The sequence below is a fragment of the Telmatherina bonti genome, assembly GCF_933228915.1.
Source record: "Telmatherina bonti genome assembly, chromosome: 3".
Classification (NCBI taxonomy): Eukaryota; Metazoa; Chordata; class Actinopteri; order Atheriniformes; family Telmatherinidae; genus Telmatherina; species Telmatherina bonti.
In genome coordinates this window covers 10,616,831-10,761,009 of record NC_136621.1, presented here as the reverse complement: position 1 = coordinate 10,761,009, position 144,179 = coordinate 10,616,831, and positions in this window count along the sequence as shown.

Genomic DNA, 144,179 nt, shown 5'->3' with positions numbered 1-144,179 from the left:
ATATATATATATATATATATATATATATATATATATATATATATATATATATATATATATATATATAAACGAACCTAAATGAAGGCGTTAACATTTTTATCAGTATTTGTAAGCCAGACACAATGATGTTTTGAAACCTCGGCAGCTGAACGTTCCCAGGTTGATCAGATAGCAGAATAATCAGCTGCAAAACAGCAAATCTAAACAGAACCAGATAAAAAAGGAAAATGTTTAAAACCTTTTAAATAGAATTTAATCTCGGAATAAAACGGTCCTGTTTTATTTTTTTTCTCTCCATCATTTCTCTCTTTTCTTTTTCTCATCTTCTCACTCCAAAGTATCTTTTTCTCCAGTCCGATCCAGCAGTTATAAGCTGAAATAAGAGATAAATGATATAAATAAGAAAATAAAGGATAAAGCTTAAGAATCAAGGGGAACATCACATTGATTGGGTTCCTTTTGGAAGAATAAATATCTTTAGCACAACACAGCAACCAAACCATGATTCTGCTGTCAGGATGCTGGACAGGACAGGTTTACAAAGAACAAAAAAAAAAAAGAAAAACACTATCAAATAGAATTTAACCTCAGAATAAAAAGGTTTAATTACGTCGTCCAAAGCAGAGCCTGCCTTTTCTGTGGCAATGGCTTGTTTTTAAAAGTTACAGATGGATTTTGATTAAATTTTCAGAAATGGAATCAGGTGCAATTGATTTTGGGGTGATCAGGATCAGGATCATTACCTGGACATAGTTTTTTTTTTTTTTTTTTCCTTCTTTTTTTTTTTTTAATGGATTCATTACTATGGGGATATTTTCTAAACTGACAATCCTTAGCAAAAAAAAAACAAAAAAACATTGGCACAACAAAGGTCTGTGTACACTATAGATTCCTCTGAGATTCTGAAAAGAATTAAGAAAACAAATATATTTAGACTAAACGTTATCCTCTGCCGGTTAAAAGTAATTTGGTTAACTGTAGTTAGTTCCGGGTTACCTCTTAGATACAAGCAGGTCAGAGTTTGACAGATGTTAATTATCCACCCCAACACTCACAGACTCCCTCTCAGCGTCACCTGTTTGCCTATTTTTTATGACACTGCACATGAGATATGTTCAAAATGGCGATGGGAACTGCCCAATAAGCTTCAATTCAGCTCTTCAGAAACCTACGGGTTACATCACAGAGGCTCTGTCCATCTTTTATATCTAGTGTGTGAGTTTGACTTGTCTAGAAAGAGGCGAATGAGGGACGAAATGTGGAAAGAGATTTTCTGAGAATAATGGAGATGCTGTACAGCCTTTCCAGTGTCTATAATAAAGACTGATATATTAAAAACTCCTGAAAACATCTTCAGTGAGTCACTTTCATTTAATTGACAGTCAGTGTCTTCCGCTCCTTTGAGATGTCTCCTGGGTAAATGAACGGAGCGTGAAGGTGCAAAACACAAACATGATATGAGCTCACAAAGCATCAACACGCTCCAACAGTTCCAAAAGTAATGAGGCTGTCCTGTGCAGCACATGGAAAAAAGCTCAAAAGCGCTGGTTCAGAAACCTGTTGCCAGAGTCTAAGTGGGACAAGACTTGGGTCACGTATGAAATGGAGACATCTGCCAGGACTGTCAGTCTCACATGCAAATAGATGCGAGGGGGCGGAGTTACAGACATCTACCTGCCAGCGGTGAAGCCATTTGAAAGTGCAGTTTTATTGCCAAGATGAGATCAAAGGCAAGCTGCCAGAACTGCATCTCTCCTACACACACACACACACACACAAACTAATGATAAGAATGAGAGACAGATTCATAAGAAAAGAGGAGATGCTTTTAATATTTCTGTTGACATTTTCTTTCTTTATCGATTTGCTTGCGTGCAAAGTTCCTTCTTCCTCCATCACCTCCTCAGATTTTTTCTTCCATTTTCTTTCCATCCCCTCCTCTTGTCATTCACAGCATGAAATATTTTTTTTTCTTTTTCATTGCTACTGCATGTCATCTTCAAGTGGTCCCGTTAGAATATATCCACTTGTGGTTGGAAAGAAACAAAAAAGTGAAAAACATGACATCTGCCATGAATACAGAATAACTGAACAATAACAGATTTATTCATTTTTTGCAACTTTTTTTTTAATATCAGTGAATGCGAGTTATTGAATGTGTAAGTTGTTACGACGCTGCTTTAAAAGGCTTCAAATAGCATTTGCTAACCTTCATTTGGTGTTTTCAGTTGTGTTTTACAGTCCATAACAGAAGTGGTCTCTTTCATTTTTCCTTTCCATGATGTCATCATGCTCTCAGTAACCCTGGCAGCTCTTGTTCGCTGAAACATCCGCAGTGTGCTGAATGCAGCACCGAACAGCAGACTGATGCAGCAGGATTTTATCGAGTGGCTCATTGGGGAATTGAATAGAAAAATTACTGCACCTAAATTTGTTAAGTCCAATCCTGATGTGTCAAGAAATCATGTAAATATTCAACTGCTTGGCAGTATGTGAACAAACTTAATATAAATTCCATATGTACATCATGTGTCAGTGTTGTGTTCTCATCTCTTGGATGCAATGTTAGCAAGTTTCAGCTGTTGTATAACTAAAAGCAGAGTTTGAAGCATTTTTCTTGATTTGACACCATGCAAGCAAAAAAAAAAAGAGACAAGTTTGTGAGTACACATCCATGTGCGCTGACAGATGCAAAATATAGACAGCAGATGTGCAAGTTGTTGCAACCATAAAGCCTCCACATCGTTGTCAAACAGCAACCTCAGCAGCTGAAAGATAAAGTTAATACACAAGTGTCAAACACTGCAAGTTCTTGACTGGCCAGTTGAATTTGGGACTAAAAGTAAATTAATCCCCAGTTGGTGTTGGGAAAAATGTGGAAATAAAAAAAAAAAAAAACAAGAAATATACACAGACACACACATATATAAATATATATATATATAAAAAAAAAATATATATATACATATATATATATATATATATATATATATATATATATATATATATATATATATATATATATATATATATATATATAGATTTAAAAGAAAGAAAAGTTTTTTCTAAAAAACTAAAGACGAATTTTTTGTCAGCATCTTGTTTTTTCATGCTTGTTTTTTCGTGTTTTTTGTGCTTTCAGAAAAAGTTGAAAAAAAAAAGTACTTCTGCCATAAGTTTAGGAAAGTGACAAAGTACTCTATCAAAACAAATACATTTATAATTAGAGAAAAAGTAACCAGTAAAGAAATAAAAACATGCTTCCAGCTTGGCACAAAACACATTTAGTTATTAAATTATTTTCCATTTGTTACTTCTGGGATCAATTTGAGCAAAACTTTATTTTGTTTCAGAAAAAAACACAGCAAAGACAAATACTTTAGTACTTTTAGTGACTTTGTATTTTACCTCTGACTCTACATTTTGCAATAGCAATGATCAGATGACAAATAAGTGTTTAAAAAAAGATACTTACAAATGCTAAATGAGACACCACAGAAACTCTGTGTGGTTAATCACACAGATGCAAACACACATTATTCGTACTATAGATGCTGACTTCAAAGTAAACATGGTTAAGATGTCACTTTACTCTTCTGGAACAGACAGAAGAAGAAGAAGATCTGTCCTATAAAAGCCTCTAAAATGTTTTGTATAAAAGCCTGTGTAACTTGTACTTTTTAGAGGGATATAATGGTATGGAACAAGTCCTGGAAACCCTGAAAAGGATGCAGCTGGCATCGGGAACACGTGCATGGATAGATTTCTTTAGAAATCATCTGATGCCAAACAGCAACTACCACATAAATACTTGGAGCAAAATATATTCATAGAGGTTTGAAGAGGAATCCTGGTAAGGTAGCTTGCATTGATCTATATATTAATGAGCATCTGTTGTCTGCGGCTGCTTAATGCCGTGTGAAATCCCTCCTCAGTCCATTAAATCCCTCAAGCCATCTGAAGGCAGCAGGGTAAATTTGACAAATTTAGCATTCTCTGATTTCATAAGTACACAGAGTTAATAAACACAGCTTGCTCTATTTACGCTGATTAAATCACGTGCAGATGACATCAGGCTGTAACATAATAACAGTGCACGCCTCTGCACAGCACACTGGTGATGAACGTTTTTTCCATCTCAGGTTGATTTGTGTCTCAGAGCAGTGATGCAGTCAAACAAAAGATACCACAAACCCCCCCCCCCCCCCCCCCCCCCCCCCCTTAAAGAAGAACAAAAATACCACAGAAAAAAAACCCAAAACATGAATAAATACAGATTTATAAAATGACAATGTTGCAAAACGTCTTCGCATAAGTCTGAGATGTTTTCACAATGCATTACAGCCTGGGATGTTGTGTTGATAAGCTGGAAATGATAGCTGCCAATCAAAATGTTGAATTCAATCCATTGTTTTTATGTTGCAACACCACTGTGCTAACGGAAAGCATGCTATTTGTTTTTCACTTCAGGGACTTCAACTTTGTATGACTACGACTCATCATCACGATGATGCTACTGCTGGTGATGTTGCTGTACTGAAGATCTGTGAGTACTAAATTCTAAATTTGCAAAATCTAATATTTATATTAATTTGTAGTGTAATTATTTTATTTTTTTACAAAATACATACAAATATTGTATCTGAGTAGCTACATGAAACTGTATTTAAATTGTCCTTTCAAACATTTTAATGCACGCTGTGCCATCTTGTTTTACAGCTAAGGGGAGAAAAAGCATTGTTATTGGTATTGATGAAAAAGGTAGCATAGAATGAAAAAAAAATTGTGTCACCCATTGAAAGCAAAGATGTGTGATATAATGCAGCAAATATGCTGCATTTTGCAACAGTGCATCGGAGAAAAGTTTGAACTTCTCTAGATTCATATTTTGGATTAATATCAGTATCATATACACTGCCTGGACAAAACAGATCCACACGGTGATTATTTTGTTGGATAAACATTAGCTCTGATTACTGCATTCCCTTTAGCATCATTTCAATAAAATTATGATTTTAGAGTTGTGTTCATTCATCGCAAAGTTTTTGCTTCGATGACGAGAGTCTTTTTCCACAGCTCCATAGAAAAGGATGCATTGGTGGAAAGTAAAGGTAATTTCTTAAAGGCAAGCAAAGTAAAAACTATAAAGAAAAGGTAGAAAGCCTTAAAGAGTAAGATATCACCACCACACCTGCTTGTGATTAATCCTCTGGTGAAGCCTGTTTGGCATGGGCTCATTCAGGCTTTGTTGTTTTTCAGACTTTATATCACAAATACATTTGAGTCCCCTGAATTCTCTTTCGGTATGATGCAGATATTTGTATTTGCTCCTCTGGATAAAGTCAAAATGATGTCAGGTTTACAGTGCATGCTTGAAAACAGCTTAATCCACACCCACCAGTTTACCAATCCAACCACACTTGAAAAAGGAAAAAGGAAAAAAAAACAAAACTGGAATAAATCTCTTCTTAAGAAATTCTGCACATAATTACATTTCAGGTGAGGAAAACGCTTAAATTACTTGTAAAGTTCATTCCTGTTTCTATTTTACAAAAATGCCTGAAGTCCTTCTTTAGTTGTGGTTGGGAACTTTCCGACTTGTGACAGATTTATATAAAGACATGTCTCTTCACTTGGTTGTGCTCATGCTACCTCTCCCCTCCTAAACTGTGCCTCAGGGGTCCTCCTGTCTAGTCTGATTGGCCAGATAAGAGATGAAGCAAGACACAGTGAGGAGGTCAAGAGTTGTGGGAAGTTGCACACTCTCAGGATGCAAAGAGACACAGATGAATGAATAATATAAAGTGTGAATACAGAAGGTTGGTCACTGATGGAACAGTAACGAGATAAACTTAAGAATGAAATGAGCTGTTGGAGATGCATGTGTGGTTCACTGTTTAAGCTGCACCCATCCATCTCGCTTCCCCTGTCTCCTTCTCACCTCTCTGCCTTCCAGCTCCAGACTGTCCCCGGTGTGGTCATCTAACATAATGAAAAAGGATGTCTTGTGTGTGTGTGTGTGTGCACCCATGTGTGTTTGCTTGACTGCGCGTGCACACCTATGTGTGTGACGTGTTTGGTAATGAATAAGGATGTGCTGTGTGTGGAGCTGGTCGTTAATCACTGGCAGTGCTGGCAGCTAACAGATAAGCAGATTGATCCAAGGCCACCGAGGGAACGCTGCCTGGCACTGGCCCATTCATCACACACACACTTACACACACGCACGTGCATATACTGTACACAAAGACAGTGGAAAAGATAGCCAAAGTGTTTGAGGATCATCTCTGACAATTTGTGTTAACATCTGTGAGAGTTACTTTAGTAGAAAGTAAGCTAGGGGGGAAGAACAGAGATGGAATGAGGGATTGCCTGGACCGCCAACATCTGCAGTCGCTCTGTGACTGCTCACCTGTAAATCCCAACCTGGCATTTGTTACTGTCTGAAAACAAGCACACACAAATACATGAAAGAAAAAGAAAACATACATACACCTGCATGAACACACAGAGACAGATAAGGGTCTTCGCTTTGGTCATCCAGAAATCCCAAAGGGACCTCCGAGACTCGGTATCTCAGAGAATGATTGGTGAACGGACGGACGGATGGATGGATGGTAGGAGAGAAGACAGGATGACAGGATGACAAAACACAGTTAAGGACACGCTCCAGTACGATGTGACAGCTCGGCAGGCCCACCAGGGAGCTGGGAAGCCGAGAGGAATACAGCAGGAAAAAAGGGAGAAGAAACCCAGAGAGGAAGCTGGAGGTCAAACATCTGTGCTTTGCCTTTTTTCATGGTTTCCATCACATGGTCAGTGGTGAGAAGACAGCCACTGAAAATCAGGGATGTAGAAAAGCGTAAACCAGGCAGAACTGACTATATCCGAGAATTTTTTTTCATTTTCTTTTTTTTTTTTTTTTATGGATGAACTTACTTCATCAATTGATTGAGAGACTTAAAATTCAAAAAGATCTTCATGTTAGAATAAATATTTAGTTTGGAGCGAGCTGACAGCACAACTTTTCTCCTCTTGTGGATTTGTTATACCATACTTGTGTCTTTTCAGATCAAACTTTTCCAGACCAAACCGTTTGCTCTTTCTCAATTCCCAGTGTTGCCGTGTGAAATAGCTGTAGAGTCATGAGGTTGAGGCATAAAGTCGAAAGTGCACACAACTTATCTGCCCACTGAGGTTTTCCATCACTGCTTCATCAACATTTACTAGTCCCTTCACTGTTTTCTTTTTTGTGACTTGGGAAAAGGAGCTTATGGAACAAGTAGGAAGATGCTTTCTGTCCTCATTTTCTCCTAACTCAGATGCAGCTGATTTTTAACCTCCTGTGCAGCCTCTTTCAATTCCTGTGGTTACTTCTGTTCCTCAGTATTTCTTTCTTGAACCCTCTGGAGCTCAATTTGATGTGAAGATTGAAAACTGCCTCATCAGCAAGAAGCAAAACTGACATTATCAAAACTTATAATTTCTTTGACATTTCCCCCTGAACACCAGTCTGTCACATAAAATTTAACAACCACAAGAATGGCAGACTTATCACTCCCGGCTTCTTTTTGGTTTAATGCCTAGTTCAACATGTAAAACTACTGCCGAGTTTTATCTTTAATAATCAAATCGACACTACAGGTTTGTTAATTTACCTTTTAAAACTTCAGATACCCAAATAGGGAGGGTGCTTTAGAACACATGACCAAACTGAGCCAAAAGTCAACTAAACTGTCTGTACTAAAACCTGTAATTTTGTTCAGCTTCACTCTGTTCAAGCTTGCCTTTGCAGAGAAAATGATCACCTATTTAAAGAACCTTAAGAGAAGTTTGGTCTCATTGTCACTATTCCTATTTTTTGTTCTTTCATTTTATCTCTTACTCTGATTATGTCTCATTGCATTTCTTTGCTAAATCAGCTATGGTGCACATTTAAAGTGGCCTTGTGTTTAATGCATTAGCCAAACAATCTGTTTGCTAAACAATCCATTTGCCTGACACTGTGCAAAAAGCAAAAATTGGCTGGAACATCAACTGTTAAATATGCAGAAATTAATGTTTTGTAAACACTAAAGTGTATGGTTTGAACAACATACCATCCATATTGATACATTATCTCAATGATCAACAAGCGGGTTCAATTGAACCTCAAGCTAGCAATCAAACGTTACAGTGATAATTTGAGCTGTCCCAAAAATAAAATACATATATTTGCATTTGCTTTATTCAAACCAAAATGTTCTGTTGACTTTAATGAGCAAAATGGTAATAATCAAGTTATAGTGTTTAATTATGACAAAGTTGGACTGTACAACCTTCTAATTAAAGTGGAACTATTTTGTGCATTTCAGGCTAATTTATTTTTATTTCTGAGACCAGAAGGGCTGGGATTGATCGAGTTATTGTCACAAATCGCTTTATTTACTTCAAACCGACCCTCTCTGTAGGCTGTCAGATCAGCCTGTGGGCAAAACGAGTGGATTGAGAAACTTCCGCATTAAGCCCCGCCTCCCGCCACTGCACTACATCAGGAGCATAAACAGAAGGACTAGGCTAATATGAACTCAATAAAAAAGACAAAATACAATGTCAACACACAGCATACAGCCCTACATGTTGGAACCTGAATCAGACCCTGAAAACGAAGTGGAAAACAGCAACCCACAGCAACGAATGCAGCAGGATGTCTCTTTGGTAAACTCACCAGCCATCGTTCAAAATAACTTTATCCAGCGTTTTCCACCCGCCTGATGTATTTGTACATGCCCTTGTTAACCAGTAAAAGGTAACCAATCACTGAACCTTATTCCCCAGGACATCACAAGGATTTCCAAGTAGAAAAAACTCTCTAAAAAGATGCATTTTTCGACGCCATGGAAACCGAACGGAGAGCATGCTGGAACTCAAACTCAAACTCAAACATGCGTTTAGGTGATAAAAAACAGTGTCGTTCACATGTCTGATGAGGATTCAACACAGTAACACTGTAGAAAGCTCAGAAAACTCCAAATACCATAATAGTACCCCTTTAAGTTCTAAAAAACGCTGTTGTGTTTTGTTGATGTCACCACCCACGGAAGAGTCCATAGGGGTAGGGTGCAGTGTAAGCTGGGCATTGGCCAAATGTGGGAGGACCCTGGCAGCCTGATCCTTGGCTGCAGAAACTAGCTCTAGGAACGTGGAACATCATCTCTCTGGCAGCGAAGGAGCCTGAGTTTGTGCGCAAGGTTGAGCGGTTCTGACAAGATATAGCTGGACTCACCTCAATACATGGCTTGGGCTCTAGAACCAGTGTGCTCAAGAAGGACTGGGCAATTTTCCACTCTGGAGTTGCTCCTTGTGAGAGGCACCAAGCAGGTGGGAGTATATGCATTGCCCTGTATACTGGGGCTTACCTCGGTGGATGGGAGGAGAGTATCCCTTGGCCTTCAGGTGGGAGGATGTGTCCTGACTTTTGTTTGTGCTTATGCACCAAAGTCGAGCCGAGTCGGGCCGAGTTGTTAACAGATCACCACCTGGTGAAGTTGGCTCAGATGGTGGGAAAATATACTGGTATACTGGTGGCTGCACAGTGGCGCAGTGGTTAGCACTGTGGCCTCACAGCAAGACGGTTGCTGTTTTAATCCTTGGCTGGGGTGGGGTTTGGTCAGGGGCCATTCTGTGTGGAGTTTGCATGTTCTCCCCGTGTATGCGTGGGTTCTCTCCGGGTACTCCGGCTTCCTCCCACCGTCCAAAGACATGCATGGTTACTCTGAATTGAACCTAGGAGTGAGTGTGAGTGTGAACAGTTGTTTGTCTCTGTGTGGCCCTGCGATGGACTGGTGAGCTGTCCAGGGTGTAACCTGCCTTCACCCAAAAGACAGCTGGGATAGGCTCCAGCTTCCCCGCGACCCTGAATTGGATTAAGAGGTTTGGAAAATTAATGAATGAATGAAAAGGTCTGGCAGTCCTAATTGTGTTGTAAGGGTCTGTTGGAAAAGTTTGGTAGAGACCCCTGTCAGAAAGCTTCACCACCAACCATGTTCAGAGTAAGGCAGATATTGAGTCCAAGTGGACTATGTTCTGTGTTCCTATTGTCAAGTCGCACAGCCATAGAAGTGGCAATGAGGTTGTTGGTTCCTGTCATGTTGGTAATCTTAGAACTCATTGGTGGACACCTGCAGTGTGGAATGCCGTCAAGCTGAAGAAGGAGTGCGACCAGGCCTTTTTGACCTGTGGGACTCTGGAGTGCAGCTTCAGCACAAAGGCAAAAACTTGTGGATATGAGGACTTTGGCGAGGCTGTCAAAAACTACTTCTGGAAGGCTTCAAGGAGATTCTGGTCCACCATCTGGCAACTCAGGAAAGAGAAGCAGTGCTCCATCAACACTTTATATGGTAGGAATGGGGAGCTGTGCCCTCAACATGGGATGTTTTGTGTCTGTGGAAGGAATATTTCAAAGAATATTTCAAAGACCCCCTCAACCCTCCATATTCTGATCAGGAAGCAGGGCTGGGGGGCTTAGGGGTGGGTTCTCCTTTTTCCGGGGCTGAAGTTGCTGAGGTGATTAAAAAGCTTCTTGGTGAATCCTGGATTGATTTTCATCGTGGTCATAGAGCAATGAACCAAGTTAATAGCCTTTTCATGGCCCTGGAGGAGGCATGGGAGTTTGCCCAACCACTTTTCAGGTGATCTGCAGACTTGGAAAAGGTGTTTCACCATGTTCCACAGGGAATACTATGGGGGGGGGGTACACTGGAAGTATGGAGTACTGGATCTCTCTGTTTGGACTGTCCAGTCCTCTGCATAACCGGTGTCAAAGCTTGGTCCACATTGCCGTCTGTAAGTTAGATTAATTTCCAGTGTGGGCTGGACTCCACCAAGGCTGCCCTTTATTACTGACTCTGTTAATCATTTTTATGAACAAAATCTCTAGGCACAACTGAGATGTTGAGGGGACCTGGTTTGATGGCCTCAGGATTGGGTCTCTGCTCATTGCAGATGATGTGGTTCTGTTGGCTTCATCAGGTCATAATCTCCAGTTCTCACTTAAGCGATTCGCAACTAAGTATTTCTCTCTATGATTTGATGCAAATGGAAGTAATTCTCTTCAATTATGTTTTGATATTGTCTCACATTGATGGCTAGCTTTTAAATCAAATCAAATCATAGCATGGCAGATGATGTGATGTTGAATCGTTATCCATTAAGCTGATCATTTATATCATTGTCAATTTTGTTTTTAATTCTTAAAATAACTGAACAATCCAAAACCCATCATGCTAAATTGTAGGTTCATGTGACCGGTTTAATAACCAGAATGTACTGGGAAGTTTCCCATTGATTTCCTGTTCCTCTGAAAATGTCTCAGAAGCATGGAAATCATCCTCTCTATTTGGCAACCAGTACTTATGGCAGAGTGAAAAAGATAAATATAAGGCACATAACAAAACAGTACTGTATACAGCAGTCAGGTGATTACCATACATCAGGGGCTGTTAGAATGAAAATACAAATAGATGGAGGGATAGATGGTGGGAGGTACTGAGATGAGGAGGGATGAGAAAATGCTCTGTGAGCAAACCCACGAGCTGTAATCATTCAGCAAGAACAGCAGGATTCTCCTCCATTATTCATTCTTCCCTCCCTTCATACACCTCTCTGTCTGTCTGATAAGAGTCACACAGGAGGAAAGAACAGAGAAAATATCTATCTATCTATCTATCTATCTATCTATCTATCTATCTATCTATCTATCTATCTATCTATCTATCTATCTATCTATCTATCTATCTATCTATATATCCTCATGGTGAACTTGATTACATTCCTGCTGCAATGAGTGGGCTGCTGGTAGTGTGCTGCACACACACAGTGGGAGAATTGCTTTTGATATTTAGTATGGAGCAGATAGTGTTGCAAATCTAAAGGCCAATGTGAATTAGTAAACCAGATTAGTGGGCTGGCAAAAATTCAAGACCAGTTTGTTTTATATAAACTCTGTGAAGCAGTGTGAATCAAGAAGGCTCAAAGTGTTGTTTGCTTCTGTAATGCTTTGCAGTGATGGACATATCTGCCTGCACTTGTGCCACCCTGTATTCCACATTTTTTTCCACACGTTTCACACCAAGCTTCTGTGACATCAACTTTCTGAGATAATCCCCATTAGAATTTCAAGCTTTAAATGACTCATACAACAAAGCTGTCGAGCAACTTTCACAGAGCAGCACATGATCCTTCGGCAGGCACGACAGCTGAAAACACTGAAGTGATGAAAGCCAAAGCCAACAAGCAATTAATGTGAGAGTGGGTATGGTATGGATTAATCTATTAAAACACCTTTATCTTCACACAGTTAAAAGTTTGGTGAGATCATTGCGCCTAGGTCCTCAGATCTCCTGTAGGATTTAACGACTTCATGTTAATTCCCAGGAGTGGATGATCAGAGGCTCATGAATGTGTTTTTCTTCATTTTTTTCTTCCTCTGTCTTTAAGGTCATGGGAAGACCATCAAAGAGACCTCCTGGACCTAGAATTACAGGTTTACGAGCCAAAACAGATCTAAGGTCAGGACAGTGAACCCCTGATGATCACAGAAGGGTGTTGAGGTAGATTGATGGCCAGTAAAAAACAGAAATACAGGATTTTTTAAATGGAAGAAATGTAAGAGACGTGCTGAGGAGGAAGGGATGTACTCTGAAAGGAGACAGGGACACACTGCTTTCTTTCGATGGAAAAATAGTGGGGGAGAGCAGACTCTTGTAGAGTACAATCTGAAATCCAAGCAATTTCTCATTCATGTGTTGGTAATTCCCAAAAGATTCACCTTGCATGATTATAACCACCAGGTTTTATTTGGTGAGAGATACCAATTCCATCAAGTTCCAGTATTCACGGCTTCTTCTACACCAACAGGAGATCATTGAGGATACCTCAGCTACCTTGATACTATTGTGACAGCAGTAGGGAGGAATCTACATGCATTACCGTTTTTCAGGAATATGTTAAGCAAAGCAAAAGCTGTTCTGATAATAATCAGATCAGTTGCAGAATTTAGGAATAGCTGTCCGGATGTGATGCGACTCAAATCAGATGCCACTAAACACGGTATCACATGGTGAAGCATGAATAAAAAAAGAGAGCGAATGAAGTATCTTTGGTAGACGTTGGAACCATGAACAATTTCAGAGGCACAAGAGGTGAAGTAAGTTAACTGGGTCTTATTATTGATCTGGCTTTCTTTTCCAAATGAAAATGGTTTTTCTCTGACTGGCTGTCAGCTGTTTCAGTCTTAGTGATAAATGTCCCCTTAAATTCTACAAAAAGCCCAAAAAATTTCTCTCTTTTGGTGAAATTGCTGAATCTTTGGCACACTAGTCCAAACAATTTACAGTTGTCTGAAGTCTCAGCTTTTCAAATAACACTTCTCCTAACGCCTGTAACACCTTAATGAGCCCTACTGCACTTTGCACTGAAAACGTGTTATTCTGAATGTGTTGTTCTTGCACTCTATAGACAAATGTGGGCACAGAAGTAGACTCAGAAGTAGACCCTCTGCCATTGCTGAAGTGTCATTTTAGTGCATGTCACAGCAGAACACATGAGAATCACACTATTTACTTAACAATGTCAAGGAAATCAGGAAGCACAGGTGCATTTCTTGGCTTTCTGAACACCAGAAGAAAACAATATTTATGGGGGAATAAAAGCAAATGCAAAGAATACAGAGTTCTAACCGGTGAAGATTAGAGCTTTGTGTGTCTGGGTGACACTGAGGGGGTCAGGGGTTGACACTATTTGTCCATTAAGCTGGTGTGTTCATATTGAGGAGGAACATCAGTCAGTCAGAGAGCAGAGCAGAAATTGCATGCTTGCATGGCAGAGAAAACACTGAATATATTCCCCAAAACAAACACATTTTGATAAACAGTTCCCAATTTGACACTTAACCGTACATATTGATGCTGTGGTCCAGCATAAGGTGGAGCAACAGCTAACATTTGTTCTGCTAGCTGATGGTCACAGACTAAGAGAAAAGGGGCTGCAGTATTGCTGACACTAAGGACACGTTCACATCAGCCTTTTTTATTCAAGTCTGAGTCTGTTAGCCCAGAAAGTCCGCTTCATTTGGGGAGCTGTGAATGCGCCAAACGAATTCCGATTTCAGTCTGCCTAATAACACAGGTCTCAGCCCATTTCAAGTGGAACAAATGCAGGAAGCGAATTACAAAAAAAAAAGTCACTTCACTCCTTTTCATAAGCAATGCATTATGGGTAAATACATAGCAGTCAAGAGTCCTCTGCCTTGTCTGTTGTTCATTGTTGCAGTGTTCTTCTACAGTATACTTGAATAAGACAAAATAAAAAACCCAGAAAAGCGATAGTTTTGTGCTCTATGTTTAACTCGCAACAAAGTTTTCTTCATGGGTCTCGTCCTCTTTTTCGCTAAATACGAGTCCTGCGCCATCTTTGATGAGAATAAGGATATATCATTGTAAGGGTTTGTTGCGTTTGACTAAAGTGTCCAATCTCGGTCTGAATGGATACAACCCCCTACAACTTAGCTAACTCCCCAGTCAGACCAAGTCTAGCGGACTATCCTGATGTGAATGCATCCTAAATGAATAAGTTGGGGGATGTTGTAAAGTGTCAGTTAGTCTTATCAGGGCAATGTTGTGACCAAAGTAACACAAACGGATCACATACAGTGGCCTAATAATAAAACATTGACTGAAAAAACAAATCATTAACATGTTTTGCAAAGGTTTGTTTAAAATTTACCAACTTTAATACTTCATCATAAATAAAATAGCATTTTATTTTCCTCTGTGGATTGGCAGTTATTAAAAGCTATTTCTGTCAGTTTGCAATGATACGCAGATGTCAAACCAACAGAAAAACTTTGAGATCAGCAGAGGAGACACCCTAATCAGAACCTGTCTTAACATTGTCAGTCGAGATTTTCAGGTTGCTGTCTATGTTGTCTAGTTAGGACTTGCCTCCTCAGCAATGGTGACCACACAAGATGCATCATGCAAAGTAGCCGCCAGATTGTGATGGTAACATACTCCACAAGAGGGAAGCACCTTGTTCTTGTTCTCAATGTTGCAAGAACAACATTTTGGTCTGGTCAATTCACTTCACTAGAAGCTTTGTCTGCAGTGGGAAGGAGATGTCTGTGCTTTTAAGTGAAATGAACAACCAATTTCATATGTAACAAGAAACTTCAGCCATGGTTGGACAGAGTTTTGCATGTGGTGGTCCGTGTCTAGAAACACCATGTTGTGTACATTATTGTACTTTCTCACCACCTTCATCAGCTGTTTATGAAAGTGATCTGTTCATCCTCCCATCAGCTAAAATTCAGAAGTAACAACTTTCCACTTTATGTTGTCCTACGTTAACCACGTCCACCTCAAATGTCCAGCCAATCATAGAACCCCTCTAAGAGCTCCACGGGAGGAAAGTTCTGCGACGTGTCGAGAAACAATGGAAGATGTGTCCAGCAATGTCCGCAAAAATCAACATGACGTTATTCTGTTCTTGTGGCCTCCAGAGCAAGGAAAAAGTTCTGCAACAGGCTTTAAGTCTACTCTTCAAATGAAAGAATTGCAGTCAGTGTTTGTGATTAATGCTGTTCCCAAAACATCTAGTGGGTCCGTCACCATGGCAACTTTTGCAATTTGTCAGACTTGCGACATATTGGCTTCAAAATGTGTAGCTGCATCTTTCAAAACGAGGTCTTTAGTAGTCACCTCTCAGCTCTGCATCGCTGTGCCCACCAGTGGTCTGGTCTCCCATAGGGGCACGAAGTCTAACTTACAGACATCCATTCATTCCATCATTCTGGATTCTATCACAGATCCAGTGTTTCCCCTCCTCACACAGGAGTAGTGCATTAACATATAAGTCATTATGCACGTCTTTGCTCCAAAGCTTCTGTGGATGCAGCGACTTGTGGTGACGGGCTGTGGGAAGCAGTCTTGCTGGAGCAGACGGCCCACCACATTCTGCTAATTTAGAAAGATGATGCTCCCTGTACAATTTGTCGGTTGAATTCTTGTCGCTCTTTTAAGCCAGGGGTGCCCGAGTCCAGTCCCCGAGACCTACGGTCCTGCAAATTTTACATGCATTCCTTCTCCAACACACCTGACTCAAACGAAGGGCTTGTTGCCAGGCCTCTCAGGCATGACATGTGGAAGAGGGAGAGGAGCCATTTGATTTAGGTGCGCTGGAAACAGGATGCATCTAAAAGTTACAGGATAGTAGTTGTTTAGGACTGGACTTGGGCACCACATGTTTTTTAAAAGCTTGAGTATAACATTTATAATTGTTATATAGTAGAAATTATGATTATAAAAAAATATGACTGTCTCTCAGAAGGTACCTTACTTCTATGTTTCATTTTTGCTTATATCATTCAAATTCTAGAGTCTGTGATGGAGGGAGAAGATGAAGAAACTGGTAGGATATGAGGGGAATAATAAAATCCCGACCATATCGGCAGCTCTGAGTTGTCAGCTCTGTAAATAGCTGATATATGGAGATAAACAGGAAATAGAGATGAGAGTGATGGAAGAAAGAGATGGGCCATGTTTAGAGTGAGAGAATTACAGTAGATGTATACACACACTCTCACACACACACACACACACACAAATGGATCCACACACATCAGCAATGATTTAAGGCCATGGCCTGGCATCTCTATGACTTTCAAAGCAGGCAAGAAGCGGAAATGAAAAGACGATAACACATGAAATAATACACACGCACAATAATGCACAGAATATCACACAGAGGCACACACACTTGTGTTAAATGTCACTCAGCTCTGGTTATATTGAAGTCTGGTCGTGTGTCATTTTCACAGCAGACAGCCGTGATTGAAGGAGTCTGACTTCCGCTGTGATTTACATGACAGCCTGAGACAGACACCCCCCCCCCCACTGCAACTATACACACTCACAGATACACTCAGAGAAGTCTGTATCAACAGAAGATTGTTATTAAGTGTTGGCATGTATATATTTTGAGGTCACTGTGCTCGTCCAAGTACACGTTTTGTATGTGTTTAATGTGACCTGACAGATGATGTGTAATTATCGGCCATTATGATTAAATTTGACTCAAAGTAATAACCCTGAGTACCGAAAAGGTTATTACTGTCTCGGTTTGATCACAGAGTTTAATAAGGATTTTTGATCTGGCTGGCAAATTATAGGCTGATTTTAAGTCAAGCGATGTGTATGAGCATGTCTATTTTGCTAGTAGCAGACTGGAAGGCACAGCAGGTGGGCCAGCAGTATTTCAGGGAGGCATGAACACTGCTAATTACTGTCTGGATCAGCGGTATTGTCGGTTGGCATCTGTGTTTGTGTGTCACCCCGGTGAGAGGAAACAAAGACAAAAACTGGATGCTGCTCTCTGTTCATTAACACTGTTGGTGAGAGCTGGATGGTATGCAGTTTCTAAGCTCTGGGTTTGAGACTCCATGTGGGGTCGCTTGTTATGCACACATAGGGCATAGGCAATTGTGTTTTGAAATATGAAATCAATACAATGTTACAATTTGATGCCAGCACTTTGTAATACAAAGTTGAAGGAAAAGTTTCCAGACAAATGCTGACTTTCCTGGTACTGATTCACTAAACACAAAGTGATTGGGATTATTTAGCAATAATTAATTAATAAGTTTATACAAATAAAGTGGTAAAGTTTGGACTGCTGGACAAGGGTAAAAAAAAACCAAAAAAACAAAAACTCTAAGGGCAAGAAGGTGTGTCTTGTTCTTTAATCTGTCTGATCCGCTGCTTGCAGTTATATCTCATTAGTAATTACTAACCTTAATTACAAAAAGCAGTAAAACCAACTTTCAGACATAAATGTGCATAAAAACTTTCATTCTGAGCTGGTCAAGTTCGGCTTTTAGTCGATTTAGTAAAATACCTTCTTCTGATAGAAGGATTTTTTTTCTTTTTTTTTGGTCTTGTCCAGCATTTAGGCAAGCAGAATGATGGTCTGGATGCTGTGTTCTCCTGAGGAAATTTTCTCTGCCAAGGGAAGCTTTATAGATATAATGATCCCCTTGACTTTCTGAATTTTTATTTTATTTCTATATTTATTTTGTATTGTTGTTTGAATTGTAGAGTTTGTACTGCTGGACCAGAGAGGACAGACGAAAGACAGAAAGAGGAAGGAGAAAAAAACCCTCATAAGAAAAGTGAAAGAGATAAAGGGAGAGAAAAGGGAGAGAAAAAAAAACCAAAACTAAAAAATAACCCAAAAACAAAAAGAAAGAAAACAACCTACAGATGTATACATACACACACATACATACACACATATACAGATACACACACACATTGGCAGCCACCCCCAGGCGCAGACCCCAACCGCCCACGTATACATACACATACATATACACACACGTATACACACACATATATATATATATATATATATATATATATATATATATATATATATATATATACGTATATATATACATATGTACACATATACATATACACATATACACTGATAGAAGGATTTTTAAAAGATGGCTGCTTCTGTTTCTGCTGGCTTTATCTGAAATAAATATCTGGTTGAAATGCTGCACAGTGGATTTTTTTTTTTTGTCACTTTTGCTGTATTTATTTTGGTCTGAGTTTGTGCTCCTTGTACAGGTTGTATATACTATTCCTTTCATAAGTCTTCTTTAGGTAGACAATCTGCGCACCCGTTTCATTTCCAACTAGTCACATGACAAAACATTTGAAATGAAAATGCACTTATGGAGCCGTATTTTTCCACTATGCAGAGTACGCCATGCCGTCCCTCCGGATCTTCTATTTATGTGTCCGAGAGATGAGATTAAGTTATTATGCCTCAAAAAAGAAAATATGCAATTACTCTTTTGCTCTTCTCTCTAACATTGTAATTATTTGTATTTATTTTTGGAGAAACTGCTTTGAACCGTATTTTCCCCAAATTTTGTTTACACCAAGTAAAATATTCTTACATTGAGTTTTTCTCTTTTAATCTTTTCCTTTAGCGCTGCACACACGGAGAGAAAAGAGGTGGATTGCTGTTATTGGTAATCATGGAGAAGGTCATGTGGCCAACATTAAGAGGAGCACAAGAGAGCAGCAAATAGAGGAATGGATGATCAAACAAGAAGAGGAAGAATAACCTCAAACAGTGTCCTCGATTTGAGCCTTAGAAACAGATTGATGTGAGCTTTCAAATTATTTACATGATGAATATCCGTCGTTTTGGAAAGGACAACTTATACACACAGGGTCAATGTTTCTGCAGTTATTTGAGGAAAACATTTAGCAATTAAGGTTACATAATTACAGATGGAAGCAGACACAGCCAGTGTCTGTGAGGTTAGAAATAACGTTTTTTTTATTAATAGTTTGTATTTAGTTGAAGAATATGTAAAACATTTAATGCTCCTTCAGTACTTTCATAGATTAGAATTCAGTTTAGAAATGTCATATTTAGCTGAAGTGGTGAATGTCAATATGTGACATTCACCACTTAAAGTAAAAAAGTAAAAAATGTGAAGGTTTAAATCATGTACCTTTTTTTTAAAATATTGCACACATGTCCAACTTGCATATATATTATAATTATATTATATCATAATTACGCTCAGTTTGGTCGTTATCTCTGTTTCAGAGGTTAATACTGAAGTCAGTTATTTCTGAGGGTGACATTTACTCCTAAACACATTAAATTTCTGTTTTTTACCTTTATAGTTTGAGTTTTATTTTCCATTTAACACATCCATCCACATTTCTGGCCAGCAGAATTCACCTTGAATAGTAAAATATAAAATATAAAGACAAAATGTTCTCCAGGTCACAAATCTTTACAGATGGATCAAACTTCGTAATCATTTCTGTTGCCATGGAATATTTTGCACATCATTATGCAAAAGAAGAAAATATCTCTTTTGCCCAGTTTCCAAAAAAAAAAAAAAAAAAAAAAAAAAAAAGAAGTTTTTTTACTAAATGCCAATATCAAATTAAGGTTGTTGTGACCTCAGTATGGTAAACACACACTCACTGACAGAGACCAAAAAAAGAAAAGAAAAGAAAAGAAGTTGCCATAGTAACAAGCCTCTCTACTTGAAACATCTCTCCTTTTCAAAGTGCTTTTTACCATCTCTGTCAGGGTGACCTGTGCATTTACTCTCAAGAAATTATTGAATTAAAAGAAACTGAAGTCAACTTTTCATTTTGACACTTTTCTCTTTGTCCTCATGTAATGAGCAAGCGATGTAAGCGGTACGTCAGACAGAAAGTCCAGCTGCCACTAAAAGAATGTTTAAGCTATTGAAAGCAACATTTGGAGCAAATCTTTGGTTGTGATGAGAAGTTGCAAAGTTTCTTCAGGTGGTACTGAAAAGGAGGAATTTAAAAGCAATTATAGCAGACCTCTGCAAAGGAAATGCTTGTTGGGAGCAGATGATCAGTGTTGTAGGTCCTGCTGTCACTGCAGCCCACACGCGAGTAACCACGCTTGTCTTCACACGATTCAGGGTTTAATATAGCTAATGTGGAAGATATTTCTGTTTTATCTCATTAAAAGACATGAAATAAACTGAATTGTTCTCACAGTGAGAATCCCGTTACAAAAGCCAGTTGTACTTTATGTTTATCAGACAATAGAGAAAGACATGAGCAAAGTATGTCTTCCATAAAATCCACAGTGGACTGCTCTAAGGACAGTGTGTTTTTCATGCTGTTTGTGTGTCACACCATGTGAGGAATTCTTTTCAACACTAAAATAAGTCCATTCACTTACAGTATTGCAAAGATTGGTAATCCTGAAAATAAGCCATGTTTTTATCAGAAACATGCTTTCACCAGAACACGCCTGTTCTTTTAGAGGCAGCGCTACATAATTACATTTTGTTATATTAGATAAAGGAGAAAAGGAGGAGAAACTGCTGCAATTGTTTTAAATTCACTTGTTCTTAAAAACATGGTGTTTGGTGACCGTCAGTCGTTTGAATATTTTTCTTTTACTATTAGCTGTCCTTCCATGTTATGCATAATTTTATTAAGACATCTAAAACATTGTTCTTGTCTTCTTTTATCGTGAATTTTTTAAACATTGATCATTGGTGCATTCTAAATATTTCATAATTCTCATCACAAGAGATTTAACACACACTGACTCCACTGTGAAGGAATTTTTAAGTCTGATTACATCAACTAGAGCTTATGTTTTTACCAACCTTTATATGTTTGGTTGTGTTCAAGATAAGTCAAAACGTTTTCAGATTTTTATGAAATTTTAAGGGGTTGTCTCACATTGAACTTGGTTTTATCATTTTGTCTTCCAGTGACATTTACAAGTGTTGCACTTCTTTAACCCTGGTAACAGCTCAGCGCTGCGAGTTCAAGTTATTTTCCCTTAATTTTAGAATATACCCCTTCTCAGCTTGAGTTTCCTTAGAATTTTACCAAAGTACCACTCATTATAATATAGATAACAAAAAGCACTTTTCTACAATTTCTTTAAGTTTATTGAACAAAAATAGAACGTTTGCCCCAAAATAAAATAAAACAAATGTTGACAGTATCCTGTTTATAACAAAATGAGATTCTTACCCAAAGGCAGCATGTGAAAAATGCACACTGTAAATAAACCAAGTTTGGCAAGACCTAATAAACCCAAAAATGAAATTCAACTAGGTGATTTGTCACCATAGAACAGTCTTAATTTGTAGGCCCACACGTTCACATACACATCAGCCGGTGATCAGAAAAAAAACAAACAGTTGCAGGTCTGATCGATGCTCGAGAACTTGGGAACCAAAATAAAACAATGTGGCCTTTTTTTTTAAACTCAGAAGACAGGAAGAAATAATGAGTTGGAGTATTAACTCTTTTAGGAACGTCAATGTCAGTGTGCTTTATTTCTCGTTATGATGGGAGTAGAGGATCGCGCTGCAGATGTGAGAAGTGGAAGTGTTCGATCACCGTGGAAACGTTGCAGTTTCCCTCATCACAGCAGGAGCTACCAGACCCGTCCTGGCCACGTAGAGCGCATCAGTAGCTGCAGAATGGTTTCTGCCGTTAGCACAAACCGTTAGCGTAGCCTGCTAACAAGCCAGATGAACTGGGACCACATGTTTTGTGTGCATCACATATGCACACATATTTAACAAAAATATATATAAATAAATTTCACTGGGATTACACAAGTATTTTAGATTTCGGAACATGCGATCATTTCTCTCTGTTCTTTATACAGTAGACAGAACATGTCAGAGAGAATTGCGGGGAATCAATGTGTCACCAGTGAAGTGACAGCAGTGACAGTGAAGTCTTTTACACGATGGACATGTTTTACCTGATTCTACAGTTAATTTTATAGTTTATGCTTTTAATAGAAAAGGATTAAGAGCACTAGATAATGTGGCACCGATACAATAAAAAAAGCTGAGAACAAATCCAAAGCCACCTTGGATCAACCTCCATCTCTTACAGCTAAGCAGAACGTGTCGGTCAGCAGAGAGAAGATGGAGAAAATATAAATTCACAGTTCACCTTCGAACACATGTAACATTATATTTCCACCTACAATAGAGCATCTAAATGGTTAATGCCCCCTACCCCACTAGCTCCGTTGAGACCCGTGAGAACTTTGCTGCCCACTTCAAAAGTAAGATTGACAACATAAGATGGAACATTGTTATCAGAATTGTAATGGCTCTCTTTGTATGGGAGTCTTTCTTTCCTTAAAGCTGGGGTAGGTAATGTTGTGGAGCTAGCGAGATTTGAAAGTGGTACCTTGTCTTGACTCTTCCCGCTTGCCTGATCGAAGCCTTTTTTCTTACCTCCACCAAGCAGGTTATGTTTTTACCAGAATGTATCTGTTTGTGTTCAAGATAATTCCAAAAGTTATTGACAGATTTTAATGACATTTTCTGGTTTTGTTGGAAATGTGAAAATGAAGAAGTGGTTTAATTTAGGTGGTGATCCGGATCACCGTTTGGATCCAGGAATTTTTCAAAGGCCGTGGCGGAAGTTTGCGCTCTCTGAGAGCTTTTCGAGTTCGCAGCTTTTTCCACCAACGATTCTCTCTTTCTCGACTGTTTAGCGGGAGGAGGTAAATAAACCGAGCCGGGTCGGGGAAATCCTTCCTGTATTTTCTCAACCATCTTTGCCTTCCGAGTTTCTTCTTCACTACTTTGTATTTTCATCCTAACACTCTGTTTATATGCAGGGTGTGGCTATTAGGTATGTGCTGCGTGAGGGGGAGGAGGGGAGCCGGGAGCAGAAGCTTACGAAATGTAAGAAATGAACGACTCCATTTCGGTCTGAACGTTTGGACCGGTCAAAGTTTTTACAGATTTACAGTACACTGAGGGGTTTAACTATATTTCTTATTGTTCATGATTACAAAATGTACAGACTACTATCAAGACGAGGAACCACTTCACCCAGAGTAAAAAAAAAAAAATGTCTCTGAGCAACGTTACCTACCTCAGCTTTAAGAGAGCTGCAGAACCCCTTTTGAAAAAGGACACTCAGTTTTAACAACTACAGAATTGTGTCTAATCTCCCATTTTTACATAAAATTTTGACTGGATTTTTATGATGAGAAATTTTGATAGTAATACATTGGCTGACTGGATCTGCTTTATTTATCTGTTTGTTTTTTACTGCTTTGCAGTCAACTGATCGTCTGTAAACTGGTACTACTGGATTCTGGTTTAGGCTCATGCAAGTGTATTTTCAAAGCTGGTGTTGGATCTTTGGTGGTGTTGATTGACTGCTGTGGTAACTGATGTTAAAATTCAACAGCATATGTGTAGGAGGATTCTGGTTGAGCTCTTACAGTAACAAGAGTTGAGTTGACAATGGGTCATCCATATTTGATCCCAGAATGAGGGTTTTAGATGCTCTTGTGAGTATCGCTAGCATTGACTCAGCTCTGAAGGAGACCAGGTTTTTCTTGTCACTGTTTCAGTTTTCTTATTGTGATTTAAATATGGTTTTCTAAACATAATCCTCAGTCTTTTTTACAGATTACTGAAAAGATTTTCCTGACGTTTTGCTTTTTTCCCAGACTGCGACCAAACCTGCTCAATTCTAGCCTGCAGAAAAAACTGAAATACTAAAAGTTCTTGTAAGTTATTGAGGAGAAGCTTCATCTTGCTTTTTGAACTTCAAGAACTTCTTTTATTATTCTGTACCAAGCAATGACAGATCAAGTATTTTTTTTAAATGTCAATCGAACCTGTATTGTGCAGCTGCAGATGCCTTTTAGTTTTTTTTTTTTTTCCTCTGTGAACATCTGTTTTTTTACTGGTGTGATCCTTAACATCTCTTTTCAACTTTCTCACAAACACAGAGCAGTTTTTTTTTTTTTATGTATTTGGCAATTTGCATAATTATCTCAACCATCACGCTTTTTATTTTGAACCTTCCCACTCTTTTACTTTCAGCCAACCAATTACCATCGAAGAAACAAATGTTAGCATGAACCTTTTAAGCAGATAAAACAGGCTGACATTCTGCCAGTTCATCACACGTGTTCTGATTATCGCCTCTAAATCTTTGCTGCCATGGAGGATTTACTGCAACCAGATGCTCCCCAACTCCAATAGTTGATACAGATTGATTGCATTCTATTTAGGTTTGTTAGCTGAGTGAGTTAATAACACTGAATTGCATCCAAGAGTATAAAAGCACAATTGGTTTGTCACATAGGAAGAAAAAAAAGGAAGAAAAAAAAAAAGGATTTCACCGACTTCCACTTCATACACTTAAAACCCTTTTGTTAATAAGAAATTTCTTTAAATCAATGGATGTCCATGCAGGGTTCAGCAAATGGTTTCAAGGCCTCTCCACATCTGGAGTGCTCTATGTTCAATTCCATATGAAGAAATCAATTTAAATGATGGGAAAAAAAATCCACAAGAGTTCTTAAAATAGCGTTTTAAAGGCATTCGACGTCACCACTTGGAATACTGGCATTAATAAAGGGGGTGGGGGGTAGGACTTCAGTTTAAACACTGATGGCCGCTGAGCAGAGACAGAATGTGGCAACGACTTCTGATTAAACGCCTAGTTGGCAGTTTGTGCATAAATCAACTCAGAGGAGGGGTGATGGAAGAGAAGTTTCAAGAATGAAGGTCAGACTGATTGGCTCAAAAAAATTAACAAGTAAGAAGAGTGTTGGACCAGAGTCACTAAAATATTAAGAAGAAGGTGAGTGAGAGAAGTAAAAAGGGAATCGAGGTAAAATAGCAAAGCAGGTTCCACAGCCTCATCATGGTGGAATTACCTCCACGTTTGGGTTCAGGAATCAGACACACTACCTTCAAGACTGACTTTGAATTCCCTTATTTATTTTTTTTATGACAGAGCTTGTAGTTAAGGCTAGCTTGGTTGGCCTTTGTCATCTCTTTAGTGCTGCCATCGGTTTTGGTGGCTGGGTGGCTTCCTATGATGCACTGAGCCATTTTCTGCCATATTTATTCTCTACAAGCAAAATTATCATTGTAATTAACTTTTGCATCTCTTTCACTGCAGGTATCCCAGGGTCAGAGGCTGTGGACAAACTGGGCAAGCACCCAGTGTAATCTGTGTAAGGGCACATGAGCACATTGAGGACAACAAAAGAAATAAAACTCTATAATTTGTCCCAACCAGTTTACCAGTTTCCATCAGGACATTTTCAAACTAATTGTCATTTTATGTTTATTGTTTCTATTAACTATCACCTGCCATCTCCACTATATAAGCATATCTTTTTTATTATGACCAGCAGAAGAGAAACTCTCTGCTTTATGTGGTGCCAGTATATAATCCAAAAACATCATCCACTGCCACATGAAACCAAATTGCATTTTCCTCTGACTGTATGTAACTTTATGAAAAGCTTTTAATGTGAGGAGCATACATAAAGTGAGCAGAGGGGCTCATAGTGATACAAAACTGGGCAGGATTACATGCATCAGTTGTTTCCTCTAAAAGCAATAAATGACACACGTCACCAATAAAAAAAATGCAGCTCAGAGGAATTCCCATAAAGTTACAGAATGTAAATGAACTGGACAGAAACTGTATGAATGTAAATACTATTTAGAATCACTGTTAATGTTGTAGCAGATAGAGGGGGTGAAATCTCTACTTCTGCAAGTCATGGAAGTTGCAGCATGTTGGAATATATAAAAAATCACACACATTTTGGGTTGTATTTTTCTTTTTGTCATTTTCATTTCATTTCATGTTTGCATTCTCTTTTAGCCAAATAAAACAGCATCTTGCATATCCCAAAGAGGGAAAAAAAGCACTTCTTGTAACTTTAGGTCAGAAAAAACATTGCATGATACAATGCTTTTCTTTCTGCAGTTGAAATAACAATGTAGAAAAGTAAACCTGAAAACACGAGAACAGAATGCAAAATACTGAAAAACAAAGAAAAAAATGTGAATTTTAATCTTGTTTGGACTTTTTTTCATTGCAGACATGTTTTTGTCAGTTTTCATGCTGTGAGCTTCAGTTACTTGGTTTATATACATATAATATCTCACACTTGCCAAATGTTGGGGCAGCAGCGCTGTTATCTCTTTCTTCTCACATTATGTGACAAAACATTTTGCCGTTGGTTTTTAACATGCCTTAAGATTTACAACTATGTGGGGATGTTGACACATTTAAGTATTTCCACATACTTTGTATTGTGTACAAGAGTGCTGGCAGGTCAGTTCCTCACTTGTCTGATGTTATGAGTATTGTTAGATACAAACTCCATTACCCAGCATGCCACAGTAATGAAGCGTTGTATAGGAGCCTTTGGGGGTTAGTATTTCTGGTAGTAACCATTTCTTTAGCAATGGACTATAGAAAGCTAAGTGACAAAGCTGTCAGTAAATAGAGCTTCCACGCCTTGTTTATTGGTTGGAATTTAAACAAGACAAGACAACCTGGACCTTCTTCTTCTGCAGCGAGAATATGTGCAGAATGTAGTTTTGTTTTGGACCGTTGAAAAGCAAAGATGTCAGCAGAAAAGTTGACTTGAAAAATGACATTTCACTCTGAAATTTAAATGTGTGATTGCATGAAAATGAAACTAAAGCATCCAAAACCATCATTTTAATCTGCTTCAAAGTGGCTTTCCCTTGGATTTTGTTGTTTGCTCATAAACACAGCAGAACTCTGTTTGCAGCACTTAGTTTCATGTCTGTGTTTAGCTGGGACAATTTGTGTATCTTTTACAAATGCACAGTACTTTGAAGCAGCGGTTATCAATTTTTTTTTTTTTAGAGCCACGACCTAAGATAAGATACATTGGTGTTTGCGGCCTCCATACAAAGTGATTATTTGTGTGATATATCAGATCTTACAGCCACCCTCTCTGGCTTTAAACCATTTATATAAGGCTGGGGATTTTAATAAATAAAGATGATGAAGTGGTTTTTGGTGGATTTGCTTCCCCGTGTGACAAGGCTTCTACATGTCTCAAATCAGATTCTCTCATGAAAATAATGCCAAATTCCAGTTTTTAATATGACATGTACTAACTTTGTTACTTATGTGTTCATTTGTTTTAAAAAATGACGGTACTAATTTCACAGCTTCATCTTTGCATTGGTGGCTAAAAAAATCCTTAAATGACTTTGTAAAACTAGTCTGAACATGTTTTACAGTTACCTGGCAACAAACTGAGATTATCTTGCGAACCCCAGTTTGAGAATGTCTATATAAACAATGTGTACACAAACATGTGTATAATGTTTGTGTAATGGTAACGTCTGAGAACCACTGCTTTAGAAAGACGCTGTCATTAATATTCTGGAAATAAAAAGTTGAGCTCCACCAGTTTTTGAAAATGTCTGAATTGAGATGATGTCATCAAGCACAAGCATAAAATTTTTGACTCGGTCAGTATTTTGGTTTCAACATTTTAAAAAGAAATTGAAAAATCTCCAGATGTTTTTTTTTTATTAAAACCAGTGAGTTCTCAGATGTGTTCCTCTTTCCAAAGGCTCTTTGGTTAAAGGTTTGTGTACTAAAACACGTGCACACTCATCCACATACTTTGTTCACTGTTCACATCATTTTATAGACAGCATTAATTTTTACATAAATTTGCTCCCATAGAACATTAAGTTATGTGGCAATCAGATTTCTTTGTGTCGGTCATGTTTTCTCTCCAAACTTGATTTGTTGCAAACTACAAAATGCCCCAAACCCCTTTTTACCAGTCGCTCTTTTAATCCAGGGGTGCCCAGTTCTGCATTGAGGGCCACAATCCTGCAGGTTTTCAATGCATCCCTGTTCCAACACACCTGACTCAAACTGTTGGAGTTGTTGTTGTTTATTTCTTCACTTGTGTTTTTGTTTTGTATGGTCACAGTGGGAGGCAGGAAAGATGCACACCAGGTTTATTAAACGGCAGCCGCAGGTGTTGCGGGGCTTCTTAACTAGCTTGGGTGCAGGAGGATGACACAGTTTTTACCACTCTCACCTCTTTTTGTTATTTGCACCCTTTTGATTTTGGCAAGAATGTATTCCGTCAAGTCATTATTATCCGCAGCATGGAAACTAAATGGGAATCTCACCCAACATGGACTCTCTGGACCTTTTAGAAAAATCTTTCCCCTCACCTGAGTGGCTTAATGCTCTAGTCAGTACACAAACTAATCACTTATTATTCAGAACTCCAATGGATCCTGGATCCATTTAATGGAAGCCAGGTGTGTTGGAACAGGGGTATGAGGAAAACCTTGAGGACAGCAGCCTCCGAGGGCCGCCTTTAGGCACCCATTATTTACACAATCGCTCTTAGTATATTACCTGCAATCTGTAGTTCATCCCCACGTGCACATTTTTAGATTGCGCACACAAATTGGGATCTTAGTAGATCTGTCTTTAAATCATTTTTTTTTTGTTTTGTTTTGCTTTTTTATTACTATGTTGTATTATTTGTTAAATGTAGCTTAACTTTAGTGATTAGTTAACTGTAATTACTTTGTTTCATTATGTTAAACATAATTTTAAAAGTTGTCTTTTATGGAAATTAGATGCAAAATCCAATTTTTTAAATAAAAGGTCAAAATAAGCACAAAGCATATTTTTTAAAACTTGCATCTTAGAACTAAACAAGTATTTAGATTTAGCTGAAAATTTACTTTCTTCTTAAACACCCCATCTCTCTCGTTCTCACACACTTTGGTTTGTTTTGCCGCAAACTCCACATTTATCAGGCTGTCAATCAAAAGAGACAAAAAAAAACCCACACTAATTAAAATATTTGTGCTTCTCTTCTCTCAGGCAGGTTCAAGCCGTATGCATCACACTCCGTGCTTAGAGAACCCGGCGAAATGAAGTTTCATTTCAAATAATGCTGTCAGCCTCAGAACAAAACACACAAAAAGAACTTATCAGCATGTAGGAATAGGCCCGGGTGGAAAGGAGTGCTGCAGGCACTGTGAGAAAGTAAACAAATCTTGTACAAGTGCAGCCATGGAGCTCAAAGGCTGGAAGAAACAAATTAAAAGGAACAGGAATGGCTGAAAATAAAACTTCAAATGAGCACAGAAAACATAAACTTTACTTATATTTACTTAGGGCCTTACTATTAATATATGTAGGCCATAAATCACTTCAGTGCATCATCCAGGATGCCCTTTGCTCAAGTGGAGTTCACATGCACTAATTTTTGTGGTATTTTGATGTGAGCAAAAATTGAAAGGGCTTTATGTCAAGCACTCATATTCTCTTTTATTTAAATTTGGAGTTGGAAAATGTGGGATGTTCCCTTTTGAGATCATAATGGTTTGTCATCAACTGGAGAAGACTGGACAGCCAAATTAAACAACCACATGAATCTGTGGAACTATTGTGTGCATTTCAGGCTAATTTATTATTATTTCTGAGACCAGAAGGGCTGGGATTGATCGAGTTATTGTCACAAATCGCTTTATTTACTTCGGACCGACTCTCTCCGTAGGCTGTCAGATCAGCCTGCAGGCAAAGCGAGTGGATTGAGACTCTTCCGCATTAAGCCCCGCCTCCCGCCACTGCACTACATCGGGAGCATGCACCGCACCTGCTTTCACCGTCATTGTAACATCTCATAAACAGAAGGATTAGGCTAATATGAACTCAATAAAAAACAAAATACAATGTCAACACATAGCATACAGCCCTACATGTTGGAACCTGAATCAGACCCTGAAAGCGAAGTGGAAAACAGCAACCCACAGCAACGAATGCAGCAGGATGTCTCTCTTTGGTAAACTCAACAGCCATCGTTGGAAATAACTTTATCCCACGTTTTCCACCCGCCTGGTGTATTTGTACATGCCCTTGTTAACCAGTAGAAGGTAGCCAATCACCGAACCTTATCCCCCGGGACGTCACAAGGATTTCCAAGTTGAAAAAACTCTCTGAAACTACGCGTTTTTCGTTGCCATGGAAACCGAACGGAAAGAGTGCTGGAACTCAAACTCAAACTCAAACATGCGTTTAGGTGATAAAAAACAGTGCCGTTCACATGTCTGATGAGGATTCAGCACTGTAACACTGTAGAAAGCTCAGAAAACTTGAAATACTGTAATAGCACCCCTTTAATGCTGGGAACTGTGTTGTCTGACAAGCTCGGGATCTCTGCATGCATGGAGAGTATTGTCATCGCTGCTGTTCTCAAGTGTGAAATTACCATCAAGTTGTGGATAATTTGTAAAATGTCCTGCCTGTGTGTGTGTGTGTGTGTGTGTGTGAAAGAGAGAGCGAGAGAGAGAGAGAGAGAGATAGAGAGAGAGAGACAGAGAGACCTAATACCTTACAGGACTAAACCTTTAATGAAAAGCTTTTGTTTGAGTTGATGAGGACCAAATGACTTAAATGTTTAAATGACTAAATAATGACCCTCTCCTTTCTCAGTTGAGCACGGAAGTTTGAATATTGTGTATTTGTGTGTGTGTGTGTGTTTGCTGTATATATGAATGCCATCAGTTCTAAATCATGCAAAGCATAATACAGATGACTGGGATATGCTTCCATTTCATACTGTCAGGGTCAGAGCTGAGTTCTTACACCTGCATCTCACTCTAAACCTGAAGTCGATCACTCTGTTGCTTGTCACAGAGACCTGTGTGTTTATGTGCACATATTTCAGTCTTATGTGAATAAACCCTTCCATTGAATTTCAAACTGCATTAGATTCATCCCCTCTTAAACTCATTTCCCAGTACTCCCATTCAGCAGTCATAAATCCAATTTATTACTGCATGAATAACAAAACTAACAATGCACATTTGATGGAGTCATAGAGAAAAAAAAGAGACATCAGATCACAGTGTAGGGATGCATGCAGCGACTCTCATGCAAATATAAAGACAGTTAAACATGTTTAACTGTGGTAAAGAAAAAAAAGCCAGAGGGCAGTTCTGACTGTAGGAGTGTGAGGGAATAGAAAAGGGGGGAAAGTGTTTTGCACAAAAAATTTGTGTTGCTGCCTGTATGCATTTATTGATGATCTGTAAAAGGGTTCATTTCACTCAAATATAATTTGTTTTCCTAAGAATGAATTTACATAGAGCCTTGAGCAAAACAAAGAGGGAAGTCAATGGGACTTCCAGCAGCGCACCACATGTGCTGATCCCGCTTCACTTTTCACTTTTTTATGTACCACTTTCACAGATGTACATTCATTCACACTTTTCCAAGTGCATGCACTGTCACGCCCTTCGTCCTACCCGTGGTCCATACAAACCCTACGCCTGGAAAGCTGTAAGAAGTCGATTAATCAGGAAAATATCAACTCATTAAAAAAAACAGAGATTTGTCTAAGTTTGACTTTTTAGGTTTTATTATTTAACAGTTTAAATTTTCTGTGTTAGTTTGATTTAATCCTTGTTAGAGTTTTGTTTCGACTCTTGTTTTGTTTCCTCCATTTGTTGGCAGTCCAAACAAAAGCTAATTCGACATCCATCTTGCTCTCCTCTGCCGAGCATCTAATTTAAGCTTAGTGTGAGATCGATACGAGGCCGAGCAAGTGGTTCTTCTCTCATTTAGCATGTGATCATACTCCAACTTTGAGCATGTCCATGATCTAACTTTGTGCACCTCACAACTCCCTGCCAGGGCCGTTCTTTGTCTCATGGGCATTTCTGTCTGGGGTCTGGCAGATGTCACAACACAATCGCCTGTCTGCCAGACTCTTAATAGTTACTTGTACCTCACCTCTCTTTGTTTCCGATAAGGACCAGTTGTGTCAGGGCCTGATTTGTGTTGAAAACAACCCTGCTATGTCACCGTAAAGCTGGATCTATACTGTTGTGGCGTCTGTGTACAGTAAGACCAGTGTAGCTGAAGCTGGTGAAATGTGCTCTTGCACCTGAGGGTTACGCATTGTAATGCGGTCTCTCTTCTGACTATCTAACACATAAACACAAACTGACCAGTCACAAAGGAGCACATCCTTGTAACCACACTGCAAGCTGCAGGGTGTGTGTTAGGTGTGGAAGAGGTTCACATGAAGTCTCCGTGGACATATGCAAAGCAAATGGTGGTGATGCCATAGTCAACCTTACGCACACGCCATACCAGTATAAATCCAGCTTAAGAAGACTCTTTTGGCCATGAAATTATCTTTTTCTAGCTCTTTATCTGGTTCTGGAAAGGCCAGTGTGCGTTTTTTTTTTTTTTGCTAGTTGCACACACAGCATCCAAGTTTTGTTTTTTTTTTTTGTCTTTTTTTTTTTTTTTCTGTCAGAGTTCTCCAAAATATGAAACCGTGTGTATGGACCCTGTGGTCAGTTGGGACTGGTTTCAAAAAGAGAAGAGGATGAAGACATAATTACTGCCCCACTGATAGGATAACAGCTTTATATGAAGATATTGTCATGGTGTGGAGAAGCATCTGAAATAAAAAAAATTATGTGTCAGATTCTTTATATTATAAATTTCTTCAAATTTTGCCACCTACGGTTCCTTTGTTAGGCCTTTTGTCTTTTCCTGATTCCAAGCAATCACATTTGCCACAAACATTATCTTTATTCTGTGCTTCTACTTCTTATTTTACCATTTGTTCTGTGAATGAACAAAGATTAAGAAAAAGAAATTCTTCATCTTAGTACTCTAAAATCAAAGTCCTGCTCCATCAGCTCAAGGATCGTGTCCCAGAACCTTCTTTTTCTTAAACAACTCATGCAGATGGCCAACATTTTGCACTGGTGAACACGATTTTATTCCCCACAAGGTCTTTTCCCACTTACATCTGTTTAGCAGTAATTTTGATTTTAAGGATGTATAGTACCAGGCAATGTTCCCTCTAAGCTGCACATACTCAGCGCACAAGAACATCTATGCAGCGCACAAAATAAAATAAAACAGAAACACATTACTTAATATCTAATTTTAGAACTGATATAATCTAGTTAATTAGACCAATTATATATATATATATTTTGTACCATTTTGCAACGTAACTCAATGAGTGACAGGTGTCCAGCCAATAATGCCGTACAGTTCACGTACGCTACGCAGCCAATCGGAGCAGAACGGCGCGAATGTGCCCTGCCCATATATTCAGGCCATTCAGGTTAGCTAGCTAACAACAGTGCAGCGGAGTTAAGAGACGCAGATGCTAACCCCTTATCATGGCGAAACGAACGGGCAGCGACGCATCCACTCATCAAGCCAAAGTAAAAAAGAAATGTGGTTCTTTTAAGATGGAATGGCTGTCGGAGTATGTGAAAATAGAAGAACAAGCGGTGAAACTGAGTGAGATTTTTTCCTTTTCGAGTGAGAAAGGTTTACTCTGCAAAACATGTTGCGAAGCCAAAGTAGCAAAAGAGTTTTCCGAGGGAAAAATGTGGACTGAATGGAAGTTGGACTACCTTAAGCGTCACATTCAGCAGAAATGTCATTTGAAAGCTGTTGGAATTGTACGAAGACTCAAGATGGGACAGGGGATCGGTACATTATTGCGGGAGAGCGCAATAATGTACCGAGAGAAAAAGAACGAGCTGTCACACAAAACAAAATCTGAACCCGAGCAAGTTAAAGTTCTCATTGACAATGTTTTACTTGCTATCAAAATGAATGCATCAATGCATAAATAAACATGGGTCAATCAACACATTCTCAGATATGGTTGCTGCAACACTGAGATGTGAGGAGCTAAAGGAGATCTCACAGCTTGTGGATATTTGTGCTACATTTCAAGCTTCCAGTGCAGATTGTGAAAGAGGATTCAGTTTAATGAATCACATCAAAACAGCATCCAGAAATCGTCTTGAAGTGGCACATTTGGACCAGCTGATGTGCATAAAGTCAACGCAAGAAGCAGAGGAAGTCATCGACCTGGACAATGTGTACAAGCATTGGAGAAGCGAGAAGGACAGACGGGGACAATAAGGTAAAATTTAAATCAGATTTGTGCATATTCTAGTGACATATATTAATCATTAAATGCTGTTACTATTAGATAATTTATGGGCAGGGTTTCCACTACATGTAATTCATTGTGGCGCACCGCCACACCTTCAGAATGATGATTTTTTTTTCAAGGTTTAAAACAATTTTAAAGGATATATATGCACATATATGTATATGTATATACATTGTGCAAAATGTGAATCTTTTAATGTGAACAAAATTTTTGTCTGAAAGGTGTACATTTGTGTCATTTCTTCCAAAACATGACCCTCACCCATGCCACAACTGGACTTGACTCAGGCCAAAGCGGGACTCTTCCTATGGTTAAAGCAGGACTCTCACATATAACATAGTACACAACTCATGAACAACAAGGTTTTTGTTCTTTTTTATTTTAAGTGGGCCAAATCAATTATATTAAAAGTTAACTAATGAAAATTGCTGCTGTAATTTGATTCTTTTAATAAGCCATGTAACTTGCTATGATCCAAGATTTTCAACAGGCGTGATACTGGTGTGTGTGGCCACAGCGTACACATCTGATGTTGCTCACAGTGGTCCTCAGTGTGCTTAGGGAGCTTGTGTGTCTGCTCAGACACATGAAAAATTAGAGGGAACATTGGTACCAGGTATAGTGGACATTTTAAAAGGCTGGTCTTCTGAGTAGCGCAGATGAGTGGGCTAATATCTGATTAGTGCCCAACACACAGGGAAGTCAGAAAGGGGTGGGACCTTTGCAAATTTCATCCTAAAAGGTCATCCTTTCTCTGTTTAATTTTTAGATTTAAGTGTTGATGTGCGTGACCGACACGTGTTGGAAAGTAATGAAAATACAGAACAAAGTGCGCACTGTATTGGTTCAATCCAGGTCGCGAATGATTCTGTATTTTCCATGATTGGTGGCAACCCTAGATGTAGTCTGTTCAGATATTCCTTCTGCTTTCTGTTTTGATCGTTTGTTGCTAACATGTCTGTTGCCATGGCTACCAACTGCTGTTTGATCCAGTGCAGTGATTTAGAATTATTGGACTCTTTGGCGGAACTTTTTTTAACTGGTGTTCTATATCACTTTTTAACTGACACCTTGCAGCCAATCAGAATCAAGTATTCACTCAAAACATGGTATAATACATCTCATCTTTCTTTGCCTCTACCTTATCTATCAAATATTTTCACTTGCTAGAGCACATAGTTGTCAAGCATTTAAGCAGGCAAAAATTGATTTTCTGGATGCTGTATTCTGCTGGGCAAATATTCTTTGCCAAGGGAAGCATCGTAGATATAATGCTCCCCTTGATATTCTGGATTTTAATTTTATTTTTCTATTTATTTTGCACAATTGTTTGTATTACAAAGTTTGTACTGCTGGACGGGACCGGAGAGGACAGAAGAGGGACAGAAAGAGAATTGAAAAGAAGAGAAAACAGAAACCAACTTGTAGAGAGAAAAATAGAAAAAAAAAAGATTGAAAAAGAGAACAACCTACATACATGTGCGTGTATATAAGCACACATACACACCCACTTATATATATATATACACACATTCATACACCTATACACACTGGAGTCATGTTCCCCCTGCGGGAGGACGAAGACATCAACTATCAGGAAAACCCAGAGCTCACAAGCTAAATTAGACACACAGGAAGAAAACCAGCCGTTGTTAGTAAATGAACCTGCAGAAGACTCAGTGACTGTGTCACATGCAGAACATACAGAGTGGAACGTGTTCAGAGAAGAGTGATCGCGCCAATGTGGCCCCGCCCTCACACAGGCAAGAGGAAGGCTTGGAGAGCCCAGAGGCTCGAGCAGCTGGCGGCCGTCTCCAAGCACAGATCCCAACCGCCCCGCTCCGGAGCCAGCCGTGCATCCACCCAGGAGGTGGCAGAGGGGGGGCCGCAGCAGAGCTCCCCACGGTCAGGGGGAACAGGCCCCAGCAGGCCTGGACCGGCAAAGCCCAGCTCCGCCGGGCACCAGCCACCCAGGGCAGACAGAGTGTGGGCCCCAGGACCCCAGGAGCCCAAAGGCAACCCCCCCCCCCCCCCACCCCCACAGGCAGAAGATACAGCCCACGCCAATGGAGAGCCAGGACACCCAGACCGCCACTGAATGGCAGCCAGGCCGCGCCCCAGGGCACCAAGACCCTTTCACCCCACCCACAAACTCACATACACTCACATACACTCACACACACACACACTCACATACTCTCACACACACACATTCTCACACACTCACACACACGCACACACACACACACACACACACACACACACACACACACTCTCACTCACATACTCTCACACACACACATTCTCACACACTCACACGCACGCACACACACACACACACACACACACACACTCACTCACATACGTGTGCACACACTCCCTTCCTACACACACACACACACACTATCTATCCTGTCGCTTACTGACACCCCATCTCGCACTCCCCCCCCCCCTGCCTCCCACCCCATTCACACTCACACCCCATAACACCCCGCCTCACACGCTCCCGTCGACACACCCTCACACTCATCACGCACCCCTTACTCAGTCCCCATCCACACACACTTCTGCTTTACACTCAACCCACTCCAGTTCCCCTTATACACTGTCCCCCTATACATGCCCATACTCTGACCCCATCCCTTCACCTCACTCCACCTCTACACACCCACACACCCCATCACATACTCCACTCTACACACATACATAACCCCTAACCCCCCTTCCATCCAGCCTCATATTCCTTATACAAAAGCACACTACATCATTCACTCATCCATCTCATTGTGTCCCCCCCAACATACCCCTTCCCATACCCCAGCCAACCTCATCTACGTCCCATTGCCCACCCACACAGAGCACATAGTTTTTGCAGTGGGCTTTATGTGCTCTTCTCACGCACTGCAAGACGTAACCTTTGTCGGGAATATACATCAATAAAGACTGAAATTTCAACCTCTCTTTTTTCTTTCACTTGATATTTCCCATTTTAAGAATCATGCAAAAATTCACATGGACCATGACAGCCACAGAAGTCTCAGTTACATATTCTACATGGTTTTTGTCTGATTTTGTGTATTACCTTTTTGCAGTGGCCCAATGCTACATTTCCACCCACTGCTCTCCCACACAGCATTTTATCGATTGTAATACTCTCAGTTGAAATCTGCTAAAAAAAAAAAGTGAAAGTTTATCTCCCAGAATAATTAAAGTTCCCCACTGCTACCAATCAGTTTAATCTATTTTTGAGAAATTTTTCATGTGTTACATATTATGAGCCAAATCAGCCACCAATAATATTTCTGTGACCAATCTCAGACAGTCCAACGTTCTGCATAAAATACTAGCACAATGAATCCTATATGGGGCATCATGGGGGTTGTTGTTAGCAATGTAAAGGACAGATTACATGAGCCAGCACAAGCTACAGCAGATGTTAGCAAGAGCTTTAGCTGAAGAAGAAGCAAAATGAAGGTGAAGAGCTACAGCATGCAGCATAGAGCTGAATGCTGCATGTCCAGCTCTTTGCAGGACATACTCTACATTTCAAATTTGTGTCTGCTTTGGTCCCAAACACAGCGAGAGTTGTTAGTTTTTGACATGCTGTATGCATACTAAAAAACTCAACCCACATCCACACTCATAACTGACCAGAGAGGACAATATAAGGCCCAGGTCCAGGACTGCATTGTGAGGCCTTGAAGAGACAGAAAAGTTCCATTAGCCAAAGCAGCCGAGCATGGCCACTGCTGGCTCATCACTATCTGCCACCCAATCTAGTCAGAGGTCTGGTGCAGGAAGGGAGAGGAAGAGAGAGGATGAGGTGAAGCAGAATGAGGAGAAACAGAAGCAGCAAGAGAAGGTGAGAAGGGGGGTAAAAAGAAAAGAAGGGATAAGGGTAAAGAAAAGTGGGATGGAAATAAATCAGCGAATATCACTTCACACATCACAGCTTACGACTCGTCAGCATACATGGTACAAAGGAGCTGAGGGACCGATATATTTACCATTAAAGCACTGGTTTAATGTTTCACTGTGATTTACGAACGTTTAAATAGCACATAATTCCCCAGTCATTCACCATATTGTTAACAATATATCAATGTTACTGATATCTCATTGGAATCTAACTAGACATAGAACAATTACTCACAACGCTGTGGGGCTTATTCTCAGGATGCTCATCATGTTGGAGTTGATTAAGTTACACAACGTGTTTAAGTGATTGTTTTTCCATCTGCTTCCAAAACAATTAGGCACATTTCTTGGTTTCCTTCCTCTCCTGTCTCATATTTTCTCCTCCTCTCCTCTTGTATTCGCAACCCTCCAGGGAGCTAACTTCTTTACCTCACTCCTCATTTTTCTCCCTCACCTCCTCTCCTTTAATTCCCAGCCTCTGGAACACTAAGAAAAGTGCTGATGAACAATTAAACACGGCCCTTCCCCAGGGAGGCAAGGTCACTCCTGTTCGTGTGGTTGTGTGTGTGCGTGGTTGTGCAGGCGGCTGGTATGTGCAACAAACGTGTGAGAGGGATGAAGAGAGGGACATACTTGGTACATATTGCAAACACCATCATATATGTCAGGCAAAGGTAAAAAGCTGAGCAATCTCATTCAGCTTGTAGGTGTTGGAGAACTGATCTTGACCATAACACTGACCTGGTTAAATTAGAATATATGGATTATGTTTGTATGGCTATTAACAATTAATTAGTGATCGATATCTCTGTTCATAAGAGGCCAACATTTAGCGCTGGCTGACATCTACTGCAAATCCTTCTAATTATGAACAGACAATAATGCTTTGTAGAGGGGAAACCTATTGACTTTGAAGACCCTTTTGACTTTTATCTCTCGTGCCATCAGCAGAATGACATTCTTATCTAAATGACACCATTGGATTGACTACCGCTACATGTGATCCAGCTGTTCAAAGGGCTGTGGAATAAGCCTGTCAAGCATTTCACTGCATCCACTTAAAAGCTTTACTTCATAAACCACCATGAAGAACATTCATATATTGTGATATTGTGAGATATGGTGGTTGAACGGGGCTCCACAGAGAGAATTGGAGAACAAAACAATGGAAATAAAGAATGAAATTGAAGTGAACTGTAGTGCACCCAAGCAGATGTATAGTAAGTAATTGATAGCAAAGGATTTTGATTTAAATATAGAGTTTAATTACTTTGCTGTGGGCATGGTTTTCACCCCACCATCACTTGATTGTTGATGTTTCCTCATCAGCTAAAGGGGGAAAGGATCGATGCACAGTCGGACTGACTGGGAATAAGAAGCATACTACCAGGATCAATATATGCACAATACTGTGCTTCACATCTGACATTAAATGCCAACATTTAGACTGGGCCACCTGGGGGGAGTGAGCAAACAAGTATATCAATCTGAATACTAATTATTTGTATGTGTTCAGGTTTTATGAGATGTAGAAGCAAAGTTAAGAGATTGCAACCAGCTGAAACCCTCCCTTCTTTCCCACTTCCTCATGTGGAAGACATTTTTACCATTTAACATCCAGAGGTGCCAGAATTAAATTTGCCATTAGAGCTTCACTTGCAAAATGTTTAACTTATCACTTGTTTAGATCTGATGATCAGTTGGCTGATTCAACATGTTCAAGCAGCACAACTGAATCTGGAGTGTAGCGTCTCAGCCTCAGGATGCTGCTGGGCAGCACAATAAAGTTGGAAACATGTTTTTTAAGGTCAGATTGTTACACAGAACCATTTTAATTCAGCATTAGAATAATTTACAATAATGCTTCTCAATTCAGTAATTCTACCTCCATATCTCCTCATTCATCCTGCTTCCTGCTAGTGACCTGGAAGTTGATTTCAGCACGACATGCAAAGCTTCATGAGTCATGTCCTACCACAGGGATGGGCAACTACAGTCATCAAGGGCCTCCATCCCACAGGGTTTCAGGCCCATTTATACTCTGTAAATATGTAAACGTTAACATACATTGCCGCCCTCGTTCTTCCGTGCATCTTTTAGGTTACCATAGTGATCAAGTCAGTTTACTCACTAGTAGGCAGAGCTGGCAGAGATCACTTTCATATTTTGACACAGGTTGATAGCTGTAATGCACCAAATTTTACAACCGTCCAAAACCACCAGAACAAGCAGAAGAATAAAACCACATAGTTTTTTGCAGTTCTCCTCTTTCCATCATCTTCTTCTTGTTGAGATACACTTTGTAGAGGGGGAACCTATTAACTCTTCTTCTCTGGTTTGTTCCATTTGCTGATGGTATGTCAACTACACAACTCAACCCTGCCTGATATATGATGGTGTTGCTCCGTTTTGTGCATCAAGTGAGGGACAGCTAAGCCTTTTTAAAACTGACCAAGTTACACAGTTTCCCATCACTGTCCATCTATCTGCATTTCTGCCTTCTGCATCGAGCATAAAAAGGCCTTTAGACATTTTCCTGCTGTCACACACCTGGCCAAAAATAAATGGATTCAACAGCTTGTTGTAAGGTTTTGCATAATGAATCAGGTGTGTTGAAACAAGGAAAATTCTAAAACCTCATGTACAAAGGCCCTGGAAAACTGGGGTAGGCCATCCCTGTCCTAACATGCACTGCAAGAAATGTCCATTTAACCAAGTCTTAAAAACTTCTATTCAGCTAAAAGCAGAGCTTTTAAAAAGGTTCCTTATAGCAATTGTTTTATTTTTTTTCAGTGAGTCAGAAAGACACAACACTGAAAAGAAGCACTGACAAGCCAGTTTTAAGGGAGTTTTCACTTAAAACTGGCCGATGGCTGCCCTCCTTGAGCCGGGTTCTGCCGGAGGTTTTCTTCCTGTTAAAGGGGAGTTTTTTCCTTCCCACTGTCGCCGCGTGCAGCTCAGGATGGGGGATTGGATCGAAGTCATGACTCGATGCAATCAGTTGGTTTCTATTATAGGATATGTATGAATTGGCTCAAAATGATGTGTATGTTGATTCGTGTATGTAAAGTGCCCTGTGACAACATTGTTGTGCAGTGGCGCGATACAAATAAAGTTGATTTGAATTAATAATGGCTTGAAATGAGTTTGTCACACCTTATTTAAAGATATAATTTTTAATTTATGTATTTCAGAAACTCCAACTGAATAGTTTTCCTTTTATTAGATTTCACTTCATTATTGTCTGAATTCTATAGAGCTGCTTGGTGGTCTGTGGTTCGAGTCCTGCTGCTCTCCTATGCTGCTGCAGCCACGCGGGGGGGCCAGTCCCAAGCCCGGGTAAATGCAGAAGGTTTCATCAGGAAGGGCACCTGGCGTAAAGCACCTGTGCAATGATTTGCTGCGGCTTTTCAAAGGATAAGCTGAAAGGAAACAACATCGTCTGAATCTTCTCAGCTTAAATGTTTTTTTTGTTTTTTTTTACTCCTATTAAGAAAGCTCATCTTTAGCAGTGTAAGACTTGAGGCCAGAACATCAAGAATTGAGTCATCTCCTTGGAAGAATTATGAGTGATGATGCATAAACTCGCCTAATCTTTCCTAAAATATTAAGAGCATGTATATTTTAGTACGTGTAATAAAAAGTACACATGATTCATAAAATGGGCATATACCTTTAAGACGCCTTACATAAAATTCCAGTATCTATTAATACGTTGACTGGAACACTTTTACTCTCATCTGGCAGAAATTACAGTCGTGAGACAAATCAAAACACTGAATAGAAGACGCTTTGCCACTCATATTTAAACCCGACCTAAGATCAGGATGTCTTATATAAAGCTTGTCATCTCTCCTCAGGTCTAAACAAGCTCCTTATTCAGTGATATGCAGCTGCAGATACGACAGACGTCCTCTTCACATGATCACAATGAACGAGTTACCAGGTAGATTTGTGGAGGCGTGATTGATCAGAAGGTTTCTGTCACTGATACATACAATCAAAAAGTTGGGTATACTTACTTGACAAACAACAGCTGTGACATCACTGACAAACAGCAACTAGACGGTCAAAACAGCTTTCATTCATCAGTTCTTCGTCTCCGTCAGGATTCATCAGCATCGGATGAGAGAGGGTGGAGTTCAGTTCTGAGTAAAAATGATGACATCAAATGCAAACAGGAGACGGGGGCATTCTGGCTGTTTCCTCTCAATCATCATGTGGCAGATCGTTATTAGCCGTCTCTGTGTGCGTCTGAGGAAATCATTAATTTTAGAAAAACCAAAATATGTCAAGTTTATCCCTGGGGCAAGCAAGTGTTTTTTTGTTTTTTTTTTTTTCTATATTTGAGTCAGGAAGTATTCAGTTCATTGATATCCTTAAGGCAACTTGCTATTTATTAAATTTGACTCATTCACTCACTCATTTTACTTGAGCTGCAGGTTAAGGTGGGGGGTGGGGGGAGGGGTTTATACAACATGGTCTGTTTACAGGGAAGTACAAAAGCAAACAAGGCTTAGAGGAGAGGATGATATTTAGTATCTGGCCTTTCAGCATCTCTGCTTTTTGAATTTATTAATTAGGTGGATTATTTACTGTCACCACACATTCAGTTTCTTGCCAACGTATTAGCATTTTACTGCATATTTATTCATCCCATCGGGCCAAGCCTCATCTCTAACTGAATGTCTGCCCACCACCTTGATTTCAGGCTTTTCTGTCTCTTTGGGAAATTTCACCCTCCACCAGGCTTGTTGACACAACACCACAATGAGGAATGCATCTCAGAATGCCAAAAGAACAATTGTTTCTGCTTTGCATCCCCACCTCGAAGCTGCGAACCCAACATCAGACTTTTTCCTGCTGCACATCTCCTACCTGAGCTGCTGTTCCTCCCTCTGCTGCCACGCTTCTTCCAGCCTTTCCTTCTCATCCAGATCACAGCAGCAAGCCTTGCCTTCAACCCGCCCAGGCCCTCCCATTTTGTCCCTCCTGTATAAAGTCCCTCCACAGGCCACTTGCATGGAATACACAGTCATGCTTCTGGTAAACAAAGCTGCAGGAGGATCTGCACATGCACACCACCAGGCCACTACTGACGCCCACACACACCAGCTCACTTTGCTTTGCAGCCCATTCAGTTTGCCACTTCATTTTCTTTTCTTTATTTTATTTCCCCAGTCTGCCTGATGCTCCACTGGCATTTTCTTCTTCATCCCATCCCCTCTCCCAACGTCCAATTTATCCTCAAGTCTCCTGTCTTTATGTCAGCTATTATAATTCTAGCTTCTTGGTTGCATTTGTGCAGATTCTACTGTTGCACTCCAATTAAGTTCCTCAGAATGACTGTCGGTCAAAATTAATGAAATGTAAATGGCGGAGTTTCTGCTTACTGCTGCTTTTCATTCTCTCTGCTCTGTTTCATCCATGAGATGCTGAAGTAAATCTGAAAATCACAACTTCAGATGCATGAGCTTACTGAGTTAAGCTGATAATTGCATGCTTCCTGTTCTTAATGTGGCATATGTGTCAGTCAGCAGATGCATGTGCAGCTTTAAGTCATTCACATTAACCCGATGAACCTCAGGCGTGAGGAGCTTTCTTGAAAGCTTTTTAAGGTGTGTTGAATATTGTGCATGTGCAAGAACAGCACACACACATCACGGTCTGAGTCAAAACACTATAAGGTGACCATAAAACCTGGGGAGGCTGCTGCTTGATCGTCCACCGCCGGCACAGTGAGGTTTAGGTGGTGTTTTTAGGGAATCAGTTCTTTCACAGAGCCATCTGTCCCGTTAGCGGTTTCCATAGATGTGATCGTCTTTCTGGTCATTAACTTTTACTGCGGAGCTATGCGTCACAAGTCCTTCGTATTCTTTTTCTTCAGCTGGACAGCAGTGTTGGCTAGTTTGTTGGTTCATCAGGAACAGATGTAGAAGATGGATTTGCACTTTTCCTTTTGAAATTTTAGGATTTTAATAAAGTTTTAAGAAAATTACATTTCAGCCTACAAAGTACATAAATCTCAAATACTCAAACACAATTTTGTGTTTGTACCCATTTCTTATGAGCCGCCTTCCAAGGTCTAAAACTTTTTCTGCATACACAAAACAACATGTCCTTTTCTAAGTGACCTTTAAGAAAAAACTGCACATTTTAGAGTCGCCTGTTATTGCTGCCAACATAGGGCACACCTGTGCAATAATCATGCTGTCTAATCAGCATCTTGGTATGTAACACCTGAGAGGTGGGATGGATTATCTCAGCAAAGGAGAAATCCTCACTAACAGATTTATACTGATTTATGAACAATATTTGAAGGGAATGTTTTTTGGTCAATGTGGAAAAGGTTTTAGAGCTTTAGGCTCATGAGAAATGAGAGCAAACACAAAAGTATTGTGTTTATATGTCTTTTCCATGTAGTTTGATGTAGCATATTTTCCGGTAGAAAAAATGTTTTACTGTCTGAATATCTTGAACATTTTGCATTAAAGTAGGATGATAGTCCAGGATTTCTGCAAAAAAAATTCAAACAACTGATTACCATGAGGTTCTGTATAAATGTTTTTGCTAATTAATCACCAGTTAGGCTGTTTTTACCAAGTAAAAGTGTATTGTAGTGTAGTATAGCGATGGAAAGTTTGGTTTATTTAGAATATTCAGCTTTTTTTGGCTCCCAGATGACTCTTTATTTAATTTAACTCCAACCTTCTCTTTTAGTGTTATTTAGCTACTGTGTGTGTTTGTATGTCTGTTTTTCCTCTTCTTTTTGGTAAGCATTTTATATGTATTCATTTATATCTCAAAAGCCTTTTTTCTGTGCATTTTTCTTTGAAAACAGTTACTTTTAGTATTTGATTCAAAACCTTGAACAGGAACTGAACACAGATCAAATCAAATTAATTAAAAGCAAAATCTGAAAATCCTGATGCTTTAAATTCCCTCATTTCTAAGGGGAATATATTCACTTCAGCTCAATCTTTCTGCCTGCTCTGTACCACGACATGCTTCCTTCTGCACATAGTGGGATTATCTGATTTTTCCCTTATATGTAATTGACCACGTAGCAGTCTTGGACAGGAACTTTTTTGTTCTTGTTAACTACAAAGAATCAACTTTTAAGGCTGGCTTGTCCATGAACAACCTATATTATACATGTAATTTAAGGTTTTTATCTATTAGTAAGTGTACATTCCTACATCATCGGTCATCTTAAATGATTTTGAGCATTTTAGTCACAGTGATCTTCCTTACTGAGACTGCATGACTGAGTTGGAACAACAGACTCACTAATATCAGTTCCAGCACATGCAAATATCTAAAATGTTCTTTTACTGATCACTGTGCAGATTATTTACCCCACATTTAACTTTAACCTCCAAGGTGAGCCCAACTGAAAATTGAAATAGGCATTTCATTTACTGTAAATGGGACCAGAGTTGAACAAATAGCAACATTTTGAACTATCTTTGAAGACTTTTCGAGCATGGTGCTCTGTTTGTTTTGTTTTTTGTATTGTAAAGTCTTATTTTACCTTTCTGTATGACTTCAAGCAGCAGTTTAAAGCATAAACTCATTTCAGTCAGACAGCTAATGAGTTGATGAATAAAAGTTTTTTTTTAGGAAAAGTTTAGTTTGGCAGCTCAACTCCAGATCTCATTACAAGGAAAATAAGGAGAAATTAATCATTTCTCCATTGAAGGAAATAAACAATGGCTATGAGAAGAAGTAGAGGTGTACGGCGCACATCATCTCTCTGTGGTAATCTCCAGACCCACGTTTACCAGCAGGTCTGGATGTGAGTTCATGCACGTTGATTTGAATCACTGTCTCGTCTTTTGTCTCGCAGCCCTCGCTCTATATAAACAAGCGAAGAATGGCGTCGCAAATTTCAGATGTGATATGGTTCCCCTGACAACCAGGATCCGTTACTTCTAAAAAAACAACAGCTGTTGGCGAAGAAGTTGTCAGATAAAGATAATGTCCAAACCCAGATTAGCACTGGTATTGTATCGCTGAAGTGGAGAACACTGTCTGAGCTAAAAGGGCTACAATTTGTCTTGGAGATAGCTCCTCTTCCTCTGGACTGGTAAGTAACAACAGAAACGTTATAGTGATATGGTTTTGCTCAGTGTGTTTGTTTGCAGACGAGGTGAGTGAAGGTTGGGGGAAAGAGTAAAGGTGTGGCACATGACAAACTTTGTTTCAGTCTGCTGGCAGTGCACAGCAGCAAACCTTCTGGTGAAAGGATTCATCATTGTGCCACTCAGGCCAGACCCGTGAAAAATGGTAAGAAAGGTGTAATGTTTTGAATCTGAGGTCTTTATTTGACCATTTGACAACACGCAACTAAAAGTTAACACATTGTTTTGTTGGTTTTTACTATTTATTAGTATGTGATATGTAAATATGATTATAGTATAATCTCCTGCTTCCTGGTATCTGTTAAGTGGCAGAAGACAAGTATCAGATTGTATTTAGTGGGATTTTGAGCAAAGTTTTGACCATGAAGTTCTACAGAATGTCTCAGAAACTTTGCGTATCAAACATGTTCCATTGGGCTTCTGAGGGTTAAAGGAAGCTGGAATATTCATATATTACATGTTTTTTTTCCAATGTAAATGTTATAGACTGTTCACAGTGGAAATGCTAATCGGCATGCTAAATGTGCGGTTACATACTGTTTATGTATTGTTTGTTTGATGCAAACATCAACGCGTCTAAAAAAAATGTGTATATTAACATCCGTCTCACAAACCAACCAATTGGAAGGGAGTATATCAGCATTGAGCTGATAAGCAGAACATACGCCGTAACCGAACATGCAGACACTGCATGTGTGTACTTCCAGCTAAACAACTAAGATTCAGGCAGCAGTCCATCATATTTAAAAAGTAATCAGTATTCTAGTTAGTAGTGTTTAAGTAATGCTGAACACACTCTACAATGAATTACTGTGATGAGTCATGCTCCATAAGACACACACACAATTTTGGTTGTAGCCCCGCCTCTTCTGTGACAAAGTTACATCTCACACACACACACGTATATTTACAGGTTCTCATTCAAACCGGTGTCAGCTCAACACATATACATGTATAATATTTCATTGGTACTGCTACGCAATCACGCTCACATATATGTAAACTCTCATTCACAAGATGATCAGTTTGCACATACACACACACACGCACACACACACACATAGCTTCTCCATATAGTGCTGTTATCACTGATTCAAATAGCTAGGATGTCTTGTATGCATGTGTGTAATTTCACTAGTGTGTGTTTGTGAGAGTTGATTTAATGCATACATGCAAATGTTTGTAGTTGTATGCATGATTTCAGAGGTGTGTGTGAGAGTTAAAGATGCAATTTTGTCCCATCTGGCACCTCATACTAAACCAGCTCTGCATGATTCTCTTTCTGCGGCTAATGTGATCTCCAAAAAGGGTAAATGTATGATCTCAGTTCATGAGGAACAAGAAGATAAATGCAGGTGTAGATGGAGGGTTGGAGAGTAGATGGGGAGCAGGGTGAAAGGGGAAATGGAAAGATGGAGAGATGGATGCATGATAAGGTAGGAGGGTGGGGGAGTTAGTGGCATCTATAAATAGGTGAATGAATGGATGCAGAGTGGGTTGCTGGATGAATGAGTGGCTGCTTGGATGGATGGATGGATGGATGGATGGGGGGCTAGGGAGATGAAAAGTCTTGAGGTGAGGAGAGATATTAAAATATGAATAAATACAGAGCAGCTCCCTCTCTGCACTCGTTCCATTTCTTTTCCTCCCCCCTCCCAGACGTCCCTCTCCCCTTTTAGTCTACATTTCACTCTATCATTGTTTCTTCCTTGTGTTGCAAACTCTCTCTCCCTCTCTTTCCCCCTCTCTTATTCTGACCAGATGAGTAATAGCTGTGGCGCTGTGGGTTGACTGATTAATGCACTCAAAGAGCCCAGGGAGGTGGAGCACAACAAACAGATGGGGGAGGGAGAGGAAAAGAAGAAGAGGGGAGTTTGGAGAGTAGGTGAATGAGTGTGAGCGTGTGCACGTGAGCCAGAACTCTAATGCTGCCATTTGAAAGGCACTCGCATCAACTGGTTTGATTGTTAAAAGGAGGCGCCCTACCCCTCATCAGAGGAAGGGTTCTCTCTTTTCCCGTTTCCAACAATCACGCTCACTTGTACTGTACGACCAATCAGCCAGCGGTGAAATTCCTGGGAGGAGGCCGATGGAGGGATGTGCGGGAAGAAAGTCAAAGAAAAGAGTAAAAAAAGGAAGGACAAAGTGGGAAGGAGGTGGGTGTAGTCTTTCAATCATGGGCTGAGGAGTTGGCTGTTACATTGGTAGGGATTGCTGCCTGCATGATATCTCTAAATACACCCTCTCTGTCACCTCCTCCTCCTCTGTATTGTAACTCCCCCTCCCTCCATCTCATCTCTGCTATCCCTAATAGCTCTCTGTCTTTTTCTTTTTGCTCAGCTGCATCTTAATGATGCATCATACAGAGAATCAGACCCCCACCTGCCATTTGTTGATTGTTTTTTGCATTCAGATGGTTGAAAGCAGGAGCATCCTTCCCATGTTTTAGCATTAAATCCTGGTATCATTCCAATCAAGCCCTTAAGGTTAAACTAAGATAAATGAGGCATGGCCAAGGTTTCTGTATTGCCATTGGTTATCCCCCCAGTGCTGGTTTGATGCAGAGGAAATGACCTTTCTGTGTTGAAAAGTAAATGCTTCTGGCTTTAAATCACTGGATGAGTGCAAACAGTCTTAAGGACCATTACGCTGCCATGTGAACGTAAATAGTATGTAAATCAAACAACACCACCTTCATACTTACACGTCTTTTACGTCGCCGTGGCTGTTAAGTCAATTTTCAGCGCTGAGTTCAGAGTTTAATTCCAAGTTCTGATGGCCGTTTTCAGACATTGGCTGCTGGTGGTGTTGTACAGCTTTAATGCTGTTTGCAACCACCCAACACAACCAACACAGTCACAAACTCCTGCCATCTCTACAGCTGTTGTCTTCTTCTCCTTCTTCCTTTAGATCCACTTCCTCTTCTCCAGTTTCTCTGGTCACATGTCAGCTTTACTGCCCAACACCGACCCTCCAGTTTCTGGTGGTTTCGCTCCATTTGCCGTCTAGTGACACATCCTTAAGGCCCTCTAAAACAAACTAAATTGCTTGCAGCAAACGAAGCGGCTGGTGGGGGAATTTTCCGTCTGCATATCTATCTTCTGTGCACAACATAAATGGGGCTTTAAGTGTATAGAAGTGTATAGAAGCTTTAAGTGTGTAGAAAAGGAGTGTAGATAATGAACATATCGCTATACCAAATATATATATATATATATATATATATATATATATATGTATATATATATATATATATATGTATATATATATATGTATATATGTATATATATATATGTATATATATATATGTATATATATATATATGTATATATATATGTATATATATATATGTATATATATATATGTATATATATATATATATATATATATATATATATATATATATATATATATATATATATGTATATATATATATATATATATATATATATATATATATATATATATATATATATATATATATATATATATATATATATATATATATATATATATATGTATAATTTGGTATAGCGATATGTTCATTATCTACACTCCTTTTCTAAGCAGTATGCTAAGTATCGCTAATAAGATGTCCTAAGTCTGCTCGAGAGATAAACTGAGTCTCCTCTCTTCTATTTACTCACTTATTAGCAGCTTAGTCACTCCTTCAGTTCTGCCTGTCTCATTGGAATCCTGTTTGTTTGTAGGTGTATGTGTTCCTTCCCAGTTTGTTTCAGGCCAATCTGGCTTAGAGCAAGCACAGTCTTTACATGCCTGACTTACTTTCATGGTGCACATCTACTTCGGTGCAACAGAATTTAGCCCTTCTCCAAAATGCAACGTGTTTAACTCAACCAATGCACCGCCTTGCATTAGTTGAGTTAAACACAAACTGCTCACCTTGCTACTTACCTGGATATTGAACTGGACATTGTTGAAAAGAGCTCAAAATTCTATTATTCTATGTTTTGCACCAAACTGCACACACTTCCAAGCACTTCATTCAGACTCCCAGTAAACATAATGTCAAGATAAATGCAACATTTGTAAGTACATTAAAAAATGTATGACATTTTGGCAAGTCTTTAAAGCGCTGCCACTAAAAACATGGAACTTCTGCAGAACTTGTCTCTGTGGTTCAACAACACTGATGGCCACGAGGGATTGAAGACAGAATTTATACATAACATAGGTCAGATTCAGTTTCACTTTTAGAAACAAACAGAAAATCAGTCTGATATTTTACTGTAGCAACAAATATTTTTTTTTTTTATCCCATTTAAAAAGACGCTTATCCATTTGAAAAAAGCTTTCTGTCACTTGAAGTCAGGTGGTAAGATCATGTTAAACTGTGACGCCAGCTGCTTGGTTGCAGCAGCGTATGAGAGAGAAAACTGTCACACCATGCCAGGTATTTCTATCATTTCTCATGTTGACATGATTAATATCAATGCATATTTTAACAGTGCATATCGTTAATTATTTTTTTCCTAATGTAATTATTTGATCAGGGCATGCATGCTAATTCACAAACACAACCGTTTGCTCTTCCTCTGGAGGCAGCAAACAGCAACATCCTTATGCGATGCTGATACACACTAACAGAGAAGCGATCTGCTGTTCGTATACACACTCATAGCAAAGCGCTCTTAGAGCCGGTGCTATAGTATGTACAGCATGTCAACTTCTCACCTATATTACCTAAAATGTGTTATTTTTCTGCAAAACATATCCTTTTATTTGGAATTATTTTGACTCTCACTGTTGTTGATTTGCACAGACATGAACCACATGCAACCCAGGTTTAGGATGCAGTTATTATAGCAGAAGTCAGTCAAACTAGAGTGGCAGAGAACTGAAGACATTTTGTTTTTGAACATCTACATGGGACTTTACCTCTGTAATTGGAAGTCTATTTCCTAAATGCTCCTGAGCCTCATGAGTTCGATAATGCCTCCACTGAAAATTGTACATGCAGGTGAAAACTCGTGTTCTGTCACAGCTGTTTTGATTTGGGTGATGATTGAAACAGAGATTCCAGTCGTAGCTGCAGAAATGTTCAAACTGTGAGTCACAGAGTATTATGTGAAAATGAATCTACTTCTTATATCTAGAATTGGGGTATCTGAAATAGCTCATTTCTCTCTCTGGTCTGGGTCTGCAGCTCAGTCAAATCTCCTCTTCAGCACCTCATTTTTTGGTTGAAATGCTGACTTATTTTTGCCATGTTTGTTTGCTCATTGGTATGCAATAGAATAACACTTTTGATTTATAGCAACACATTCGAGAAGCTGCAGTTAGACTTGTGTTTGTTTGCCAAAAATCTGTGAGAAAATATAATTCATGCGCACAGCCTTGCTGCATGAATTCAAGTTATTTCTACACAACTTCACATTGGTTGATGCGTTGCGAATGTGCTGAATCATCTCCTCTGCAGCAAGAAAAAGTGAGTTATTTTATCTTTACTGTGTTAAAGGTAAGTTGTGCACCTGCGTTATATCATTTTCAGGAGATATGGCTGTTTTTGCTAAATAAAACATAGTTTAATGCTACACAAATGTCTGTTTGTGTAGCTTCAGATTTACTGATTAATTACTTTAACAACAGATTTTACTGTTGTGAATGAAGAGTTGGTTGGTTGGGGAAGGCTGCAAGGACTGTCAATGAGAGGAGAGAAGAATTGTTACTATTTCTGTCACCTGAAACGAAACAAGTTCGCTGATCACTTTATGAAATACATTTTTAGATGATTACATGTGACCCGGTTAATGCTGCAGCAAATTAAGTGTTTGATTCCATCCATCCATTCATCTATCATCCATCCATCCATTCATCTATCATCCATCCATCCATTCATCTATCATCCATCCATCCATTCATCTATCATTCATCCATTATCCCTCCATTTATCAATCCATCATCCATCCATTCATCCATCCATCCATCCATCCATCCCTCCATCCATTCATCCAGCCATCTGTCATCCCCATCATCCATCCCTCCATTTATCCATCCATCCATCCATCCATCCATCCATCCATCCATCCATCTATCATCCCTCCATCATCCATCCCTCCATCATCCCTTCATCCATCCATTTATCCATCCACCCATTCATCTATCATCCCTCCATCATCCATCCTCCATTTATCAATCCATCATCCATCCATCCATCCATCCATCCATTCATCCATCCATCCATCCATCTATCATCCTTCCATCATCCATCCCTCTATCATCCCTCCATCCATCCATCTATCCATCCACCCATTCATCTATCATCCCCCCATCATCCATCCTCCATTTTCAATCCATCCATTTCCTAAACACTTTGTCCAAGGGTCGCAGGAAAACTGGAGCTTATCCAGCAATGACTGGGCGACAGGGCACACAGAGAGACAAACAACCAATCACACACACACACACACACACACACACACACACACACACACACGCTCATAAAGACAAATTAGAGTATTCAATTCATAGTGTATTCAAAAAAGTATTCAAAATCATATTGATTTATATCTGATGCCCTCCTGCAATAGAGATACTGTGAAGGCTAAATTACTGAATTTGACATTACTGTAATTCTTTTAATATGAAGACATTAAATCATTGTACATTTGTTATTCGCAATATGATTAGTTTTTGTTGTTTGGTTTTTTTTTTATTTTGTTTTTTTGTGGGTGCCATGTGGTCTGTGTGTGAGCATGACAAAAGGGGAGGAGAGTATTTGTTGTCAGGAGCAGGACAAGTTCCTGCAGAACCTTTCAGTTTCGCCGGTCATCCCAACTTCCCTGCAGTGAGTCTGAATGAACCAGCTCAACCTGCAGAGCAACGCAAAGGCATAACCGTAACAGCAAAACAAAAACAACTTAGAAACAACCACAACCACTGCCGGCCTTCCTGTCAACAAAACTGTCCTCGTGCTGACGTCACTCTCACCTCCTTCCTCAGTCGGCGAGCGGCGCCACGGTCCCTTTCCATTGGCCCGAATGGCAGGGCATGTTTGGTTATAACAGTTCTGTGCTGGCATGGTTTTAACTATCATGCATATCATCAAGAAAAGCTTTTTAGGTTTTAAGAAATGGCAAAAAATGTCATGAGCAAAAGCAGGAGAGTTGACACTTACAGCCTTTGGTGTAAGTGGGACTCAGTTACCACTTCTGTCTGTGTTTCACTGGATCTGGCCAGTCTTACTCTACCAACTCTGGCAGATCAGAGAAAGAAGGCAAGCTTCTCAGTGGTACATCTCTTGGGGATGGGATTACAAATTACAATGTGTTACAAATTACAAAGCATTATGACGGGTGGCTCATCTTTCCCTTACAGAAGATACAAACTTTATTGTCACTGGTTTGTTTCCTGTTACATGCTGAGTACCAGAGATTATTTTTGTTAATGTGAATTAATGATGTGATATTTAGTAATGTGCAATATATAGAACAATGTAAGGATGGGATGTGTGTGCTAGTTGGAATAGATGTCTCATGACATTACAAGGGAAAATAACTGTTTTTAAATCCACACTGGCAAAGACAAGAAGTTTGGAAAAAAAAAAAATCTATATTTTGTGCTTATCTCCTCTGCTTCTTTATTTATACTTATGACCACCAGAACGTTTCAAGCAATCCTTTAAGTAGCATTACAGGATTCCTTATGGCTAAAAGGAGTTTTTATTAGCTATCAAGAAAAAAAAAAAAGAAAAAGTAAAAAATGACAGATTAAAAGGAAATAATTTTGACGTCATCACTGTAAAATCATCTTTTCCTGACAGAAAGACTGTCCAGAAAGGAGAACTAGAGTAGAAGTTACTGGTGTTTCCATGGTCATATCTCTAGTTGGGGATTGACAAAAAAAGCACAAGGAAATGTAAAGAAACAAATATGTATGCCTTGAATATAGAAATAATAAACAAAAAACAAGTGAATTTAATACACTCCTTTAAAAAGACTGCTGCTTGAAGTTTATAGACTTGGGGGGGGGGGAAGCAGCAGCTTCAAGATCTTTTTCTCTGTCGGGTCTCCAAATCAGCTTCAGCTGTATGAACAATGAGACTGCCTCATGAGTGACCCAAACGTACCAAAGCAGCATTACATTTCCATATCGCATGTGCAGGTTTCATTCAGAGCACGTTAAGTGTCAGCCGTCCGTCTCTCACTCCGCCGATCCCTCACCACCTTGTCAGCACATCCAAGCATCAGCAGGGGACGGGATGAAACAAAGCCATGTCACTGTGAACCACTTGGGGGCACTGTGGTATTGGAGGCAGACAGCAAAAGCCATTTCTGTCTGAGCCCGTCTCCGTTCCTTGTAGTTTTAATGATTGTGCCCAAAATTAGTGGAGGATGTCAGAGGAATAAGAGCTGCAAAGGTGTAAAAAACACAGAACATTTGAGCTGAAGATAAAGAGTTGATGAAAAGATAGAGAAAAAGTATAGGTGGGGATTTGGCATATTGAGATGCACATAAAAGGAGCATGGATGAGACATGAGACATTTTGCAACATATCCTAAACCTCATTCCCATGCTTAAGCTTTGCTGTCTCTTTTAGAGTACAAGGGATGCTGAAACCTGGGGTGATATAATATAACAGCAGCACATAACCATGACTACCCGCTTTCAAAATGCCACATCTCTAATAAGAGCATGCAGTAAAGCTCCCTTTTTATGGCAGATTTTCAGATGCAGCACCCTGCAATTAACTGTCATTCCCTCTGTGTCTCAATTCCAAAGGGATGAAAATGGCGATAATAATCCTCCATTAATGCGTATCACATTCATGATCAGTGAACGAGATTTCATGAACAAAGGGGTTCAAATTAAACCTTTGCCTCTTTTTAAAGTCTATTTATCTATGGATGATGAGTGTACAGCTTCAGCTCACACAAGCAAGCCGCAGGAGTGTAAAGCTCATATAACGTCCATCAATGCAGAAAGTGAAAAAAATAGTCACATAACTTGGACAAAAACTTTGACTTTACTGGCAGCAGACAGCAGTTGGTTGCAGAGGAAAGGTTGGCGATCTGTTTGGAAGTGTTTTTAAATTGTGAAATATTGAAACATGTAAAAGCTGTTCTGACATGTCTGTCGCAGCTAATTCCATGTAGATAAGTAGCCAACTGAGCATGACGAGTGGACAGGAAGCAACATTTACATGACTTTAGGCATCTGTTTCTTGTGACTGAAGGATTTGCTTTTTATGTGTGTGGAAGTGGCTTGTTTGTAATAATGAGGTAAATTTCAGATGAACAGATGAAAATGAACTTATATGATCAAACTGCAGGTCGCAGAACTAAACAACAGAATGAAAATGTTAAAGATATATAAACCAACAACCAATGAGTTTACATGTGGAGAGTTTTGAGGATTGGTTCATACAGAAAAGTGTTGAAAACTTAAAGACAAACACACATAGCAACAAAATAAGATAAAAAAAAAAAAAGAAAAAAAGAAACATATGTCTTTTTTAAACCTACATATTACAAAACTAAAAAAAATTTAAAAAAAGGACAAAAAAGGCAATGGGTTGCATTTTACTGTGATACCAGTTTGCATCACTAGATGTGACGTGTCTTCTATGTTGTCGAGTCTGTTTTCTGCCTCTGTTACTGGTCCAGTCCAGGATGTGAACTCATAACTGGTTCATCCTGTATAAAACAGAAACAATGGATGAGACAGGTGGCTGTGCTTCTGTTTAGAGCAGCTTCGCTCAGCAGAATTTTTATTTCCAGAAGACAAAAAAAACAAAACAAAACAACCGTTTCTGCTTGCAAATTGCACAGACACAGAAATACATATTTCAGACATAATAATCAAAAGAGGCCCATAAACATTAGACCAGTGCAAATCCAAATGTTATACAAAGCAGAGAATTACATATTTTCTGAGTCCTAAACTGTCTGCAGAATACAATACTTGTCTGTTGCCAAATCCCACTAATGTGGATGAATAAGAACCGCCAATGGGAGTGCTAAATGAACCACCTAGCCATATTGCTTATTATTGTTCTTATGTCTTGTTCTAATACTTTAAATAAATAAACAACAACAGATGAAACATGTATTTGCAATGAAAGCAAAAAATATGTTTGCATAGCAACATAAAATACAAAAACAGTTCTGAGAGCCAGTCGGGTGTTTGTAATGCAGGCATGCACAGCAGCAGACGCCGCCATCTTGAATGCACTGACTACGTAAGAAGGTTTAATTTACATTTAACACAAACTAAATATGGTAATTTAGCAGTTTGAGGTAGCTAATAATGAACATTTTAGTTTACATTCTCACAGTTGGAGATCTCCAGCTCTCGCTTGAGCGATTCGCGGCCGAGTGTGAAGCAGCTGGGATGGGAATCAGCACCTCCAAATCTGAGACCATGGTCCTCAGCCGGAATAGGGTGGATTGCCCTCTCCGGGTTGGGAGTGAGGTGCTGCCTCAAGTGGAGGAGTTTAAATATCTCGGGGTCTTGTTCACGAGTGAGGGAAGGATGGAGCGCGAGATCGACAGACGGATCGGTGCGGCGTCTGCAGTAATGCGGGCTCTGCGCCGGTCTGTCGTGGTGAAGAAGGAGCTGAGCCAGAAGGTGAAGCTCTCGATTTATCAGTCGATCTACGTTCCTACCCTCACCTATGGTCATGAGCTGTGGGTCGTGACCGAAAGAACGAGATCTCGTATACAGGCGGCTGAAATGAGTTTCCTCCGCAGGGTGGCCGGGCTCTCCCTTAGAGATAGGGTGAGGAGCTCGGTCATCTGGGAGCGGCTCAGAGTAGAGCCGCTGCTCCTTCGCATCGAGAGGAACCAGTTGAGGTGGCTCGGGCATCTGGTCAGGATGCCTCCTGGACCTCCCTGGTGAGGTGTTCCAGGCACGTCCCTCTGTGAGGAGACCCCGGGGAAGACCCAGGACACGCTGGAGGGATTACATCTCTCGGCTGGCCTGGGAACGCCTCGGGATCCCCCCCGCAGAGTTGGCAAATGTGGCTGGGGAGAGGGAAGTCTGGGCTTCCCTGCTTAGGCTGCTGCCCCCGCGACCCGACCCCGGATAAGCGGCAGAAGATGGATGGATGGATGGATGGATGGATTCTCACAGTTTTATGTGCTCTCAGAACATACTCACCTGTATAAAATGGGACAAAACATGAGACAGGTGGACATGTTTGTTTAGTGCAGCTTGGCTGAGAAGAGCGGTGCATGTTAAACAATTACATGAGGGTGGGAACAAATGAGATGCAAAAGTCCACACTGCCTCCTGCTGATGGCAGTAAATTACAGCTTGACACTGCAGAAAAATTAATTCTTCAACGTAAACATTAAATACTATCAAACAAGTTCAAAACGACCACACAGCGTGTGTGTAACAACTCCCCAGACATGAAAAGTAACATGCTAAGTTTATAGAGCTGTGCATGCATATGATTAAACCCCATTTCCACCGGGGGAACACGGAACGGGTGAGTGGACATGTGACAGAATATTCAAACCATTTTGGAACGTTTCCATAGGGAGTACCAGTCTTTCCAGTCTGACCAAAAAGACTGGCGCTTGATACGCTGCAATGCGATGATTAGCTGAAAGAATCACTTCATGTGCAGCTTGGCTTTAAAAACACAGTGGCCAGTGTGAGAGTGAGAGTGAGTTTTTTTTTTTTAAACTCATGAAGAGTTTGTTATTTAGGAAGAAAGTAAGCTGAAATGCAACAGAGATCAGGATTTACTGAACCCCACTTCACCAAACAGTCCTGTATTTACTGGGACTTATTGGGGAAAACGAAGCTTTACATCCCGCAACAGTATTGCAATCAGAGATTTAGACTTTGACTGGATTATTGCACCTTAATCAACTTCTTTAATTTATTCATTTTTTGGTCAGCTCTTCTGTTATACATTTGCTGCTGTTCTTGGGATGACTGTCCAGTTTAATGTCCTGATTTCGGATGAAGCCTTAACTATTAGCCAGATGACAGGTAGACTCACATCTGACTCTAGACCCTACTCTTCATTGTTGACTCAGTGACTGTGTCATCTTCACCTCCATGCTCGTCAGTTCGTGTAGTTGTCCCTGAACATGGTGCTGTGCATTATGTGACAGCCGCGGGCCTCTGTGGGCTCCTATGGATTTTTTAAAATTTATTTGATTATGTATTTTGTGTTGCAGACCTTGATTCTGATGACCAATAGGGGACTGTCCAGGGTCTCCATAAAAGCACAATCTTTCGCTGGTAAGAACTTTGCTTAATCTAACTTCATTGCTTCATTGAATACACTCTTAGCATTAGCTGCTGAAGCACATCAGATTATGGGGTGTACATGACCACTGGGGTAATCTGATAATCTGCATTTTTGGTGTGCGTGCAAAGGGGCTCTATCTGATAAAGCAAATGAGACCATGCTGTGTACATGACCATTTGACCTATCTAACAGCTAACTGTTAGCTGTTGTTTGTGGTCATGTAGCGCTACTTTTGCATGAAAAGTACTGCGCCAAATGAATCGTACTATCCTTTGAAGCAGACCATGCTCTGTTTAAAGCGGACCAAACAGCCACAGTGTGAACGTGCCCTTTGGTCGTATTCAGGGCACAGAGGAAGACGCAGAACAGCGTTCACCTGTGGCTGCACGTGTGTCATGGTTTCCTGTTAAAATCAGCTCAAGACATCTCCACTAGTCCTTACTTTGTCTCCACATGTCACCACCTGTTCCCTCATGCATTATAAATAAAGTTTGATCTGATTAAATTCCCTTTTAAAGTTAGAAATCAATATTTCACCTTTCAGAAAAAGATTTTGAGTATTAACGTTGTTGCACTTTTATCTCCCATCCACACCCTACTTTTTTTTCTTGCTTTTTTTGTCAAATGATCAAACTGTCCGGCGCTAAGCTAGCTCAGAAGAACATAAATCAAAAAGCTGAAACTGTCATTTAAAATCAGTGCTCATGTAAATGTAATTGTGACTTAAGATACAATGTAAAAGCAGAAAACAATCTTAACATTGTCAAGTGATCACTGAGTGGATTTAGCAATGACACAACATCCTGTGCCGCTGACATGTTGCCTTCATCTTCAGTGTTGGGACCTGACGACAGCAAACAGCACAACGGTGCAGCCGACTAAAACCACGACACACTAGTACTGGTTTAGATCCAGGCTAAATGCTGTGTCAAAAAAAGACACCATATAATGATTAAAAACAAGTGTCAGGCCATGAACTGGATCAAATGAGAGAGAGGAGGGCAGGACAAGGACTTTGCTGACTCAAGACAAAAAGTTAAGTACTGTAGCTTGTAGATTAATGATTGAAAAGCCACAGAGCCAGTAACTCTCTCCATAGCTGCAGAGGACAGCTTGAGCTTTATTGTGCTCTTTAAAATAATATCTCCTCCCGCCAGAAAAAAGATAAAACTGACTAACGTATAATATGTGGCGAACCATTTCGTTAAATTTCAGGGAAGACTGTACATCAAATAAACAGAAAAATGTATCTCGACTGATGTTTAGATGGTCTTTCATTCCCTCATTTTGATTCAGAAGTCTACATCTCTAAGTGAGACAGAACATTTCCCAGAGTGTAACACATTCAATGAAGCTCATCCAGCGTGTCTGTGTTTTACCACATTACCATATGCACCAGTTGCAAGCTTTTTTTCACAACATCTAAATTGACATTGATTTGCGATTATCTCTTATTTAGGTACTAAAACGTCATGTATCATGAATATTTCTCAAAGCACAAGTTTACCTACTTTGTTTTACAGTAAATTAAACAATTAACCCTCCTAACACAGCTGCTGTTGTTGAATACCAACACTTGCCAAACATACATATACTCGGATGTGAGACACTTATTCTTATTTTTAGAGATGTTGAGTCTGGTATATATATATATATATATATATATATAGCTTGAACTGGAGTATTAATCACATTTTTCAAAGAAGGCCTAAAAAAGTTCAATTTGTACGCTTGCACCTTAACCTGTCTAATTTATAGCCCTCTATATGCAGCAATTACATATAAAACACTGATGAATCACATTAGGGCAATGTAAACTGGAACATTAATCATGTGTTAGGCAATCAGAGATAATTTATGGCTTCTCGTGTGTTTCTAAATGATCTCTCTCCTGTCCCTGATTGATCCATTATTTGGTCGTAAGCAGAAACATGTTTGCTGCATCAATCAAATGATTAATCACAAATAATTGGTGTGGCAGCTGAACATCATCACTGTGTGCGTGTATGTGTGTGTGTGCGTGCGTGTGTGTGTGTGTGTGCGTGTGTGAGTGGGTGGGTTATGTTGGCTGCAGTCAAGAGAAAAAGGTTACTGGTGTTTTTGTAGATAGCTCTTCATTCTCACACCCTGCTGTTCCAGCAGATTTCTTGAAGTTGTTCACAGTGTATGTCCTTGTAGTATTCCCAAATCACATCTAAGTGCTTTGATTCTTTTTTCTTGTATTACTATTTCATCATCAAAACATATGTGGAAGGGGGTACATGACAAAGCGAAAGGAAATCTTGATTATGATTATCATTTGACTATGAACTGAAACAGAGATTATCATTATTATTTTTCCTTTTTACCCCCAGCTAGTTTTAATGAGTCTGTGTCCCCATTAACATGGGCATTTTGCAAAATAGTTTTTCCATCCTGTGTTCCTCCAGTTAATACTGTGTCCAGATAGCACCATTAAGGCACACAGACACACACACACACACACAGACACACACAGACACACACAGATAAAGAAAATCTTTCTCTACATGAAGACAGATATGGTTGGAAAATGTCAAAGGCATCTCAAATGAAATAGTGGTGATGTAGCCTCTGTCTCTGAAGTCGTGTTGGCCACTCAGAAGGTTTGCTTCCAGCAAATCCAAAAAAATGGTTAAGCGCAGAAAAGCAGTCTTCCATTGGGTACGTGAATTTTATCCTCAGTATTTTATTGTAATTAAAATTGAAATTCTATCTCGTGAATTTACACATGAAGAGATTCAGAAAGTTTCTGTCAGCATGCCTTCCTGGTTGTTGCTTTGGCAACAGTGTTGCTTTTGTCCTGGACTTATTCATATTTTTGAAGAATATTTGTCTGCTCCTCCTGGTAAAGTAGCTGCTCTGCAGGGTGTCTTTGATGCAAACACCCTTTTGTTTATGTAAGTGTGCACTGATCAAGAAAAACCCTCGTTTAAAGTAGGGAGTTGATAACCAGCTTTGTAGTACCAATTCTCTGGATTGCCAGTGTTGGCGTAAAACATTACCCTCCATATCCACCTCCAAATCAGCCTCTTATGTGGATATTGTCACAGTCTTTGTTTTGTTAGTATTGTCAGGTTACTTTTGTTTATCATGATGTATTTCCCCCCTAAAGCAATAGTCCATGGGAGTCTGTGCGAATGGGCGTGGATTTTGTAAAGTTTAACACTTTCCTTCACTTTTACCCGTTGATTTGGTTTGTGTTCAAACTGCACTTAACTCAAATGGACTAAACCACCTGGGCAACATCACACAGGTAAAACAACTGCTCCCTACGGGGCAGAGCGTGATAATAGACTAAAAACAAAGAAACCTAAACAAACTTAAGATCAAGTTCAACCTATTGAATGCAACATAGGAGGGACTTAAAATTATCTAGCATGCTAACATGCAGGTTGGTTGGCAGGTTATACATAAACGTTTGGGTCGGATACAAATTTCAATAGGAGAAATGATCGGGTGGGTTTGATGATTGTAATGGATTCCAGTGGGTTTGGGTTGGTAAAACTGGATCATGCAGGACTGGTGTTCAGGTTCCTGATGTCTAAACACATGCTGCTGGTTTTTCTGTTTGTTGCTGGTTGGTTTGTTTGCAAGCAACCCAAGACCCCCGCCTTCCAGCAAACCATCAGTCCTCATCAGTTGGTGTTCATACTGCGCCAAATGAATCGTATTATCCCTGGAAGCGGACTATGCTCTGTTTAAAGTGGACCAAACAGCCACAGTGTGAACGTGCCCTTTGGTCGTATTCACCTTGTTACATCTGTGTAGTCGGTAGTTTATGTTTTGATCCTGAGTCTTGCCCTTGCATTTTGGTTTCCTGTTAATATCAGCTCAAGACATCTCCACTTGTCCTTACTTTGTCTCCACATGTCACCACCTGTTCCCTCATGTACTCACCTGCATGCACTCTCACCTAGTTTTACGTTATCACACATGTGATTGTGCCTGAAGTTACAACTGACCAAGAAGGAAAACTGGTTAATTGATTCTTAAGCTGCCAGTGTACCCTCGGTCAATGGCATCAGATCCCAATGTTATTAATTGAAGTAGAATTAAAAAAAAATAAATAACACCAATAAAAAGATAAGAAATGTACCGAAAACATTTTTAACTCTTTTACATTGCAGATTTTACTCCTGTATTATTTCATCTACACAGTTTTCGTTCGAAAAGCTCAAGTAGAATAAAAATGTAAATACAAACATGTCAGTATACACCAATGCAAATTGGGGTCCTATTACATGACCTTAATTTCACTGACAAATCCCTCTTTGAAGTATGAGCAGACGTCCAGTCTGACAGTCTTTCCTTCATGAACCTTTTCAGCATACTGAAGAAATTCATTTAAATATCAGGAAACCCAATTTCTGGCCAGTGGTTGATGTCCATAGTTCAGAAATACTTTGGTTGTTTACCAAGATGGCTCTGAACATCAAAAGCATTTCATCTGTTTTACTCCCATTTTCATGACTTCCTGGAGGGGGGAAGGTCTAGTCAGCAAACGTCAAGCAGTGATGTACATGCATTCCACTGAATATTCCTGTGTGTCCTCTGACACCCAGGAGTTTGCTGTTTCTACAGGCTGACTTTATGTTTTACAGACATTTTTCAGATCCTGACTTACTTCCTATCATACAAATTGGTTAGAGATGGTGGGGATGTGTCCTTATCAACTCCTGACTTGTCCTTGTCAACATCCATCACCCAGAACCATTGAACAATGCATGCTACCTATAGAGAGCACTCATGGACTGAGTGCTGCCTTTAAAACCATTAAAACAGCTCTGATTGGCTCAGCTTTTCTGCTTCTTGCCAACGCAATTAACTGTTATAGCTGCTGCTCACTCTGTTTGAAGAGCTAGGGCTTCTGGCTAACCTTAGCTAGTGGTGGAGAATGGTGCTAATGTTGGTTGCCTAAACTTCAAGAGGAAAGACAGATAGAGTTATTATACTGAGTCATTGTAAGTTTAAGTTACTACGATTATCCTACTGTTATTAATGATAATAATAGATAAAAAAAAAAAAACACATGAATGAATAGTTTCTTTAGCATATATATTTTCTGAGGTGAAAGAATCTGAGCTGCCATGAAGCGAGGAAACAGTGCTGAGGAAGGAGAGGCAGCATGGAGGGGAAGAGGTCAATTGAAAGGCCAAAACAGATGAACTTTGGTTCTGAGTTGCGACTTGATCTATAATTAGTTTAAATTTAATCAGTCAAAAAACAGAATACTGAAGCATTTTCCTGACCTTCACATAATATTGACTAGAGTATAATAGATATTCCTGTTTGGTTCAAATCCCAGTAAAAAATGCACCATAATAATTTGAACATAATTTTCAGTTTAAATCAGAATAGATAAAACAAAGAAATCACATATTCAAGTCAAGTAATTAAAGTCAAATACATGTTAAAAGTGATAATATAATGACTTAAATGATTACTATATGAAGTATTTTGTAGCAAAGGTTTATCACTGTGTGTGTCAGTGAGCTATTTTCCTTCAAGTTTTTATTGAGTTGATGAATTTAAATAGTGGATTTCTTGTACCATGTGAATAAAGTGCATCTCTGTTGATGAAAGTAGATAAACTACTTTCATGTCCGGATATCGAAGGGAAACATGCCAACAGATGTTTTCCACTCATAAAGACAGAAATGAAAACAAGTCGTTTATTCAGTTTAGCACAAAACCAAACAGTTTCTCAGTTGCTGTAAAGAACATTTTCCTTCATAAACTTAAGCTTGTTTTGATGTCCAATCCACTGCAAATGAACTTACAAGTGCAGTGAAATGCTGGTCTTTAAGGAGCCTGCTGGACTACTCGTGGTCAAAATCAAACCTTCCCTCTGGCTTGCAGCTTCTTGGCTATACTGTTAATTCTGCTAATTCTGTCATTCAAACCTATTCTTTCATATTTGCCTCCCCCTTTTGGCTGACCTTCTGCTTATCTGTCCAGGTCTTATCTGACATGTTGCTATGCTTAGACCAGTATGGGTTTCCCACCTCTTCTTTTTAGCTTCCTTTTTTCTCCTCTCAGCCCGTAAACCCACCTACCTTGTGTCTGCTGCTAGATCTCCACAGACATTAGTTGTCTGCTTTCTGCCTGACTGAGCTAAATTATTCCACAATAAGTCACTGGGCTAATTCACTGGCATAATCACCTCATGCATTTGAAATTTAAATGATTTCATGAGCGGCAGCACAGCTCCCTCATTAAAGAATTCCTCTACAGACTCAAACAAGCAGGCAGGGCACAGAGGAAGACGCAGAACAGCGTTCACCTGTGGCTGCACGTGTGTCATGGCGCCACATGTGGCTGAGAGCTGGTAGCCTCATTTATGTGTGCGTGTGTGTCCACATTTGTTCTTCATTTTATCTTTGCTGAAAAAGCTTGTCCATTCAAAGTATCACAGTGCCATCTCAAGAATCAGTCAATATGTCTGTCGATTAACTGGTACCAGCTGAAGCCCGGTTGACTTTTGACCTTCAAGGGGAAAATACAGCTGCATTATGAAGACTTCATTCACCGGCCGAAACTCCAGATGCCTCCTGGTGACAGCTTGACTGGACTCAAACTCCGGGGAGTTTATAGTATTGATTGGTTTGTCAATATGGAGTCAGACACTCAGAAAGGAGGAGACTGGCAGGTTCTGTCACACACACACATATATATATATATATATATATATATGTATATATATGTATATATATATATATATATATATATGTATATATATGTATATATATATATATATATATATATATATATGTATATATATGTATATATATATATATATATATATACATATATATATGTATATATATATATATATATATATACATATATATATATATATACATATATATATGTATATATATATATATATATATATATACATATATATATATATATATATATATATATATACATATATATATATATATATATATATATATATATATATATATATATATATATATATATATATATACCTAAATAATTTCACAATATAATTGACAAAGACGATACACACAAACAACATCCAGTACATGAATCCAAGGTGTGAGACTTCGTCACACTTCTCTGTGGATTTGAGTTTTTTTCTTCTTTTTTTTGATGGCTGAAGCTATCATAAAGTGACAAAGACTAAAAAGATCCAAAAATATACAGAGAATCAGGTTTTACAGATACTCAGCACACCCACGTTCACACAAACTGTGCGCCAGCTAAGCCATTAGCCTGAGCAGAAATCTATTTTAAGGATGGATATCAAATTTCTGAACAGCAACCAGAGTCAGAGAGCATGAAGCCATCAGAGATGGGCTGATGGGCTGTATGAAGGTTGGAACAAATTGCCTTCCTTTTCTCTACAGATGCTACATTGACCCCATTTTGTATTTGCCTGAAAATAAAATGTGTTTTTAAATTGTGGAAAACCTTCGAAGTAAAATTTTGGATTGAATGTTTTAGGAGATGATGGCACCTAAAATGGATTTCTTTCTTTTTTTTTTTCTTTTAATTTTTCCCCTGTATTATTTGTCTACAAAAATATTTGATCAAATTGTTTTATTATTGTTGTGGATTTGTATTCATGAGCAGATGGAAACCACTGGCGTTCAGCTGCAATGTTCACAGCTTGAGAAAAGGTGATGGATTTGCTTAGTCTTTTTTTTAAATTTTGTTCTGCAGTTGCTATTGCAGAAATAGGTTTCAATAAAAAGATCTGTCATCTTCAGTGTTGAGAAATATTTTACTTTTAGGTGTTTCATTCAGGTGTTTTCTGATAGCATTTCAGTGTTTTAATACAGAGCCAGTACAAGTAATGTCATTTAGGTCAGGACATTTACATATTTTGTAACTCCATGTTATTGTTAATTCAACACACTGAAGAAAGTATCATAATTTTGGTTTCTGACATTACTGTCTGCAATTTGTAACAGTATCAGGAAATTGCCAGTGTGTATAGCGTATGAACCGAAAACATATTCAGTATCAGTCAAAACCCATCAACATTCTTGGCTTCTCCGACCTGTTGAATTTCCTATAAACACGGTTATTATGGCTCCATAGGCCGACTTTATACTCTTCATTTTTATTTAAAGGTTTCATTGAAATCGGGAACGAAGTAAACGGCACATTTTTCAGGTGACAAAAGCAGCAGCTTTTATAAAAACATAACTTGTGTCCTCTGTAAGACTTTCTTTTCATTTCTTACTGAAAGCAAATTCAGACACAAAATACTTGGGGGCCAGGTGCACATAAAGACCACGTAGATTCATCACTAAAATCATTCAAACTTGTATAGGACTCGTCTTTGAGAGGACGCATCACAAAGTCTGTTAACAACAAAGAAATGTGTGCGTACTAACAAGCATGTGTTCACACACATTCTCACTCTCACACAAAGAAAAGAAAAAATGCAACCGCTCTGTTTTTTGGGGCAGTAAAAATGTCAGGATAAAATGATTTTGGCTTAGAACTAATAAAACTTTGGTGAGACTATTAGGCTAAAATAACATGAACAAATGAATATTATATGAAAGTAAATGTGCTATTATCAGAAATATTGTTTTGTAAAAAAAGAAAAAAACTCACAAAAGGAGCAACCGGTCATATCTGGATGGAAGGAACTGAAAGATGGTTATGTGACAAATGACAAGGGTAAATTCATTGGAGTAGCATAACATCACACATCATCTGTTTGTGTTTGCTTCAAGCTTCGCGTTTACCAGTCGGTATGGCCGCATGTTCATGTACGGTCATGTGATTCGCTGCCTCCTCTCATAGCCCTCCCTCCCTTTCATAGGCTCCAACAAGCAAGAAATGGTGGAGAATGGAACAAAACTTTTATCTGAAGACGACCAGGATTCACATTAAATGTAAAGAAGCAACAGCTGTTTGCAAAGATGTGTGATGTCTGTCACATAGACCGTATAAGAAAGATGGACGGAGCCTCCAGTGGTTAAAAGTGAAGCCTATGCGGAAGTGCATAAAACTGCAGTTCCCCCTTCATCCACTAGGGGCTGCAAAACAGAGCAAATCCCCATAGACAACCATGTTAAAAATACCAGCTTCACGGCAGAAATAAACATATTTACAGCCTGGTTCAAACATCCATTTTATGTTGAATAGGTCAGGTTTACCTTCATGACAACTGTGGGGGGAGTGAATTTTTTTCTAACTCACCCGTTTAAAAGTAATTTAATCTCAAAGTTCATCATATTTAGGGGCGTGTCCTGATCTCACGCTTCAAGTAAAAAGAATGTAGAACAACCACGGTTTTTGGCCGGTTAACAATGTGACTTAGCTTTAGCCCGCTTATCTCCGTTAGCTGGTTAGCTCCTGTTATCTCCCAGTTAGCTCGGTTAGCTCTTAGCTACAGAAAGCTCAGAGTTCGCTCGATGTCAATTATCCACCATGACGCTCACAGCCCCCCTCTCAGCTCCACCTCTTTGCCCGTATTTGTATTTTCCGGGTGAGACGATGCGCATGCCTCTGCCAAGATGGGGATGGTAGGAACCGCCCACCGAGCTTCAATTCAGCTCTTCAGAATCCTACAGGTGAAGTCACGGAGGCTACGTCCATCTCTATATACAGTCTATGGTCTGTCACTATAGACAAACTTTGCACGTTTGTGCATAGCCTTGTTTATCTGTGCTTTGTCCAATGTTGCCATTGACAATTCTAATGGCCCACAGCCCTTTAGGGCCCACACATACAGCAAGCTCCATGACTAAATTATTATATAATGCATCTGAGCTGAAACAAAGCCACACAGAAAGCCAATGTTTTAGTTTTAATAATTTCAAACACCCTACTGTCCTGGAAAAAAATTGTTTGGTCTGCATGCTAGTGAAATTTTGCATTTTAAGGGAATAAGGTAATGTCCCATAAAAACAAAAACATCTGGACACCAGGAATTAAGATGGAGGCCAGAACTTCCACATTGAGTTGTCATGATAGAAAAATTTCAAGTTTGATACCAATACTAAGGATGGCGCTCAATACTCCATACTATTTTTGATACTGCACAGACAGGCAAAACACTTGTTTTTCATTAATCAAAGTCAGAACGCCAGAAAAACATTTCAACTTATGTGATAAAAATAAAAATAAACACAAAACACGGTGTGCAATAACTGGTTTATTTTGAAGCTTACTTGTGCTGCCAACACCTTCTCAAACTGCTCACTGTAGAGTAAAACATACAAAGCTAAAAGAAGCTTCAACCTTTATTAACAAGTACACTATGTACATTTGGTGTGTACTTGTTAACAAAAGCATTTTTTTCTTCACAACACCTTGAGAACAGATTAAATAAACCAACTTGGTCCACTTCCATGGATCATGCTTTTCTACTTGGATTTGTGTCAAAGCGAAAAGTCAAGTAACGCATCGCTACTAAACAGTGATCACCAGTGTAAGCAATGTGTCCACAAGGTAGCTGCCGAAAGGGCAGAGGCTGTCTGCTGCAGTGCCTGTTAAAATAGCTTGTAAGCTCCTATTTTAAGGTGTGTCGAAATCTCAGTCAGTATGTCTCTGGTGAGGTGTTAAACTTTCCCTATAAAGCACTTTTCAGGTCTTTGTATAAGTGTGGTGTGTCTTCATACATGGTTGTGTGTGCCTCCAAGGCTTTTCCAGACAGGAGGGGCACTAACCTGCATGCCCGTTCAGTCTCTGGCGATCTCCATGTCTTAGTCATTTGCACAAATCGTAACAGGTAATTTTCTCATGTCTTTCCACTCCTGTTACATGGGAGTCTTTGGCTGGGTACAATACAGAAAATCCCACCGTGGCCAGTCTGCTGTGTCACTTGGCTCACCATGTTCACTGGGTAGGGAAGATGTCCTAGAAGTGCAAGGGTTGGGAGTACCAGCCACGGGCTACTCGTGGTTTCAGTGCTGGGAATTTCCACCACTGGTGCTGGAACAGACTCTGGCTACCGGAAGATGAGTGGACTGTCACCCGGATGTTGTGCAGTTCATGTAGTGGACTCTCCGCCCGTCTGTGCTGGGCTTCCAGGAAAGTCCTCATTATGCAGACAAGGTCCGTGGCCACCCCTAATGTCCCAGGAACTGGCTTGCTCGACCTCCTCTTCTGACAATGACTCGGTCCTACACTCCTCTGCATCTTCATTCAGCTTCTGGGACCAATAGGTCACGAGGTACTGATGCTGGTCCCAACAAATGATGGCACAGTCTTCACTAGTTCACATGCTTTATTTAGAATGCCTCTAAAGTGCAGCGACATGTACAGTGGTCCCTTCCCAAATGTACAACATATACAATTTGTATAATATTTACAATGATGTCTCACCAATGATTTTCAACCTGCCAGCTCTGCAACACAATTCCAACCTACTCGCCACTCTAATAAAGTCAGAGTGAGCTCCTTTTGAACCTGAAGCTCTTCCCATAACAGTAAGAGTAAAATCAGTATAAAAGACATAAAGTTACACATTAAATAAGTTTAAGAGAAATAAAAGGCTAATTGACTATATATTAAGAGATATTAATTAATTAATCATAAATATGTAACTGGAATTTATTATAAATATGACAAGAGTAAAACAATGTCTTTAAGAAAGACATACAAAAACAGGTCTTCCTTCCTTCCTTTAGGATCCCCATTAGCCTCAGCCTCTTGCTGTGGCTAATGAGTCAGACAATACTTGTTTCTGCAGAGAGAGATGGATAGCTAGTGCTTATCCAGCCAACATCATGCTAGAAGCACTAGCAGACATGACTTAAAAAAAAATTATGTGAAAATTAATAAGAGTAATATTAATAACCATGACCATAATAAAATGATAACATTAGCTGTCAAATAACAATTCAGGTAAAAATTATTGAGAAATATAAAATATGAGACTATTTAATATCCGTTAATGGATTTCTCACATAAAATGTATGCTGAATTCATTATATCATACCTCATTCGACAAAACTTTACTGCTTTGTGGTGTTGAAATCACAATACTGAACTTAGCAACAGCTAATTCGGCATCCATCTTGCATCCTACCTCTACTCTGAGCTTTTTTCAGTCAGTAAAAGTCAGTTCAATGTTGGCTATTGCCTTTTTTCTTGCTCTGTTCCTTTCATGTCTTCTATTCCTTGAGTCTTCTGATTATGTATGATTGTAATAACACATCTATTACATTCTTTGTAAACTGCATGTGACAGTTTTCATTTCTCCTTTAGATCAGATTTGTGCTTCAGCTAATATGTCATAGATCATCCCCATTGCTGTGATATATACAAATTAAATGTGGTGAAGAAAATGAACCACGTAGAGTTAAGCTGAATTCAGCGATGGACTGATAAAGCTGACTGTAACTTCCATTAAAACTTTTTTCTTTGAACCTTTTGAAATAACTACAAACATAAAATAAAATGAAATAAAACATTTTCAAAGGCAGCACTTTAAGTTGTTTTTGCAAAAAGAAAGAATGTTTCTTTAACACGCTATGCTTATATTGCAACAGGCTCATAATGCAGGAACAGTCTGGGTCTGTATTTATTGAACCTCTCAAGGTCTGAAGGTCTCAGTCTAAAAAATACTTGACTTGTTCATGACCTGGTCTTGATTTATAAAATTTTGGCTGCTATTTTTCTTGGCCTGTTTCTAAAAGACTGTAAATGAAACAAACATGCAGAATAATAAGTGATTAACTAGACTTTTAGAATGTAGAATTCATCAACAATGATGGGTAATAGAAAGAATGATCTATTAATCAACAGTGCTGAACAGAATGCCTGACTGAAATTCTTGTTGTAATTGCACTGAATTATTCTGAGATCCCTTTTCATCAATACTGAATAAAATATATTCTTTGATTAGACCTCCATCATGTTTCACATTCCTCTACTGAAAAGACGATGCCTCTGTATTTGAGCCTGTGTGGAAGCTGAATTATTACGGCACATGTTCAAGGACACAAATATTACACAGCAGAAAAGGTCCAAAGTGTAAATATAGATGCAAATACACGGACATATTGCAGAAGCATGAAGATGCAAGGTTACACCTGTATGAATATACAAAAATGGACATTTTCCTTCATATTTAGATGCGTTTTTTTTTCAGAAAACAACCTAGACAATCCAGTCTGCCTTATAAAACTGGACCAAAAACTGATTTATGCTTACAAGTTTATCCTGAGACAACCAGTTTTCTTTGGACTCCGACAGCAAATGCGCTGAAACCCACTGGGTATGAAAGAAAACATAATCTCAGAATAACACATCTCTAAAAGGCTCTTTGAAGCCTTTAGTAATACAACCTCTTGTTAGCTTGAAAACTAGAAACTAAGATGAGAGAGACACAAAGTATCTTCAAACTTGATGAAGTGTAAAAACAATTCAGTAGCAAAACAAAATTTTATAACAAAGTTGATGATGTTCTTTCCTGCAAATGCCTCGACGTGGATAGAGATTCAACACGTGTCTGTGTTAAGAATATTATATATATATATATATATATAACAGTCATTCTATTCATTTCTATTTTTATCTAATTTCTATTCATATCAAAATCACAAAAAACTCCTGGAATATCATTTACAATTTCTATTTCTGAGCTCAAGTAATTAAATTTATTCAGTTAAATCAAAATCAACGTGCTTGTAACAAAGACAGACACTGCATCAAGAAAGTAAAACTAAAGCTTTTCAAATTAAAGTGCATTTAAAAAAATGGTTATTATATTGATATTTGCACTACATTTACATTTTGGCTCACTGACAATATGGTCGATGCATCAATATATTCATTATTGTATTGTTACTTAACTGTGAGATCGTATGGAGCCTATTTAGTGTAGCTAGGCTTATGTTAGTTGTTTCATTATTTACAATCATTAGCATTCTCTGTGGAAACAGTAGCTTTGCAGATAACTCATTTTGCTTTATAGCACAGGTGCCAAACAAGGGTTTCTGGGAGATTTTTGCTGTTTTCAAGCCCAAACAGTCAGTCACCCATTTTCTAAACCATTTAGTCCAGTTAAGCATTGTGAGAAAACTGAAGCCTTTCCCAGCAAACACTGGGCGAGAGGCAGGGTCCACCCTCGACAGGTCACCAGTCCATCACAGGGCCCTGCTCAAACACACCTGTTTCAGTTCAAATGGATCCATATTTATTTTTTTCAGTCAGTTTTGTTGGAGCACAGAAACAACAAAACCCTGCAGGATACTGACCTTTGAGGACTGGGGTTTGACTCCTGTACTCCATAGCAACAGGCTCTTTAGCAAGTTGCATACAGTTAAATATTCACATAAAAGGTTTAATTTCAATGGAAATGTAGAGAAATAGTCAATTACTGTTTAAAAGGCTTTTTAATTATCATTGTCTCGATCTAATGGTCGCTGAACAGTGTGGGTCCGTTATGACAATACTCCTGTTGCTGTCAAATATGAACAAGCACACTGGTCCTCACAAGGAGTCGTCATTTTACAGAATCACATAAGCCGACAGAGAGAGACAACTGAAGGGAAAAAAAGAGAGTCAGAATGAAGGAAGCAAGAAAGTTGGCTCACTGGGACGCCCAGTCAGCACGCTAAAACTGAATGGCATGTGTTTACCTTTTTTGTTTCTTCCCCTGACACTGAAATTGCTCCACGGCTGGAAACAGCAAGAGCTCCCCAAAGCGCAGAGGTTGAATATGTGCATTCTTTATTTTCCGTGACCATCACTTCTGACAGCCAGGAGAGCACCTTGTTTTCAGGGCTTTTTTTCAGATGTGTTGTATACCACAGGTTGTGTGAAGTCCTGCAAGCCTTCTTTCATTTCATAGGCTAAAAGCAGATGACAGATACAGTGCGTAACAGAAAAAGCTTATTTTGCTGCACTTTTTGCTGCTTGTGTTTTTCCTCTTCTAACAGACTTAGTCTTTTTTTCTGACTTTAACATTTATATAGACTTAAATAGAGTTTGAAGTAAACCTGTGTGTAATTATTAAAAAAGAATGATAAAAAAAGGAATATATGATTGACTACATATAATGTAACTTTGATCTCCAAACTGAACTTTCAAGAGGCAAGCTTTCTCAGCCAATCACACACAACCAAACTTTTACAAGTAAATAACGACTGAGTTGGATCAAAAGTGAACAAAAGCTATAGTTGGCATGGTTATGGGGAGTTTAGATTAAAAAAAATATGCTTGAAGTTAGAAAAGAGTAGAAGGGGTTGAGAGACAGACAGAGGAGGAAAAGGAAGAAGGGAACTGACATTTGGGAAACCCTACAGGAGCCCTCAAGCTAAAATCCATATCTGTGCTGCCGTATGCTCGGCTGTCATAGCTCTGTAGTCAGTCACTCATCCAGGTGCAGGCATCAACACATGCTCAAGTATACACACCCATTTCCATGAATGGTCTTGGCAAATAGCGAACACACTGACACACACACTCACACCAAAATCATGTGCACAGTCACAATCATGAATACTCAGACATGCAGACAAGAGCTCATTTGCCCAAATGCTGACAGTGCAACAACAAGCAACAGCATTAATGTAATAAAAGTGAAAGAAGGTGTTTCCGCAAACATCTGACATCCATTTCACACACACACACACACACACACACACACACACACACACACACACACACACACACACACACACACACACACACACTCAATAATCTGAAAAATGTACATAATCACATATATTTAAATGAAAGCTAAAGACTGGTCATGAACAAACACATGGGCTTTAAAATAAAAATTCTATATAAGGGTGAATTATTTAAATGATGTGCTTAGATTTTATTTACAGCAATGTGTGTGTATGTTGTTGTTGGTCATTTTTCTGTCACCTCTTGTGTCACAATCTAACCATTGCTTTCCAAAGTGCCTTCGGCCAAGCCTCCAGCCCATCTAAGTTAAAAGTCCTCACCATGACAACCACAGCAGTGGCTGGCTCCCCACAGTGGCGAAGACTCTTGATTTAGATTTTTATTACATCAAAAAAGAAAAAAGAAAAGAGAGAGAGAGACTGTCAGGACTTTCTATATCTATTCCTTCCTTCAGCAGTTTGTGAGTTCTTATGAATGAGTGAAAGAAAAGTGCAAACTTGCAAGTACTAAGTGGATTTGATGACAGGTAAACTACATGGTGCATACTAAATCACAGAGATTTTTAGCAAAAAAAAAAATGCATGCAAACACTCCGTGATTGACTGTTGGTTTTCTAAAAAGCAGAGAAATTCAGGCGAGAGAGTGATTAAAGGATGCTGGGAGAGCAGTTGAAAGGGAGAAAGGGAGCTAGTCAGATCAAGGAGATGCCATGATTGGATAATCAAACATCAAAAGTCAATACAAGTGTGATTTTTCACACTCTGTTCCTAGTTTAATACAGAAATGTGGAAACATAGCATGGATTCACACACAAACAGCACCATCCATATGAAGAGCATTTCAGTTCACAGAATACCAGAAAACATTCATCAAGAATCAAGAAGCCTTCATTGTCCTTTCACTGTACCCCACATTAAAAATAAACATTAAAATTTTAGTAAACAAGAGTGGTCTAAAATTATATCTGCGACTTTAGTTAAAAACAAGTTATGAGTGAAAAATTTCCTAACTTTTTATGGTGTTATTGGTAACATTCTGTGACTGATGGGAATGTGCACAATCTCTCTGCTGTTTGGAGAGAAGCCATGGCTACTGCCACAGCCTCACTCCACCCCCCCGAAGAAGAGTCCTGGTCCTCATGCAGCATCCGACTCCAAGCAGCATTCAGCTGCTGTCAAAATACTTTCATTTCAACAAGTAGTTTTCATCCAAAAAGAAAAATAAATATCCAGTCGATGCACCACTTTTTATCTGCAGGAGAAATTTATTTTTATTTATTAATAAATATTATGAGAAGCATCCCCCACCACCACCATAACCCTCCCACCCAGACAGAATGACAAGTAAAAGTACAATGCTGTTTGCAAATAAAAACAGTTGCAGCAGCTTATGAAAACAGGAGAACATAACAAGGTGCCAAACCTGTTAAATGTGTGTTTTATTTTCATGATGACATGATGATTTCTTCCACTGCTGATACAAGCATTTAAAAAACAACAGCAACACTTTAGGTCTAAACCTGTCTGCATTTGTTTTGTATTGTTTTTCTTTACATTTCACCCTTCTCATTACCACCATCTGGGCAAACATCATTAACCTTTGTCTTCAGCAGTAACAGGATTGTGTCGTATGTACATGCTACTGACTAGCTAATTCCAAACTACTACATTATCTACAGGCTGATTCTTTTGGCTTTGGTTGCTCACTTCTTATTAACCTTTGAATTCACTTTATTTGATTACTCACTGACCAAAAATAAATTCTACTATAGTAGATGTTTATCAGACAATAATATTACAAAATTTAAACAATCAATTGAATCAATTTTTTCCACATCTACCATGTGTTAGCATGACTGAGAGTCCCCCTTTAAGCCTTACTCCTGCTCAGATTGATCAACATGCTGATACTATAACAGCTTCAATGCGTACAACCTTGGATAATGTTGCTCCCCTAAAGAAGAAGAAATTAGGTAAGATTATGAAGGCTCCCTGGTTTAATTCCCAGCTTCGAGCTCTAAAACAGGCGTCAAGGCGTTTAGAAAACAGATGGCGTTCATCAGGATTAGAGGAGTCTCGCTTAACCTGGAAAGAAAGTTTAATGGTATACAAAAAAGCCTTATGTACGGCAAGAACAGCTTATTATTCATCATCGATAGAGGAAAACAAAAACAACCCTCGGTTTCTTTTCAGCACTGTAGCTAGGCTTACTAGGAGCCGGAGCGCTGTGGAGCCATGTATTCCTTTCTCACTTAGCTGTGATGATTTCATGTATTTTTTCAGGAATAAAATTGACACTATTAGAGATCAAATTCACAATACTCTTCCTTCTACTTATAATGTTGAGTCTGTTGTGGTCTCCGAAGCATCCTTAGAACCAGGATCTGACTTGTGTCTAAATAGTTTCTGTCCTGTCCAACCCTCTCGATTAACTAAAATAATAGCTTCATCTAAACCATCCACCTGTATCTTAGACCCTCTCCCAACGAGCCTCTTTAAGGACATTTCCCCTTTAATTAATACATCACTACTAAATCTTATCAATATGTCTTTAGTGACAGGATATGTACCACAATCATTTAAAACTGCTGTAATCAAGCCTTTACTTAAAAAGCAATCTCTGGATCCAGAGGTGATAGCAAATTATAGACCTATATCTAACCTCCCGTTTATGTCCAAAATTCTGGAGAAAATAGTTTCCGCTCAGCTACATGCCCACCTGAGCAGAAATAATTTATGCGAAGAGTTTCAGTCAGGATTTAGAGCTCATCATAGCACTGAGACGGCATTGGTGAAAGTTACTAATGACCTTCTTATGGCCTCAGACAAAGGATTTCTGTCCGTATTTATCTTACTTGATCTTAGTGCTGCATTTGATACAGTCGATCATAACATTCTGTTACAAAGACTAGAACAGGTGATTGGAATTACAGGTACAGCGTTAAGCTGGTTTAAATCATATTTATCTGATAGACTTCATTTCGTTCATGTAAATGACAAGTCCTCCTCCCAAACTACAGTAAGTCATGGAGTTCCTCAAGGTTCTGTATTTGGACCAATACTCTTCACGCTATATATGCTCCCTTTAGGCAAAATTATTAGACAGCATGGAATAAACTTTCATTGTTATGCAGATGATACTCAAATATACTTATCCTTTAAACCAGATGAAACAAATCAGCCCAATAGGCTACAAAATTGTCTCATAGACATAAAGACTTGGATGTCTAGAAATTTTCTCCTTTTAAAACTCAGATAAGACTGAAGTAATTCTCGTTGGATCTGAAAAACTCAGAGCTAAATTTTCCGGTTTTGTAATGAACCTGGATGGCATTACTTTAGCTTCCAGTGCTACAGTGAGAAACCTTGGAGTAATATTTGACCCTGACCTGTTCTTTGGCCCACATATTAAGCAGGTTACTAAAACAGCCTTCTTTCATTTACGTAATATAGCCAAAATTAGGGACATTCTGTCTCAGAGTGATGCAGAAAAACTGGTTCACGCTTTTGTTACTTCAAGACTAGATTACTGTAACTCTCTATTACTGGGCTGTCCTAAATATGCCCTGAAAAGCCTTCAGCTGATCCAGAATTCTGCAGCCAGAGTCCTGACCAGAACCAGCATGAGAGATCATATTTCTCCAGTTTTAGCCTCTCTTCATTGGCTGCCTGTTGAATCTAGAATAGAATTTAAAATCCTTCTCCTTACATATAAAGCCCTCCACAGCCAGGCACCACTATATATCAAAGACCTCATAGTTCCTTATATACCAAGCAGAGTACTTCGTTCGCAGACTGCAGGCTTACTTGTGGTTCCTAGAGTCTCAAGGAGCCGAGCAGGAGGCAGTACCTTTGGTTATCAGGCCCCTCTCTTATGGAATAAGCTCCCAGTTAGTGTTAGGGAAGCAGACACCCTCCCCACCTTTAAGACTAGGCTGAAGACTTATCTTTTTACTAAGTCCTATAACTAGGGATGGTTAGCATCCCTTAATTACGCTGCTATAGGTTTAGACTGCTGAAGGACATTTCCTGATACACTGAGCTTCTTTCTTTTTCTCTTTATCTCTTTCTTTTACCCCCCCCATAACAGTGTTGCATCATTAACATGTATGTCTCCTGTCTCAGCAGGTCTCCCTGGCCGGAAGTAGCAGTACCTGTTGTCTGTTGTCTTTCTGTCCTCTTCCCCCCACACAGCAAAGGCAGATGGCTGCCTGTCCTGAGCCGGGTTCTGCCGGAGGTTTCCTTCCTGTTAAAAAGGAGCTTTTTCCTTCCCACTGTTGTTAGTGTGCTTGCTCAGGATGGGAGATTGAGTTGGACTCAACTCAATCTGTTGGTTTCCTTATATAGGCTGTTATGAATTGGCTTTCATTATGTTTTCCCCTCTGTCTGTAAAGCGTCTTGAGATGGCATTGCCGTGATTTGACGCTATATAAATAAAGTTGAATTGAATTGAATTGAATTGTATCATGCATACATGCATGGATGGTGTACCCCACTCTTATGAGCATGACTTATACAGTTATGCTCACTCATTTGTACTAAACTATGGACACTCGGACAGCAGGACTCTAACAGGGAGATACTTACTGCACAATAGAAAAAATCAATCTGTTCTGTTCCCATGGCATTTGTCATCAGTTCCAGATCCTCTATGTGAAATAATATATTTCATAGATTTGTTTCCAAACATAAAATTTCATTTCTGGTCATTTTTATAGGCTTGAATACAGAAATTATGCTTGCACTGTGGCTGCTACTGCCCATTTTTGTGTGATGTGTTTAATATTTACTGACAATGTTATATTTCACAGGGTTGTATCCTGCCGTTTAAGCCATTGAAGGTTTGCGGGGAAGCTGGAGCCTATCCCAGCAGTCTTTGAGTGAAAGGCAGGGTACACCCTGGAGAGCTCGCCAGTCCATTGTAATCTTATCTATCAATCATACTTAAAAAAGTTTTAGAAGAAGCACCTAGTGGCCATTCGTGGTAATGCACTTTAAGAGATTTTTGGGCTTTTTAACAGAAAATGACTACCTATGATTTTTAATATCTAATTTCTTCAAGCAATAATCAATTCATTCATTCATTCATTCATTTTCCTAACCGCTCAATCCAATTCAGGGTCGCGGGGAAGCTGGAGCCTATCCCAGCAGTCTTTGGGCAAAGGGCAGTACAACCTGGACGGCTCGCCAGTCCATCACAGGGCGCAATAATCAATTGAAAAGCAAAAATAGTATGACCATGCATAGAGATGTTGTGAGTATTTAATTAAGATGTGTTGGTCAGTTACATTGTTGTTTCTGTTTGCAGCTGAAATCAAAGTTTGATGATGCCCTTAAACAAGCTGTCCCCAAAGTTGGTCCTCAAGGACTCAAGTTGTCCTGCAAGCTGGCTTCCATTAAATGGATCCAACAGCCAAAGAAGTTCTGCACAACGATGGATTCTTTTGAGTATGTTGTGTTGGAGCAGGGATACATGAGGAAGCTGCAGAGTTGTGGGCCTGGACGACTGGAGTTGGGTACCCCTGGCCTAACATTTAAATTATACAGCTTTACTCATTTTTATTGCCAGTTAATAGACCTAAACGTCCTCTTATACTGGAGTTTAGCCTCTATAAAACTTAACAACTGATCCAACTCAGATCCAGTTATGACTCTGATTTACTTGCTGACTTTTTAAATCTTTGTTCAGTTACACTCAAATATCAGCACACTTTAATCCTTTCCATCCCAACATCAGAGGCTTCTCCAATACGGCATGTTCAGTCCAACCAGAAAGTGCAGTAGAAGCCTTATCTTCAAAGCTGACATTCAAACTAAAGTTCACAAAAACTAACACTATAGCTATTCCTGCGGCTTCTGCTCACTCATTAAACATTTTCCAGCGAGGACTCTGCTCTCCACTGCTGAAAGTTACAGATTCCAATGCTGATAATTACATTTTCACGTTGCTGAGTTCAGATTCACAATTCAGAGTTTAAAATTGATGCTTTCCCAAACACTGACCTCTTGGAACAGCAAGTCCGCCTCATGCACCCTAGTTCTTGCCTTAACATCACACACAGATTTTATTCAGCTTGTAAGTCAAAGTGGAATTTGTCAGAGCCCAAAACATAGCCTTGCTGCAAGAATTCATGACTCTGGTGCCACATAATCCAACACAGGGACTGTCTCTTCGTGCAAATAAGTTGTATGTTTTGATCCGGCATCTTTTCAAGACCTGCCTCTTACTCTGTACCCTGCTTTCACATAAAAGGACAATTTCCAAGCTATTACAAAGTGGTGGGTTTTTAAAAAAAAAAAAAAAAATCTGTTAGGGGTTGATAAATGCAGTCAAACTATGTTATCAAACTTGTTTCTGTGGAAAGCTTGTGGCAGAACAGCAAGAGGCTGTGACACTGTAGCCTCCCTGCTGGAATGAAATCATTTCGTTACTGAATGTTTTACTTTTCAGCTGCTGGAGGGTGCAAGGAAAGGTTTGGTAACTAGACATTGAAAAACATGAGTTTTTCTGTTCCACTTCGCACCATTCAGTGTAATTTGACTACCTCTACAAAGCATGTGCTGTTGAGGCTATAAAAAGGGGAGTGAGGAGGGGAAGGTGGGAAGCTGATGGATGATAGCAACGTCCAGATCACACCTTTTAAATCTGCTGCAAACATCAATAAGAAATTAAGCTGTTTTGCACAGAGAACCTGCACAGACCATGCCATTTACCTGCATTCAACTGGGATGTCAGTGGGGATAAAGCAGTCGGAGCAACACCTGTAAAAAGAAAAAAAAAAAAAGTGGAAACGAGTTGGTTAAAAAGGCGATGCCCCTGCAGGCAATGATGTCGGAGAAGCAACAGCTGAGATAGCAACTGCCAGCCACCCTTTTCAAATTATTTACCACTACAAATGCAGTCTCTGGCACAGACTGGCATTTCACCATGGTCCAACAAGAAATTAGATGGAAATGTCAAATGGTAAACAACTGACAAACTACACAAACATGCACACACATCCGCACGCACACACATCCTGTACATTCTCATGCACGGCACCCTCATGCAGTATAAATCTTCATTAGTTTAGCTCACTTGCGGTGTGTCCCAGGAGAACTTTTGAGTGACTGTTTTTTTATTGATGAAGTCCACCTGGACTCTGGTTTTCTTTACCTGAACACGCCTCCTGGATTGATATGCAGCAGTGTATTCAAATCATTTTCATAAGGAAAATAAAGAAAGAAAGATAGAAGGAAAGCTTCCTTCCTGTTGGACACATTAAAAGTGTTTATCTCTGCATGAAGAAATGCAATTATTGCTTTTTCATTTCCCTGTTTTCAAATCTTTTTTTAAATTCTTGCCCCATTTTGACCCCTTGGGCATCTGTAGCCTTCCACCTGCATTCTGTTTCTCTATCTCCCCGCATACTTTTCCTCTCCTTCCCTCTGCCGCTACTGCTATCTCTCCCCCTCAGTGTACAGCAGCCATGCATGCAACCCAGTGATGGGATATTGCTTTTCTAATCTTGCTGACAGGGGACAATATTTATGTATTGTTTTCCAATATCCATTTCTCCTGCTCACCTACTGTAGGCTCGGTTTGGCCCAGACACAAAAGCGTGGCACAAACACATGCTCTTCTTTTCTCTTCCTCCTCCTGCTGATGTCAATATGTTTAATGTGCTCACTACATTTTCCCCTCCATCTCCTCCATCAACAACTTCCAGGTTTTTTCTGGTGTTTTTTCTCGGAGCAAAATCAGAGACAGGAAGTGAAGCATAAAAACAAAATGAAATGAAAACTTGGCTAAAAGAGATGCCTGGAAGGGGCTCTTCACATGAAGGACTAATGTTTCCGAAAGTTATAACCCTCTCCAATTCAACAGAGGTCCCCTCTACTGCAGAACATGTAAACAGGAATAGAACACTGGTTTGACTGTATTTAAAGGGGTCTTATTTTGGTATTTCAAGTTTTCTGAGCTTTCTACAGTGTTACAGTGTTGAATCCTCATCAGACATGTGAACAACACTGTTTTTTATCACCTAAACGCATGTTTGAGTTTGAGTTTGAGTTCCAGCTCGCTCTCCATTCAGTTTCCATGGCAACAAAAAATGCGTCGTTTTAGAGAGTTTTTTTCAACTTCGGAATCCTTGTGACGTCCCGGGGGATAAGGTTCGGTGATTGGTTACCTTCTACTGGTTAACAAGGACATGTACAAATACATCAGGCGGGTGGAAAACGTGGGATAAAGTTATTTCCAACGATGGCTGGTGAGTTTACCAAAGAGAGACATCCTGCTGCATTCGTTGCTGTGGGTTGCTGTTTTCCACTTTGTTTTCAGGCTCTGATTCAGGTTCCAACATGTAGGGCTGTATGCTATGTGTTGACATTGTATTTTGTTTTTTTTATTGAGTTCATATGAGCCTAATCCTTCTGTTTATGAGGTGTTACAATGACGGCGAAAGCAGGTGCGGTGCGCGCTCCCGATGTAGTGCAGTGGGGGGAGGCGGGGCTTAATGCAGAAGAGTCCCAATCCACTCGTTTTGCCCGCAGGCTGATCTGACAGCCTACGGAGAGGGTCGGTTTGAAGTAAATAAAGCGATTTGTGACAATAACTTGATCAATCCCAGCCCTTCTGGTCTCAGAAATAAAAATAAATTAGCCTGAAATGCACATAATAGTTCCACTTTAACTTTTATAAAGAAGTGAGGATGTATTGCATGTGTTGCGGTTTATAAAACAGTGTGTCCACCAACGTGTCTGAGTTGGTACAGGACGGCCGGATGCAGATTGGTTTGGTAAATCCTGATCTCTGTTGCATTTCCATAACCAGCTAAATCCTTACAGACTCAACATGTGGGGGGACGTCACTCACTCTCCATTCAGTTCAAATGGATCTTTTGCAATTAGGCGAAAGTCGCTTGCAGGCTTCCAGCCAGGTGCCACTCGTGCCAGCACCCATATGTACATAGACATGCATACAGGAGTTTTCTACACAAAAAAGTTGAAGAATTTTCAACTTTTGTTGCTTTTGCATGACACCGCAACCAATCAGCGAGGGCTTCACTGAATGATCAAACCCTAAATTCATCAGGATCAGCCCTGAGGTCAAAATGATCATGTTGTGTCAAATGATGAAGTTCACCAGGTTGTTTTCTTGTTTGTGAAAAAGAATGAACTCAAGGTGTCTTTTTCTTTTTGCACAGTAAAGTCAACAGCAAGATTTTTGTCAACTTGAGCAAATTCTTCTGACTCTCCATCCTTTTCACCAACTGCTATGAAAAAGTTAAAATTCCCTTCAATATAATTTATTCATTCATTATCCTAACTGCTTAATCCAATTTAGGTCGCAGTGAAGCTGGAGTCTATCCCAGCAGTCCTTGGGCAAAAGGCAGGGTATACCCTGGACAGCTCGCCAGTTCATTGCAGGGCCACTCAGAGACAAACAACCACTCATTCCAATGGACAATTTAGAGTAACCAGTTAACCTAGCATGCATGTCTTTGGATGGTGGGAGGAAGCTGGAGTACCTGGAGAGAACCCACGCATACACGGGGAGAACATGCAAACTCCACACAGAAAGGCCACAGCCCAAATCTTGCCCCAGCGAAGGATCAAACCAGCAACATTCTTGCTGTGAGGCCACAGTGCTAACCACTTTACCACCGTGTAGCCCATTCAATATCATAACCAAGTGGAGATAAACTATCTAAGAGCACGCTGCACGCTGCCCTTGTGGCTGCTGCTTGTTTCGTCCTCCATGTTGGGTTTCTCTTATGAATTTCGCCTGTCGCCGTGGCTTGTCACCCGTCGTGTGTCAAGCCCATTACCCAGCAGGTGGTGTATCGACTGGATACCGATTCATGCATCTGCTACATAATAGCATTACGTCAAAGTGGTGCATTACGAAGAATGGAAAATAGAAAATAAGGACAAGAATGGCGGACATCGGGCACTTTTGGTACGTCTTCTTGGCTTTAAACAAGAAAAAAAAAAGGCAGTATAGTTATACGTGGCACTGTTATCACTTTGCTCTCAATGCAGTCACACAGGGAGTGGTGATAATTAGTTCTTATTGTACTGTACATGTTGTGTCGAATAACAGACATCAAAGACAGAGAGCGGGGTTAACAGGACTTTAATTTAAGATAACAAAGCTGGTAATGATCTCACAAGATGTAATGCTGGAAATCCAGAAGCAAAGCCAGGAGTCAGAGCCTTGTGGAGGGGGAAGGTAAGTCCTTTTATCCACGAACAAGGTCTGACGAGGCCTGGTGCTTAACAGGTTGCAGGTGTAGATGATTATTACTCTGAAGATTGACTCTGAGGTATCAGAGAAAGGGTGGGTTTACCCAAGGCAGAGGCATGACAATGCGGTCCTGTCGCAGTTTTCTCCATGATAATTTTATGTTTTTTCTTCGGGAAAATTAACATAATGTTTCATTATTCAAATAAATCAATAAATTATTTTCTTGTTTTTTTGTTGTTGTTTTACTTTTACAGCTTTGTAATCACAAGAGGTCAATAAAAAAAATAAATAAAAAAACCCAAATACACGAAAATAGAATAAAAACACATGAACACATTAATACACACAGTCATAAAACCTGTTGTCTAACGGAGGTCAGAGGTTACCATTGTGCAGAACTTGGAGTAGCCTCTGAGCTGAGGACTGCGGAGCTCCAACTTGGATGTCAGGATGAAAAAGGTCAGAGATGTAGGAGGAGCGCGATCATGTACATCTACAAGTACGGACCAGAATTTTAAAACTGGTTCCAAAATGGGGGAATAAACGAGAAAAGCTAAAACCAGAGTAATTTAAGCTCCTTTAGAAGTCTGAATTATAAACTGGAAACTGGAGATAATCAAGCTTTTTCTTATTTAAGTAAAAAAAAACAAAAAAACAACCTTCCCTCATGTCTTTTGAATTGAATGTATTTTTTATTAACATATTTAAAGCCCAACAAAAATTTGATTAAAAGTCTTTTAAAAATCTAAAGTCTTTATTAGTCTTTTTTTCCTATGTATACCATTTATTATCATGTGGTATGCCAAAATTATTAAATTATTATAATTATATCCTGCAGGCAGTCAAAGACAACAACCAGATTGTGTAGTTTTGAGGAAGGTTTTCATAAAAAAATCACGCAAAAGTTTTTACAAACAGAACCAAAAATGATACATGATTATAGGGTTAAAAAAGAATCTAGTTAAAAAATGCTGAAAACTGTTGGCCAAATAATTCTAGATGTGTATTTATTGCAATAACATTATCTTTAACCTATTGTACACTTAACATGTTCAAACAGCTTCTACTCTCCCCTCATTCTGTCTATTTCAGCATGTTCTGTGTTTATTTAATTTATTTTTCTTTTAGTTTGTTTAAATTGTTTCATATTTGACCTCAATTATTCTTATAAGTATGTTTTAATTATTTAATTGTTTTTACCCCTTTTGTTTATTGATAATTTCATTTTATTATCCACTTTGCCTCGCTTTAATACTTTTAATTTCTTGACCTGTTGAGCAAATACAATGTGGTGAACAGATGAAGCTGCCTTCCCCCTGTCTGGATAAGCTGCCTCTGGTCAGGGGACATGGGACAGACCGGTAGTTGGAGCTGGCCAACCATGAGCTGCTCCTGTCAGATTGGTTTTCTCTTCTGGAAAGACACAGGGTCTGATGGGGATCATTAGGCAGGTTGCACATGAATCTCTTCAGTGTATATTTTCTGTATGTTTTCATTTTGCTGCTGCTTTGCACTTAATCAGAGTTAAAGTTACTCTGTAGCACCAAATATCTTATTAAGCATTTTCATTTTTAATTTGAATTTAAATTGTGTTTATTGCCACTGCTGAGACATACATTTTATTGGTGTACCATAATTTTCAATTACCTTTTTATTGTAGGGACTAAGTGCTTTGCACTCAGTTCAGCAGTGTGTCCCATTTCTCTCCCACCACAGCTGTGAGGTCAACATGCGAAACCGACCTCCGAGTTTGACCTGCGGTGACACAATTCATCTAAACAAAACCAAAACATTCTCACGCAGAAGAAAAAATGTTTCCACACAAAATATTTTCTTACATTTAAATCAGTACAATAAGCTGGAAACACTCACAGTGTGCAGACAATTCACATTTGGAGCTCCTATTTAAAGATAATATGATTGTTGTTTAGAGATACTTCCTGTGGTCGTGTGTAACGACAACAGCAAACCCACTTCAGCTGGGTAGAAGCTATTTCTTGGTATTAAGCATTTCTCTCCTTCCAGGGTCTGGGCTTCTTTAAAACCTCTCTTCTCCCTTTTCTTTCTGTCTTTCCATGCTGCCGAAGGCCATTGTAAGTCCTCTCACAATATCTGTCTCTACAGTTCACCGGTGTCCCCCTGCAGACCTTTCGCCCCTCTCTCCTCGCGCCATGCTACCCAGTACCCCACCTCCTCAATTTCAGTCCCTTGGGCTCTGACCCTGGCCAAATGTCTGACAGCTCACTAAACAGAATGGCCTCGTGATCCGCATGGCGATAAACACACACACACACACACACACACTCGCTGAATGACTGCCAGCCTTACATTATGTGTTTTCCTCAGCAATGTAAAGGTTCTGCATCGGTTGTTACTGGATTTTTGCTTCTTTTTAAAAGTAAGTTTTCAAAAAACTTGAAAAAGTATTGATCTCTAAAATACAACTATTGTTCTGATATAATGTAATATAAATTATTAATCCTCAGTTATTGTTGTATTCTCGCAAGACTTCTGTTATCTAAAGCCATTGTGTAAACAACCCAAGCTTCTCCTGACAAAAATGCTTTTTGTCTTGCACTCTTGCTGTCTCTCTCTTTCTCTCACACACACACACACACACACACACACACACACACACACACACACACACATACACACACATATATATTAATACATACAAGCACATAGAGCCGACAGGAACTAAATGATCCATAAACAGTGATTTATGAGATAAGGGGGAATGTCAGAAGTAGGATGTGAAATATTCAGCAGTCATTCCATATTCAAGGCAGACTTTGAGGTGCGTGGATCTGCTACACAGCACCAGGTTATACACACACTGATGCACTCTATCACCCTGGAGATCGAAGCGTGCATGTTAGCTTGTCAAACACTGGCTCGGGGAAAGGCTCATATGTTACCTCTGCATTATGGGCAGCGTCATCGGTTTTTATGCAAGTTTAATCACCCTTGCCCTTCCTGCTGTATGCTATGTAGGTTTTCAGGCAAAACGTGTAAAAAAAAAAAAAAAGCTAGCCAGTGCATGCGCACAAATAGACGCACACACACAAACACACTGAAATGTAGAAGAAGAAAGAGATTTTTCATCACATGTTGAAATGTGCAGAAACGAGTCGCCGCTGCTGCATCTGATGAAATTGAAGGGAAGGCTGGTAACCGTGTTTTTAAGTTGTATGAAGAATTAAAGAGTTGGGATCCCTCGCTGGGATGAGAGTTCCTCCACAGCTCAAGTGCCAAGTTATATTTTGCTTTCTGACAGACACACACACACATGCATTAGACACACTTTTTCCCGTGTCATGCACAATTTTCAAATCTTTACTTATTTGTCACAGAAATGAAAAAGCCACACGCTATGCAATGACTACCGACTGAAATAAACTGCGATAACCTCTACAGATCCCAGTATGTATGTATGTCTATAGAGTGGGATATCTTAACCAGTGTAGGTTGGACTTATGGTACCAGTGAGGACGCCTGAGAGGTGAGATGAGTTTTCACAGCCAGAAATAAACAGGAGCACCATTTAGATTGAATAAGGGGATGCAAGATGCAGCTCAGTGTGTGATAATTATATTTTGTTTACAGCATATTAATACACTTGTATTATATTCCCTGCTTGTTGTGTTCTTTTAGTTTGTTTTTGTATTAATGCCAGATAAATTGATGTGTTTGTGATAAATGGAACGGTATTGTTGCCTGTGGGTGGCAGTATAGGCTATTTAAGTTGTTTTGATTCAGTAGAAAAACAAAAATAATGCTGATTAACATCCACAAGAAATTAAGAGAACCCTGTTGAGGGTTAAAAATAATAAGTGGAACAAGTACAACAAAAGGAATATAACAACTACATGCTGAACTACTGTATGTTGTTAAAGTGATGGGAAATCTCAGCTTATACTTGTTGTATTTTAGATTATTTAGACAAAGAACATTTGATGTTGTATGAACATCTGCACAGAATTCCAGCTCATATTTACACAGATGTCTCTGTAAGAGATGGATAAAGTTCCTGTGAGACAGTCCACTGGTCTTTAGTGCAACTTTAGTGCGATCAAAAACCATCTCATTAATTCTGAAAATACATGAAGAAAACTTACTTATCTAGATTTGATATTCAGTCACTGTAATTATGTACAGCACTTTCTGCTGCTCTCTGGGATATGAAGTTCAATATAAAGCTTTTTTTTTTTTTAGTATTATTATTTTATTTAATAATTTTTTTTTCTAAATCCATAGACTGTGTATAGAGGATTGACAGAGCCTCAACACGTCACCCAAAGGTTTCTTAAAAGACGAAGTGAAGCTAACTGGGCAGTTGCCGCTGTTGCCATCTCGGCAGTGTCATGTGTGCCAACAAAATACAAAAATGAGTGAAGAGGTAGAGCTGAGAGGGGGGCTGTGAGCATGGAAGTGGATGATTGACATCGATCAAACTCCAACTTGCCTGTAGCTAATAGCAAACTGAGCTAACATGGAACTAAGAGGATCCAACCAGCTAATGGAGGTAAGCGGGATAAAGCTAAGTCATGCTGTTCGCCTACGCTTGTACTACTGTCTGCCTATTTGCAACAGGATATCAAAAAGATCCTTATTATGACAAACTTTGAGATTAAATTACTTCCACACAGATATTGTTCATTCATTATCTGAACCACTTAATTTGATTAAGGGTCGCGGGGGAGCTGGAGCCTGTCCCAGCAGCCTTCGGTCGAGAGGCAGGAGACACCCTGGACAGGTCGCCAGTTCGTCGCAGGTCAAACACAAAGAGACAAACCACCATTCACACTTCCTTCTAGGGTTAATTTAGATTAACCAGTTAACCTGACATGCATGTCTTTGGACTCTGTTTTGGAGCCCCCTATTGGATGAGAGATGAACTGCAATTTTGGACATCGGCAAAGGCTTCACTTGTAACCGCTGGAAGTCGCTGTGTGTCTAAATCTTACAAAAGGTTGATCTACATTGTAAAACTTGGGCAATTTACTGGATACTCATTTTTTCTGCTTATGGTTCATGAGTGACGGGACCGGCTACTCCTTATGTTTGTTTTATTTGTATAGTTTGTTTTTCTTTTGTCTGTGTGTATCATATTTCCATAATTTTCTTTGTTTTGCCAACAAGTTCATTGTTAATATTATCATTTATTTGTTTGTTAAATGAAAATATGTCTTTTAATAAATCTGAAGGTCTCTGTCCAGTAGTCTGTTTGAAGTTATTGGCTTTTCAGGGTGTTTGTGCAAAATGTTCACGCTGTGACATAAAATGTCCTCTGGGATTTAGGAATAAAAAAAAATGAAGAGCCAATAAATCCTCCCTCAAGTTCAAGCCCACTCCACTGGCCTGTTGTTGATAGTTAAAGTGACTACAGCTTGGGAGAAAGGGGTGATCTGATGGGTTAAACCAGGCTTATGATTTATCCTGGCATGTTTTGGAGTTTCCTAAGAGAATGAGGCAAACCTGAGCTATTATTACTGAAAGAGCATCTGCGGGTAAAGCAGTGCAGTCATGCCAGTTTTCCTCCACCACTACTTCAAAATAAACAGCAACATATTTGAAAACAACTAAAATAGTAAAATCATTACGCATAGAAGTCATAAACAAATATGTGCTTCGCTCAACACATCTGTATAAAGGTCAACGGTTTGTAACTTATGATTTAATCTTATTTTAGAGTTAATTATCAAATGCTAAAGATATCCGTTGAAGGTTATGTATTGACTTATCATATATGATGAAAGTATAAAGTAAATAATTGGGTAGCTGCATAACGTGAGTAATTACTCACTGTCCTCGGCTGCCTACTGCTTTACGGTTTTACCCTTTGATTAATTACTGAAATTATTATTGAAAGGACAGCGCTGCCTGAGGGAGGCAGGTTTGCTGTATTTATTCCTTGTTTTAGGCAATACTTCTTGCAAAGTTTGCAGAGTTTGCTAATTGGTCACCAGGGACATCTCCACAACTGAAGACCTCCTTGCCAAGCCGAATTTATGTTTATTAGTAAAAACCTATAATTATGATGTTGACACAATTAGCAGGAATTCTGACACTTGGATGCTCTTCGTGCCGTGGGTGGTCGTCATAGAAATAAAAGTTCACCATTAATCAGTCAGCCATTTATAAATTCTACAGTGATCTGTGCTTCGTACATGACTGAAACATGACGCCTTATTTTCATTTTAATTTTATTACGACATTCTTATAGTAAAAAGGTACCAAAAAATAAGGTCAAAACAATATGTGTTAAATCTTTTCTCATTAAATGATTCTCCATGCAGTTTTAGACATTTGGTTTCGTTACCCATTTGTGCTGTTGGTGGTTGGGTGGAGCTGCAACAAGAGCACTTAGACTTATTACCTACAGAGATGCTAAATGTAGTGAAGCTTCCTGAATTGACCACATTGGTGAAACAGAAAAAGTTTGCATCTTTCACACATAAGTTACATTTGGTGTTTGGACCCTGTAGGCTACTGTAGTTGTTGCATTCAGGGTCCCTGTATTTAAACTGACCTCACAGTTGGTGTGTCGCTAAGAATGTCTGTTGTTGTTTCAATGTTCAACCCTGGAGCCATTTTCAGGTTTATTGAAAGGTAAACTAATAAAAGTACAAACAGTGTAATAATTACTAAGCAATCAGTCAGAACATTATTAGAATTTTTTAAGATGGAAAAAATATATTCTGATAGATTTTCAGCAAAGCACTTTTTTAGTGATCTATATAAGATGGCATTGTCAATGTAATGCATAATCCAGTATTCATACCTCCAACATTTCTGCTGCAACTTTGCTGAGGCGTAGCTGCTGCCTGCACAAACTCTCATTCACTGTAACCTCAGTTTTATCAGGTCTGCAGTTTGTGTGTTTAAGTTTCTGAAAATCTTCTTAAAGAAAAAAGAAAGAAGCATTAAAAAAGATATGTCCATTACCATCAGTATACCAGCTGATTATATTCAATATTAGTTTCTTGCTGTAATTTCAATCATTTTGCTCAAAAATCTGCATTTAATGAAAGACATTTGCTGGAATAGTTGAAAATCAGTCGAATGTCAGCCAAGAACCAACTTCTATGTGGCCCAGCTTATGTAAAAGAATAAAGATATTAATCAAGAACAGTAAGTCATTCCTACGCTGATGAAGTAACCTACAATCCTACAGTTGTGCAACACTTTGTTGCCTAGCAATATTAACCCCAGCATGTGGTGTTTTAAAGTTGTAAGAGTAGCGCTACAAAGCATGTAGCTCTCTGTCTCAAAACGCAAAATTGACAACAAAACGGCAGATTTAAACCGGCCTGGACTGAGAAGTATTTGTTTATTTTGCGCCAAACCGATGTGTTTAATACAAAATGAGTGTGTGACAATGTTTAAAGATTACAATGTGAGGAGGCACCACATCAAGAAGTTTAGTGTGATATGACCTTTTTATGTAAACAGTTAGGAGAAAAATAGACTCCGACTGGAATTTTTATTATTTTATTTTTTGCATTTGCCCTTGTCATGTGGGACTGAATTTAGAATAGAAAAATAAAAAAAAAAACTTAATATCCAAAATGTAAATGTGCCTTTTTTATTCTTTCATTTATCTATTTTTTCTGATTTATTTTCCCTTCCTGTATTTACTGGCTCTAAGATTCTTTTTCTTTGAAAATCTGGCCTACCTGAATAACTAATAGAGTAGTCCTGGTCTAATGTTTTGATATTTTTACCTGTAACATGCTATCTGTCCCCTGGAAGTAAAAGAAATATGAATTTGTCCTTATTCTTCATATTTCATTATATTTCCTTTATTTAATTTAACTTAATTTAATTCAGAACAGCTGTAATCACAGATTATTTTTACTCTTCAATTAATCAAAAGTATCCTGTACATTTCACATCAGTTTTATCCAACAAGGAAATTACAGATAAATATACTCCATACTTCTCCTTACAAAAATATCTTTCTTAAAATTCAGTTTTAACTTCACATCCAAAATCAACGCTGCCTTTGCAGCCTGCGTAATAAAGACACAACTCATGGCTACATGTTAAAATCTCATTAAAATGTGTAGTTAGTTTAGATTTAAAGTTTAATTAGAAGAAAGTCAAAACATTTATATCATAACAAAAATTATAACCATGACTTGTGGCAGCGGAACAAAAAAAAACAAAAAACAGAAACCTGACAGTAATAAGTTAAATTTTAAGAAAAATATTAGCAGATCCGAATGTTCCCAGTGCTACTGTTGCATGTTTCTCTGATTCCTGCAGGGAAATGGTGAAGCATAGCTCCACTGGTAACACAAACTGATGCATACACTAACTGAAGCAATATGAAGTTAGTTTTGTAATATTTAAGGTCATATTGCTTTAGCAAATACAAGCAGTAAGTGTTTCTGCAATGATGTACAGCAGTCATGAGTGGGAGGGAAAAGTAGATGGAAGACTTAAGTTTGGGCGAGAGCCTGAAATCCGTACAGCACATACCGCGTTATCGACTTGTATCAAACTCAAAAATGAATTAACGTCGATGATTCAGTTTTGCCCAGCGTGACTTTTGGAGGGAAATGGGCTTCACATAAAAGGAAACATTTCAGCATTTCATTAATTTGCGAAGCTGGGAAGCAGAGACAGAGGCAGAGGGAAAAGCAGCTGCAGCAGGATTTGATGTGAAGCCAGCAGAAGCAACACATGTGGCTCCAGACAGAAGCCTTTACAACTTTACTGCTGTTGTCGGGCACTGAACTCGCTTTAAAATCCCTCGCACAGTTTTCTCTGAAACATGCGTGGAGCTGAAATAAAAACAATGCAGCATTTCCCACAGGAGACGGATTGGAAGTGGAAACGAAATGGCAATTTTCCACAGAAAAGCATGTTTACATCGTCTTCTTTTTCTTTTGAGGGAAGCTGTGACAACCAAACTAAGTACATACAACTCAAAGGTAATGTCCTCTGTGTCCTAACCATTCACCCACCCATAAATATTTTAAAATTCCCTCTGAACAGCTACTCAACGTTCTCAGTTAATACTCAACCTGCATGTATTATTAAAAGTTTTAGCATCAGCTGCTGTGTTGCTCCAGCATTATTCTGTCATGAGCTCAGCTTTACTAACCTGAGCTAAAATGTCAGCAGTTGACCTTAATAAAACAAGCAAAGGCGGAACGTTGACTTCGCCCCCCTGCAGGTACATGTTGTGCGGGTTCTGCATGAGGTCATATATTATTTAAGGCAGAAATGAGTTGAGATGTCTCAGAGATGCCCAAAGTTTAGTTAATCATGATTTAGAAGTACAGGCCAATGGTTCAATTTAATATTTGTAAAGACGGGAAGAGCATTAAGGAGGGATTTCTTAGGCTGAATGAGAAAAGAAAGCCTTATAGACCCCTAAAATACGCATGAAAGCCATGTTATGTCCTCTGTAAATTTCTTGTGCCAAAACGGCAAAAGCACATATGTTGGTGTCCAAGGTGTTTTTTAATTGGTTCCTTTTGTTCAAACTTCCATTCAGAGGGCTGATAGGTTTGTTAGATTCCTCCATCCCACTCTGATCACAGCCATGACGCGTGAACTACTTCTTCTTCCTCATGGTTTCTGGCAGTTGGCATGTAGTCTGGTGCAATACCACCACTGGTGCGGCGTGTGGACCAAATGTCACATGCAACGACTAAATGTGTGATATGTGAAACGGGTCATCCTGTGGCCATTCTCTAAATGTAAGGCTTGAAAACTGTATGAATCTATGTAAGGAAGATTCAGTTCTGCAGTGGAGCAAGGCACCTGCATGCCCAAAATCAGCCTCTCTTGCTGACAAAATGCCAAATTGCAATTTTATTGTTCCATGATCATACTTTTCTGTTTATGAATTAATGCGCAAAGAAACAGAAAAATGTTACATGTCTTTGCATTAAAGGACAAATTAAATGCACTTCATACCTAATCTGAAAAAACTGTTCTCTGATATGTCAATTAAACTTTGGAGCCCTACTTTGGTAACATGGTTGATGAGTGCAGCTTCTCATCTTTCACCCCCTGTCAGCACTGCTCAGGTGACACGTCGTTCAGCCAGCTCCTTTTCCTCTGATTCTGGGCGTTTATGTCGAGAAGCCTCTTCCGTCTGGCTGGCCACATCTCCTGCCGTGTCCTGTCGGGCTGAAGATGGGCTGAAGACGGGCTGCAGATGTCGGGGCGAGCAAACCCCAAACAGACACGGGCGGTGTTGAAGACCAGGAAAGGGAAGAACTTGATAGTTTATGACATCATAAGAAACATAGATTTTAAAACGAGTCATTTAGATACTTAATTTCAAAGTCTGCTAAAACCTAATTAGTCCTGGAGTTTTTCTTTTTTTTAATAGGAGTTTTTTTTTGTCTGACTGTGATTTAAAAGGCCACATGAGACAATTCTGAGCACTTAGAAAAGTGATTTTGCATCCAGTACTCCCTTTAACTCTTTGCATTTGTTTGGAAAGACTTAATTAAAAACATCAAATTTATTTGATGCTTTTTTTTTCATTTATATGGCGACCCCCTGAAATTATCTTCAGACTTAATGGGGATCTCAACCCTAGTTTGAGATAAGCTGCTTTAAAAACAGAATCAGTTTTGAGAGCAATAAGTGAAGATTGGTAAATATCTAAAGAAGGGGGAACCGGAGAAGAAACAGTTCCTTTTGCAAAACACTCATCTCAGCAGGGTTACATGAAAAATAGCTTTAAAAGCAATGGATGGATAACAAAGGAGATTAAATTAAATGCTGAGAAAGCTTGCTGTTATGGTGATGCAGTGTTTTCTGAAAGACAGCCAGAATCGGCTCTACCTTGTTTGAAAGCAGTTTGTTCGGTTGCTGTTGTGAACTTTTAAAAGAAAGGAGTTTATATCCAGATGAATCTCCTCATGAGCTTTGATTTGTCGTTTAAAAATCTGTCCTGCAGCCCTTGATGTGATCCTGTGGTTGTGTAAAGGCTGAGTTGAAATTAGAAATTGTTCACGTAAGTCATGGGGATCCAACCATGCGTATTCCACCCACTGCATTCTTCTTCCTAAATGCAGTGCAGGTAAAATAATTACATTTGTTATGTTTCTTATCTCTAATGCTGCCTCATTTTACAGAAACAGTCGTATCCTGCACCGACTAATTAATCTTCATGCAGACATTTTCTTTTGGAGAATTTTGGTCTCTTTCAGCTAAGTGTTGCGGATGCGGAATTAGACATTCCTGTGCTGTGAGCGACATGGCGATGAAATTTCATTTCTCTGCAAGGTGATGTAATGGGAATGGAGCGCATGCTTAACTTCTGTCTTTCTAAACCAAGCTTTAACCCTCTGATGCATGAATTACTAAACAAACAATTCCACATTTATTTTACATGCAATATTACAGATATATACACACAATATACAGACATGCACAAAAAGGGAGGCGGTGGCTCAGCCGGAAGAGCGGCTTGTTGTGTAGCCTGGTAGTTTGTGGTTTGAGTCCTGCTCCCTGTGCTGTTGTATCCCTGGGGAGGCTTGTTCCCGGCGGGCTGGTCCCAAGCCCGGATAAACACAGAGGGTTACGTTAGAAGGGGCATCCGGTGTAAAGCATGTGCCGCTTCACCTGAGCTTTGAAGGGGTTTCTGTTGTGACTCCTTCAATAAGGGACAAAGACAACAACAATGTACAGACACTTTTCTTTGTCTTTAGCATTATTTGACTATTTTATTGACTTAATTCATTTTAATTATTTGGTTATTTAATGTAATTTAATAGAAATATTTATGAAATAATATATTGTCATGTTTATATAACAGAAAATATTCTATAAAAATGGATTAGTATCGTTTTCTTGTCCTGTTTTTCACTGAGACAAAGTTGGTGATTACATGTCAGGAAATGTGAAATTTTATACTGAATTAGTTTATTTTTCAGTGAGTGGCAGTGTGTGTGGCAACATCTACTGAGGTGGAAAATAGCAAATATACCATTTTTATTCATAAATATACAAGAAAACAGCCTTTTTATAGGTGTCCACTAAAGTGGACATGATGCATCAAAGGGTTAAAGACGAAAAAAAATATTCTTATCTTCTGTTTATCATGAGACTATATGAATATTTGTCATTTATATAGTACAACATCTAAAAAGCAACCACAGGAAAATCTGCCAAGAAAAAAAAACCCTCCTGACTAACACTGTAAAATAAGAAATGATATTTACAGGGAAAATTGATTTAATGAGCTTTTGAGGAGCTGCTAGTTGGATTTGCTAAGTTAAGCTGATTGCTAGCTGGCGGTAGCTTCATGCACAGAATGATATCATTTTCCTTATTTAGTTTTGGCAAGACAGAACATAAGTATTCTCTCAATAAAATGAGCTTCTGATTACAATGAGCAACACTGTTTGTCACATTGCATCTCATTCACAGGGGCATCTCATCATGCTGTGCATTCACTCCAAATTACCCATATTTATTATTTATTTTTGTCAGAGCTGTCTTCTTTGTCCCTTAGCTTATTCTCTGCTTCGTCTTGTAGTAATTGTGTTCATAGTTTTCACAGCGCTCAGTGTGAGGCAAGTTTTACAGCAGTGATGCCGGATTCAGAAATGCATTATACAAACTGTAATTGCAGCATACTTTTTCATTTCACTAGCCAGAACTACACTTCAGTCCTGTTAGTTTACTAGTTTAAAGAAATGGATTAATGTATGGACAGATTCGAAACTTGTCTGGTTCATAAGGGATATCTCAAAAACCAGATGGATGGATGGAATGTTGGATGGTAGATGAATGGATGGGTGGATGGATGGATGGATGGAATGTTGGATGGCAGATGGACGGATAGATGGATGGATAGATGGATGGATGGCATGTTGGATGGTGGATGGATGGATGGCATGTTGGATGGTAGATGGATGGATGGATAGATGGATGGATGGAATGTTGGAAGGTAGATGGATGGATGGATGGATGGATAAATGCATGGATGGATGGAATGTTGGATGGATAGATGGATGGGTGAAAGGAATGTTGAATGGATGGATGGATGAGTCGATGGATGGATAGATAGATGGATGAATGGAATGTTGAATGGATAGATGGATGGATAGATGACTTGAATTTTGGATAAATGGATGTGATACAGGGAAAAGATAGAAGGATGAAGGGAAAGGAGAACAAAATGATAAAGGAACGGATCAACAAGGAGGAGGATGGTGGATGAGGGCAAAGGAGGAAAGATGAAGGATGGATGAAAGAAGGAATTAGTAAAAGATGGATGGATGAAATCATAAATGACTGAAGGGTCTTGGGAAGAAAGGATGAAAAAATAAAAGTATAAAGAATATGATTGATGATGACTGGATGATTGGGGTTGGGTAACAAAGGAGCAGGGGATATGAAAGGATGAAAGCATGGGGAGAGGAAGGACAGATGTATAGCTGAGGAGGGAAAGATGTCTACTTGGTAAGTGTTAGTGCAGGAGGTTGAAGTATTGATGAAGGAGGATATGACTGGATGAAAAAAGAGATAATGGAAGACTGAAAAGACAGGACTGATGGATAAATGGGTGATGGGGAAGGGCATATGGATGGGGTGCGGTGGAGGGGTGGGGGGATGAACAGATGAGCAAATGAGAAGAAAAGTGCTGAGGTTTGGTTTTGCTCTTAAAGCAAACAGTTTAACATCATTTTGTCTCAGTATATCATCAAGTTTCCCCATAACTGCGTCTGCATGAGCCGTTAGCAACGGAAGTAAGTTGTCTGTGACTTTTGTCTGTGAACTACTAATAAAGTCTTACATGAATTAGCACTTTAGCTCAGAATAGAAACGTCAAATTATCAGATGCAACTGATCATGTAAGAATGTGGAATTAGAAATGTCGCTGTTTGTTTCTACATTTATCTGAAACAATAACAATAAGAGAATCGATGCAGTCTGGTGGCTTTCCTTAGACACTTCATATGATCTGGATCCAGTGGGTGTGTCTGTAAAGGGCCCTGAAGTGACATTGTTCAGAAGCAGCATTATACAAGTGAAGCTAAACTGAATTGACTTGAACTTAATTAATAATTAATCTAAAAAGAAACAATTACAAAAATATTATATTAGTTCTTGTCATCAACATTATATCCTTTACCTATCTTGATGATTCCTACGTATCATCCTTTTCTCCACCGTCTTGTTTTTGTCATCATTCCAAACAAACCTGCTCCAAATTCCTTGTGTGTGTGTGTGTATGTGTGTGTGTGTGTGTGTGTGATTGTGTGTGATTGTGTGTAAGCGGTTGTGGTGACAAACTTTAAAACAGTACACAAATAGCATTTTGTATAACAGTCATAACTGTTTCATTTGATTTCAAACAATTTTGTTTGAAGATATTAATACTAAATGTAGCTAATTTACAAATGTCTGCAGTTTTACTTTAAGCCAATTTTATATGTTGAAAACAGTGTGCTTTTATTTTAGAAAATGTGCTGCAGAAACTGTACATTGGGTATCGCATGAGGTTATATATAGATGAGACCCTGGGTAAAAAATAACCTTGGTTTGTCTTTTTATCACATTTCTTCATAAACAACATTATTATCTATTGGAATTATATGTTGAAAGTATTTTTGCTAATTAGACATTCAAACCAAACCCTTATGAAATTTAGCAAAAATTCAACTTGCCTTTTTTCAGAAGCCTTTGGTTCTCATCTTTTATTGTTGCTTTTTCTTTTATCTTGTCCTTCCCAGCATCAGCTGCCATGGTCTGACAAGCACATTTGCTTTACAAAGAGAATCTCGACAGAATAAGCTTCATGGTTTAAAACCCAGCTTGATGTTTAAATTTTGTTCTTCAGTTTGACTATTGCTAAGTTACATGCTGGACCTGACAAAGGAAAACAAAAGTAGGGAGTGAGAGACAGAGAAAATGAGGGTAGGAAGAGAAAGAGGAAAGATGCATCAGATAGAAAGCAACAGCAACAGGTGTTCAGACAAAACAGAGAGGCAGACACCAGCTGCACCTGCAGTAGCTTAAGAGAAAACTGCATAAGGCTTTATGAGAAAACAAAGCCGACTATCATCAGGAGTACCTATAAAAAGAAAATTAGGTTGAAGAAAAAATTAATCCCATCAAACCACAAAAACTAGTTACAAAACTGTAGTTGATGGTGATTAAAACCACAAGACGTCACAGTGACAGTATCAAGGAATGAATATTGGGAGACCAACATCTGGTACCAGCCACCTGAAAGCTAGCAAGTTGCAAGATGCAGACCTTACAGTCTAAAAAACCACGAAGTCCACGTTGGTGGAAGCCTCTCCCAGGAGGAACACACCTTAATACCCAACCAAACTGGGACATCACCCACTCCAATGCCCTTGTCAAGCACCTGGGGACCAGAACTAACTCTGGACCAACTCTAGTGCAGGGTTGTCCAAATTTGATCTTCAGGGGCCACTGTCTGGCAGTTTCTTGATGTATCCCTGTTCCATCACATCTGGCTTACAATGAATGGGTCGAATAGCCGATGAAGTCAGTTGGAGCAGGGATGTATGGAAAACCTGCAGGATTGTGACCCTTGAGGACCGAAGCAGGACATGCCTGCTCTAGTGAGCACATTTTGGAAATCAGTGTCTGTGATTTTCAGTATACATTACAAAGTGACCAGAAACCCGAAAATATCTTATCTGTTATTTGATAGATGACCGCAAAAACAATTGAATATTTCCATATGAGGTGTAAGATGCTCATTAGAAGCCAGGCTTGGCTGATCTTACCAAAATCCTTTTCTGTGCTCCTTTCATATGTACTGGTCTCTTAGTGCCTGATGTTAATGTCCCAAAAACACAAAGAAAATATCATAATTTTTGGGATGATTCTGTAACTAAATCATATTTCATGGAATTATTGTGAGCTAGATCAAGATGGGACATTTCACTTGTCGATATTGCGTCTTGTTCGAGTAATTATTTTAATGATGGAAGAACGTGAAAGTTAATCCTTTCGATAATTGGGGATGGTCAAGGACGGTCACAGTGTGAAATGATTCAGCTCAATTACAGAGTTGTTTAGCAAACATTTCCTGAAGGAAATCTTGCTGTTTTGCCAGTTTTTCTTTCATAACGGAGACAGCTGGTGTCATGGCACAAACTCTAATTAAGGATGAATGCCTTCTGGTCCCTTTTGTCAGCTGTGTCTCACTATACATTGGTGTCAGAGTTGAGTATCATAAGCTACCTTTGGCAGGTGAAAGAAACTGCAACAAATACAGGCATTATTCTCCTTCCTCAAACTTTATTCCTCTTTTCACCTTCTCCAAATGTTCCATCTTTGTCTCTCAGTGAGGGGTATATAGTTAAATATTGATCGGAGGAAAGACGGTGGGACTTAGAGAAAGACAGACAGCTAGCCTGCAGCCAGCAGAAAAAGAGCAACCTTCTGTCTGGGCCTTGCCTCAGATGTTTGCAACACAGCACCATGCAAATCCAGAAAACACTCTGCAAGTCATACAGACACACCAACACATACAAACACTGCTGCACCCCACCCCCCAAACAGTGTGAGCACGATGGCGAATCGTTCTCTTTCACATTACGCCATAATTGGCAGGAGGCTGGACGAGGCTATCACTTATCTTGTCAATGAGCAATTGTTATGGGTAATGGAAGCTCTGTGGACATGTGCATGTGTGTGTGTGGGGGTGTGTGAGTAAGATTATTTGTGTTTTTGTGTTCATGTCATAGACTGTGTGTGTGTGTGTCTCTCCAGGCAGCAGATGGAACTCCATGCTAATTGGGTGGAGATCAGTGGGGGAGTTTGGAGCAGACTGACCCGGGGCTGGGCTGCCGCTCTTGGGCTTGGCTCTCGTCGCAGCTGGTTTTCTAGCTACTGGCTCCAGTCTTCTTTCCATCACTTTGTCTTCTAATCAACAACCCGCACGGCTGTGGATCTTCGCTATTCCTTCATTTCCTTTGTCACGTTTTTCCTGCACCCTAAATTCATTTCAGCCTCTTCAGATTTTCTTTTTTATTTGTGTCTTTTTTTTAATTTTATTTTATTTTGAGCAGCACCGTGGGGTTGACTCTTGTCCACTTGACTCATGTGAGAATGCACTTTATTTTCTGGTCTCAAAATCCATTTAAGGTTTCACAAGGTCTAAAGAATATCAAATAATTGTTAGTAGATTAATAGTTTATATGATTAGTCATGTTACATTGGAGAACATATTGGAGGTATTCTGTGCATTTAGGCTTTCAGTTGTCTCTATCTCTTACCAATTTGACTCTATGATGGTAAAGTCGCATTATGCAACTTTCTGACCATGAACAGATATGTTTCCAACTCATGTTAATGGAACAGTGACATTCATCATGACCATTCCTGGAGTCCTCAAAGTCAAGCAGTGTCCACAGGCAAGAAAGTGCACTTCACAAAGCAGAAAGTAAGACACTGGCTAATTTAAATGTGCACCATGGCTGATGCTTCAGAGAAATGCAGGAAGACATCAGAACAATAGAAAGAAAGAAGAGTGAACACAGGGCTGACTTTCACTGACTGGAGAGAGCTCAGAGCAGAGGCAGGATGCAAGATAGATCTGGAAATTAGTGATCATTTAGGGGGACCTCACTGAGAAACAATGTCAGTGTTTAGTAGTGTTTCTTCAAAATCAGATTTGTGGGGGAGGATGTTGTAGGACTGTTTGGTATTTATGACCAACTGTTTTATGGTGCTTCCTTTGTACTTAGTCCCAGTGGGCCTCATTGACCAACTTTTTTTTTGTAATTTTTTTTCTTTACAAGCAAATTTGTTCTTGAGTCTTTTCTGTGAAATTTTCATCAAGATTGTGACATTCATGAAGATCTTCATATTCCAGTTTTTTTTTTTTCTTAGGTAGAAGAAATACTACCTTCCAAAACAAGTAAATGCTAACATGTACTGTTCAGGACATGAAAAGTACAGTGAAGAGAAAATGTCAGTATCTGCCAAGTCTGTCTCACATCCCTAACTAGGACTTCTGCTTCCGCTCGACGACACCTACCACAGCCTTCCATCTCTAATTTCCTTGAGGACAATCTCTACCTAGCCCGGCCCAGATTGACCTCAAACTCATTCCACTAACTCATTTCTGTTTCTGTTTTATTACAGCCTCCGGACAAGATAAAATTGAAATCATCAATAGACTCACCAGAGCACCGGCATCTCTCGATCAGCTGAGATCCTGCTGCTAACGTTTACGCTCAAAATGGCTCCTCTCACCTCCCCATCCCACACAGGTTGTGTCGGTTGCTTACGGCTGGCTGAAAAAATAGCTGAACTGGAGTCAATGATATCAAACCTGCATCGGATCCGAGAAGCTGAGATCATGATGGACACCATTGTCATCCATGATCCAGAACCGCATGTCTCTGCGCCCTGCCGTCCAGCTGTGGATGCCGGAGCAGCGTTACCCGGCGAGGCTCATATTGACGGCCATTCCATCACTGGGACCCTGCCAAAGTACACCGATCCAGAGACCTGGTTGCATCTCGGAGCTAAACCAAAGATCCACACAGCTCCACACCGAGCCAACAGGAGCCCTGGTTCCATAACGCTCGGCGACAAAGAGGAAGGCGTTGCTCCAGCGCACCTCCACCAAACCCCCTGTTACAACAGGTTTAACGTTCTTAGTCTTACAGATTTCCCCCCCTAAAGCGATGATTCTCAGTCCAGCAGATTATTATATATTATATGTATAACCAGATTATTCAAGGAAATATGTTTCTTAATCAATACATCTGTACTGGACCTGATAAATTCATCTCTATGATAAGGATATGTACCTCAATATTTTAAGACAGCTGTAATTAAACCGTTGCTTAAAAAAACAACTCTGGATCCAGGAGTTTTAGCTAATTATAGACCAATATCTAATCTCCCATTCTTGTCTAAAATTCTTGAGAAAACAGTTTCAACCCAACTATGAGCCTATCTGAGCAGAAACAATTTGTTTGAAGAGTTTCAGCCAGTCTTTAAAGCTCATCATTGCACAGAGACAGCACTGGTGAAAGTCACTAATGATATTCTCATGGCCTCAGATAAAGGACTTCTGTCTGTACTCATTCTTTTAGATCTCAGTGCTGCATTCGACACCATTGATCACAACATTCTGCTACAGAGGCTCGGACATCTTATTGGGATTAAAGGGACCGCATTAGGCTGGTTCCAGTCATATTTATCTGATAGATTTCAGTTTGTAAATGTAAATGATGAGTCTTCCTCACACACCAGGGTAAGTCATGGAGTTCCTCAGGGTTCTGTACTTGGACCAATACTTTTCACATTATACATGCTTCTCTTAGGAAATATCATCAGGCAGCATGTTATAAATTTTCATTGCTATGCGGATGACACTCAGATCTACCTCTCCATGAAGCCAGATGAAACCAATCAGTTTGTTAAATTACAAAGATGTCTTACAGACATCAAGACCTGGATGACTCTGAATTTTCTCCTTTTAAATTCAGACAAGACAGAGGTTGTTATCTTCGGGCCTGAAAAACTTAGAACAAAATTATCCAATTATGTAATTAATATGGATGGCATTAATCTGGCCTCCAGTACGATAGTAAGAAATCTTGGAGTCATTATTGACCAGGACTTGTCTTTTAGCTCACATTTAAAACAGGTTTCTCGAACCGCCTTCTCCCACCTGCGTAATATTACAATAATTAGGGGCATCTTGTCTCAGAAAGATGCAGAAAAATTAGTCCATGCCTTTATTACTTCCAGACTGGATTACTGCAATTCCTAATTTGTGGGTTGTCCCAAATATGCCCTAAAAAGTCTCCAGCTGATCCAAAATGCTGCAGCGAGGGTTCTGATGAGGACTAGCAGGAGAGGTCATATTTCACCAGTTTTAGTCTCTCTACACTGGCTCCCTGTTAAATCCAGGATAAAGTTTAAAATTCTTCTCCTCACATATAAAGCTCTGCATGACCAAGCTCCATTGTACATAAAATATCTTATAGTTCCATATATTCCAAATAGAGCACTGGACTCTCAGACTGCAGGTTTACTGGTGGTTCCTAGAGTCTTAAAGAGTACTATGGGAGGAAGGGCCTTAAGCTATCAGGCTCCTCTCTTACGGAACCAGCTCCCACCATGGGTTCGGGAGGCAGACTCCCTCCACACCTTCAAGATCAGGCTGAAAACTTTTGTTTTTCATGATTCTTAAAGTTAAGATATGAGCATCTCCTGAGTTGGAGTCTGCATGTACGGGACCCAACTATCCAGGTTATGCTCATTGCTCTTATAGTTATGGGTAGTCTAGCCAACCTTTACTTATGTAGCAATGGGGATGTTACCTGATGCACTGAGAAGTACCTCGCTCTATTACTCTAATATATTAATGTTTAAATATATGCCAATATTGCCGTCTCTAACTTATTTCTCCTTTTTTTCCGCAGTCTTCCTCATTAAGTGCAATTGTACATGTTGTTTTGTCTTTCCTGTCGTCTCCAACCCAACCAGTCGAGGATGGCTGCCTTCCCTGAGCCGGGTTCTACCGGAGGTTTTCTTCCTGTTAAAGGGGAGTTTTTTCCTTCCCACTGTCGCCGCATGCATGCTCAGGATGGGGGATTGGATCAAAGTCATGACTTGATGCAGGCTGCTGTTCAAGTTCAGGCACCTGCTACATAAAGGAGCTTTTATATCACTTCAGTCTCACCATATGATTATATATAATCAAGTGTATTGCTTTAAATAGAACAAATAGGCTTAAGTGATGTTATTTGTTTTAATTTCTTTCTTATGGCATATGATTATTTTTCCTTTCCTTTTCTGTCTCAACTCTGCCTGTATCTGCACATGGTCCTTCAGTCTCATGACTCAAGTGTTAACCTGCAAATTCCAGACAGCGGTCATGTCAGCTTACAAAAAGACTGGTTTTCACCAGTCTCAGAGTAAAGGTACAAACAACCTCTCTGCTCATGAATACATTCCTGAACATGAGGGTTTTCTTAAAAAAAAAAACAACAACAAAAAAAAAAAAAAAAAACTGAAATACAAGTTCAAAATGCATTCAGGAAGGTTTGAAAGACGATATTGGTGAATAAGGTGAAATGTCACATTGCAGAACTAATTTGGCAGATTTCTCTGACAGTGTTGGCACACAAAGCTCAAAAACTGTATTACATTGAGACAAAAATATAATCAAATCTTTGATTTGACACACATTATTTCACAAAGCAAGTCATTTCAATACTCACAGTAATTTTATATTTTATTAAAAACTAGATTACACAAAAAAATCAGAGAACCTAAAGAGGTGTCTTAAATTCTGTCACACTTCCAAAGATCACCACGGATGAAGGAACATGCCTGCCAGTAATGAAATATTAACTTAACATCTTTCAAACATCAACAAATCGGTGAATGAGGAAGAATATCTCCTGAGCCAGTAGCTAACACCCCCACCCCCAACAGGCAAACCTCACAAGCATGTGAAATATCATCAAGCATATTATAAAACACATGCAAGTCATTTGCACATTTGACTGGATCAGAGGCACCAAATGGAAACTATAGCACCCCAGCTCTTACTAGTATAAAACCAGTGCTTTAAGTGGGCCGGTATGCAGCGCTATGCAGTACCGGCACTTTTAAATTCTATCCCTTTGCATACGTGGATTTTTTTTTTACAGCATATGGTGAATACCGGGACTTTTACTGGCTTTCTTCAGCAATCAGTATACCCTCTTACGACTTCACCACATATTGCAGGTTATATTTGTTGATTTTAATAAAAAAAGAAAAAATGTCTCCTTAAAAGAAATGCATTGTTAAGACTGGTTTAGACGCAGAACGCTTGCTGTAGCCCATAACGTCACGCCGCACGTCACGTTGTTCACTCGCTTGTGTGTTTACATTGAAGTGGACGTGCTTTGAATGAGAGGAAAGGCAGAGAAAAAAAGGCCTTGAGGACACGAACTGGAGCAGAGTTGAGTGATGACAGTAGTACTACTTAACAGCCATTTACTACACTAGACAATGAAGGTCAGATGCTGCCAACTAAGTGTATGGCTGGTCAGTATTCTAAGTTTTTGAAGATTATTTCAAGATTAAAGACAAGATAATATTGCTAAGTAGTATGGACCAGGTGTAATGCTGTGAAAAACATATTTCACAGAGGAAATAGTGTAATAGTAATACACTTTTAAATTAGTCTGGTAATAAGCTAAATTAATCTAAATGTAGAACTTTTCTTGGTTTCAACCCTTTCATGTATAGTGGCCCTGTAGTGGGCACCTATTTACAAGCTCTTTTCTAGCATATTAATATATGAGGATGGTATTTTTGTGAATAAACCAGTTCAGTGGATGTTATTGAGTCATCAAATGCATTTTGACTCACTGGAGAATAAATAGATATATGATACAACTGAACGTAATGCAATCACGCAACTTTGCCTTTGCGATAAATAGGTAAAGAAAATAATACAGCAATATTTTATAGATTTACATGATATAATTATTATTATATGTTATTCTAGAACTATTTTGTAGAGAAAATTCAAATAAATCCTAAAAAAATACTAAATATCACTAATTAACAAAAAGAGTATCATTGCATAATTGTAGTGGTAAAATACTGTATTTAGAAAAATGTTGCAATGGTTTTTTATATTAATTCATGCACGAAAGGGTTAATGAACTTTAAGTTTATTCATTTACTTTTCAGCGTTATTTTTAATGTCCCTGCAATGAGACTTGAAGTTCATGAAAGTGTCTCCATTGGACTTTGAATTTGGCAAATGTGGATTTGATTTGGAACTTGCTGTGTTTGTTTTTTGTCATTTCTGTAATAAAGCTATTAATCTATAGATCAATTTTTAGATCTACATGTAAGTATCAGCCATGTTTTTGTCCCATATTTGCATGACAAACTGACAGCAATCATTAAGGGAGTACCACCACTTGTTTTGTTCCACTTAAAGACTGCTATAATAATAAAAACAAACAAACCTTTGTTATACATGAAGTCCTGTCCCTTGTTGGTGACTTGATGAATGAAGTTCACATTCAGCAGAAGTTGTTTTTGTTGACAAAGCTTCCTGTAGTTCCTGCGTTGCACTGCCAACCAATTTAGAGATTAAATAATCCTGCAGAAACAGAATTATTCAACTGTGGCATTTTGCACTCATGGTTTTCCTCCCACATGGAGAGAATTCACAGCTGGGGGCTCTTGTGTGTGGGTGTGTACATGGAGTTTGTTGTGTGGGTGTGTGTGCTTGGTTATGTCTAAGTACTCTGTTATTATTTGATGGCACCCAGTGTGCATTTATCCATTATTCATTGACATGCCGAAGGGTCAACTTTGGGCCAAGGATTTGGCAAAAGCCTGCCTGAAGTCATCTGTGGGTCTACAGTTTAATGTGTGCAGACTTGTGTGAAGGTGTGCATACTTATGTACTTGTGCGTTTCACTTTAAGGTAGATTAACTTCCTTATTCTGTCAACTGATCTGGACACAGTTACAATAGTAGGGAGTAACAGAGTGCACCGGGGGAGCTGGGAAGATAGATTTATCTTCTTTTCAGTCAATGAAATGGGATTTGGACACGCAGTGTCTGCCTCGGTCCCTCAAAGGCCTATCCTCTCCGCTCGCTCCAAACACTGCTATGAAAATATTGGCATTTTGAGCGTGGAATATTTTTCATCTGCCTATTCGTGGAGGCTGCAGGATGCAAACTTCATCTGAGAAACAAACACAGCTTCGTGTTCTGATAGGATTAACTCAGCATGGGGCACTGCTACTGTTAAATCATATAAAAGCTGAATGCCTTGACTTGACATAAAAAGGTTCACTCGCATGGCACAGCAAAACATTCCCATCTTAATTAGCAATCTAATCTGATAATCTGCCTTTAACAGATTTAACAGAGCACCTCCAACGTGATCGCTTTTCAAATTCATCTTAGCTATTTCCCAAATCAGCATTTTTCCCTCGTATTTAAAGGCGTCCTGTTAAAAGCAGTGAGGATAAAACGGGGTTGCTTCATGTAGCCACAAGGGTAGAACTTAAAGCAATGTCATTTATTTTCCTCAGCAGAAAATGGTAATGATATGGTTATAGAACACTGGGTGGTCTTCAGACAAACATCTTACATCTAAAATGACTTTTGCCAACTGCGTGTACATACAAGACTGTCTGGTATGGATTAAGAGCACGAAGTGGACACTCAGTGATGAATTATTGCCCACCTTTCAGCTGGCTGAAGTCTTCATTTACTGTTTGTTGTAATCCTAAACTATTATGTTTCATGACCTTTTTTTTTTATTAATGAAAGGAACAGTAATATCTTCATCTAATTTTGTGTTCAGAAAGGTACAGATTGTTCTGCAAAATGAACTTCTGTTTGGCACAAAGATTAATATTTACATTCGAAGGATGTACGACAAAATGGTGGTGAAAGAAATCACGTATGAACTGTATGAAATTGTATGAAATGCAACCACTGAGAATTTTTTAGCCTGATCATGACTGTTTCCTCACAGTAAACAAGCTTCCATTCCAAACCTATAAATTCTTTTTACTAAAACCAACCTGGAGGTTTTGCTATATCATGTTATCTTGACGGTTAGGTCAAGAAAATAGCATCTCTGTGGGGAACTGTGGAGTCGGAAAAAGAATGTACTTCCATCCAAACCATGATTGTTTTGTAACTTGTGAATTTTGGCCAATAAGGGATCAATAAAAGTGTTTGGTAAAGTGTTGATGTATTATTCAGTGAAGGTTGCTCAAAAAGAAAAAAAAAACCTGTTGTTATATGTTGGTCTTGAATGCATGATATACAGAACTGTGTCGCGACATGATATCAACAAACTAGAGATATTGGATGAAAACCATGACTGTTTTGACAAAAAAAAAAAAAAAAATGAAAGGAAAATGAAGAGGGTAAGAGACAGTAAGAGACCTTCACTGGCAGGAGGGAACTCGGAGAAGAGACAGACTGAAAATCTGTTCAGCACAGCTTTTATCCCAAAGAAAACTCCACATTATTGACCTTCCAAACATACCTTTCTTGGTCCCAAGAAAAATTCTATGACTTTTATACTGTAATAAATGTGAATATTTCCTCATGTGGTCAAACATCAGTTATGATTCATATTTTCCTCTGACCACCTTTAAGGGTTGGTCATCAGGATGAGGACAAGTATGAACAATCACACAATATGACCGCTTCAGTTGCTGAAAATAAAAGTTTTGAATAAATAAATTCTACAAACTGACTGAACTCATGTAAGAAAAAAGAGGCCAGTAAGTTGGCAGCTGTAGCCAGGCTGAGCTATCATGTGTCAGGTGGATTGTTAGTGGATAGATTCACCTCTCGTCCACATGTTTGTTTCTCACTGACACTTTGACACTGAACCCTCACTTTTTCCTGATGGCAGATGAGCACCTTGCATGGCAGCTCTGTCATGACAGTTGTAGCTGAATTTTAATATGATAATTTCTAATTCGGAACATGCTGATTTTGGTAATTACCTTCTGGAAGTTAGCGCAGCAGCCGCTCTAATACCCTACGCTTGATCTCTTGCCACAGGGCTGTGAATGCACATTTATAGACAGAAAATACTCTATTACCCAAACACATGCTCACAGCAGAGTGAAATAAAGCATTAAAAGACACTCTAAAAGAACAGCTGGTGGAGAGAAATGCATTCTCTTAAAGGCTTATTTACTCGCATGATTCGGCAGATAGACAAAAGTGCACCGGTAGAACATTTCTGCAGAATCTGGCAAGACAGACTGGAGGCATGTGTTGGCAGCAGACTGCAAAACAGCATCTGACAGCAACACACTCATACTCACTCAAATACAGAATCAACCAGTCATAGACACTCAGTCAGCTGGTCATCCAAACACATCTGTTTCCACTTACAAGAAGAAAAACAAGTGTTAGTAGTTTGGCTTTCATTACTTTACTTTTACACTAGATTTTTATGCTAACCAACTCAAAAATTAAGGCACAAAAGAAAAATATTCTATTTTTTTTTTTTTTTTTTTATAATCAGATACTCTGTATAAGATAGTTAACTTCTGGTTCCGAACCTAAAGAAAATAAATAAACAGCAGATTAAAATAAGATGAATAAGACAATATACACCCAAAACTTCTGGTTCAAGCTAAAAATGTATGCGTTGTTAACATCTATACAAACGGAATCACAAAGTATATATGATATATTATAATTTGCACAACTTTACACATATTTTTAAATATACTTCTGTGAATCCAGAAACACCATGAACAAGTTTTATATTTGGATTCTTTCTTTCTTTTTCTATCATATGGGACATGACAGTGATTCAGCCTGAAGGCTCCTTTCTCCTAACAACCATAACATGAACCAAATTAGTGTCAAAGTGAAAAAAACACAGATGCACTTTAGATTTGCACTTTAAAGTGTTTGATGCTATCTGTATGATTTTTTAGCTGAATACACATTCAGTCTTGCAGTACCATAGTTGTGTGACACCATTAATCATTTTTATAGCGAATGAGTCATTTTAAGTGAAGTATTAAATGTTTTGGTGTTCGTAGCGTAATTGTTATCAAAGATTAAAAGCACTCTGAATTAGGTGTTTTGTGACGGTGTACAAGCATCAGGACAAGTCTTAAAGAAATTGTTGAAGAAACAAAAGTGAAATAAAATGTTCAAAGTAAAAGGCTACTTATGTCTTTAATATGTATGGCATGCTTTTACCACAATATTTACATAGATGTGGAAATATGAGCTCCCCGCACATAAATGTGTGTAATTAGTGCTGTGATGAAAGTGTCACTGCTTCAGCTGCACGGCTCATTTCTGGCCTTTTTATCATAGAATTTAAATATAACCTGTTAATGGAAACTAGAGATTTCATATTTGTCTGTTTGGTTTCGTTTTATTCCTGGTAAACTTTGCTGCTGATGCAAAAGTAAACGACTTTCCACAGCACAACTTCCACTTGTCTTAGATGTTGCTTCAACTCCATCTGCTTACATACCACTGGGGGGTGTCAGTTGCATGTGCATGCATGTGTGTCTCTTTGTGCACCACAGATCTTCCAACGAGCTCATCTGGTGGCAATGTGTCAGTGCCATTGACCCCTGTGTTCCCCATCTGGTTGGTACACACACTCAGCCAGCAGTGACAGCTGTTCAATCAGGGGACCATCATGCACAACTGGCACACAAACATCCCCAGATACACACACACACACACACACACACACACACACACACACACACACACACACACACACACAACATATGTACAGTCACAAAATAAATGGGGATGAAATCTGCGAGTTTTGCAAGATTTTGTGTGGATCAAACTCTTTACTTAGCTAACTTCACTGTTGTTCACCTGATTCTTTTTACGTGACGTTTGAGAGCAGGAAACAGGAGAGGATCCATTCAAACTCATTCTCTGTTCAGGTCACATGTAAAGCAGAGCAGTGCTGGACTCAGAGAGACAACCTCTTAAGACCCGATTGTTGTGTGCAAGTCACATTTACCTTCCTGGGCTCGGACTGCCCTGTAGAGGTGGACAGGCATGCAACTCGTTGTAATCAGACAGTTATCAGTGGCGTGAGCAGGCCAGCTACTTGTTCAATACATTGTGTGTGAATGTTGACACTTTAGGCATGTATCCAATGCAACAGACCTGATTTTTATTTTATACCTACATCTGGTTCTTGCTTTTTCTTCACGCTGTACTGCAAGAGTTCTAGCTGAAGGTTATGCTGAATCAGATAAGTTCTACTAAAAACACACGTTTTAAAACATTCATAGCAGAGCAGAAACAATTCAGAATCTGACCCGTTAATACACTTTTGTTATTTTAAAAAGAGGTGAGGTGACAGAGTCAGCTGCTGGGGACTTGTAACTTTGTTTGACTTTCAGTGGAATCTGTCTGAGATCGGGACAGGTAGAGAGAAGGAGGAGGTACGGCCCAAATGCAGGGATGTGGTGAGAAGCTTGCAGGTAAACTTAACCAAAGCTAATTACAGAAAAAAAGATGCTGCTCAAACAGGAAATCCAAGTAAAGTCAGAAAAAAACCAAACTTGGTGATAAGCTGAAAAAAACAAGGAACAAGACTGAATAAAATGATGAGATAACAACACAAAGAACAAAGAAAAGAAAACCAAGAGGTTGAATACTGAGGGACTAAAAGCATGAGTGGTGATTAAATGGATGGAGGGAACAGAAAGTAAACAGCAGAGGAGAGACTGGGCAGAAGGCTGAAAGACAAGCAAGAGCAGTAATCAGAACTCGGCCATGAACGCGGACACCATGACAGAACTGTCCAGTCTCTGCACCATGCTGCCCATTTCATTATTAAATATCTGCGTTTCTGTGCTGGAATGAAGAGGACCCACATCGGCTACGAAATCCCTCGTGAGAATTCTGTTTTCTTTTTTTTTCTGTCTCACATACACACTCACTTCGCATGTGCAAACCCCTCATACCTGGCCGATGAAATATAGAAAGCCCCCTCAGGGCAGAAAGCTTGCAATATTCATTGCATTGACAAGACTGTGTCTTAAACACTTTGAAGATTTTTTTTTGTTGTTTCTTCTTGCCTTGTTTATGTGTGGATAAAAATATTATTATAAGAATATTAATCAAAGATTTACTTAAATGTTTTTCCCAGCTTGGTGGTTAACACATTGTGAAAGACCAGTTGGTCATAACGATCATTATTCGATAATCTTACACATTTTTATGACCTTTAAGGATTTTTTTTTTTTTTTAACGTTATAATACTTTTTCAGTTGCCTTCAGTTTATTTGGCTTCCTAAGATGTATGCACCCTGCCACAAACCACGACAAAAATCATGCTATTGCTCAAATAAAATTTTCTTCAATGTTTCCCAAATTCCCAGTCTACTTTTCTGTCCAGTGGTTTGATAAGTACAAATCTGACAGAAGTCCCTGTGTTTTAAAAGGTCAAGAAAACGACATTTCCTGCGCATAGCAGGCAAGTCAGTCAAATCCACCGGCAAGGAAATAAACAAATACATAAATAAATAAGACATTAAATACATCAGTAAGGGAGTCTTCTGAGTTTCTACCATTTTTTACTTTATTTTTATATTAAGGAAATTAAAATCCCTGACCACACCGAAGGTGCAGGTAATCTGAAAGTCTAAGCGAAGCAGGTTGTTTACTGGATAATATGATAATGAAAGCATAAAAATATGCAGCATTAAAGCCATGCAAGATAGTGAAGGTCAGTTAATTACCTGTTGCCACTAAAATGTAGCTCATAACTGTGCTGATATTGGTTCACAGGTTAATATTTGCTTCATTTAAATTCAGTTTATTAATTAATTTATCCTTTGCTGTATTTACTCCAGTTTCCCTTACATAAACTGGAACCGGGTTTCCTTTCGTAACCATCCCAGTGACTTTTTCTGACTGATGTTTCATAAGATGATACAGATATAAATGTAATTAATCTTCCGAATGTAATGTATTTTTAATTATATTTTCTCATAAAAACCTAAAGACTGAATTTAATTTATTTATTTCAAACAGGTTAAAAGGTTTTGAGCTGCTCATTCTGTATCCATGTTAGTTCAAAGTTGCCTGTTAAAGTGTGTAGAACAAGCATGAATCTCAAATGTTATTTTTTGTGAAAACATGTCTTAAATATCTCAGTTTGCACATGATAAAGTTTCATCTGAGTTATTTCACATACACAGAGAGAAAACTGAGTTACTTTATAGGATGGCGGCTGCAGAGGGCATCTACAGGAGGCTTGCTTATCAAGAAAATGAGTGGGTTTTTTCCATGCAGGATTAGAACCAGGAATGGAAATCAATTCAAAAGAAGTAATTAAATTATTTAAAGACTTTTGATTAATTCATCTTCATTAATGAAATTTTAAACACATTCCAATATTTGCTTCCCAAGGAAACATTTTGTTATGTAAACCACAGCGTGATCAGCCAGTTGCAACTTCTTGCCCTTTATTTTCAGTCTGATCATGCTACAGAGGTGATCCTCTCCTGCTCTGACTGCAGCTTGAAGCTGGATGCTGTGTGAAGAACAAGCTTCTAGTGTGTTGTTTTGTTTTTTGTTTTTTTTTTAATTATATATTTTTTTGGTTTTTATTAAACCTTTATTTAACCAGGTAAAATTAGTTGAGAACAACTTCTCATTTACAACGATGACCTCCTCACGGAGAACAGTAAATTATAAGTCATATGTTTTTTGTTAGTCAGTAACAGTCTCCAAAATCACCAGAAAATGTCATTTGACTTGTTTATAGTCAGTTTTTCTTTAAATACACTCACTACAGGGGTCTGACGAAATGCTAAATATAGCACCACAGCGCTGAGTTATTAGCTGTTTTCTGACGTTTGTGTCAGTATAATTGGTGTTATACACCAGGAAATTGCACACTGACAAGTATTTCACATTCTATCAATAAAGTTATTCATTTTTTTTAATGCAATAAATTTTATCTAGTTAATCATAATTAACTGGTTAAAGTCCCACTCTGAACTTCGATATATTTCCACTCTAATAGAAAGTCATAGCCTGGTTTTCAGTAGGTCAGAATGTTGCTGTCTCACCTCCTGGCTTCTCCAGTTCACACGTCAAAGGCAAGCCAAGTTTATTCACATTGCACATTCCATGTAAGACAAAACTGAAAGTACATAAAACATTAAAAGCATTACAGATGATGCAAACATAGCTTTGAAACATAGTACAAATAGCAAAACATCTCTATAAAACTACAATAGAATAATAAACTAAGATAAAAGTTACATTGTGTAGGCACTTGTTTGAACTTCGATTAAAAGTTTCTACATTTGGTAAAAGTTTAATATCCACTTGTTCACAGCTTAACAGCTAAATGCTGCTTCTCCATGCTCAGTCTGGACTGATGCTATCTGGACTATCTGATGCTATCCGGTCTGGACTAGCTGACCTGAGTCAGCTAGTCCAGAGCTTGCAGAGCTCTTAAAGCTCCACAAAGTTGATATTCTCTATCACATTATTCTCCTTACTTGTCCTCATATATCAGATGGACTCGGAGCCTAAACTGTTGCGGGATTTGCAAACCATCAGTAGGGTTTAAAAATCTTTTCTGTGACTGCCTCGAAGTGCGCCTTGACACAAAACCACAGTGTGCTCCTCACTTTAGATAAAAGTGTAAAAAAATGAATAAATGCTGCAGCTGCAGGAAATACATGCTAAAGCTTCATTTTCTTCACACTAATAAGATGACCCAGAACATGTCACTCATCGTCATATCAACGTCATATTTGCTTGTTTATGGGCCAGTCGAGGGTGTTGGTGGAACACACAAAGCATACTAGATTAATAGTGTAACAGCAACAGATCTTTGCTCGGCTTCTTTTTGATCTGTGATCTACAACTACCATGAGATTTCCAACGGGCTTTAATTGCTGCCACCTGCCAAGAGTTGCAGTAAACTCGGGCCAAACGGAGGTGCTACTTTTTACAGATGCCAGTACATGCACAGATAAGAGTGCATTGCCCACTATACTATACATGTGGCAGGGATGGATTACACGATGAATTATTTATGTCTCCAGATGCAGACATGCAGTGTCTGATGGTGCCACTGAATGTGACAGCTGTTATGACATCATCTTGAATTATCATCAGTAGGTCTGACATTCTTGCAGTGGAAATTTGGCACTTTGTTTACATGTCCCTTATGTGTAAACAAGCAAGAGCAAAAACTCGACCATTCAGTCCAAAGGAGGGATGACCTGTGTGGGAGTTTTACCCGATATGTGAGAACATTCTGCTCAAGCCTTAGCTGCTCTCCAAAAAAAAAAAGAAAATATTGAAAATATGAAGAAAATATTTGGTGCTTTGGAGCAAGTTTTAGCCATCATTTTAAATTTAAAAATCAGAAGGAAAAAGAAGCTAGTCATGCAGTGTTCCTCGCTTGCTGTCTTTATGCCCGTTTCACTTCAACTCACTTCCACTGAGACCTGACTGCGAGCACCGAAAAGAAAAGACTTTTGCAGAAAAATATGAATTAATATTTTCTCCTCTGTAAATATTTAACACCACTTAAACTTACAGCTCCCCACTGGGCTCAGCACGTAACTGTCTGGAGACCATTAGAATGGGTGGGTTGGGGGGGTGGTTGGAGGGAAAGCCATGGATAAAGCTTGAATTCTATTAACTTAGCATGCTAGCTCTGTGGTGTCCGGGGAAATCATTGTGATTGAATAAACACATCATGGCGGATGTCTCCATGCACTGTGAGGTGAATAGTGTGGAATATAAAGTATATGGAGAGAGAGAGAGAGAGAGAAGAAGAAGGAAGGTTTCTGATAATGTCCTCAGGTGAGACACAAAGGGACAAAGTGAGCTGTGATATTTGACTTGTGGATGGATAAGTGTCACAGCTTCCATCTTCAATTCACATGACTTAATAAAGCTAAATGGTGCGAGGAAAACTGGGCATGTCAGGACAGAGCTAGCCTTCCCCATCAGTTTATTGAGTTTTCTCCTGTCAGTACACTCTCAAAAATAGAGGTACAAGATAAGGACATTTCTGTACCTATAGGTACATTTTAAAGAAATGTTCTCTCAAAAGTACAATTCTGGTCTTTAAGAGACCAGAAGCACACCTTCAGAGTACGAAAAAGGGTTCAAAGTGACATAAAGTACAAATTTGTACCATTTCGACTATAAGGGTACCTGCAGCATTGAAAAATGTATTGTTAATGGCTGTAATGTTACAAACTAGAGCAGAGTTGAGTGATGACAGTAGTACTACTTAACAGTCATTTACTACACCAGACAATGAAGGTCAGATGCTGCAAACTAAGTGTATGGCTGGTCAGTATTTTGAGTTTTTGAAGATTATTTCTAGACTAAAGATAAGATAATATTGCTAAGTTGCATGGACCAGGCCTAATCCTGTGAAAACATAAAAAAACATAACATAACTTGATAAGGTGAGGTTGAACTTGATATGGTACAAAAATAGACCTGAACTGAAGGGTACAGAAATGTCTCTCAAAAGAGTACACCCCCAAAGCCACAAGCATTTGTACCTTTTTAGGTACAAGCTGGTACCTCTGTTTTTGAGTGTGTAGCTGAGATGCTGCTGTTGCAACTCCATAAAAGAAAGCTGATACCACAGTCGAGTCAAGGCCGGTCTTTAGGAGAGCCTCCTGGGCTTTAAAAGGCACGAATCTCCTCAGTGGGAAGAGTCTACTCTGACCCTTCCCGTAAGGTCCATCAGTGGTGTGTGTTCAGTCCAGTTTATTGCTCAGGTGAATGCTCCGGTACTTGGAAGACTCTGCTAGCTTAGTGTCCACTCCCTGGATGTTTGATGGTATCAGATGGGAGGTTTTGCTCTGACAGAAATCCTCCACAAGTGATTTAATCTTCATTGCATGTAGCATCTGACACCAGTCTTTCTCTGTCGTCATGATGAGACCAACAAAGACATGATCAGAGAATATGAGAATTAAATGCATTGTCATGAAAAGCCATGAAAGCAAAAAAAAAAGGAAGACAATATTGTACATTTAAGTTTTAGGTCATGGAAATCCAGTGGCTGAATGAAGTAAATTTTTGTATTTGGAGGTTATGTGATTTCCTGTGTTTAGCCTTCTGTCTGTTTCAGGGCAACTTTACAAAAGTTGAATTTATTAGTAGTTATTATTTATTTATTTTTTAACTGATAATGCATGTTAGTCTAACTTTCATAAAGTTTTGCGACTAATCTGGAAGGAAATGTGGACACAGGAATGTTTTTTAAAGAATTATTCACAGCTTTGAACACGTCAGCTAATGTTTGACACTTATCAATGGTCAGAGTCAGTAATAGACAGATAACCTCCCAATTCACCGTAGTTACACTATGAGGATCCAGATCGATATTGTATCATAGGAAGAGTAAATACTTCACTATAAAAACATCATTCATGGAAACTACCAGGACCATTCATTTTACACAAAACAAACAAACTAAGGAATCAAAAGATAACATACTAACAGTAAAACTGTTGACCACGAATCTGTTACTATTCAGGATTCAAGATTGAGGGTTGAGGGTTTACGGTTCAGGGTTCAGGGATTTAGTGTTCAAGAGCCAGGAAAAATGCAAAAATTGTGGTTTTAATTAAAAAAACTGGTTGATCGGTCAAAACTGGAGTATGGAAACATGAAGTGACCTATCAGTTGAACTGGCACTTAGTATTGAGTACGGAGTACGGAACCATGAAATATTTAAATACAAGAAAGCTAACAAGGCACAGGTGCATGAGGAAATCAGACCAGGTGAACTCATGACAGGAAATGAAAATCAAACTGAAAACACAAAAGTACAAAAAGCTCTGAACTGAAACTGTGGTAGACCAAACATGAACTATGGTGGAAAGCAGTAAATGGAAGATGCTGTTGTCTTGTTGGTCTTACATTCCAGTTTAACAGCACAGGGTTGGTGTGTTTGGTTTGGATGCCAGTTCTTAGTGAAAGCTTTCAGTTGAGTTTGTTCTCGTCATTCTGGTGTGCTACATGTTAGGATTGGTGCATCAGAGCATGTGCAAAAATGTTCTTTATTCCACTGATCTCCTGCAGTCCCTGTACAGGGGTCTCTCATCAAGAAGACGTTAGCGTCAGAAGCTACAAAAATATGTAAAGAGCATTTACATCCAAGTTGCTGTGCGAGACCACCATTTGGTGGGTCTCACAAGAGAAAGTTATTGCATTATTCATCTGCCAAGATGTTGTTTTCCAAGGGGACAATAAAAATAAAATATAGGCACAGTTTGGACATCCTATCTTAAAAAATGATATGATACAAAACTTAGACTTTTCATTAGCAGAGACCCCACAGAGCTTTGCAATGAGTGAGTGGTCAACAGACTGAAATAGTTCCCCTGAGGGTGCAAATGCTGAAAACTGACTTGGCGACTAGCAAAAGTTCACACACCCAAAAGGAACTGAAAGCGTAGGAATCCCTTTCAGCTTACATGGAGCTGCTGTCATTATTTTCCCATTTAATGCAAGAGTTCTATTCTATTCTATTCTATTCTATTCTATTCTATTCTATTCTATTCTATTCTACAGTCATTTAGCAGACGCTTTTATCCAAAGTGACTTATATACGAGAGAGAACAAAACAAGCACAAAATCAAACAGGAGAGAAATCATAGGAAGGTGCTAGTGTACCGTCCAGTTGGATGCAGGTCCTTACATGAAGTGCTACGGACTTTTTTTTGTTTGTTTGTTTGTTTGTTTTTCTCTGTTCCCACCCCACAATATTACCTATGTTAAAGTACAAAGAATTATTACCATAATGTTTGTTGCAAAGTACTGGGCTAAGTTCTCCAACTCCTCTAACTAATATAGCTAAACTAAGTGCTGAAGTGCTCCTTGAAGAGCTGAGTCTTCAACTTGCTCTTAGAAGTAGACAAGGAGTTTGGGAGGTCATTCCACCATCGTGGTTCATCAGAAGAAAAGTGTCTGGCTAGTGATTTAGTCCAACGTATTGATGGTAACACGAGGCGTCTTTCACAGGTGGAACGTAGCTGTCGAGAGGGAGTGTAGGTCTAGATTAAGGAGTGAAGGTAAACAGGAGCTATTTGGGTTATTGTTTTGTAAGCCAGAAGCAAAGCTTTAAATTTGATGCATGCTGCAACCGAAAGCCAGTGAAGTGCTATTAGCAGCGGAGTGACATGAGCTAGTTTGGGTTGGTTAAAAACCTGACACGCTGCAGCATTCTGGATCATCTGCAAAGGTTTGACAGAGCTTGTAGGCATACCTACCAGAAGGGAATTGCATTAATCGATGTGTGAGATGACCAGAGTCTGAACCAAAAGCTAAGTCGTGTGTTCTGTCAGGTATAGTTTGATTCTCTAGATGTTGTAGAGAGCATATCGGCAAGTATGGGCAACTGAGGCAACATGGACCTTAAAGGTCAACTGGTCATCCACCATGACGCCAAGATTCCGGGCAGCAGACGTAGGAGCAAGTGTGATAGAGTCAAGCTTCACACTTTATTGCGGATGTAAGGAAGGATTGGCTGGACAGACAATGAGCTCTGTCTTGGCTAGATTGAGCTGAAGGTGGTGAGCCTTCATTCATGAAGAGATATCAGCAAGGCAAGCTGATATTCTCATTGAGACGGTTGTGACATGACGTGAGAAGCCATGAGAGCTTATGACTGCACCAAGTGAAGAAGTGCATAGTGAGAAGAGAAGAGGGCCGAGCACAGACCCTTGAGGCAACCCTGTTTCTAACTCGTGAGCTGGACACTTCTCCTCGCCAGGATACTCTGAAGGCTCTTCCTGAGAGGTGGGATGTGAACCACGGGAGGATAGATCTAGATATGCTATATTGCTTTTTAGACAACTTACTGGACAAAAGTGTGGAAGATTTCAAATCATTAACATAAAAAAAAACATAATGAAACAAATGAATCATCGTGTGTGTATTTGAGATGTCTGTTTGACACATCTGGCTGCATAAAACTCTGGTGATTTGATACAAATGATTCTCAGCTGAACTGATCAATACTGTTACAGTTGTCTATGCAGTTATTTTCATTTCGGTTGGAAAACTTTGTTAAATACTTGAAAAATATTAACAACATTTTGATTAAAAAGGAAAAAAAAAAACTATTTGAAATATGGTGTAAAATCAATGTAGGACTCATTACAACAGAATAGCTTTTTGTCCCTCTGAGATAAAGCTGAGATTCCTAGCAGTGTCCAACTCTTTAATTTGCCCCAAGATGATAATATTGACACAGATACCATGTGCAAAACCCCACCAGTCATTCATTTCTTGACTTAGATCATTGTATTGTATTCCAAGCCTTTACATCCACTCCTGGTCTGCACAGTGGGGTTCGTTCGGTTTTCCTGGAGGGTTAGCAGATCATCACGGAGAGACAAAAGTAGAATAAAGTGCGTGGCAGCTGTGCAAAAAGCTGCTGGAAGCCATTCCTGCTGGAGTGGATAAAGAGATCCCATTATCAGAGACACAATTCAGCTGTGATTCAAAGATATCTGCTCCTCTCTCCAATAATCAATACTCTGCTTTATGGACATCCTGCGGTCAAAGGAACAGAGATGTTTGGTGTGCTGGAGAGAACGCATAAGTGTGTGCTCCTGCGCCTGCTTCCAGACTGTTGGAAGTATTTTGTTGTACTTTTGAGGGCGCATGACCCTAACTTTAATGCATTGCCGATAGTAAGCCTGTAATATAAAGTAAGATTTTTAAGACCGGTGCACAAAACTGTGCAGCCGCCTCAGGCCGTCACAAAGAACAAAATATTGTAGGGATGTTTTTAGGCTCAAGCCATCTTTGGTGTGAACAGGCGGTGTGAAGATTACAGTGAGTCCCTGGGAGATCAGGCAAGCTTCCAACCGAAGCTCCAAGATTCACTTTTTGATGTTTTGATGTTTCAAAAAGCAGAGATCTCAAAAAGGTATTTACAGTGATTCTGACATTAAATGCGTGAGGCGTCGGTATTGAATTTGAGCCCGTTTTCTTGCAGGCAACAGGCCTCTTCTTTTCTGCTTTTGATTTTTTTTTCCTTTTCCTTTCCTTCTTTACCTCAGAGTGCAGAAAGCTGCACGGCTCTGTTAAACTCTTCACATAAATGGAAAAATCTCAGATGTAATCTCATTTTTAAAGAAATCACCTTTAGAGGATTACATATGATTAATACAGCTTTCTTTCAACTCCATTTCATTAACAGCACACTCAGCAGCAGCCCTTGACTGCTGGGCTACTCTGAATTAATATAAACATCCTTGGACAGATGCCCAAACATTCATCCAGCACACCCTCTTCTTCTCCCCACCTCTCCCTCCCCGTCGGTCGTAAACAGGCCTGTTATATTCCAAGAGAAGCTCGGTGCTACTCACTTATCAATCGCCAGGAAGATTAATATTATTTTTTGCCTTTACAGTGGCTACAGAATTTCATGCTTTTTAGCATGCTTCTTGTACTTATTGTTTTTTTTTACTTAGGTAAAAAAAAAAAAAAAACAGACTAACATATTCTGCAATCCTGTTTAAATGTAAGTTTACGAACCTCAAAACCAAGAGTACATACAGGCACAAGTTGCAGTGACTGCAGAGAGAGACTATTTATGTCCCCAAAAAGCAGTTCCCTTTCTTTTTCAGATTTATTATCATTCTGGTTGTTTCACTTTTAACCAAAGAATAAGTACTGCATTTATAGATGGCGAGCATAAATGATGGTAAAAGTGCTGCATAATGCTGAGTCAAGCAGTTTCTTCGCCTCCATAGTTTGTAGTATTTTTCTGCTCCTGTTGCCAGCAGAGGCCGTGCCAAAAGTCCTATTGCATACTGGCAGAATCTTTGAAAGTCATCCAAAAGAAGAAGGTGAGTACGCATTCCACATATTGTACATCATTCATAACGTACTGGGTTTCCCCACGGCAGCTGCACTCTTCTGCACATTCATAAGCAACACTTCCCTGCATTAAAAGCTGAGCCACTTTAAAACTGGGAAAACTTTGTTAAATAAAGAGCTTGTTTCTTTTTATGAACATTGTTGGGAGATATATTCATGAGAATTTGATATTTAATTTAATGTTTTATGTTTATGGCTTTGATTGAAGACTCGTTTTGAATAAAGTCATTTATTGAATGAAGCCACAATCATTTAGAAGAAGTTTTTAGGAATGATTTACCAACCTTTATCCTCAAAACAGAGGTAAATTTGACGAAAGTGCACCAGTATGTCCACAGATGTGTAGTCACCAGAGCACCATTATGACTGAAAAAAATACTTTTATTTGCAAGTCATTATGTCAGAAGCATGTGTGCAGAAACATGAGTCACACTTAAAACTCTAAACATGTTCATGTTTTTATTCATTTATTTTATTTGGGTAAAAACCCAAACTTTTTGGCGAATCCTTAACAGCTTTCACTGTCAGAAAGTTCATTGTCATCCATCCATCGAACCATCCATCAATCTATTCATCCATCATCCATCCATCCATGCATCCATCCATCCATCCATCCAGCTTCATCCAATCCCGGGTCATGGGAAGCTAGAGCCTATACCAGCAATTAGCAGGCAGTGTAGACCTGGTCCGTTGCAGGGCCAACACAAAGAGACACACAACCAGTCACACTGATGCTCAATTCTTTGGAGAATTTACAGTGACCAATTCATCTAACATGCCTATTTGGATGATGGGAGGAAGCTGGTGTGGGTACTACTTGTGCTCAGGTCGAGCATGGCTTAATGGTGTGAGAGTTCCACGTGTAACACCCTCGCATCACCTGCTAACATCCTATGATCATTCTTGAAGCAGTTACAGTTTTCCCAAACTGATTTACATAAGTCACACAGTAGAACCTGAAAACATGTTGCTATTTCTTAAACACTTTTTTTTTAAACTTGTCACATCAATGAAGCCAAGGAGGTTCTTCTGTTTATTTTATTGATTTATTCGTTTATTTATTTATTCATTTATTTATTTTTCATCGGTGTGGATATACCAGAAGAACGGACCCTGCAGGCTGTCTGACTAGTCTACTTGTCATCAGTCAGATTTCCAAACAGACTACAAATTGTGCAAAGACTCCTTTGGAGCTTGTGTGTCTGCAACGCCACGGGTCAATATGTGTTGTGTTTTATTAGGTTCATTCCCAGCACGACCCTGGCCTATCTACACCAGAAATCATCCGACATGAGTAAAAATATGAGCTGCTTTCTCGACCAAATACACACAAGTACAGATTCACACTCTCGATCAGCTAAGCTGGGTGAAAATATTTGGATATTAATAGCTTAGAGAAGAAAAATGTGCATTTGGTCTGAGAACAATAGGATATACAGTTTTGTAGCAATGCTGAAACAAAAAGGAAAAAGAGGAAAAAAGCTACATTTTGGGAGGAAACACAAATCTGAGGCACTAGAAAAAGACAAGGGTGGGTGGGTGGGTTGGGGGGTTGGATGTGGAAGGCTAATTGAGGAAATTGAAGTTCAAGTAGAGGAAATGAGGAAAGAAAATAATGAAAAAGGAAGTGCAGCATAGATGGAAATTAACATTAAGATTACTTTGTCAACCAATTTGCAGGCAGATGAAATTCATCCTTTTGCTTGTAGGATATATATATATATATATATATATATATATATATATATATATATATATATATATATATATATATATATATATATGTATATATATGCCACTGTGATCTTCCACATTGCCTTTATCTGAGGTACTCTGGCAGAGTCCAATGCGGTTATCTATATTATTACTATGAATCCAACAGTAAATTCTTTTACAGCTTCTCTTCCTCTTGGCCAATCTAAATAATATTTATGGTCTGAGAAGGACAAAGCACCATTAACAGAATAAAGGCGGGATGTAATGACGTTGCTGGAAAGTGAGACAGTGGCCGTAAGAAAATGGAAGTCAGGAACAGAGACACTTGTTTTCCTGTTACGATCACTAGAACTGTGGAAAAGAAATGCCTTCTGTTATATTTTAGAGACTTGCAGCTATGCAGTAAATGGCATACACAAACACAAAGGTATGGACGCACATACACAGCTAGCCATAAACACACACAGACATAAACAAGAGAGGTGCCAAAGTCCTGCTGGGCAGCTGAAGTTAACGCTGCAGAGTCACATGTGAGAGAGAGCTCACCTGGCGAAGAGCCCAGATCTGACATACTGCAGAGAGGCTATCACCATCTCTCTCTGTCGCCTTGTTTAGTGATGTGCCAAGCTAGACAGTTAGCCTACACTGCTCCCATATGTGCCTTTGACCTCATCAGCGCACCATAAGACCAACTCTGGTATTTCTGGTGTGGGTTTGTAAGTGTCAGTAAGTACAGGAGCAGATGTCTGGCATACAATACAAAAATCAGCATTTGATTAGCAGCAACTTTCCTTTTCTCGTCTTAATTTTGTATCCAAGTGAGAGAGAGAATAACTCTTCTCAGCTTAGAGGGTTGGCTAATGTTTAGGAATGCATTAGGAAAAATTTGACTGTGCAAGAAATAAAGTTATCCATCCACTTCTGAAAGTCACCTTTTACCTCCTTTCAGTAAAACTTAAAACTCAACATCCGGCTTGTAACCCATTCTAGTCCAAATGGATCATTTTGCATCACCACATAGATTTGCGATAACCCAACTATGACCCGAAAACCTTGTTCATGACTAAGTGCCATCCATGAGTGCTTATATATTGTAAAGTAAGATGCAGAAGTTTTCATCTACCAGAAAATGCTTGCAAAATGTTACTGAAGTATGAAACAATACATGGAAATAGTGTGCAAGGTAAAAAGGAAAATTAAATAAATAAGTAAAAATAAATGTCTTTACTTTAGGAATAATTCTCCAGATTTACTGAAGGACATTTCAGAAGCTATGTTTCTATTACACCTAGAATTGCGCAATAAATACATATTATAATAAAAAAAAAATGCCAATGGAAACCCCTTGTACTGGGAGGCCAAGATCGCTACACCCCTACTTTAAAAAAAAAAATCAAATATTATTCAAAGGTTTTCACGCTCTCATGGGGTAGTTTTTCAGATGTTTTGATATAGTAATATATCGCAAAAGTGTAACTTTTCTCACATCTATGTGTCTCTGGAACAGACTGTTACAGTTTTCTTGCAGAGGACATCAAGCGAATCGCCAGTTACCTGACTAGCAGAGCGCTACTGGATTATTTTTCTGGCTCAAAGAAGAATGTGGAGTTCCTCAAGGCAGCTGTTCGGCCCTCTTCTCTTATCAGTTGTTTTTCAGTTATTCACTTGTGTCAGCAAATCACCAATGCTGCTCAACACTGACGAATCTCCACAATATGCACGTAACATCTAGTGACAGTTTACCTCGCAAGGTGATCTGCACAGCATGTCTAACTGGGTTGATAGGATGTTCCTGATGGCATGAAAAGGGCTTTTAATCAGGTTTAAAAAGCCAAGGAGCCTCTGTCCATAAATATGAAGGGTTTTGCTCTGGAGAAAGTTTGGTGTTTACCCTTGACTACTACTCTGGTTTCTGGTATAGCATATCAAAACAGTCATACACAAACTTCAATTGGTAGAATGAACGTTTAGCTCCTTGCTGTTCATTTAGAGCGAGAAATGATTCTATGCAGAGATCTCTTTGATGGTTAAAAGTTTAAGACAGATTATCGAACAGTATCTTAGTGTTATTGAATTGCAGTGCTGTGCCTCAAAGTTTAAATGAAAATAATTCCTGTCAGCATCAGACGTAGTTATGTCACAAGACAGGCTGCACTCAGTCCGTAATCACTTCCCATCTGGAGAGCAAGTGCCATGCAAGAAATACCTTTGTACAGGGGCCAACGCCTGGTGGAATAAGTTACCATGGTAAAACATGTACCAGGAATTTAGTTTGTTCTACACGCATAATTCAGATTAATTACTAATTTGAGAATCTTTTCTTCTGCCTTGTTTTTTTTTTATTATTATCCTAAAACTGACTCTAAGGCGACATGAAACGCCTTGTTCTTAAAGAATACTGTGAATATGTAGACTAATTTAGATGTAATCATCTGTTCTGTCTCCTGTTGTTTGTGCTTGATTTTGTATTTTGGTATTGATTTTTTTCTTTTCTTTTGTATTTTGTTTCTTACGTTCTTGCTTTAGAGTGATTGGGAGTATGGGATGTGTTGGTGTTTTTGAGTTTTGAGTTAAATTTAATCATTACTGATTTGTTTGAAGGTAATTTCTTTCATCTTTGCTTTATATGTGGACCCCAGGAAGACTAGCTGCTGCCATGGTACCCGCTGATGGGGATCTTTAATACAAACAAACAAATACACAAGGACTTTGTGAGTGAAGGCAGCCGATCTCACGGAGACACTTTAGAAGACCCTGAAAAACCAGCAGAACTGTTGCTCAGTGCCATTTTAAAGAATTTTGAAGAAAGTCAGACTCCTCAGATGACTAATGAATTGAAAGGAGGGGTAAATTTGGGTCTTTGCACAGAATACAACAAAACATCTAAGCGGATTCTGAAAGTCTAAACTGTGAGAGTGATTGTACTTTGAAGCTGAAATCATGAATTGTGAAGGGGGTTTCTCTCAGCAAGTTCACATCTGGTTTATTCACTTCAAAGTTATTAAAACCAGTTAGCTGTAAAATTAGTGTTAATCAGGTCTGTGTTTCCCAGCTGGGGCGTGTCGTGGCCTCTGGATAGCCGCAGGTCTCTCCTTCACATGAATTCAGTTTGATAAGACAGTTTCATGTTCATTTTAATGATTTATTTGTTTTTGGCTTTTTAGATGTATTTACATAATTACTGACTATCTCTGTGCTGAATCATGCTGTTGTGAAATTTTCCAGTTTGCAAACAAATGAATGTTATAATAACATCATAATAACATATGAGTTTGTAAATGTTGCCCTGCAAGGCTTTGATTCATCATTTCCACAAGAGCGTGAACACATCTGAACACTCCTGTGTTATAATTAAAACCGCTGTGAACAACTAACTCTGGCATTAGATACCTAACAAGGAGCATCACAGTAAGAAAAACACTTCTGTCATTTGTGAATTTATAATGTTCGCTATGTTTTTTTGTCTTTGTGTCATGCTGAATTCTCTGCAACAAGATGGATCTGCATGACTTGTTTAAGACCCCTTTACTGGGCAGTGTCAACCTAATCAAACTGAACAATGCAGCTCAGTAAACTTACCCACAATCATTTGGATAGAGTGATTGCATCCTATGTTTCAAAAGTAAAACACTCAATGTGCAATTTAGTGCTCGATACATCATGAATATTGGATGGATTGCAAAATTTCTTCATTGGTTACAAGGCAGGCTTCGAGTGGGCTTGTAGCCCTCCATCGATCCAATAATTCATGCTCACCTGTCACTTAGATGCATGCATTACTCTGCTGCAGAATGGCTCAGTATACGGCCATTTATAAAGAAATGTCAGTGAGATTGTAAATATCTCCCTACAGGGGGAAAAAGTGGAAGCACGAAGATAAAAGTCCTTGGGAGGAATGGGACAGGTATAATACCATGTTTTCTGAATAAAATGAACCTGTCTTATTAAGTGGTGGATGAGCAATAGTTCCCCTGCCATTTGTGTGTGTGTGTATGTGCTGATATTAGGTCTTAAAATGGTTTGAATCCATTCAAATGTAGCAGTGAATGCAGAACAGCGTTGCCTACCGAGGGGCTTGTCCAGTGGTGTGTGTGCATAGACATGTGTGCATGTGTGTGCATTCATGAATGCAACTGTAATTAATCACAATTATCAAGTTGACTAATACAGGTGCAGTCTCGCTGGGAGAGGCCATTTACAAGCTCAGCAGCACAAAATGTAATCTGGAGACAAAATGGTGGGAAATGGAGCTCCAATTCATTCAGGAAAAAAAGCTTTAAGAGGTTACCTGCTGCTTTGGAATGACAGATTTTTCAGACTTTTTCGCATGCTGAAAATGCAGATGCGAGGCATGCAAAGTAACCTCTCGTCATTAAAATCGTGTTCAAACTGGAAGATAGCCAAATGGGAGCAGTTTATTTATGACTGCACATAAAATGAATGATTCATGGCAGGACAACAATGAAGCTCCCAATTCAAAATTAATTGAATTTTTTTTTTTTTTTTCTTGTGCTCTCTTTTACTTTTTTCATTCATTTTAATAGTTGATCCTGGCAGTTTATCAAGCACAGGCACAAACTGGCACTAGTCCTTTCCTCTGCAGGAAAAACATCCAACTTTTCATCAAAGCAAAGCAAAGAAGGGAACAACTTAGGTTCAGCACGGCCGATGGAGGAGCAGCTCATCCTGTCTGAGAAGATGGGAGAAAAGGAGTAAGAGTGATGGTAGAAGCGGAGGGGGGCGTTCAGGGGCGTACACAGGAAGAATGAGAACGAAGGGATCCTTGCTCCTGCTTAAATGCTAATGAGAGTCCAAACCCACTACTAGCTAATTAACCATGATACCCTGTGACTTGGGGGGCTGGAAGAGGGGAGGGAAAGCAGAGGGGTGGGGGGCGTGGGTGGGAGGAAAAGAAAGAGTCAACACGTTAGGCGAAGTCAGGAGAGGAATGTAAAGCTGATGAAAGGAGTGGAAAAAGAGTGGCGTGGCGAAGGAGAAAGGAGGGATGGAGGTCAGAGATGAGGAAGAGGAGAGGTGGATAAACCACAGAAGAAAGGAGGGATGAGAAAGAAGCACGCGGTGAAGGAGGGAGGCTGAAACTTTTATCAGGTCAGGGAGGCGGTGAGGGAGGTGGGGAAGAATGGTGGGAATCCTTTTTCATTTAATGTGTAATAAAGGGTCCATGCATTTAGCAGGAGTTGCTGTGTTAACTTCACTGCGCTTTCATCTCCTCCTCCTCCTCCTTATCCAACCATTTACATGTGGAGCATGCTAATCGATTTGCTCACGGTGAAGAGTAAACACTCATGGCAACGGAACGGACGGTAAATGAATCATGGAGAAAGACAGCGTGTTTGTTTAAGTAACTTAAGTGTTCCTCTGCTTTTTTTGCGCTCAAACATTTTAAAGCACATCATTAGTGTTGCAGAAGACTTCAAATCTGTTTGTGTTTAAACACAAATAAAAGTGCCTCTGCACAATCTGTGTGATGGCAGCTTTGGTATTCTGCAGCACTGTCAGCTCTGTGCGCTCGCCAGTTTTTCTGACAGCTTGACCTTTTGTTATATATTCCTCCAATCACGCCGTCCTAAATACTGTATTCATCACACACATGCAGTACTGTACACACAAGCTTACAAAGAGAAGAATAGAAAAATAAAAGCACACAGGAGGATGTACAAATGTGGCTGCACGATGTGAAGTTTAGTCTGGAGGGCAGCATGTGAGGTGGGGGGCTTGATGTGTGTGCACGTGTGTTTTCCTGACAGTCTGCACACTGTTAAATCCAACCAGGTGGTCGGAGGATTGCCTGTATGTTGACTATGAAAAATGCTTTAAGAGTTATGGATTCATTTTGTTAGTCAGCCTGTTAGTCAGCTTGCTGGTTCATCTATGTCTGTCAGCTCATCTTCATCTATTTGTCTGTTTTGGACTGTCTGTCTTCCATCTGTCTGATACATATCAGAATATACTTTTTAACCCTCCTTGTCTTTCTGTCTTCTGTCCTAATGTTTGTCCAGTGCACTGTCCAGCTGTCTTTCTTACTGTCCATCAGCTTCTAGTTGTTATATTACCATTATGTATCGTTACTTGCTGTAGTCAGCGATGCTCTCTGGCATGAAGGCTTTTTATTCTCCCTCTATTGTCTAACTGGAAAACTGCATTAGTGTCTGTTAACTGCCTCAGTGGTTTGGCTGATAATGTGTGTAATTATGCCTTTGTTTCTCCTCACTAACATCATGGAAACACCTCACTACACTGGCAAAGGGGATTCGCGGTAAAAAAAAAATAAGCCGCTGTCAATAATGTGGCTTTAAATTCTGCTGTTTCATTCCTGCAGTTCTGGAAACTTTCAATGGGGGGCGCTACAATGCAAGGGAACAGCGACGGTTGAGGCACGGCAGTGGCACGGAAGAAGGCTGTGGGTCTCTCCCAGTGGCTCAGCAATGTTACAGCTCACACCGGGTTTCTGCTGGATTATGCTGGAGATTGAAATGAACTTCTATGGAATGGATTTCCTTTTTCTCCTCACTCCTCTTTCTCTATCTCTCTCTGTACACATTCATCTATCAGCCCTCTGTTCAGTTATTTAGGGCATGTTAGTGCTGACAGAAGTTTGCAACCCATAAGTCAATGCAGACTCTAGTGAATTGTTGTGATGGAGAGGCCGGACTGCACCTCGAGAATTATGATCAACAATCAATAGCCATTGACGCACAAGCTTCACACACACACACACACACACACACAATATAAGCCACACATCCACACAAGACTTCCATCACTTTGATGCGATTGTCACTGCACCTGTTTTTAATCAACTTCCAAGGCCACACACATACCTTCTTCATTCTGTCTTCTCTCTCTCTCTGCAGGCTCTGAAGCAAAGAATAAAAAGATAAATAAAAAAGAAAGAAAGTTACCAATAAATTATTATTGATCTCCACTGTTGGCTGCTGGGCTTGGGATGGATCTCACTAGTAATTTTCTCAGTCTCATCGTTCATCACCCAAACGGTTTGTGTGTGTTTTTCTCTCTATGGTTCACTACATGACTTCTGATAATGGGTGTCCATCCTTTTTACCATTTCTCTGTGCCACATATTTGTGTTTCTCTGGCAATATGTTTGAGCATGTGTGCAGGTTTTTGTCAAAACCCTATTAAAGGAGCTGACAGATATCTGCAGAAGGATGAATTTGACAACATACCTAAAAATTATTCAGATAAATTGCCTGGTTTTTGATCTTCAACCATCCCTCTAACTTTAGCTGAGCTCATATAGCAGATGGATGGACCTACATACTGCTATTGAATATAATACATTCTCTTAATTGTGGTCCTTCTCAGCACTGAGCAAAAAGCTCCAGTTAGCACCATTTCTACAAGCAAGAATGGATTATTCTCCCAAAAAACCCATTAATAATTAATTGGGAAATCTTATAGACACACAAAAGCCTAGTCTCAATAATTAATTCGTATCTAGGTCTTTTGAATGGAAAATGGAAGTAATTTGCTTTAAAATAGTTCTGTGTCATTTTTTCTCTCATATTTAAAGACTTCTGTAACTTCTTCAAGTTTTTTTGAATGTATGAATATTTGCCTGCTGTGATGTGTTGTGAGGAATTCTTCGGAGATACTGTACTGATTGTATGTGATGTATTTTTCTGGGGGATATTTGGAGATACAAACCATTATTACCAGTCAGAATACCCCTGACTTTGAAAAATCCATGTCCATGCCAATATCCAGCAACTACTTGATTATCATTATTTTTGTGGCACAGGGCAGCTGAGAGACACTACTGCAGGTGCTTTAAGTCCTGCCTTATAAACACTTTAAGTTCTTCTATTCAGCTCTGTGCTTGATTCTTAATCCACTTTCAAGCTAATGCATCTAGCTAGCGCTTCCAGCTAGTGTGTGGCTAGTTTTTGGCTAGCTCTTTTGGCTAGTGCTACCTGGTGTCAGCTGTGCTAACAGTGGTTGTATCTTAAGTCAGAACTTCAGAAGGAAATATAAAGAGTACATCAGGAACTATTTTATAGCAAACCAACTAAAATGTTGAAATCACAAATATGTTATTTTTTAGCTGCCATTGCACAATGAATAACGGTGATAAAACACAGCCATCAAGCCAAAAACGTGCCTCCATTGAATCAACATGTTATTTTGTCAGTGTGACAGAATCAAAGCTGCAGGTTGTTCAGCAAGGAGAAGACGATGATGGGAACAGTAAGATTCAGTTCTCAGAGCTGTAACTTGATCTACATAATTAATTAAAAGCTAATCAAAGTCATAATATGTCACACTGAAGTGTTTATGTGACCTTCACATAACATTGCTGATTAAAACATTTTAGTTTGATAGAAATCCCTGCAAAAAAAGACAATATTTTAAAATGTATTTTAAAGTGGCTTTAAATTAAAATGAGAATGAATAAGTATATTAAATGCAGTGACCACATAAAGATTTTTTTTTTCAAAATGATTAGGGTTGTACGGATGATGATGTGCCAAGTATCAATGGTTTCTAAATCTATATGCTACTAGTCATGTTTTCCTTTAAAGTTTCATTAAGTTACTTTGACCACCGAAGGTATTTTGGGAAAGGCGAAACAAAATAATGTATGATCCTTATTATTACCAACAAATCTATGTTGCTGTAGGAATGCAGGTTCATGTTTTTTTTTTTTTGTTTTTTTTTTTTTTTTTGTTGGAGCCAGAAAATTCCACTGGTAAATGTGCGGCTGTATCCCGGACTGTTTCATGAAGGGAAATATTTCAAAGACAGATATAAGATGAAACTGTTCCTCTGGGGCGCATTCATGGGAAAAGTTTTTCACAACCTCCAGTGCCTCTGACACCAATATAAAACCATTCACAAAACATGAAAATCTTCCAAAATGGTCATAATGTTCATAATGAATCCCAGTCAAGGCTGAGGCAGATTGATGCATCCAGAGAAACACGTAACCAGAATGGATACAAAAGCCTTTTGACGTGGCATCAGCATTAGATCCCTTACATTTCAACCCACAGACTAAATGATAATGGATGGAACTCATCCAACTTCCAGGAGAGTGTTTACAGGTTTGGTTGATTTTAAGTAAGAGGCAAAGCACTGATAGATATCCAGGGAAAAAAAAACAACTACTTTCTCTTATCAGCTGCCAATTTTTCAAAGTGGTCTACACAGACCGAAACAAAGCTCACAAAGGGAACTGAGAAAATGCAAATTATTATCCATAGAGGACACCAACAACATGGTAAAATACAAGTGTTTGATGAGAAGACCAAACCCTGTCTCTTCTGTGCAGCCACAGTGACATAATGCCTGCCAAATGAAGGCAATAACTCAACACTGCATAATTTCACATTGCTGAATACCATTGTTAAATGTTCTGCTCCAGTTTGCCACCAGCAAACATGGACCAGTTCAGGGAGGGGAGTTTAGATGTTGCGTGATGTCTTGTCAAGAAAAATATACAAAAAATATGTTGACAAAATCAAAATTGTATGAATGGAAAAGAAAAAAATAAATAAATAAATAAAACCCAGTAAAAGATTCGAGCAGAGTTTGTAGGATCTTTAATACTCATAACAAACTTTTCTCCTCATGCTAATAATAATTACGGATCCTGTAAAAATGTCAAATGAAACAAATCCAATTTGTTTAACTTATTTTTCTGCTAAATCAAAAAGTTAGCGCTTGACATTACACAGTGTTGACAGCTGGTTATTGTTTCCTCTGTTGGACTGAGGAAAACAAATCAGTTTTCTTCCCTTTGTGTGTTTTTGCGACAACAAACAGCCTTCTGTAAAGTAAACCCTTCTTCCTTGTCTTTATTTGACTCCTTCCCATCAATCTTCTTTTGCATTTGAAGCCTGCTCCACTTTCAGCCCACTGCTGTACTTTCATTTTAGCAGCATAACAATAACTGATTGTTTTTCTCTGCGACCAATTCCTCTGTCTTTGACTTGATTTTCAAACAAACAGGTAATAAATCTGCAATAAAGCAATGTGTCCACCTACTGCTCCTTCATTTGATAATGCTTCCAGCCTGACTTTTGACTATACTTTTAGTTGAACTGCACCTTTAAGACAATAAAGTCATGACTCCAATTGTGTTTCCTCATATAGAAATGCTGCTGGCGGACTCCCTTCCTTTAATATCTGTCAGGGGCCCCAGCAGCCCTCAGGTAACCAGAAGCCAATATGAATGGAGACAGATACATAGGGCATGGTCTGAAATAGTCTACTGTGTATTACAGCCTGGAGAGATATTCACCCCACTCCGCTCACACACACACACACACACACACACACACACACACAGACACACACACACACACACACACACACACACACACACATTCAAGGGAATACAAAAATCAAACTAACACATGCACATACCAGCAAAGACAGATACAGACGCAGGTATTACAGCCCAAGGAGAAGCTTCTGCTCTCTCCAACCTCATTACATCCACAGGCCACATGTGGATAGTGTCTCATATCCACTCGGACAGGCCGACCTAAGAATGTACCAGTATTTGTGTGTGTTTGTGTGTGTATTAGGAAGAAGAAAATAAAAAAGGGGTGGGGGGGGGGGGGGGGGGGGGGGGGGGGGGGTTGGATTCTGCATCATCTGCAGCATAGATACATGCTTCCACATCCCAAAACTGTCAAGGCTCCTCTTTGTCACAGCGATTGTTGCAAGTGAAAAGGTGTACTTTGAGCCAAACTGATATTTTCCCAACATAAACAAGTAGTTTTGGTGCCTCATGTTTAGGAAACAGAAACTGAGAGTAAAACAGAGCAGGACTGTGAGATAACACTTCCTCTGATTGGCTGTCAAATTCCTGCATCACGATTCGGACACAAGTAAAGAAAACCTTTGCATGTGTCATTTATCCAGTCCACCAGCTTGAAAACAGAAGGCAGTTTTTAATGACCCAGAAATGAGAAGAGGAAGCTTCAGGGTGGCTGTGGCCAGCCCATCTCAGCACCTTGTTGACTTACTGTGTTTGACAGCTGCGAGCTGGGTGTGGGTATTTGAGTCTCTCCTTTATGTCTTCCTCTGTTCTCTCTCCACCCTTTTCCTCTTTCCTTGGGTTTACTTAAGCTGACCTCAGGTCACTTCAATTTAGGTCTTTAGCCAAGTGCATTTGAGAGCTACAAAGCAAAGGCATATCTTTAATGTGTGTGTGTGTGTGTGTGTGTGTGTGTGTGTGTGTGTGTGTGGTCCTTCTGCAAGTGTGGTCATGCCATTATGCATCTTCCTATTTATTAGCTTATATTGGTCTTCGTGGTCATTCAAGTCAATAGTCTGTGTTTAAACTGCAGGTATTATGAGTGCAGGAGCAACGCATACGACTATGAGATTGAGAGATGCAGTGTGTGGTTGTGTGTGTGTGTGTGTGTGTGTGTGTGTGTGTGATCTCCACTCAGTCACTTCATTAACTTCCCACTTACCTTGTCATTTTAAAAAGTGGACACATGCTGCTTAAATGGCTGGCTATACGTGTCACGCCGTGCTTAAATCAGAATTTAAGCAACTTTGCCAACAATCATTGATTGCTAAACAACATTGTTTATATGAGCTATTGGTGTTGCTAGGTTACCAGGAGACAGAAGCTTTAGGCACCTGGAAACTTGAAGAGGAGAGCCTGTGTGGCTGCTTTGAGTATTTACTAGAAAAGAGGTAAAAATGTCAATAAAAGACAGCCTGAAAGTGTCTCCTGAAGACGGGAGGTCTTCACTGCTTGACACGTGGAGCCAAGCCCAGATAAATGACCCAACCTGGACTTCTATTCAGTTCTACATCAAGTGCAGACAAAGAATATTTGTTTACTTTCTATTGCAAAGTCAAAATGAAACCGCTTTTAATCGGTGTCTTGTTTGAGTGTGTGTGTGTGTGTGTGTGTGTGTGTGTGTGTGTATCCAGGTTGTTCGAGACATGTCATTATTTGTTTCCTTTTGTCGACTTCAGAACAGTAAAGTCTTTGCTGCAAACAGGACCATCAATGTCTCCATCTTCCTTCTTTAATACTGATACGGTTCTCTGGCTCCCAATCAAATGCTCACTTCATTAGCCGTCTCCTCTTCCCCCTCATTGGCCCCTGCAAAAGAAGGGCAAAGACACACACATCGAGTCAGACAAGCACTTCCACACCCACTTTCTACCGTTCAGACAAGCCCAAGATACACACACGCACACACACACACATGGCAAACACACAAAGCTGCTCTGACTTTAAATAATGAGAGAGCTGTCACATCAGATCAGTGTCTCTGCCTCCGCATGGCCTGGTGGTCAGCAGGATGGACGGGAGTAACCGCTGACACCCTCTGGACACACAGGGAAGTAAGAAGAGGGGAGGTGGAGGGAGAGAGGGAGGGAGGGAGAGGAGATAAGGAGGGGTGATGTCTCGGAGTGAGATGGAATTGGACAGAGCAGTGGTCAGGCGTCTGCCTTTGCATCCAAAGCCTTGAGGACTCTAATCAGAGAGGAGAGAGGAGCAACATGAGGAGGGTGTTGAGGTAAAAGAGGAAGGAGAATCAGGAGAGAAGAGGGAGGACGGACATGAAATTGAGAAGAGTAAACAAGAGGAATGGAAAGGAAAGATGGGGAAAGGGGAGACAAGGAAGGGGATATTAGACAGAGGAAAGGAGATAGAAATCACGATCAATGAAGGGAGAAGGATGGCAAAGAAAAGGAAAATTAATGGAGCAAACAAAAGAAGAACACGAGAAAGCGGATGAGGCCAGCAGAAAGGAAAACCAGAAAGCTGATGAGAATAAGGAAAATAAAGGCTGGAGATGAGAAGAGGAAAACGAGAACAAGAGGAACAGGGAAGGGAATGGGCAGACTGGGAGAACAGGAAGACAGACACAATGAATGGAATGAAAGTACAGCACAACTCAAGATTTGAGGGGAAGCAAGTAGCGAAAGAGGGCAGTAAAAGCTAATTCCATCCAAATAATGGTGTGAAGCAATGCCCTCAAGACAGAGGAGGGATGAAGACGGAGCAGAGCAACACTGAGGATTGAAAATCTGGCTGTTTGTCTGGTAGAGGTCAGAAATCATTAGCGTTCAGCCAAGTGAGCCCTCATTTCTCCGTCTCTTTCTGTCGCCACTGTGCTCTACTTTTTTCCCTGTTCTTATGCTAAAAACCGATAATAGCATAAGTAGGTGAATTAAAAGCTGATTCCAACAGGAGATAATTATAGATCTCAGATTATCTACTTCCAGAATGTGCTATCTCCCTCAGTCTAAACAAACTTTTAAATGAAGAATCATGAGGTCTACTTGCATTTCTAATACCCGAGTAAATGCATTCTCTTACATTTCTAAACCAACTCCACGAATGCCTGCAGCGCAGAGATTAGTATACACCCCAAATTATCCCTGTCCCCAGCAAAACCTTTTCCCACACAGCCTCCGGCTGAACACCCCCCGACAACCACCCACTTAAACCCATCATCTTTATTCAATGTGGCCCCTGGTTAGTATTTTCAAGTGGCTTAGCCTGTCTGAAAACCTTTTTTTTTTTGGCTGGCCTGCTGATGTTCCTTCCCAGTCTTTGTCGTCATCCAATGGCTGTCCGTCTTCTGCGTTAAACACGTTAAAGTCCAACTTCACTAAAAATCTATTTTTTAACCTATTAAACATGTTTGTAAGATGTTTCATTATGAGTCATGTCATTGGCAGAATCAGCCATCAGCAGCAGCCTACTATGAGGATTTCTGCTTTATATGTGAGAAGGAGCGTTGTCTTTAAGGGGAATGGGAATCCAGTTTGCCTGTGTGCCGGCAATTCAGAGGATCTACTGGACCTTCATGTGGCTAATTTGCATGTGCTGTGACAAGCTTCCTCTTCGTTGTTCTTTTTTTTTTTTCCTTTTTCTGGGATTTATTGAGCATGCAGTGTTAAGGCATACACACACACACACACACATATGTGTGTGTGTATATATATATATATATATATATATATATGTATATATATATATATATATATATATATATATATATATATATATATATATATATATATATGTATATATATATATATATATATATATATATATATATATATATATATATATATATACACACACACATATGTGTGTGTGTGTGTGTGTGTGTGTGTGAAGTTAAATTACACTTAGGTTAGAACTGGTCATTGCTTAGCAGAGACGGGGTCAGCTGCTGGCAGGTGAATGTGGAGGCAGGGTCAGATTAACATATTCATAGATCCCCATTCAGTGAATGAGGAAGAAGAGAAAAAGCCATTTTAAAGGAGGGCAAAGCGTTTCCCTGGCTAAAAAAAAGAAAGGAGGAGCACAGATAAGTTTTTAGAGGATTTATAACGGCCAGACTGAGGCTGGAATGGCTCCACAAGGAATATACAAATAAATGTAATAACATTCTGCCATGATGGATTTTTAGGCAAATCTCTCTTCTTAAACTCAACAAAGAGTCAAGGAGTACCCAAAGCTGCATACCTCCTACAAAAACACTCGTTCCTTACGCCGCCATGGAAACGTACACACCTGCGGGTCCATCTATCCATCTAAATCCAAGGAGCTGCAAGAAGGTGCCCATAATGAAAATGGAGGACACAGTTTTCGCCAATAAAATGGCAAATAAGCATTTATTCTCCTGACAGTCTGCACGGGCTCCAGGAAGGATGATCTGTAATATTGCCACGAATGTGTGCATGCGCCAGTGTATGTGAATGTGCAAGAATTTGGCCATGAATACAATTCGGCTTATGAACGGATGGGAGATCTCCACGGTGATTTGTTTGCTTAGATTAAATGTCAGTTTTGGAAATGTGTTGTTAAAGCAGAACTCCAGTGAGAGCAGGAGGACGGACAGGCTCACCTGAAGCATGTGTGCAGTGATAACAAGTAATACAAAAAGCTGCGGTGGTGCTCGGAGTGCCCACAGCTTTGCAGGATAGGAGGGTGACTCTGTAAATTATATCAGCATTTATATTAATGGTCATTTTAGTTTATTCATTTTAAGGATAAGAAAAGTTTCTGACATTCACTGTGAGGAGAAATTACATATTTTATACATTATAAAGCTGATTACAAAGAATCTGTTTAGCGTTATGCAAACATGTATGCACATGAATATATTATGTATGAACTTTGACTTTTATCTACCGCAGCATCAGTCTAAATGGTGGTGATATGATATTTAGAACTGGTAACATGAAGTGAGACCAATAATAAGAGATTGTTGTCACACTCCAGTTCCATGCATACTCTCCTGGTGATCATCATTAATGATCCTGACCTCACCTCTTTACCTGTTGGGAGATTAAATTGCTGGATAGGTACAATAAGCTGCACTGTTATATATTTCACTCTCACTATATTTTTTAGTCTTTCAGAACCTGCAACTTTGATGCTCATATTGTGCAGATCTCCTCATTCGTGACTAACCCTCACAGATCTTAGTCATAGATCCACGTGTCAGTTCTGTTCCAGTAAAGTTTAATTAATTAAAAAGAAACACTATCACCAGCAATTTAAGTAAAATATGGAAAGAAATGGGAGTAAAAAGGGGAAAATATGGAGCCACAGATGGCTGACAGCTTCAGCCAATATGGTGTCTCGTCCACGGAGAAAGCACTCCCTGACAAGGCGGAACTTTTAGCCACAATGTATAAAACATGACTGTAGAAATACCAGCAGCAGCCTTGTTAAAAATTACACAATGGAACCACTCAAGCTGCAAGATCAATTACCAAAATTTCTGAGATGCAAAAATAAAAAAATCCTTTTACAATTAATCAGATGTTGTGACTCTGCTCAAGATGAAATGAGACTTTTTTCCACAATAAGTCATGAGTGACCTTTTTTTTTTTCTTTTTTTTTTTAAAATAAATCCTCACAGTGTTATCTGAGCAGTGAACAGATAGCTTTATATACCAACTAGAATACAAGCAGGAGCTTCAACCCACATGTTCTTATCCTGCAATGTAATTGCATCATAGCCACCCCTGTGCACAGCTCACCCGGGGGCCACAGTAGGTTAGAAACAGGTATTCTCTCCCACAGAATAGTCATCATTCACTCTCACAGAACCATTTCTTACGTTCCCCTTTAAAACGGTCATATATCCACCATTTTAAACAATGATACATGAGTTTCACAAAGGCCTGGCAAGGTGGTGAGTCTGCTCTGGAAGTTATGAGATCGCCAGAACCTTCACTAATCTTCCTGTGCTTGGTGAGGTTCGGAGAGAAACACAATCTACCACTTCCTGAAGGTAGAAAGAGTGACTTTAAACAGTTACTGTGTTTGTCACTTGCAAGGACAGATGAAATCTCCCATGGTGCTTCTTCACTTGCTCCAAAAGAAAATAAAATAAAAAGAAAGAAAACTGTTGTTCTTTAGTTCTCCGGTAGTCTCGTTTCATCTTCCAGCTCTTTAAGAAAGTCAGAGCTTTTTCCTCTCAGTGGAGAAGCGAAAATCACGTTTGAAGCTTGAAGAGTTGCAGCTGGCGACGGCCTACGAGATGCTTTGTTCTTTCTAGTCACACTTTACTGTTTGTTTGACAGGACAACGCAAATGCTGGTGCAATCACATAATGGCACAAAGAGCTCATTTGTCTCTGCAGCACTTTAGCAGGTAAACAGGCAGTATTTACAAAATGAACAAGATGTTGCATAAAACAGATGACAGCAAATCAAAACAAGATACAGCTACAAGACAAAGTATAAATAAACTGTAACAAGATATCCTACATAAAGCACAGGACAGAAATATAATGTTTACAAAGCATAAAGAGTATCAAAAGGCTCTTCTGTAATTACAACAGCGTAAAGAGTCAGACCTGAACAAAATTGAAGGCACTAATTATGGTTACAGTCGTGTTCTTATTTAAGCCGAAGTTTAGGTTGTTTTTCATACAGTGCAAAGTGCCAGACCGTCTCATATCGGCAGGAAGGGAATTCCACTTCTCCACCACTTTTACAGAAAATGCTGATTGTCTCAGTGCTGTTCACTTAAACTTCCATTTCCAGCCTGCCCCTGAGGACGCTCTGGTCCTCACTCGCACACGTCTGCACTGTCAGGAGAGTTCAGGCGCGCTCTAAGGCGAAGAGGCGCAAGCACATGAACAGTCCCAAACATCAGGCGCACGTCTGAATGCAAAAGGTAGTTTTCAGAACCAAGATGATAAAAAATATACATAAAGATCTGTTTGTAAAGAAACTAGACTGGTATGAGGGTGGTTGCCCCTGCTTCGGACCAAGTTGTTATTTGTTTTTATGTAGAATACTTAAAACACGAAAAAAACCAAAACAAACAGGACTAAAGAGGAGTCTGATCATTAACTGGGAATAAATATTTCATATTTTTCTCTTTTCAAGATTTATAAATATAGAGGGCTTAAAATTCTGAAATTGTTTCCTTAACAGTGATAAATATAAAAGTAAAGTCTAAATCATCCTCAACTGGTTTGCCGTGGAGAGGACACGATGGTTTTACTGGTGCTGGGAGATTGTTCCGGAGCCCCGTGGTGAAGTATTTCTAGTCTGCTTTCTAGACTGAATGAAAGGGAAAACTCTTTACTTTTAAGTGTCCTTCAGGTTGGAATGCAGTTCTAATTGTGCTGCTTTATCACTAACGGATCAATAACTCCGTTTTGGCAGAAAAGCTGAAAACTGCCTTTGAAAGTGGCATCCCAAGGATGCTAGAAAAAACAGACATGTCACTGAATCAGTCGTTTTCTTCTTTTAGTTTTCCTTGGCGTCAGTGTGGAACTTCATGGTTGCTATTTGCGAAACTATCTTAATGTTCTGTTAAAGTCTTCACAGGGACTTTAAGCTTTGGTGCACACACAAAGCAAAGGTAGAACAACATCATGATGATTCTTCTTTTATTTTGGAGAACCACACTTCAAATGAAGTTTTCATTCTCCTCTCAGAGGATGAGAAACTGGACAAAACTCCAGGATCTGTTGCCAAATGCCACTGTAAAAGGTAGGAGCTAATCATTTTTAGTGTCATGTACTGCAGGATGTTTCCAGCAGTTGATCTTTGGGTAAGTTATGGTAACTCCATCCAAAAATTTAACTTCCAAGCAGAGATTTTTCTGCAGAAAAATGCCTTTTGTGCTGAGTTTTATCCTTACTCTGTTGCTTTAGTTAAAGATCCTTCAGCTTTGGAAAGTTACTGCACTTTGGTAAGTTATCCCACTGATCGATCCCAGTCAAAGAAGAGGGTTTTTATTTGAAAAAGTTTTTTAACAGCTCACACTGCAGATTTGTGATGAGTGATATTAGAAAAAAAAACATTTTCTAAGACTGCAGCTTTCTGAAGTAAACATCACGTTGAATCAGGGTCTAAAGTTTCAGGCTTTGTCATCATGCTGTAGTTCAGCTCCGGGTTTTAAACTAAAATTGCAGAAACTACTTCTTAACACTTAAGAAAAGGTGTGATTTCCAAAGATTTGATATCATCATTTTATTGAATGTGAACTAGTTATTTCTTTACATATATATTTATATGTATACATGTATTGTCACAATAAAAAAAAAAAAAAAAGAAAAAAAACATGTATGGAATCTGAGTACATTTTGCTAAACCTAAACAATGTTGATGAAATGACATTGTATGGTTTATAATTTACACATATTGAAGCAAAATTCCCCAAAAAACTGAGAAATGCATCATTTGATACATTTAAAAAATACTCAAACAATGTTAACCAACAAAATCCCCAACTAGGGTCATCTGCTCCGGTCCACGTATGGCTGTTATGGAAGAAGTTGTGGTGATATCTGAAATCTCCAGGTTAGCAACTGTGTTTGTTTTTATAGTTTGGCTCGACCTGTAGGAACTTTATCTTCATTTAGAAACTGTGGACATTGTGAAAACCAGTTCTCATTTGCACAAGAGCGTGCACACGAGTGTTGACTGAGTGTACAAATATTAATGTGGCACAAAAAGTCCTTTTCTGAGGGAGGAGTAGTGAAGGACTGCAGGGATGCAGTTGCTGAAACAATGCTAGATGGTAAACAAAGAGCAGAACTTCTGGGGAAAAGAACACTAATATCCTCATCGGCTACAAAGAAGAACTGAAATATTAGCATGTTTTGTACTTTCACAATGGAAGCATTCCTACAGAGTGCCCCATGGGTTGCCTCGGCAGCTGACATCAGTGATAACATTTGTAAGATTTTATGATGCAGAGAGAATGGATTTCTATGAGATGAGTCTAGTTCTATAAAACTTGTTATGAATCACAGGGTGTTTCTTAATTCAGGGTCTGCACACTTCCAAGTGCACAGACTACGTAGGCAACAAAGTGTTCTACGTGGTCTGCATACACCGAAGTGTACTTACTGCCAATAAAATGAGACGGCCTCTCTACTGGACGAGAATTACCCATAGTGCTCCAGTCCTCCATTGCCTGGCAACTACATATGACAAGTTTATCTAATTACTGATCCCATTCTTCCACAAAAAGACAAAAAAATATT